Here is a 144,179-nt window from a genome sequence, read left to right as displayed (position 1 = left end):
TACTTCATTGTCTGTGTGTAAACTCTGGTTTTATCAAATCAATCAAGATGAAACCGGGACAGAGAAACCTGAGACCTTAAAGCAGATGGGCTTTAATGCAGGTGATTTTTGTTTGTTTGTTTGTGTAGATTATGGATGAGCTGAAAAGCCAAAGAGGGGACAGTGAGACAACCAACGTATTAGCAGTAGAAAGAAGTTCCTATTAATGGTGGGCTGAAGAGATGTGATACTTTCATTGGGTGAAAGCTAAGCTAAGGCAGGACTGACAGTGGCTGGAGGCATGGAGGAAAATCTGCTGTTTGTTCTATCCTCCAGTCTCTAACCTTTACTTCCATTAGACTGAAGCCGACTTACTGGGGAGTCTGGGAAACAGTCTATAATGGTCAATCTTCCTTCTATATAGAACAAAGCAGGGGAAGGACAAGCAGGTTGAAGATAAGCATGGCAGAATATGGAATATATAGGACATGCTACTCTTCCTGCACCCAAGAAGTCAAAGACACATGGTAGTAGCTCCACAAATGCATGACAACTGTGGATTTATTGAATACAAGGTACATTTTACACTACAGAGTGAGGGAGCTTGGCTGCAGTCTTTCTGAGAATAAACATTAAGAAAGATTGCTAGACAAGGCAGTTCTAATTCAGGTTTTATTTCATGTTTTAGTTCATGTTATTCTAGTCAGACAGACATATGGGTGGATGGGTATATATTATATTATATACATATATATTGTAGATGCACACACACATGCAAACACAATAAATATGAAAACTTTGAGAAAGAAGATTGCTAGACAAAGCAATTCTAATTCAGCTTTTATTCCATGTTTTTATAGTCTGACAGGCATATAGGTGGAGCAATATAGATATAGATATATTTAACATACATATTTTTATGATATAGATACTACACACACACACATACACACACTTATTTGTATACACTACCACTTCAGTTGGACAAGGATATCTTGTACCATTAATTCAATGATGGATTTATACCTTAATTGTTACTTGAAAGACTAAGATTTTAGCTCAAAAAAAGAGATTAGGTTTATCTTCCCTGTCTTTGATCCCAGTTTTGAAAACATGTTCATATCAAGAATCATCTATCATTTTATCCTCAATGTCATACTTTGCACACAGGTGCTGAAAAAAGTTTCTTAACTAGATAACCCATTGAAGGAAATCATGTGCAAACTTCACTACCTCTTAATATACCTGCAATAAGAACATACACAATTCAAACATGTAAATTATGCATGAAAGAATGAAAATGCCTGATGTTTCAAGTTATTCCCAAAATGACTGGAAACTCTTTAATACCAGCTTGGGAAGGGCAGAAAAGTTATTATCTTTGTCAGAGAGATCAAAGCCTTGGAATCACTTTCTGCACATTCTTGTGTGTTATACAATTAGTTGGTAAATGTGAAACTTCTTTTTTGTGGACTGTCTCTCATACCATCCCTTCCTTGTTATCCTCCCACCATTCTTTGGCATAGTTCTAAGTACTCAGTAACATGTAATAATTTTTATAAATTCCTGACAGAGTAACAGGAAGAGTTATGAGCAAATTTATTTCTTTATTCATGGAGAATACCATATAAGTTGTCCAGGATAATTGGCACCTTCACAGTCCTGCCTGAGGCCAGCTGGAAAGACTGTTATGATAATTAAGGGTCGTCACACAGGAATTTGGAAATAAGGGAACATTTTGAGTGAATGGAAAAAATGATCCAGAAAATGTATTCTTTACTTTACTGAAGTATGGTTGATTTATAATATTATATTGGTTTCATGTATACAACATAGTGATTCAATATTTGTATAGATTATACTCCATTTAAAGTAATTATAAAATAATGGTTATATTATCCTGTGCTGTACAATACATCTTTATAGCTTATTTACTTTATACAAAGTAATTTGTACCTCTTAATCCCCTACCCCTATCTTGTCCCTCCACCCTTCTCCCCACTGGTAAGAGTCTGTTTCTGTTTTTGATTTTTTTTAATTGGGGTACAGTTGCTTAACAATGTTGTGTTAGTTTCTGCTGTACAATGAAGTGGATCAGTTATATGTATACATATATCCCCTCCCTCTTGGACCTACCTCTCACCACCCCCACATCCCATCCATCTACGTCACCAAGCTGAGCTCCCTGTGTTATGCAGCATGTTCCTACTAGCTATCTGTTTTACAGATGGCAGTGCATGTACGTCAATCCCAGTCTCGCAATTCATCCCACCCCCTCCCCCCACCTCATGTCCACACGTCGGTTCCCTACGCCTGCATCTCTATTCCTGCCCTGCAAATAGGTTCATCTGGACCATTTTTCTAGATTCCACATACATTCATTAATATATGATATTTGTTTTTCTCTTTCTGACTTACTTCAATTCACTCTGTATGACAGACTCTAGGTCCATGCACATCTCTACAAATGACCCAATTTCATTCCTTTTTATGGCTGAGTAATATTCCATTGTATATATGTCCCACACCTTCTTTATCCATTCATCTGTTGTTGGACATTTAGGTTGCTTCCATGTCCTGGCTATTGTAAATAGTGCAGCAATGACCATTGGGGTGCATGTGTCTTTCTGAATTATGGTTTTCTCAGGATATGTGCCCAGTAGTAGGGTTTCCGGGTCTTAGATTCCACCTATAAGTGATATCATGCAGTATTTGTCTTTTTCTGGCTGACTTATTTCACTTGGCATAATACCCTCCAAGTCCTTCCAAGCTGCAGCAAATAGTAAAATTTTATTCATTTTTATGTCTGAGTAGTATTCCATTATATATATATATATATATATATATATATATATATATACACACATATATATATATATATATATATATATATATATATATATATATATATATATATACACCACATCTTCTTTATCCATTCATCTGTTGATGGTCATTTTGGTTGCTTCTAAATCTTGGCTATTGTAAATAATGCTTCTATGAACATTGTGGTGCCTATATCTTTTGGAATTAGTGATTTCATTTTCTTCAGATATATACCCAGCAGTGGAACTGCTGGATCATATGATAGTTCTATTCTTAGTTTCTTGAGGAACCTCCATACTGTTTTCCACAGTGGCTTCACCAATTCACATTCCCACCAACAATGTACTAAGGGACTCTTTTCTCATTTTTCTTCTGTTATTGAATTCTAATTTCATACCATTGAGGTTGTTAAAAATGATTAGTATAATTTCTTTTTCTTTTTTTTTTACATCTTTATTGGAGTATAATTGCTTTACAATGATGTGTTACTTTCTGCTTTATAACAAAGTGTATCAGTTATACATATACATATGTTCCCATATCTCTTCCCTCTTGCATCTCCCTCCCTCCCATCCTCCCTATCCTACCCCTCTAGGTGGTCACAAAGTACCGAGCTGATCTCCCTGTGCTATACGGCTGCTTCCCATTAGCTATCTATCTTACGCTTGGTAGTGTATATATGTCCATGCCACTCTCTCGCTTTGTCACAGCTTACCCTTCCCCCTCCCCATATCCTCAGGTCCATTATTGAGATCTGTTTTGTGGCCTATCATGTGATGTATCCTAGAGAATATTCCATGTGCACTTGAAAAGAATGTCTATTCTGTTTTTGGATAGAATGTCCTTTAGTTATCTACTAAGTCTCTCCTGTCTAAATGTGTCATTTAAAACCACTGTTTCCTTATTGATTTTCTGTCTTTTGATCTATCCATTGATGTAAGTCGGGTGTTAAAGTCCCCTACTTTATGGTATTATTGTCAATTTCTCCCTTTATGTCTGTTAATATTTGCTTTATATATTTAGGTGCTCCTATATTGGGTGTATATATGTTAACAGTTGTTATATCCTCTTCTTTTACTGGTCCAGTTATCACTATATAATGCCCTTCTTTGTCTTTTACAGACTTTGTTTTGAAGTCTATTGTGTCTGATATGTGTATTGCTGCCTCCAATTTCTTTTCATTTCCATTTGTATGAAATACATTTTTGCATCCCCTCACTTTCAGTCTGTGTGCATTTGTAACTCTGAAGTGAGTCTCCTATAAGCTGCATATAGATGGGTCCTGTCTTTTTTTTCTTTTTTTTTTTTTTAACCAGTCAGCCACCCTATGTCTTTTGCTTAGAACATTTAGTCCATTGACATTTAAAGTGATTATTGATAGGTATGTACTTATTGCCATTTTGTTACTTGCTTTTTAGTTGTTTTTGTAGTTCTTCTTTCACATTTTCTTTTTATTTTAGTTCCTTCCTTTGTGGTTTGATTATTTTCTTTACTGGTGTGCTTGTGTTCCTTTCTTTCTACTTTTTGTGTATCTACTGCAGGTTTTTGGTTACCATGGGGTTAATATATATTGACCTATATCTACTTGTTTTAAACTGGTAGTCATTTAAGTTCAAAACCATTCTAAAAGAACTACAAATTTTATATCCTCCCCCACATTTTGTGCTTTTGATGTTATATTTTACTTCTTCGGGTTTATGCCTTCACTATTATTGTAACTGTAGTTGATTTTACATTTTTTTTCTTTTAATCTTTGTACTAGATTTTTAAAGTGGTTCATCCTCAGCCCTTACTATATATTTTCCTTTACTAGTAGGATATTTATCTTTTCCTATAGATATTTAATTCTTGTTATAGCATTTTCTTTTCCAACTAATTAAAAACTTTTAACATTTATTTTAATTTAATTTTAGTGTTGATGAACTCTTAGTTTTTGCTCATCTGAGAAGTCCTTTTACTCTCCTTCAATTCATAATGGTAACTTTCTGAGGAGAGTATCCTAGGTTGCAGTTTTTTTCCTTTAGCACTTTAAATATATCATTCTACTCCTTTCTGGCCTGCCAAATTTCTGCAGAAAGATCAGATAATAGCCTAATTGAGGTTCCCTTTTATATGACTCTTCATATTTCTCTTGCTGCCTTTAGAATTCTCTGTCTTTAACTTTTGCCATTTTAATCATTATATGTCTTGATGTGAGTCTTTTTAGGTTTACCTTGTTTGGGATCCTCTGTGTTTCCTATCCCTGGATATCTGTTTCCTTTTTCAGTTTCAGGAGATTTTTAGCCACAATTTTATCAAATGTATTTTCAAATTTTTCTTTCTCTCTTCTCCTTCTGGGACCCCTATAATGCAAATGTGGGTAAGCTTGATGTTGTCCCAGAATTTCCTTAAACTGTTCTCATTTTTTAAATTGTTTTTCTTTCTGCTGTTCTGAAGTTGATTTCCATTATTCTATCTTCCATATCACCAATGTGTTTTTGTGTATAACCTAGTCTGCTGTTAATTCCTTCTAGTGTGTTTTTCATTTCAGCTATTTTATTATTCAGTTCTGACTCGTTATTTTTTATATTTTCCAGTTCCTTGTTAAAATTCTCAGTGTGTTGATCTACTCTTTCCCTACTTCAGTTAGCATTCTTATGACTAATGCTTTGAACTCTTTAGTAAATTATTTGAGTTTCATTAGTTGTTTATTCATAGATTTTCTCTTGTTCTTTCAATTGAAACAAATCCTTCTGTCTTCTTATTTTGCTTAAATTTCTGTCTCTGTGAAATTAGGTAAAATAGCTTTGTATTTCAGTCTTAAAGCATTATCCTTGTGTGGGAGCATCCTTATATAGTCTGCATGTGCCCAATGGCTTTGATGGGAGAGCTGGATCTGATGTGAGCATGACTCACATCTCCCCTGGGGTGTGCTGTCCGTTATCACCTCGGTAGGAGGTGAAGCTTGAGTTGGAGGGGCAAGGGCCAGAGCTAGGTGTGAGATGGAGATTCTCCTCTGCTCAGTGGCCAACCCTACACTATCGGGAGTGGTGGCGGGTCCCAAGTTGCTACAGCAGAAGATCTGAGGGCCAGGTCCAAGCTGGCTCTGTTCCCTCTAAGTGTGTACTCTACCCCTTTCCAGCACCAGTAACCTTGTGCCAGAAGGGAACAATGCTGGAGCAAGAGGACCTGGAGCAGGTACTTGGCATGGGTCAGAGTATGGGTTGTGGCAGCCCCAACCCCAGTCAGAGTTCTGGGCTGCTCCTGATCCACTGCCTCCTTAGGTGTCAGTAATGGCTTACCCCACCCCTTTCAGATGCTGGTCTCGGTCTGAGGCATATCTGTTTCTCACAACTAAGCATTTCCCTTGGCCACAGCAGCCCTTACCCTAGTGTGGAGCTACATTGCAGAGCAAGCCAGGCCAGAGCGGGTGCTTAACTCAGACGGATGAATGTGCTTGGTGTTTGTGGGAAACTGGTTAGAGTCCCATGCAGTTTCAGTCTGTTTCTTCTGCCTTATTTCAGGAGTTAGTAAGTATGTGCATACTCTTCACCAGAGTCTAGATTTCTTTCAACCTTTCTGTTAGTGCCACCGGTTTTCAAACCAGCTAAGGGGACTTGTCTTCCTGGTGTCAGATCCTAGGACTGGGGGTGGGGGTGCAACCACATACACCCCAGAGAGGATCTCTGCCCATGTAATCCCCTCCTCTTCTGTGTCCTCTCCCAAGGGTACATGTTCTGACCTGATTTCTTCTCTTCCCTTCCTACTTGATTCCATATGAATTATTCTTACAGCCTTAGTTGTACAAGAGTCTTTCTACCACTCTCCAGTTAGTTTTCAGTGAAAATTGCTCCACATGTAGTTGTAGTTATTATGTGTTTTGGGGTGGAGAGCAGGGAGAGCTTTGTGTCCTCCTACTCTGCCAGCTTGGACTCAAACCAGAAAACTTATCTTTATATATATATATATATTTTTTTAAATTTCACAGAGTGCAGAAGAATAAGTGTTGATGAGGAATAATTTAAGGTGAACCTAACTTATAGATCAGATGTAAATATAGCTTAAGAAATTTTTAAAAATCAAGTTAACTAAAGGTTAAAATTTAATTTATTGTGTTTATCAATATACTCTCCCACTTCTATTAATTTGGCTGATTTCTAATTTCCTTGGACAATATTATTAAGTAGTTTTTTTCCCAGAAAATATTTTGTTGTTTTACATTCACATCCTAATTTTTAGCCCTTAACCTCTCTTTAAGGGGTTATGTGTTCTTATACCATTCTGAGTTTTCTCCTCTGGGAAAAAATATCATCAAATAAGGTAATTCTCAATAAGATGTTGTATCAATTTTCCTGAGATAAAACACCTTTGATTAATGTAAACAGAATCAAGAGAAAATTTTATAAACATTAACTAAACATTGATTAATTTGATTATTATTTTCTTAGCTTCAGAGTGTTTTGTTGATCCATTTCCCATAGGATGATGACAAGCCAAGGAATGCCAAGGATTGCTGACAACCACCAGAAGCAAGGAAAAAACAAGGTAAGATTCTTTCTAGAGTTTTCAGAAGTGATTATGGCTCTGCCATCACCTTGATTCATACTTTTAGCTTTATGATAATAAATTTCTGTTGTTTTCAGCTGCCCAGATTGGGAAAGTTTGTTACAGCATTAGGAAGCTAACTCAGTAGGCAATAAACTATTTGAAACTACTGTCAGTTCCAGAATCCATGCCAGAACTTACTCAGGAAAAATAAGCACATAAAAGTGGAGAGTTCAAGTATTATTTGTGACAGAACTTGGAAGAAATCAACCCCAGAGAAAGAAGGGCTCATCTTCAGTAAGGAAATATCTAATTTAGGTAATACATGTGGATAAGATCATGAAAGGAACGGAAATGGAATAAAAAAGAAAAAGCTCGAGAAGGTGTGTGAAAGTCTCAGGGAACTATCCTTTTAGGGAAGAATGGGCTACCTTGGAAGGAGGACCCATTTGATGGTGGATTGGTAGTGAAGAGATTAAAGTAAACAAGCAGTGAAAATTAAAGGTCTAAAAAACAAAGTTGAATCACAGAATCGTAAGACATATCAGCTCTTTCCCATTGACAAGATGAAAATGCCCTAATGAAAATAAACTGCATTTTACCACACCTCTTGAACTAAGGAAACAAGAAGTCACACAGACACCTCACAACCAACTCCTATTGCTGATCTTTAAGAACTGAGACATTAGCAGAATAAACAGAAAATAGTAGACCTAAAACCATAGAAAACTATCATTAGAAGAAAATAGAATATGAGAATTAAAATTTACATGCTGAAAACTCTTCTCAAAACATATACACATAGAGCATAGGAAACTTACCATATTATCCAAACCTGAAGTAAATGTCCTGAAACACGCATCTAAGTTCATGAAAAATTATTCAAATAATAAATTCTAAAACTTAGAAAGTAAATGGAAAAAAACTGAGAAAATATGAAATGATTGAAACAAAAAGTCACCCCAGAAGTGAAGACAAAAATAATAGGCTCACAAGGGAGAAGAGATTGAACTGAAAATGTTTAAAAAGTAAATAAATGAATGAAAACAGCCTGGAATAAAGAGAAAAAATCAAAGATAATTTATTCTTATAGAGACATGCAAAGATCTAACATACATACCTTTAATTGGAGTCTATGAAAAAGAATTTAAAAATAAATGCAAAAGAACAAGTACTTAAAAAGAAAGGGTAAGACAAGGATTTTATATGTAGCAAAGCAAGCCTTTAAGTATCTAAAATCTAAGTAGAGAGTCTGATGTCCATTCTATGCAGGATAGTACACAGCCCTGAGATTGAAGAAGTTTTTTTTTAACCTTTTATTTTATATTGGAGTATAGTTGATTAACAATGTTGTGATAGTTTCAGGTGCACTGCAAATTGACTCAGTTATACATACATATGTATCGATTCGTTTTCAAATTTTTTTCCCATTTAGGTTGTTACATAATATTGAACGGAGTTTCCTGTGCTATACAGTAGGTCCTTGTTTTTTTTTTTTAATTGAAAAGCAAACTATTTTTGAGTGAAATATTAATAAAAGTGATATTATGCAACTTCCATTTAAAAACTATACTAGAGCAGAAATACATAAACAGTGGTCTCAAATAGGCTTTAAGATGATCTGTGGAATACCAGAAATTTTATGATAAATCATATATATACATATTATTATTTTTATACATTATATATATATACATATATGTTTATATAACATATAAATGTATAATAATTGGAGGGAGATATCTATTTCCTTCATAACACTTTAAAAGGGGTCAGTGACTTAAAAGGTATTTAAAAATAATTGTTCAAAGTGATATAAAGTTTGAAATTATATCTACATTATTTCTGTTAATATGGATAAAATAGAACATAAACTTCTCATAAAGTGTTTATATGTTCACAGCAGAAAGATTCTCAATGACCTCTCTTTTTTCTTTCATTTTGTGGAGGGGTAAGATGTATTCATGCTCCATTTAGCTCTATGGCTGCCTCTTTAAGTTGATCAATAGTCTTTAATAATGACCATGACTATAGATCTTCCTCAACCATTACCCAATCTCCACTTTCCTTCAAAATCAGCATTGACTCTAAGCAAATCTTGCTATACGACTATAGCAAATTTTGCTAAGGACATAAATTACAAGCAAACAGCTCATTACCAGTGCAACCTTAGCCCCTTTTGTTTCTCTTTCCTAATCAGATATTTTTTCCTGAGATGCACCAAAGCAGAATCTCTGCTTACCTTCCTAGGATAAATGCAGGAACCTTTGTAATTTCTTAACACACTTTCAGATTTTGCATAAACAGGGACTCATCATACAGAATGCAATTAGGAAAAGGAACAACAACAACAAATCCCACTAGATTTGTTTAATACTAGGAAGAAACACATATGTTCCTGACCTTAATCCACATCAGGTACAAAAATGTAATTGAACATTTTTGAACATTGCATACTAAAAATGGAGAAAGTTACTGCATCAAATGCAAATGTGTGGTTGAATAAGAAATTGCACTTGCAAGTTTATTTTAAAATGATAATAATTTATATTTATATATGTTTATCTTACATTTTGCTTTTCCATAGCTACTTTTTGATATTAGCTAGTTATCTGCATAATACTGAAAGATGAATCTACATAATAATTCTGAAAAAATAGCTATTGTTCATCTTGTCTTGCAACTGAGATCCAAAAAAGTAAAAAGGCCAAAAAGTTGAATATTTGGGGATAAGAATTTGTGTTAAAAAAAATTCAATATTTTTTTAGATTTCCAATCCCACATTCAAACCGTCAGACTATATTTTATCAAAAAATGGAAATAATTTTAATAGTAAGTCAACATAATGAGTAATTAAATTTGGAAATGCATGTCTTATTTTCTAATTATACCAAATATGCAAAAATGGGTAAATTGATGGTATGAAGCCTAAAATCATAATTCTCTGAACCCAAATTCTGAGGAAAATCTGGCAACATAAAATGTAAAATCAGTCAGCAAAAATCTATTTAAGCATTGAAGTTCACTTCTGACTATGGAAGTTATAACGTGAATCATCAGGGATATGGTAAAATTTTAAATATATTAATTATTGGATATTACTTTAGAATTACTTTATGTATTTCAGATTTAGATTCAAATAATATTTATTGAGTACCCAGTAAGCTAGCATTACATTTTTATCTCATTTATTCCTATCAACAATCCTTGAGGGAGGCATAATTTATTATAGTTAAGAAAACTAAGGCTCTAAAAAATAGACTAATTGATTACAGATTTTGCAAATAAAATAAAGTATTTAAATAGAGATATCCTTAATTCAAATCCAATAATCTTTCCATAATAATAATGCATGTTACTATTAACTGCTAAGTATTTTTGAGCACATACTATTGTCAGTCATTTATTTAGTGCTTTTTTTTACTATGAAAAACATCAGGAGGTAAGTACTAATGTTAGTTTCATTTCTGATACATTATAAATATGTAGAATTAATATAGGTAATGTTACATATGTATATATAATTTATCAATTTGTTATCTTACATTTGTAAGTGCACTTTGACACATTATCTCTTTTGATTTTCTTGACAGCACTATTGCTATTACCCATATTTCTTAGACGAGGCCATTGAAGCTTAAAGAAGATAAATTAATTGTACAAGTATATACCATTAGTAAGTTTTTGAGTTATATTTTGAAGTAAAGCCATCTAATTCTTAGTCCAATCACTTTTAGTTCAATTTGTTGAATTTATGTATATATATATATATATATATATATATATATATATATATATATATATATTCTTTGATTCAATGACATGTTCATTTGACCAATTATGAACCCATTTTACATGTCGACAAAAAAAAAGCACAATGTGTTGTTGCTGTTAGTCAAGAGGAGCAGATGTCTCTGTTAATGATTTTAGTGGTTTTCGAGATATAAGATGAAAGAAATGGGCTCATAAAAATCCTCTCCTGAAAATATCTATCTGAAGCCCTGTTCTGCCAGTTTTTTCCAGAGCCCAGAGTGCCTTATTCCTGATCTCAGACCTGAACTCTTTTCAGGATGTGTCAAAGGTCAGCGACTGCAGTGGCTAATGACTTCATTCTAGTAGAATCAGATGGCAAGTGACAATTTTTAGTCGACACCTGTAAAGAAGTAAAATTGTTGGTGGCTGTTATGAACTAAGTATTATATCATGCTGGTAATTCCACAAACTCACCTCTTCAAATAATCTAGGTCAGAATTTGGTCCTGAGGGTATTTTGATTTTGACTTATTGCATCAGAAAACATACCAGTGTTTCAACAATAATGAAGTTTTTCTTCTTATTATTTCAAATTATTGGATAATTTTCCCCAGGTATAATTATCATCAACTAATATTAACATTCTGGTACACAACTTAACTGAAACTCAGTGTCTGATAATTATAGAATGGACAATCAAATACAGACTGACTTACTGCCCAGGTGAATAAGTGAATGAATATTTGTAAAATCTTCAAGGGTGTTTGGGTACCAACTTAGCAGCATACAGCACACTCAAAATTGTTCATGCATGCAACAGTGACATACTAGTCAATATCTCAGTGATATTTGCCAATGTCGCTCCCATTGTGAAGTGTTCCTGTACCTGTTTTAGTTGCTTAGAAATTTGTTCCAGATACCTAGTGAAATATGTAGAAGTATAAACAAATCTTGTGTCTTTTCTTGTAAAATTGTATTACTTTGCAATGGAAGAATACACTAGAGCAGGCATCAGCAAACTTTCTTATAAAAGGACACATAGTAAATATTTTCAGTTTTTCGGGCCATAAAGCTTCTGCTGCAACTATTCACCTGTGCCTGTGTAGCCCCAAAGCAGCCATAGACAATACATAAATAAATAATTCTGGCTACGTTTTAATAAAAGGTTAGTTTTTTAAAAAGGCAGTAGACTGAATTTGGCCCAGGGCAGTAGTTTTCAAACCCCTGCACTAGAGTCAGGGAAAGTCTACCCACTACTTGTGTAAAACTATATAAAACTTTTGTCCAAATTAAAACTGTCCGTATGTGTCATATGTTAGAATCTAAACAATTTAGTTAGACATTTAATATTCTGAGAAAGTTCACATTTAGTTATTTATGTCATATTGAGCAAAGATTTTACTTTTGGTATTTTCCATCTTCTGGTACAATTCTTATTCTGTTCTGACAACTCAGCAATAGCTGTGAGGCCAGATAAAACCTCCCCCACTGAGTTCTCTCTTGTGTAAGTTTCACAGTTTGCAATGAGACATCTACACCTTTCACAAAACACTGTATTCAGAGACCTCAAATGTATAAAAAGCATCCCTCACTTCAAGGGAAAAAAATATCATAATGGAAATTAAGAGAAAAGAGAGCTACTAGCAATCTATTAACAGAGAAATAAACTTGAAACAGGATAATGAGAATAATATTAACATGAAGGTTTATAAGATACTTTCAGATTTTTTCTTATTACATCAACCAAGTATTCTTTTCCTTTTCTAATTGTTGCCTTAACAGTCATTAAGTGGCCTTGACTAAAGATTTATAAACATCTTTTATTACCTAAAAGAAGGCATCAGCACTGAGCTCCCTTTCATCTTTTCAACATTTTCCCCAAAAGACAAGTCAGAGTGCCTCTGAAATCTTATCTATCTTGAATGCTTACAACATAAGCATTCATTTAAAAAATATAGTCTTTATAGATAAAGGTGATTCATTGGAACTTTCTTTAATTTCAGATTATTTCTTTAACAATCCAGAGATGATGATACATGTTCAATTTCATATATTTCCTTTCAAATTGCATTTTCTAGATATGTTTGCTATCAAATGATATAAATCTTTAATAAAGCTTTTTCATTCTAAATGACAATTCATGGTTAGTTGGGAGTACTTCTTTACTTTTAAAGGTCACGTCATGTTAAAAATGGGCCAGAACTGTACTTACTATCTCATTCTGACAAGTCCGACATGCATATATTTGCTTTGGCAAAGATAACCCACAGCTCATGTCATTGATGTGGATGATAGAAACGAAGATAAAAAGAAGAAAGGGAGTAATATCAAGAGGTTGCTGATTTTATTTTTCATTACAATATGAATAAAATTATGCATTGTACTTAACAGTGCTACAAAACATTTTTAAAATAGATTTTGCTCCTAGACTATTAACTTTTTATTTCACAATCCCATTTCAAATGAATATCCCTTTTTATTAAGGGTTTGTATGACACTAAAATAATTAAAGGATTAGTTTAGATGAAGGATTAGTTTCTCTTAAATCCAAAGTGCACTGCATGTATTTGTATATAATAAATTGGCCAATCATTTTCAAACACGGTTTTCAAAAACATACGTGTTCATTGAAGACAACTAGAAATACATAAAAACATAAAGAGGAAATTAATAATCACCCATAAACCCAACCCCCAGAGATAATCATCAGTAGCATTTTGATGCATTTCCTCCCAATGTCTACATAATCTTTTTTTCAGTTGATGTGTTATTGACCTGAATTGCTATATTAGTTCTAGGTGCCCAATATTGTAATTTGATATTTCTATAAATTACAAAATGATCACTATAACATGACTAGTTACTATCTGTCACAATGCAAATATATTACAATATGATTGATGATATTCCTCATGCTGTACATTTCATCCCCATGACTCATTTATTTTTTAACTGGAAGTTTGTACTTCTTAATATCCCTCACCTTTTTCACTCATCCCCCAACATCTCTCCCCTATGGTAACCAACTGTTTGTTCCCTATATCTATGAGTCTGTTCTGTTTTGTTATATTTGTTCCTTTGTTTTGTGTTTTAGATTCCACATGTAAGTGAAATCATATCATATTTTTTCTCTGTCTGACTTATTTCACTTAGTATAATACTCTTAAAGTCCATCCAGTATAATACTCTTAAAGTCCATCCATGTTGTCACAAATGGCAAGATTTCATTCATTTTTATTGCTGAGTAATATTCTATCATATATATATATGTATATATATAATATTACTTCATATATATAATATTCTATCATATATATATATATACACACACCACATCTTTATCCATTTATATATTGTAAATAATGCTGCAATGAACATAGGAGTGCATATATATTTTTGTTTTGTTTGTTTGTTTGTTGTTAACATATTTATTGGAGTGTAATTGCTTTACAATGGTGTGTTAGTTTCTGCTTTATAACAAAGTGAATCAGTTATACATATACATATGTCCCCATATCTCTTCCCTCTTGCATCTCCCTCCCTCCCAACCTCCCTATCCCACCCCTCTAGGTGGTCACAAAGCACTGATCTTATCCCCGTGTTCTATGCAGCTGCTTCCCACTAGCTATCTAGTTTACGTTTAGTAGTGTATATATGTCCATGCCACTCTCTCACTTTGTCTCAGCTTACCCTTCCCCCTCCCCGTATCCTCAAGCCCATTCTCTAGTAGGTCTGTATCTTTATTTCCGTCTTGTTCCAGGTTCTTCTGACCATTTATTTTTTCTTTTCTTTTTTTTTTTTTTAGATTCCATATATATGTGTTAGCATATGTTATTTGTTTTTCTCTTTCTGACTTACTTCACTCTGTATGACAGTCTCTAGGTCTATCTACCTCACTACAAATAACTCAGTTTTGTTCTCTTTCATGGCTGAGTAATATTCCATTATATATATATGTGCCACATCTTCTTTATTTATTCATCTGTTGATGGACACTTAGGTTGCTTCCATGTCCTGGCTATTGTAAACAGAGCTGCAATGAACATTTTGGTACGTGACTCTTTTTGAATTATGGTTTTCTCAGGGTATATGCCCAGTAGTGGGACTGCTGGGTTGTATGGTAGTTCTATTTTTAGGTTTTTAAGGAACCTCCATACTGTTCTTCATAGTGGCTGTATCAATTTGCATTCCCACCAACAGTGTAAAAGGGTTCCCTTTCTCCACACCATCTCCAGCCACTGACAAATGATTAATCTCCAAAACATACAAGCATCTCATGCAGCTCAATATCAAAAAACCAAACAACCCAATCCAATAATGGGCAGAAGACCTAAATAGACATTTCTCCAAAGAAGATATACAGATGGCCAACAAGCACATGAAAGAATGCTCAACATCATTAATCATTAGAGAAATGCAAATCAAAACTACAATGAGATATCATCTCACACCGGTTAGAATGGCCATCATCAAAAAATCTGCATATATATTTTTGAATTTGTTTTTTTTTGTTTTCTTTGGAAAAATACTCAGAAGTAGAATTACTGGATCATACGATGTTTATTTAATTTTTCACCAAAAGATCACTTCCATCACTCATCAATTCAATTTTTAACCTTTATAGAATAACTAATACATACTATTTTGTATAGAGACATTATCTCATCTTTCAAAGAATGTTTAAACGCTACATATTTTAATAAAGAATTGAGTGGATTCTACAAAGAGAAAATGTTTTCTGTTGCTGTATTACTGTTATTAATTCCAATTATAATTTATAATATGAAATAATGGAATAAAATTAAAAGTGGCAATAGAATTAACAAAAATAAAACCATGAAAAATAACAACAATAGAAAAAAACAGTAATAGCTTTTGGAATATGACTGAAATAAAAACATATGTATATTGTAAAAAAATTTTTGAGGAAACTCCATACAGTTTTCCTTAGTGGCTCTACCAATTTACATCCCCAACAACAGTGAACTAGTGTCCCGTTTTCTCCACATCCTCACCAACACTTGTTATTTGTTGTCTTTTTGATAATAGCCATTCTGCCAGGTGTGAGGTAATAGCTTATTGTGGTTTTGATTTGCATTTCCTTGATGATTAGTGATGTTGAACATCTTTACATGGACTTTTTGGCTACCTATATGTCTTCTTTGGAATAATATTTATTCAGGCATTCTGCCCATTTTTAATTGGGTTTGTGTGTTTTGTGTGTGTGTGTGTGTGTGTGTGTGTGTGATACTGAGTCGTATGAGATCTTTGTATATTTTGGCTATTAACTCCGCATTAGATATACGGTTTGCAAATATCTTCTCCTATTCAGTAGGTTGCCCTTTCATTTTTGTTGGTCATTTCCTTTGCTGTACAAAAGCTTTTTAGTTTGATGTAGTCCCATTTGTTTATTTTGCTTTTATTTCCCTCACCTGAGAAAACATACCCAAAAAGCTATTGCTAAAGCCAATGTCAATGAGTGTATTGCCTATTTTCTCTTCTAGGAGTTTTGGTTTCAAGTCTTACAGTTGAGTCTTTAATCCAGTTTGAGTTAAGTCATAGGTTAATTAATCATAAAATTGTGGGTTCATTCCTGGGCTCTCTAGGCTATCCCATTGTTCTCTATATCTGATTTTGTGTCAAGACCATACTGTTTTGATTACTGTAGCTTTGTAGTATATTTTGAAATCAGGGAACATGATAACTTCAGCTTTGTTTTTCTTTCTCAAGATTGTTTGGCTATTCGAGATCTTTGTTTTTCCATATAAATTTTAGAAATAATTTTTCTAGTTTTGTGAGATATACCATTGATATTTTGATTGAAATTGCATTGAATCTGCAGATTGCCTTGGACAATCTTTAACAATATTAATTCTTCCAATCTATGAGCACAGTTTATTTTTCTATTTATTATGTCATCTTCAATTTCTTTCATCAGTGTCTTATAGCTTTCTTAGTAGAAGCCTTTAACTTCCTTTGGTTAAATTTATTCCTAGGTATTTTATTCTTTATCATACAATTGTAAATGAGATTGTTTTCTTAATTTCTCTCTCTGATAGTTCATTTTTACTGTATAGAAGCAACAGATTTCTATATATTAATTTTGTATCTTGCAACTTTACAGAATTTATTGATGAGTTTTAACAGTTTTTTGGTGGTGTATTCAGGATTTTCTATATATAGTATCACATCATCTGCAAACTGACAGTTTTATTTCTTCCTTTTTAATTTGGATGTCTTTTTTTCCTGTCTGATAGCTGTGCTATGACTTCCAATACTTAAGAATTTCTGTGTGGTGTTTTTTGGAGTTTCAATCTCTTTGGTAAATTATTCCTTCTGTTCACTAATTTTATTCCTGAGTTCATTGAACTGCCTTTTTTGAGTTTTCTTGTAGCTCATTGAGTTTCTTCAGGACAGCTATTTTGAATTCTGTATCAGTTATATAGCAATATTCCATAACTTCAAATTTGGTTTCTGGAAAACTGTCATTTTCTTTTTGTGGTACAGTGTTACTGTGGTTCTGCATGGTTCTTGATTACTTGTTCGTTTGCTGGTGCATTTGAAGTAGCAAACACCTTTTTGTTTGATTCTAATGATTCAACAGACTAGAAATTATAGGTCTTTCTTTTATTTTTCAGTAGGTGGTGCTAGAGCACAAGTTTTTGGTTTCTTTTTAACCTGGTCTGTCTCTAGTTATATTTGAGAATTTGTACTTCCCACCCTTCCATTTCCTCTGTCAAACGTGTGACCCTATGCCCTTGTTATAGCTACATGTATCACTGGGATCAGTGATGTTTTGTTTCTGCCAGTGTCTCTGGCATCACCACCTGGTGCACAGGGGTGATGGGCTGTTCTGCATCTGAGATCCCTGTCACAAGCTCTACCCCTGTAGGGGGAAGGGGAATTGCACAGGTGCCTCTGCCATGTCCAGTGTTATAAGGTTTGTGGGCTCCACCTCTGCGAGTAAGGACAGCAGGCCAGAGTTGTGGGCACCTCAGCAGTTGGGTGGACAACTTCCCAGGCCAATGGCAGAATTCGTAAGCTTTTATGTCTTCTCTGGTTCTTACAGCTCACCATGGTGACTACGGGAAACCTCTTTTTTGTTTTCCTGAGGTGGATTTATAGGTCAAGTTTGTGGTTTCTCACTTGCCCACACATCCTGGCCTGTGTACTTCCTATCTGCTTGTTCTTGCTCTTGCTGCCACAATTGGGAGTGTGCACAAAGAGCCAACCACAGATTGGGGAGAGGCGTGGGTTTAGAGCTTGGGACTCTGGGGGTGCCCAGGGACCTGGAAGGGAAATCCCTACATGTAGTATTACCAGAGGGTCATGATTAGACTTCCTGCTGAGCAGTTATCAGGAACTGTGTCCCTTCAATGCCCTTTGATATTCTTAGTCACCTCTTTCCTGATCTCCTGCCTCTGCCCAGTCATAGAGGTCCCACCTTAGTACTCTGGGTGGTGCTGGAAAGGAATGGGTTTACTCCTGCTCTGTCTCACATCACTGAGGTAGCCAGACATTCACTCACTGCTCTCCTTTTCCTCAGCGGGAAAGATAGATGCCACCTGATAGTTGAGATCCATGCAGTTTCGCTTTGGTTGGGTGGGGGATGGTACTGGTAATGTTCTTCTTCTTCTTTTTTTTTTTTTTTTTTTTGCGGTATGCGGGCCTGTCACTGTTGTGGCCTCTCTCCTTGCAGAGCACAGGCTCCGGACGTGCAGCTCAGCGGCCATGGCTCACGGGCCCAGCCGCTCTGCGGCATGTGGGATCTTCCCGGACCGGGGCACGAACCTGCGTCCCCAACATCGGCAGGCAGACTCTCAACCACTGCGCCACCAGGGAAGCCCGTAATGTTCTTCTTATAGTCATCTCTGTTGCATCCAAACTTTAAAATCTCCCCACAGGAAGACTTATTTCTGCATACCATTTCTTTGGTATCTGCTCAACTCAGCACTCTCCAGGTTTTTTTCCAGCCATGGCAAGAGAGGTTGGAGTAGGTTCATTGCTCAGATTGGCCCCATAATGAGGTCTGCTTTCCTATTACTGGACTCACAGGTAGATGAGATTACTCCTGGGCCCCTTGGCATATGGTGTTGGATCCCATAGCTCCCATAAAGGTGCTTTTGTTAGTGGATGAATGTCTAATTCTTTGTTGAAAAGGGGGACAAAAAAGAGGAATGTCTTATTCCACCATGATGCTGAAGTCACTCTCAGAATCTCAAAACTATTTTCGATTCTATTATTTCATCCATAAAAAGCTCTATAAAGGCAGGAAGGCTATATTATTTTTACTCTTACACATGATATAAGAAAGCTTTAGAGACTTGGTGGTAAGTATTACCTGATTTGATTTTTCCAGGGTCACACTCAGTAACTAGGAATTAGAATTAGAGCTCACATCTCCAAAGCAATATATTTCACTCCATTTTATTTGCTAGATGTGTAGTAGTCTAGTCTTTTATGTATTTATAAATAAAAAATATTTATAAAAATGTATTTTATTTTCTTTTTTACTTAATTTTTATTGGAGTATAGTTGACTTACAGTGTTGTGTTAGTTTCTGCTGTACAGCAAAGTGAATCAGTTATACATATACATATATCCATTCTTTTTAAGACTCTATTCCCATATAGGTCATTACAGAATATTGAGTAGAGTTTCCTGTGCTATACAGTAGGTACTTATTAGTAATCTATTTTATATATAGTAGTGTGTATATATCAATCCCAATCTCCTGATTTATCCCACTCTCCAAAAATGTATTTTATAAATGAATGGAATGAATATTTATTTGTTTTCCCAAGGAACTGCCTCAAATTCCCCCAAAATAAACATAACAGATTTTAAAACATCAAGTTTCATTTTGCTCAGGTTTTGAGCTAAATGTGGTCAAACAGCAAGGTGAACATAAGTTCTGGTTTTCCCAGGATGTCTTGATTTTTACCTGTTTCCTTTATTTAATTAGCAACAGTACTCCTTCACTCTGAAAAGTGTCTCAATTTTGATAAGAAATAACGTGGTTATCCTATAAATATCAGAAACCTCTTCTGCTCTGGTGGGAAGAATCTAAAATTAATCTAGATGCCCAAAAGTCAGTAGTTAGTCTGCTCGAAGTAGGAGCTAGATACTGTATTTCCATAAAGATCTAGCTTTCCCCTCATCTTCATTAGGCTCCTTAATCCATATTCTAATTTCACTTCCCTTTCAGAGTCTTGTCAGTTTGACTATGAAACTCATCACTGCAAGATAGCCTTGCCTCTCTGACCCAAGGTAGACCTTTTATCATGCCCAGTGGCCCAATGAACATATGTTCAGTGTGGGGTGCTGATAAACTGTATCAATAGCCTCATTGCCTACTCAGTCTCTAATTTCTCCCCCATATCAATTCAGATACAGTGCTACTGTTCTTACGTTTCTGAAACATGTCATCAAACAACCCTCATGCTTGAAATAGTGAATGCTTCTAAATTGCATTTATAATGAATTCTTAAATGTCTCTCTGATTCAGCCTCTCCTTGTATTTAAAAATTATTTTTTATTTACCTCATTTCCACTCTCATTCTATATTCTTTTATATCACCATACATATCACCATACATATAATCTTAATTATAACCCTGAAAGATAAAAATTGTTATTGCTATTTTACAGATAAAGACATTTAAAGTGGATAAATCTCTTGTCCAAGTTAAAAACAAAGAAGAACAAACACAAAAATCCCTCACAGTTAATACAGAAGATTTGAACACTTATCTGACAAACTACTAAGACTCTGCTCTTTCTATTAATCTATGCTTTATATATTTCCTTGTGAAAATATTACTATTGTTAAGATAGACAATCTGTAGATAAAATTCCTCATATGTCACTGCTTTTTGTCATATACAGAGAATGCCTGATGCCGAATCTCTGATTTGTGCTCTGTGTGGGAGTCGAAAGATGGAACAAAATTAAAAGACTCAGACAGTGATTTTAACCTTGTAATCTTAGTACCACAACATGAGAGCTGAGAATGACCATAGAATGATGAGGTAAAAGAGAAGTCAGAATTTCACACACATGAAGAGATACTGAGTCAGGCTTTTTGAGTCCCTGGTTGACACCGTATCAATTAAGAGATATTTTATTTCCAAATCTACTTTTTGGTCTTATTTTACACTCTTGTATAAGTTAGGACAGTCTCAAAATACTATTCAAGAATGTTTTGGTCAGAACTAAGAGTAAATATTACTGCAGGACTGTAATTGAGAAAGTACCATAGAAAATGCTAGTCTGGAACTTAAGCATTTAAGATTAACTGTTCCAAACTGTTCATTGAGGAGATAGAACATGAAATCTTTTGACTTTTGTATAGTCTAATGCCCTTTCTACAGAAAATGATTGGCTTTTTATTTACTGAAATCTTATCTTTCAGTGCCAGGTAGTCCCTTCTTAAGTGCTTGCATTCAACATCATCAGACAATCATCAAACTGGATAAAGGGCAGATTGGGGTTCTCTATTATGTTTTCTGCCTGTGTCCAAAGTAGCAATTGCAATTTCAGCCAACTCGGTGTGAAAAGCTCAACTAAATATACAGCAGCCTTGATGAATCTTCAAATTATTTTTACAATGCCACTGTCACATTATAACCCACAAAGGGTAGTGTCAATGAGATTTTTCATTGATAAAATATGCATTCACATTAGAGAATATTTCAAGCTTACCTTGATAGAAAAAGTTTGATGGAGAATCTTGCACCCGTATGGTTATGAAAAGAGGTAAGGAATACCATTCTTAGAAGACATTCTTTTAAGATAGGAAAGTTTTTCTGACAAGCTGTCAGGATAAATAGATCACTGATATTCTTCACTGTATTCATGGTCCTTTTACTTAAGAAGGTGAATTTCCTCGTATTTTGAGTACTATTTTCCTATTTAAACTGTGGGGAATAGATTTTATTCAGTTTTAAAATTTGTTGAAAACTATAAGAAATTTGGTTAAGGTATTTGTCAGTGATGATTGAGGAGACTGCTTAAAATGAAATAAAATTTTGTCATGAAAGAGAAATCACCTCCATTGAGGCATGTCATATTTTTACCTCGAGATATTTGGCATCGTTACCATCATTTAGTCTAACTTAACTTTTTTAAAAAAAATGAACAAGAAAGTGTTTTCCATTGAGCCTCTGATATTGCCTAATAACCTTAATATAACTTCGCTATATCTTTGACATCATTTCTGAGAGTGCCCCCTCTCCTGCATAGCATTTTTTAAGATATGACTTTATTTCCCTACAGTCAAAATTTCTCAGAATCAGGGGGGAAAATTATGTGCATATTATCTCCTTATTCTCTATTGCCCTTTCTTTTCCAGTGTATTAGCTTCTATCTCTTCTGAGAAAAAAGTATACATATGATATATTAATGTTATTTATTAATATTAATATTATATACTATATACTATATTATATAATGTGTATATATATAATCTCCCTGCTTCTTTAAGGGACATACCTTTTCAGTATATCAAGCTCTTCTCTTCCTTGTCACTATCATCTACAGACAATTCACCTATCTTCTTTTATTAAAAGCTCTGTCACTATGCTGTCTTTCTCACTATCTTACTTCTTAGCATCACTGAGGATCAACTCAATGTCTATGTGCACATACCATTCAACATCTTTGCCTCACTGTTCTCTTACTTCTAGTCAGGAATTACCTTCTGCTTCACCCTACATGAGCCAACCTCTCCTATGATCACTCTCTGATTTTGTCATCACCAAAAACATTCTACCTACAGGCTCACGAATTCAAGCATCTTAGTCTTTTACCATAATCTTTTTTTGTAAACCATGTTTTTCAGCTACGACTTTTGCAATTTATTTTTTTACTTTACATTATGTCCAGTACATAGAAATATCTTACCATCTCCACTCCCTTTTATGCATGTGTCATTATGCTGTATTACTCACTGCACTTACATGATTCTGTCATTTTTAGAATTTGAGGTCTCTCACTTTTATTCATTGGAGATTTTAGCTTATGGCTCATTAGTATTGTCTCTTATATTATGTTTACCAAAATATTAGGTGACTTTAATATAAATTCAGATGATCCATACAACACTCCAGTCTCTTGGTTCACTTCCTTTTAAATTTTTTTGTCTTTTATACCACTTAAACCATCCATTCCCATGGTTATATGCTAGTCTAGTCATTACCAGTAATGTGTCCTCTCCAAAATCTCAGTTTCAATCATCCTTCCCTCTGAACACAAGCTTCTGACTTTCCTGCTCACATCTTCTAGAAGAACCACCACAATTTTTCCACCCCATTATGACTATCAATTTCTTGATCCAATCAACTTTGCTGCCTAACATCACCACACATCCTTGCTTTCTTTATTACCCAGCTTTGTTAGTATAGTATCTGGTTATAGTCACTCTCTTGGATATATACTCACATATCTTGCTCTCTTTCCCTCATCCTATTTGAAAATATCCCACCTATAATTAAATCCAATTTTGCACTGACTCCACATCTACATCAAAGCTGGTAAGGGAAAAACACACAACCATGCTGATTATACTCCCTGATTATAAAGTTAAGACCACAATGTTAAATGGCCATCAGTGATGCTCAGAAATTCTATTACATTTCTGTGCTTATTTAATTCACTCTCTTAATTTATCAGTCACATATTTTACAGTTTCTCATTTCTTTCTAAATTCCAACATTACTGTCACTCCCCCATATGCACTCAATAATCATGCTTATTAGCTCACTGAGAAAAATAAGAACCATCAGAGAAATTCTATGTTCTTGCACTACCAGATCTTCTACCAAACTCATATAACCTTATTTATCTTTCTATTACAATGGATGAACTCTCTGTTCACCCCAAACCAACACTTTCTCACATGCACTGGATTCCATCCCCACCCCACTCCCATCTATTCAATGACTGTGCTTTGGAAGTCATCTCTTCTCTCTTACAACGTTAGTTGTTTCTTTTTTTTTTTTTTTTTTCTTCTCAGTGGTTCATTTTCAGCAGCATACAACCATCTTTTTAAAATCCCTAATTTTCCACCAAGTCTCTTGAACTACTGCTCAAATCTATGTTCCCTTTTCATAAGAATCCCTCAAATAAAGTAGTATATCCTCACCTTCTGCAATTCTGGTCCTCCTACTCTCCTTTGAATACATTATGATTTGGCTTTTCTCCATATCACTCCAGTGAAATAGAACTGTTGATTTGAAGACCACTAGTGGCCTTCACATTGCAAAATCCAATAGTCACATCTCCATCTTCCCATTATTTGAGCTTCAAAGAGCATTAGACACAGTTATCACTCCCTGCTGTAGATTACATATTTGTGTCTCCCCAAAATTCATATGTTGAAATCTAATGCCCAATACGACAGTATTGGGAGGTGGAGCCTTTGGGAGGTTCTTAGGTCATGAGGGTAGAGACATCCTGGATGAGATTAGTGCCCTTTATAAGAGACTCCACAGAATGTCTAATCCCTTTCACCACATGAGGACACAGCGAGAAGTTGATAGTCTCAGAAGAGGGCGTTCACCAGAATTCAACCTTTCTAGCATCCTGATATTGGACTTCTAGCCTCCTGAACTGTGTGAAATAAATTTCCATATTTTATAAGCCCCCCAAAGGAATTTTGGCATAGCAGCTTGAACGGACTAAGACTAAGATAACCCTTACTTCTTGAAAGCCTTTCTTCTCTTGACTCTAAGTACTATGCACTGCTTTCCTTCATGTGTCACTTGATACTCAACCTCATCCTTCTTTTTTTAAATTTATTTGTTTAATTTATTTATTTTTAGCTGCATTGGTATCTTCGTTGTTGCGTGCAGGCTTTCCCTATTTGTGGCGAGCGGGGCTACTCTTCATTGCAGTGCGAGGGCTTCTCATTGCAGTGGCTTCTCTTGTTGCAGAGCATGGGCTCTAGGCACGCGGGCTTCAGTAGTTGTGGTGCATGGGCTTAGTTGCTTTGTGGCAGGTGGGATCTTCCCGGACCAGGGCTCAAACCCGTGTCTCCTGGGTTTGAAATACAGTTATATGTTAATGGATGCCAAATTCATATTCCTAGCCTTAGACTTTGCAATTAAACTTCTATTTTATATAGAACAGATTATTTGAATATCTATCAAGCATGATCAAACAACATGGCTAAAAACAAACTTTTATTTCCTATGTACATCCAAACTGTTTCTCTTCCAGTGGTAGCACCATTGTCACTCCAGTAATTCATGCAAATGATTTAGAGTAAATCTTTAATTATCTTTCTTTCTCGCTATTCACATCTAATCTATCAGCAAACACTCTTGGTTGTATATTCAAATTATAGCCTCCTAATTGAGATTCTAGCCTAAACTTTTACCTCATATAGTCTATTCACAACCAAATAGCCAAAAATATCTTAATAAAAACTTAATCTCTTCAATTATCTCACAATCGTCCACTAGCTTACTAAAATAAATCCAAAACCCTTTCAACAACCTATCAGGGCTTACCCATCCTCTGGCTACCTGTTGGACTTAGGTTCTTATCATTTATCCCTGCAGTCAACTACAGCACAAAGTTGCTTCTTGGTGTTCCAAAGATGCAACAAACATGTCTTGCTCTTTGTTGTTCATTTTCCTTTACATTCTTACTTTTTGTTGTAGCCTTTTCTTTCTTGTTTAGACAGACCCTTTAACATTTCTTTTATGGTCAGTTTAGTGTTCATGAAGTCTTAGTTTTTGTTTGTCTGGGAAGTTCTTTACCTCTCCTTCAAATCTGAATGGAAATCTTATTAAGTAGAGTATCCTATCGTGTAGGTTTTTCCCTTTCATCATTTTAAATATTCAATATATCATGCCACTACCTTCTGGTATGCAAAGCTTTTGAAAAAAAAAAAAAAGAAACCTAATATCATTATGGATGTTCCCTTGTGTGCGACTCTTTGTTTTGCTCTTTTTACTTTTAAAATTCTCTCTTTAGGTTTTATATTTTAATTATTATATGTCTACTGTGGATTCCTTGGATTCATGTATTTGGGACTCTCTGTGCATCCTGTAAGTGGATATCTGTTCCCTTTTTCAGGTTCAGGAAGTTTTTAGCCATAATTCTGTGAAATATATTTTCATTTCTTAAAAATAAATCTTTATTGGAGTATAATTGCTTCACAATACTGTGTTAGTTTCTATTGCACAAAAAAGTGAATCAGCCATATGCATACACATGTCCCCATATCCCTTCCCTCTTGAGCCTCCCTCCCATCCTCCTTATTCCACTCCTCTAGGTCATCACAAAGCACCTAGCTGATCTCCCTGTGCTACGCTGCTCTCTCTCTCTTCCCTCTGTGAACCCCAGAATGAGAAAGTTAGTACATTTGATATTGTCTCAGAGGTCCCTTAAACTGTTCTCATTATTTTATTTGTTTTTCTGATTTTGTGTTTTCCATTATTCTATCTTCCAGATCACTTATGCATTCTTCTATATCACCTAGTCTGCTTTTATTTCCTTCTAGAATGTTTTTTATTTCACTTATTGTATTCTTCAGCTCTTACAGTTTAATTATATATTTTCTAGTTCCTTCTTAAAGTTCTTACTGTGTTCATCCATTCTTTTGCCAAGTTCAGCTAGCATTCTTATTACTAATTATTTGAGCTCTTTATCTGGCAAATTATTTATCTCTTTTATTAGTTGTGTTTTCAGGGGTTTTTCCCTTGTTCTTTCATTTGAATCAAATCCCTCTGTCTTCTCCTTCTGTTTAAATTTTCTGTTTCTATGAACTAGGTGAAACAGTTACCTATCTCAGTCTTGAAGTGGTCTTCTTGTGTGGGAGTGTCCCTATACAGTCTGCATGTGCCCCATGGCTTTGGTGTGAGAACTGGATCAGAAGTGTGCAAGGGTCACACCTTCCCCCAGGGTGTGCTGGCAGCTATCACCTTGCAGTGAGTTGGGGCTGGTGATAGAGAGGCTAGAGCCAGAACAAGGGTATGCCAGAGCATCTTCTCTGTTCAGTGGTCATCACCATCCTATCATGGCCAGGGTCATGGGCAGTTCCCAAGGGCTGGAGCAGAAACCCTGAAGTTCATGTGTGAGGTGGTTCCATTCCTTCTGAGTGTGCACTCTTCCCACTCACAGCAATGTTACCTTTGCCCCAGAGGTGAGCAGTGCTGAAGCCAGAAGAGCTGGAGTGAGTGCCCAGTACAGGCTGGGGTGCATGCTGTGATGGTTCTGGCACACCCATCAGAGCTCTAGACAGCTCCTAATCCACGACCTCCATGAGCACCAGTCAAAGTCACCCTCACCCCATTCAGATACAGTGTCAGGTTGGAGCAATCTCCATTTCCCCAAAGTACTTATTTTCCATCGTCTCAGCAATGGCAGCTTTTGTCTGGTGGAGAGCTGCGCTGGAGCTATTGGTGCCATGGCGCACACTGGGGCCCTCGCAGGGAAACTGGCAAGAGCCCTGGGCAGTTTCAATCTGCTTCCTCTGTCATGATTCTGGGAGTAAGCAAGTGTGTGTGCACTCTTCACAAGCAGAGTCTAGGTTTCTTACAGCCCTCGCCTAAGCCCCACTGTTGTTCAAGCCAGCTAAGGGGACTCATCTTCCAGGTGTTGGAGTCCCAGGACTGGGGTTCCCAATATGTTATTTGAACTGCTCACTCCACAAGGAAGATTTCGAAGCCCATGATACCCCCCTCCTCTTCTGTGACCTCTCCTAGGAGCGCAGGTTCTGACCTGATCACTTCTCTTTCTTTCCTACCCAACTCCTTGTGGATCTTTCCTTACAGTCTTGATTGTAGAAGAGTTTTCTGCTAGTCTCCAGTTTATTTTCAGTGATAATTGCTCCAAGTATAGACATATTTTTGCTGTGTTTGTGGAGGGAGGTGAGCTCAGCGTCCTCCTGCTCTGCCACCCTGATCTCCTTTTCAAAATGCAGTGATCTTTGACACATTGGCTTCATTAAGTCTACAACTTAAATTATCAATATTTAACCATGAACTATCACATAGCAATAAATATTGTTCATTTGAATATAATGTACATCTATGCATTAAATACACTATCCATCCATTATAAAATGAATTTTTTTACAATAAGGACTATCAAAAGTAATATATTTTAGAAGAATATTTTCAAAAATCCAGGGTGAAGTAGAAAATGTACAGGAGATAACTATATTCTGAGGAAATAATAGGATTCTTGTTATACTAAAGTGAAATACCATGTACATTCTAGTCTGGAAGGATGTTATAAAAACAATTTCGAATTTTGTGGATGTTCCTAATATTTATTGTGAAAAACCATTCTGATAATTGTATAATGGCTTTTATTCATTCTTCAACTGCTGCACAGTGGAAATGTAGAATTGAAATTAAATTGCTAGAATGGTGTAAACGAGACTTCTAGAATAATTACATTGGCATTTATACGAGTCACTGAATGACACACTTGGATTAATCAAGAACATTTCCTTTACACAATTTGAATAATAAAAATAAGTCCAGGGCTTCCTTGATGGCACAGTGGTTGGGAGTCCTCCTGCCAATGCAGGAGACGCGGGTTTGAGCCCTGGTCCAGGAAGGTCCCAAATGCCACGGAGCAACTAAGCCGGTGCGCTACAATTACTGAGTCTGCCCTCTAGAGCACACGAGCCACAACTACTGAGCCTGTGTACCACAACTACTGAGCCCGTGTGTCACAACTACTGAAGCCCGCACGCCTAGAGCCAGTGCTCCACAAGAGAAGCCCACACACTGCAATGAAGAATAGCCCCTGCTTGCCGCAACTAGAGAAAGCCTGCAGGCAGCAGTGAAGACCCAACACAGCCAAAAATAAATAAATAAGTAAGTAAGTAAGTAAGTAAATAAATAAATAGATTGAGGATTGACTTCACTAAGTTGCCGTTATTAAAAAAATAAGTCCAATATCCACTTTATTAAGTTGTAAGTGGTTGAACATTTATGGGAAACAAATATATTTTTTTTCTCCTTTCTCATTACCAATTCCACTCTAATGGGGAAGGCACTTAAAGATATGAAACATATTTTATACTGAAAATAAATTAGTATTAGACTTTCAGTTAAGACAGATATATTGCCTTGAGCCAGGGAGGGTGTGGAATAAAGTTTCTGAAACTCTATTAAACATAAGTCTGACTGTGCTTTCATGTCTCTAGGCCACTGGTCATTCAAATTCAAGTTAAAGACAATTAAAGATGAGCAACTTGAGATAGAACTGGCAATTCATTCCTTTTGGGTAATTTCTGTAATTAGCAATTACAGTAAAGTACTATCATCTATTTCAATTTCAAAAGATTATGTTGTAGATAACCTAAGTAAAGAAAGGAGAGGTGATACATTTCCTAAATTCTGAATTTCAGGGAATATTGCCAAGGTGATTATGTTTTAGATATTTGGCAGGGGATATCTAGACTAGATCCTAAATGGGAAATCATTTAAGAGAAGCAGATGCTTTATGATTCTCTTGGTGATATGTGTTTTTACTCTTTCTGTTTATAGTTTGAGAAGTAATGTGAGTCAGTAAAATTCACATCAAGGCTACGAGAAACCATAGAAAGATATTTTGAGGAACTAAGAGGCAGAAAAATTGGTCCCAGTTGAATTACTGTGAAACTGATGAAAGAACCATGTTGAGTTGCAATGTTAATTTGACTTAATCCTCCTTTTCTTTTTTAACATCTCTATTGGAGTATAATTACTTTACAATGGTGTGTTAGTTTCTGCTTTATAACAAAGTGAATCGGCTATACATATACATATATCCCTATATCTCCTCCCTCTTGTGTCTCTCTCCCACCATCACTATCCCACTGCTCTAGGTGATCACAAAGCACTGAGTTGATCTCCCTGTGCTATGTGGCTGCTTGCCACTAGCTATCTATTTTATATTTGGTAGTGTATATATGTCCATGCCACTCTCCCACTTTGGCCCAGCTTACCCTTCCCCCTCCCCATGTACTCAAGTCCATTCTCTATATCTGCGTCTTTTTTCCTGTCCTGCCCCTAGGTTCGTCAGAACCTTTTTTTTTTTTTTTTTTTAGATTCCATATATATGTTAGCATACAGTATTTGTTTTTCTCTTTCTGATTTACTTCACTCTGTATGACAGACTCTACATCCATCCACCTCACTACAAATAATTCAATTTTGTTTCTTTTTATGGCTGAGTAATATTCTACTGTATATATGTGCCACATTTTCTTTATACATTCATCTGTTGTTGGACACTTAAGTTGTTTCCATGTCCTCTCTATTTTAAATAGAACTACAATGAACATTGTGGTACATGACTCTTTTTGAACTATGGTTTTCTCACGGTATATGCCCAGTAGTGGGATTGCTGGGTCGTATGGTAGTTCTATTTTTAGTGTTTTAAGGAACCTCCATACTGTTCTCCATAGTGGCTGTATCACTTTACATTCCCACGAAAAATGCAAGAGGGTTCCCTTTTCTCTACACCCTCTCCAGCATTTACTGTTTGTAGATTTTTGATGATAGACGTTCTGACTGGTGTGAGGTGATACCTCATTGTAGGTTTTTTTTTGTTTTTTTTTTTTTCGGTACATGGGCCTCTCACTGTTGTGGCCTCTCCCGTCACGGAGCACAGGCTCCGGGCGCACAGGCTCAGTGACCATGGCTCATGGGCCCAGCTGCTCCACGGCATGTGGGATCCTCCCGCACCGGGGCACGAACCCATGTCCCCTGCATAGGTAGGCAGACTCTCAACCACTGCACCACTAGGGAAGCTCACTCATTGTAGTTTTGATTTGCATTTCTCTAATGACTAGTGATTTTGAGCATCCTTTCATGTGTTTTTTTTTCAATCTGCTTATCTTCTTTGGAGAAATGTCTATTTAGGTCTTCTGCCCATTTTTCTATTGGGTTGTTTGTTTTTTTGATATTGAGCTGCATGAGCTTCTTGTACATTTTGGAGTTTAATTCTTTGTCAGTTGCTTCATTTGCAAATATTTTCTCCTGTTCTGAGGGTTGAATTTGACCTAATTCTAAGGAAACAGGTAGTACTCAAGTTGATTCATTGTTTTTGCTAAGCTAAATGTTCCAAGCTCTGTTGGCACAGACCTGAGATAATTTCAGCATCTATAAACTCCTTCATGTCAGGGATTGGGCTGTTCATCTCTTTTATATTTATCTATAGTCACACAGTAGAATTAGTTAGTATTGGCAGGCTGACAGTAGGAATGCTTATAATTTTCTCATATGATTAATATTGCATTACATTATTTGGAATATTTCCAGTACCTCTAAGATATAATGATTTGAAAATAGAGAGGAATAAATGAAAAGAGTTTAGCACTCAAGCTTATCTATATTAATCAAGAATTCTAAGAATAGAAACCTCTTTGAGGAAAAGCAAAATGCTTTTATTTGGGGTTTGTTAGGACTGCAGACTGGAAGAACATATCCAAGAAAACACTTCAGCTGTGTTCCACTGGACTACAAAATGGGGGAAGCTTATAAAGGCAAAAACTGCAAGGTTACACAAATTGTCAACAGTTAGGATTGGAGCTGGCAAGAAATAAGGGTGCTTGTTAAGCAAGTATTGGTTGGGGTTCAAAGTGATTACATATTTGTTAAGGGAAGGGGACTTTGAAACTACAAGGTTGTAGCTAGCAACTGCTAACATATATTGTTTTGAAAACATGGGTGTTGTTGACCTTGAGTTTGATACAGATCAGAGAGTTCAAGTTCTCAGTGATGCAGAGATGTGTCTGAAACCTTATCCACAATGACCACTCAGCTCCATTTTAGATGTCTGAACCATTGTTACTTCATTTAAATTCTTTAATGATCTTAAATATGTCATCACCTAAAATATATTAAAATATATGTTGTTATTCAGGCCATAACTCTTATTCTCATTTATTATTAAAGTTAATTGAATATATCTTAATAGTGAGGAAAATTGAAATCCAGTTCAACCCCACAATTTAATTCCTTACGGTAGTAAATTCCATGGTATTCCTTGATGAGGTCACTGGCCATATTTTATCCATATGCATGTACAGCACACATGAATCAATCAGCTAAGTGTATTGAGTACAAACTTTACGATGGTTAGAGTGAGTGATTAAAGAAAGCTCTAATGAAAACTGAAATCTAACTGGAGTACAAAAACTAAATCATGTGACATGATTAGAGAACAAGAAATTACTAAACTTTATGGTATTGACAACTATTAACTCCCTAAGAGTCAAGGATTGTAACTTTCTTCTTTTCCACTATGTCCCAGTAGTAGCATAATGCCTGAAAAATATTGGTCACTCAATGAATATTTTTAATAAATAAATATATACATAATTAATGATTATATTCATTTGGCATTTCTCATCATTTAAAAATCTCTATTTCTTCATCACAAAATGAGACTTCTGTGCTGTTATTATCTTAACTGCTTGCTATTCACCTCATTGTTGAGGAAAGGATTTCTGCCCTAGAGTTATGGGAATGACCAAACACATGACACCAGAACCTGGACAAACATACTGACAGCAGTTTATTAGTTACATATATTTACAGTCAAAATGGTGGTTGCACTCAGGATCAGAGTAAATCATCAAGGTTTGTCATAGGTAAGGTTTATAGTATCAAAATGATGAGGTATCCCCTGGTCCCCCTAGAAGATGTGACTGGCTTCTTGAATTCCACAGGCTGGCAAGGACCTGAAACCCACTACTCATGGATAAACAGGAACTGCAGTTAGTCCTTTTGATAAGGAGCGTTGTTTGACTGAGAGATCTTATCTGTGGGAGGAGAGTGGGGGAGCACATATTGAGCCTTAATTTTAGGCCTTGCACCACAGTCATTCTCTCAGCTTAAATGAAGAGCTGTCATTGTTGCTTTATTACTTTAGGTCTCTTCAAACTAACAAGGAGATATTTCTCTAATAGTTTTTGCTATTAAAATAGGTTTATGGCTATTCACTGAGGTGGGAGAACATTTGCATATTTTGACTTTCCATGTGCGTTTCTATCAGGGAAATGATTATGTTTGCTTCACCCTAGTTTTGTAAATTATTCTGTGGCTATGACCAGAAGTAGTTCATAACCTAGAAACTTGTAGACCTCTTGTTACCATATTGTTTAACTTCCTACTGAATCAGCTGCCATCGCAAAGTTAATTTTATCACCTCGCCAAAATGAGGCTAGCTGGGAATTAACAGAATTCATTCTGAATTCAGATCTACTTTTTATCAAGCTCCGTACCACTGGACAAGGAATTTAGCCTGGACCTCAGACAAAATTAGAATAATACCTAGTAAAGTTATTTTGAAAATTAAATAATTTAAAATAATCAAAGTATTTAGCCAGGACTTACCATGATGGAATTGCTCACTAAATGTTAATCTTCTCTAGTCACACTCTTCCAATGCTATTTAGAAGATTCTTGCATGAAATCAAACTACCTTTTGCTTTTTGAAATATCTCATCTGCTTTCTCATTAACAATATATATAGGTCCTGCAGCAATATTTTATATGATGAGGTTTGTTTTACCCTAACACACTGTTAAAGAATTGAATGCTCTCTAGTTGTAAATACAGGATATGTTCTCAAACCCTCTGGCACAGAATAAAAGAATAAACATGTCGTTCACATGCAGGAAAAGTTGTAACCTTTTTTCCTGATTTGTAAAACTTAGATGTTTTAAGACCCATTACAAAACATATGAGCTTTCTTACCTTCCTTTCAACCATTATACTCTACTATACCAGGATTTTCTTCAGGCTTACTTTCTGTGGCTGTGTTTAGACCTATTTTTTTTTGACTTTAGGAGATGCTAAAAGTGAAACTGTGAGACTTTATCTGAGATGCAGTTGTTCTAGACCCAAGTTTAGCTTTTGATTATCCTACAATATTAAAGATATATTTTAAAAAATAAGATTGTCAGCAATAATCATGACTCTTACAAAAAAGAAGAATGAGACAGTTCTACAAGGCTATACCTTTATTTCCAATGTGGGTCTTTTTAGGAAAGTTGTAGCTATAAAGGATATAGGTGAAAAAATAGATTACAGAATTTTCAATGAAACAAAACTCAAAATTTCATATGAATTAAATAAAAGATCTTAATAAAATAACGTGTCATATTTTTAAAGTAAGTGTAAAAGTCTTGAATGTCCTTTGTTATTTTGTTATTTATATATGATGTTGAAAAACTTATTTTGACTGCTGATGTTTCATTTTTACCACAATACTACTTATGAAAAACTATTATTGCATTCTGTAGTAATGGCCCAAAGCAATATTGTAACTTAGTGATACTGTAGCAATCCCTACTTTTACAGACCATTACTGCATAATTGAATCATCTGTATTACTAGCAATGTGTGACTAGCCTGAATGAAAGCTAAACATTCATGTCATGATTCTACTAACTGCTTACACTATTTATTGATTCCAAGGTACCAGTTTCGAAATATGTGAGGAAACACTGCATCATCTGATTCTTTTCTTTTTTCCAGAACAATTACAGAAATATTATGAGTCATTTAAAAATAACATACTAATGTTAATTTTAATTAGTGCCACAAAACTTGAGCATAATCAAGATGTAAGTCATTCATACTTGAATTATATTTTAAAAGATTAATAGAAAGACTGCAAAAAAAGACTGTATTGCCTTATAGAATTTTTTCTTAGATTTTATAAGAGCCAGTAAGCCTAAGTTAGTTTCAAATCTACTGTCAAATCAGTGACAACTGCAAAGAAATCATGTTATATTATTTCTGATCAGAGACATCATGCCCAACATTCTTTACCTTAATTTTGTTTATGAAATTGTTCAACCATAGGGAAAATTACAAAAGATAACATAATAAACACCTATACATCTGCAATTACTTTAAAATATATATTAACATTATTCCATATTTGCTTTAGTTTTTTTGAGATTCATGGAAGCAAACCATCGTAATACATCTAGAGTCCCATATGCCCATCCTTCTCACTTTCTTCTTTCCCCAACCATTTATCTTGAATATGGTGCATATTATTCTAATGCATGCATGGTTATATAGTGTATATATTTCTGTGTGTATTATTCATGCTTTTACTATAGGAGTGTGTGTGTGTGTGTGTGTGATAACAGACACATATTCTATTATTTTAAATGGAAAATATTGTTTTCCCAACTCATTAAAAACTTAACCAGTTTTCCCAGCCATCATTAAAACACATTTAAATGCCTGTATAACAATCCAGAAAAAATTTACATAATATAAAACATTCACAACAGAAATTACCTAATTATTTAATGCTTAGTCAACCATTTAGTATGTTTGTGTGCAGTTAATCAACAATAATATGTCCTTTTGCATTGCAACAAACATGATATAACATGTTGAAAGGCTAAGAGCAGTTTCTAAACTAAAACTGTGTTTGTAGTGACCACAGATCTTAGAAAAAGTGAAGACTTGGGTTCATAAAGGGCCAAAATATCAGGGAAAGTTTGGGGAAGATAACTGTGATAACACGCAACACATTTAAACCATGTGAGCACAGACATAATGCTATCTGTAGAAGAGCTGCAATACAACTGCCGTACTTTGTATACTCTCAACAGTACCCATGCACAACTTAAATGTTTTCACCAGTACACACGAGATGATATAATATTTTTTTTAATTTAGATAGTGAATTTGGGAAAATATTACAAGTTGTTATGGTGAATATCTGATAGCAAAAATCTGAAGATAAAAGATATAGCTGTATGTGTGGAAAGCTATGAACAGTACTGAATATATCTATTTATGATATCTGCACATATATGTACCTATATAAGTTTTATTAATATAATAAATGCTTTGTGTGTCTTTGTAAAATTTAAATAAATGATATCTTACAGCACACACAATATGGACAAAACTTCAAAAGAGTATGTGAAAAAAGTAAGTCCCAAAGATTTTATACTGAATAGTACCTGTTTTTAAAAACTTAAAATAAAATAAAATTTAACATTAAGGGGTATTATATAAATTCAATAAAACTGTATAAGAAGAAAAACAAGGAAATGATAAACATGGATTTCAGGCTTATGGTTACCTTACAATAATTCAGAAGATGCTCTGGGACCATGTATTTAGACAAGGGTTTTCTCAAAGTGTTAGATTTTGGTGTTGGTAGATGGGTACATTGGTACTTATTGCATTATTAAAAGCAAATAAAGAAATGAAAAAAGGAGACAATCCATGAACTAGTGATGAGAATGTGTAATGAACCAAGGATTTTGATTCTAATTGTATGCATCTGAGGTAGAAAGAAAGAATAGAAAGGAAGAGACAGGAAGGACACAATAAAAGAGAGAAAGAGAAAAGTGAGCAAAGGAGAATCTTACCACTGATGACAGTTATCAGGTATGTGGGATGCCAGTTTTGTTTATTCAAATGAACATTTCACTCTTTGCCATGTTTTTGCAATACACCAAGGAGAAATAGACCTGAAGATTTTCATTTGGTTAACAGTGGAGCATTTGTTTATTAGATAACTCTTATAATGTCAGAACACAATTGACTTTCCTAGAGCTAATTTTCTATGGATGCAGGAATCATTCAGTTTAAATTGTGAACTTAAAGACACACATACACAAATTTAATTTTTTGTGTGCCTATAGAAACTACTCTACAAAACTATGAATACTGCTGGGATTTTTATGCATTCCAGAAATGAACACATAAAATAATCCACACTAATTATAGTGTAACTCAGGTTGACCAGAGTATACATTATACTATACAATTACTTTTTTTAATTTTCAGAAGAATACACTCTAATGTGATTCTAAGGTTATATGTTAGCCATCCAGAAACACAACCCAAGTAGATGCGATTATGATGCATGAAATCCTACCCACCATTGTCTTATCACCAACTTCTAACCTAGAGGCTATATCCTGAACATGTGTTACTTTCTGTGAAAGAACATAGATCTGGATACCATTTGATATTTTCTTTTGTTGGTTCTTAAATTCAGATTGTGTTGCAGTCTAGTAGGTGTGAGTGGCTCTTACAAAACTTAAATCATGTAAACACTCTCTCTATATCCTCACAGTTCCATCTTCCGTTGGTGAAAAAATGAAGAAAGGAATAACATTTGCAAAATCAAAGACAGGTTAAATGAGGTGACCTTTGAAGAGTCCGCCTAAAAAGCAAAGTACTACCCAAGAAAAGGCACGCTTTACCATGAAGGTTTTCCTAACCACCCTATGCAGAGTAGATGAGCCTCAGAGTTCTTATACTCACTATGAATACTTCCATTATGGCATTTATCCAGTTATCCTGTTATTTTGTTATCATTCACTTGTGTGTCTGTCTCCTTGTGTACTCTTTGTTCTCCTCAAAGGCAAGGGTTATATTTTACTTACATTTACATCAAACTAAATTTCTCTCCTAGTGCTTGGCACATAGCAGGAATTTAAAAGAATGTGTTTTTAATGAATGATTACTAACTTACTATAAATAACTGTATCAAACTTTTCTAATTGTTATGCAGCCTGCTTTTTTCACCCATAATTTATTTTTGTACCAATCAAGGTTGAGATAATTAACTCAATTTTTTCTGCTATGTGAATTATTATATTATTATATTTTAAGAATCTATCATATTCAGATGATCCAATTCCCTATTGATCAATATGTATCATTTCCAATTTTTGCCTATTCCAGTGTTTAGCTAAACATAATTGTATACATGTGAAAGTTTCTTTATGTATCAATAATATACCTAGAAAAAGTTAGCTTTTAAAAACTTTAAGCGGGCTTCCCTGGTGGTGCAGTGGTTAAGAGTCCGCCTGCCGATGCAGGGGACATTGGTTCGTGACCCGGTCCAGGAAGATCCCACATGCTGAGGAGTGGCTAGGCCCATGAGTCATGGCTGCTGAGCCTGTGCATCCGGAGCCTGTAAACTTTAAACAATAGCTTTGCCAGTTCTTCTTTCAGTATCCTGACATATCAGTTCCTTGAATTCCTCTTCATCAATGATTTTATAGTCTACCCTACTTTGGTCACTCACTCCCATGGTCTCAATTTCAAGCATCCCTATGTCTGACCAACACCTCCAATATTTTCAGTTCCCTCATGGAAGAATTCCGAATTCAGCAATCTCTTCATCTCTCTAGGAATTATAATTCACTAATCCACCCCCTTTTTATCTTCACTTTCTTCCATACTCTCTTTAAACCAATGATCAGTCACTATATTTACTACTATGTTCTTTGTATTCTTCCTTAACAATCTTGCTCCTCCTTTGTTTCTGTATTCTCGCGTAGCTAAACCAGACTCCTAACATCCAGCTCTATCTACCTGATGCTTGCAACCATATAACTGAATATGTCTGTAGAAAAGCACAAAGACATGTTGCTTGGTCTCATTTTATTTTTTTAATTTTTATTGAGATGTAATTGATGTATAACGTTATATTAGTTTCAGGTGTAGATTTGATATTTGTATACACTGCAAAATAATCACCACAATAAGTCTAGTTATCCTCTATCATCATACAAAGTTACAAAATATGCAATATAATGTTATCGACTGTGATCACCATGCCTATACATTACATCCCATGACATTTATTTTATGACTGGAAATTTGTACCTCTTGAATTGGTCTCATTTTAAGTTGGAGATTATTAAACTATGGTACAAAATGCCAAGTAGGACTCATATTTCCCTAAACTATTTATTATCCCTGTTTCTCAGATGAGTTTTTCTTATACTCTCATATTTCCTTGACCTAAAATACCTATTTTTTCATCATTACTCTGTGGATGACTTCATTTCCTATTTTACTGAGAAAATGGAAGCAATTAGAAGAGAACTGTCACAAGCTCCCAGCTAAAGCTAAACACTATCTGTATCTGTTCTTTCCTATTGTACTATATTTCCTATTATTTTGTGTTAACCCCTGAACTCATGGCTAAGGTAAATTTTTCTACTTGTGTACTAGATCCCATGCTCTCTCACCCACTGTAGCAGACATGGAGGTGTGCTGCTTGAATCTCCCTTCAAGAAAGAACATAATGTTTAACTGTGAGAAGTGCAGTCAGCTGACAGCCTCCAGGTGTTAACTACTTGAGGATTCACCTCAGGCTTTAAACCAAGTCCGTGGTCTTCCTGGGAAGCCCACAGCTAATGGCTGAGCTAGAGTATAAGAGAGGAGTTGGCCAATTCTGTCCAATGCAGAGGACTCATCTAGCACTCAGTATTTGCTATGGATTTTCCCATTTGATTGGGCAAGCCTTTATCAGATCAGCACAGCAATCTAATCCCTTCCAAGTCTCACATCCTCCTTCCTTTACTTTTATAAGTGTCAGTTCTTCATCATATTCTGAAGGAAGTCCCTGACCAATCCTGTTCCTTCCCCCTTTTTTTTTTTTTTTTTTTTTTTGGCAGTATGCGGGCCTCTCACTCTTGTGGCCTCTCCCGTTGCGGAGCACAGGCTCTGGACGCACAGGCTCAGCGGCCATGGCTCACAGGCCCAGCCACTTCACGGCATGCGGGATCTTCCTGGACCAGGGCACGAACCCGTGTCCCCTGCATCGGCAGGCGGACTCTCAACCACTGCGCCACCAGGGAAGCCCCCCCTTCCCCCTTTTTTAACTTTCACAAGCATCACAGCCTCACCCACAACTGCTTCTGTTCCTATATCCAGTTCAATATCTGCTTACTGGAGCACCCAAAAGACACACTTACTCAAATAAATTGCCCCAATAATTCTTCCCTTCATACATGACCATATGTGTCAGTTTGCTCAGAACAGTTCTGGCTTATACCTGCTGTGCAGTTTTAATTAGTTATATCTGCACTTTCACTCACACAAGTGTCTTAGTTTGGTATATACATTATTTGGCCACCTTACAGAAAATACTTCTTAATCCTTTGGACTTCTTTTCCTTCCTATTTATGCTCATCCCCTTTGTGATGTCATCCATTCTTATGTTTTAATTACCATTTACATGCTGATGACCCCCATATTTAGTTCTTAAAGCAGGACCAATTATATGGACTCCAGACAGATATCTGATATTTCATCATTTTCACTTAGATGTCCAATAAATATCTCAAATTTTTAAAATTGAAATATTGATCCCAAATCCTCTCATTTCATCACACACCACATCTTTGGTGTTTACATGATCTACCTTCAAATATATATCCAGAATCTGACCACTTCTCACCATATCTGAATGTAATAAACCGTTAAGACCTCTCATTTTGATTATTGCAAAAGCATCCTACAAAGTCTCTCTGCTCCTTCCTTTTTCTGTTTCTGTTTTCAATGTAGCAGCCAGAGTGACCCTATTAACATAAAGCAGATGATGTAACAAATCGAATGTTCAAAGCCCTCTGATGTTACCAATCTCGATCAGAAAAAAATTTTCTTTACCATACCATATGTCATGACTCTGTGTCATCTATCCCCCACTTCCTCTTAGTATCCTTCCCCCAACTCACTCTCCTACAGCCTAGTTAATCTTAGGCATTAATTTCTGTCCAGTGAGAATTAGGCAAGACAGGAGTAGAGGTACAAGACATTTATTGGAGGAAGGAGCAGAAGAAGTCAGGAGAGCCATCAGGCCTCCATGATGCAGATCTGACACCTGTGAGAGCATAGGTTTGGTACAAACACCCTGGAGGATATAGAGGGTTAGTAGCTGGAGTCATAAGACAAGTATAAGCAGCATATTTTCCTGACCACCACAAAGTACTTTGCAGGATCCCATGTCATGGTTTTGCATTAACTAACTATTCTTTCTACCTGGAATGATCTTCTCTTCTATATCTACAAAGTTTGCTGCCTCATCTCCTCTAAAACCTTACTCAAATGTCACTTTCTGAACTAGGGTTAACCTGTCTGAATATTTTTATTGAAGTGTAGTTGATTTGTAATATTATATCAGTTTAAGGTGTACAGCACAGTGATTCAGTATTTTTTCAGATAATACTCCATTAGAAGTTATATAATAAAATGTATATAATTCCCTGTGTTATACAATATATGCTTGCTGCTTATCTATTTTATACACAGTAGATTGTATCTCTTATCCCATACCCCTCTGCTGCCCCTCCATCTTTACCTCTCCCCACTGGTAACAACTAATTTGTTTTCTATATCTGTGAGTCTGTTTCTGTTTTGTTATATATATTTGTTGGTATTATTTTTTAGATTCCACGTATAAGTGGTATCATATAGTATTTGTCTTTCTCTGTCTGACTTATTTCACTAAGCATAATATTCTCTAAGTCCATCCATGCTGCTGCAAATGGCAGAATTTCATTTTTTTTGTAGCTGAGTAATATTCCATTATACATATATAGACATATATATATATATATGTATATATATGCACCACATCTTCTTTATCTGTTCATCTGCTGGTGGACACTTGGGTTGCTTCCATATCTCAACTATTGTAAATAGTGTTGCTATAAACATTAAAGTGCATGTATCTTTTTAAACCATTTTTTAAATAGAAATATAGTTAATTTACAATGTTGTGTTAGTTTCAGGTGTGCAGCAAAGTTATTCAGTTATACATATATATATATATTTTTCAGATTATTTTCCATTATAGGTTACTACAAAATATTGAATATAGTTCCCTGTGCTACACAGTAGGTCCTTGTTGTTTATCTATTTTATATTTAGTAGAGTGTATATGTTAATCCCAAACTCTTAATCCACCCCCTCCCTACTATCCACTTTGGTAACCATAAGTTTGCTTTCTATGTCTGTGAGTCTCCTTCTGATTTGTAAATAAGTTCATTTGTACCATTTTTTTAAGATTCCACATATAAGTGATATCACATAATATTTTTCTTTCTCTTACTTCACTTAATATGATAATCTCTAGGTCCATCCATGTTGTTGCAAATGACATTGTTTCATTCTTTTCTATGGCTGAGTAACATTCCATTGTATATATGCATATATCTTTTTGAATTACTGTTTTCATTTTTTTCCGGATATATACCCTGGAGTGGAATTGCAGGATCATATGGTAGTTCTATTTTTAGTTTTTTTCCGGAACCTCCATAGAGTTTTCATAGTGGCTGCACTAATTTGGATTCCCACCAACAGTGCACAAGACTTCCTATTTCTCTACATCCTTGTCAAATTTTGTTATCTGTAGACTTTTTATGATAGCCATTCTGACAGATATGAGGTGATATCTCATTGTTGTTTTGAGTTGCATTTCTCTAATAATTAGTGATGTTGAGCATCTTTTCATGTGCCTGTTAGCCATCTGTATGCCTTCTTTGGAAAAATGCCTATTCAGGTCTTCCACCCACTTTCGATAATTTTTTTTAATACTGAGTTGTATGAGCTGTTCAAATATTTTGCATATTAACCCCCGTCAGTCACATCATTTGCAAATATTTTCTCCCATTCAGTAGGTTACAATTTTGTTTTGTCAATGGTTTCCTTTGCTGTGCAAAAGCTGAAGTGTAGTTAGATCCCCCTTTTTTTTTAAAATTTTTGCTTGTATTTCTTTTGCCTTAGGAAACAGATCCCCCCAAAAATATTGCTACAACTTGTGTCAAAGAGTGTTATGCCTATGTTCTCTTCTAGGAGCTTTATGGTTTTAGATCTTACATTTAGGTCATTAATTCCTTTTGTGTTTATTTTTGTATATGCTGTAAGGAAATGTTCTAATCTATTGTTTTACATGTAGCTGTCCAGTTTTATCAGCACCACTTGTTGAAGAGATTCTCTTCTTTATTGTATATTCTTGCCTCCATTGTTGTAGAATAATTGTCCATAGTTGTGTGGGTTTAGTTCTGAGTTCTCTATTCTCTTCCATTGATCTATGTGTCTGTTTTTTTGCCAGTACCATACTGTTTTGATTGCTGAAGCTTTGTAGTATAGCCTGAAGTCTGGGAGGGTGATACCTCCAGCTTTGTTCTTTTTTATAAAGATTGCTTTGGCAATTTGGGGTCTTTTGCTGTTCCAAGTGAATTGTAGGATTCTTTGTTCTACTTCTGTGAAATATGTCATGTGTATTTTGATAGAGCTTGCATTAAATTTCTAGAATGTTTGGGTAGTATGGACATTTTAACAATATTAATTATTCCAATACAAGAGCACAACTATCTTTCAATCAGTTTGTGTCATCTTCAATTTCTTTCATCAACGTTTTATAGTTTTCAGAGTATAGGGTTTTCACCTCCTTGGTTAAGTTTATTCCTGGGTATTCTTTTCATTTTGATGAAATTTTAAAAGTGATTTTTGTTTTTGCTATCTCTTTCTGATAGTTCATTATTAGTGTACAGAAAAACAACAAATTTCTGTATATTAACCTTGTATGCTGCAACTTGGCAGAATTCATTTATTAGTTCTAATAGTTTTTGGGTGGAGACGTTAGAGTTTTCTATATAAAGTATCACGTCATCTGGAAAAAAGTGACAGTTTTACTTCTCCCTTCCAAATTAGATGCCTTCTATTTCTTTTTCTTCTCTGATATCTGTGGCTAGGACTACATTACATAAAAGTGGTGAAAGTGAGTATCCTTTTCTTGTTCCTGAAATTAGAGGAAAGGCTCTCAGCTTTTCACTATTGAGTATGATGTTGGTTGTGTGTTAGTCATAAATGACCTTTATTATGTTGAGATGTATTACCTGTATACCCACTTTGATGACAGTTTTTGTCATAAATAGATGTTGAATTTTGTCAAATGCTTTTTCTTCATCTACTGAGATGATCATGTTATTATCCTTCCTTTGGTTAATGTAGTGTATCACACTAATTGATTTGCAAATGTTGAACCATCCTTGTGTCGCTGGAATAAGTCTAACCCAATCATCGTGTATGACACTTTTTATATATTGTTGGATTCCATTTGCTGATATTATTTTAAGGATTTTTGCATCTATGTTCATCAAAGATATTGACCTATAATTTTCTTTTTTGTAGTGTCTTTGGTTTTGGTATCAGAGTAATGGTTGCCTCATAGAATGAATTTGGAATTGTTCCATCCATCTTCAATTTTTTGGAACAGTTTGAGAAGGATAGGTATTAGTTCTTCTTTATATGCTTGTTAGAATTCCCTTGTGAGCCATCTGGTTCTGCACTTTTGGTTGCTGGGAGGTTTTTGGTTTTTTTTTTTTTGTTTGTTTGTTTGTTTTTTACTAATTCAATTTCACTGCTAGTGATTGGTCTATTCAGATTGTCTGTTTCTTCATGATTCAGTTCTGGCAGGTTGTATATTTCTAGAAATTTGTCCATTTCTTCTAAGTTGTCCAATTTTTGCCATATAACTGCCCTACCATGTCTAAATTTTAACTTCACCATCATTACCATTATTACCTCCATTGCTAATAGAATTCCAGATTCAATTTTTTTCCTTTATTTTCTTCTTTAGCAGTTATTCAGTTCTAATGTACTATATATATTTTATTATTTGCTTTATTTCTTTTCTACCTTTCTCACTAGGTAGAATATAAGCTCCTTGAGGGCTGTGACTTTTTGTCTTTTTCATTCAATGCTGTTTCTGTAGCACTTAGAATATTTCCTTGTACATAGTAGGCATTCAGTAAATATGTATTGAATGAATAACTAAAATCTCTCTGTTTAAAACCGTCAAATGACTTCCCATTACATGTGGAATAATATTCGAACTCTTCACTATAGTCTTCAAGACCTCATATTATCTTTCTCACTTTATGTCTTAGCATTTTTCCCTCAGTTACTGTGCACCAGCCAGATGATCTTCCTTTATTTACACCTCAAATATTCCAATTCTTCCATATTTTACTGCATCTGGCAATACTTTTGCCTCTTCCTGCAATTCTCCCTTCTCACTCTCCAACAACTTCTATTCATGTGACTGATTTGTATTTAAATTTTGGCCTTAATTTAAATGCTACCTCTTCAGAGGGTATTTCAGGACCGCTATCATGTATGTTTTTCTCTCCCTTGTTTTTTTTCTTTAATCATAACACCTTGTTAATTTCCTTCAAAATAAATATCAAAATGTCTAGGTTGTTTTTTTTAATTGTCTTTGCACTTATTTACTTGCATCTTGAATACTTTTCTGTGTGAGAAGAAGTAAGTTCCATGAGGACAGGGAATGATCTTGTCTATCTTGTTACTAAAGTGTATACCTAGAAGTTAGCACAGTGACTGATACCTATTGATAACTCTTTCAGTACAGTTATTTACTAGAAATAGAAGTGCTTAAGAACATGGGGCTTTAGGTCAGACGAGAACAGGTTCTCCTCCCAACCGTATCACTAGCTATGTATATGAGGTTAAACAAGTCACTTAACCTCATTTTATAATGATAAATTCACTTTACAGGGCTGGGATGAGGATTAAGAGATAATTATGGAAATCACTTACCCAGAGCCTACCACATGATCTATACTGAACTTGTTAACTGTTATTGTTCATTAATTGTGTTACTATTGTCATCATTATTATCTACCTTCACAATTCAAAGGATTAAATAAAGTCTCCCTTGGTAAGAAGGACAAATGTAGGAAAATAAATGCTTCTGTAACTGCAAGAAAATGAAAGAGAGACTCGAAAATTAAGTTATAATTGGAATCATTCTCTCTGTCCCTTTCCTACTTTTACTTTGTATGTGCATATTTCATAATATATGCTTATTATGTTAAAAATAGTTATTCATTAATAAACATCATCCATAATTTTGTTGAGGATTCTCAATTTTTTAATAGTTTCTGAAAACTTAAGAATATCAGTTTTAGCAAAACACAAGAAAATATATAAAAATAGATCTCTCCTGTGGAAGTGTATTTGACACTAAAGTCATTCATGGTTTGGAGAAAGCAATGGTTAACATGTAATATTCACTTTAGTATCTGTACATTCCATACTTAGCCTTAAAAAAAATCTGTCCCCTCCCACCTTCTTCACAATTTGTCATCACTGGGCTTGCTACAGCCATCACATGCTTGTATTCATCCACTTTACCTTGTCAAGATTTATGGACACATTAAAAGACTCATTCAAATTCCTGTAAACCATATTTTAGAAATTGTTGTTAAATGGAAACAACTTTAACAGGATACATTCATTTTTGTTAAAATGAAATATGATTTCACAGAAACTGATACTACCATTTCTTTATTGTTTCAAAATAAACCAAAATACTAAACAACACAAAATGAATAAAATATTCCTTAGCTATAGAGTAGACATTGGAGAATGAATATTAATGCTTAATTGTAGTAGTCCTTTTTGGATAATATTTGCTAATGTTGGATCTTTTCCTTGGGTTTTGTTTCACATAAGGAGTTCCCCAGAAGAACTTCACCTGGACTATTTATTATAGTTTCTGTATTTCATTTTATATTAACAGAAATATTTTTGTTTATTTATTTGTGAAAACATAACGTTAATACAAACTGTTTTGCCTGTCACACAACAGGTGCTCTAGTTCTTCAAGAGTATCTATTAAATGACAAATTAAGTAATAATACATATAAATATAAAAATAAAATATAACCCCAAAATAGAAATGAAAATAATAAAATGAAAATAAACGATCCCCCAAATCCAGGAGAAAACCAATCAAAGGTATATATATCTTAGGTTGTTTTCCACACATATGTGATATAAATAAATACACATATGCACTATGTATATTCTCTTCTATAACCTAGTTTTGCTTAACATGACTTTAAATTTATGTGGCTTTTTAAAAATATTAACACAGTGATAGTCACCTAATTTTTTCCATTAAAAGGATGTAACATGAATTAATCATTATAATATTATTGGGCATAATCTCATTCTAAAGGTGGTAGTTGCTACTCAATTCCACATATTAATGCCATGCAGAAATGCTGGCTCAATATTAAGGAGCCTTCTGATGTTTTGAGAGAAACCAGATATCTGTTTTGTTTTGTTTTCTCTTATTGTCATAACAGCCTATCCCCATTTCATGAGATAGTACATTCTCATCCCTCTAAGGAGAATACATGACTTTTTATTGAAATATATTTGACATATAATACTGTATAAATTTAATATGTACATGCTAATTTGATACATTCATATACTGTACTATGATTGCCATTGTAGTGATAATTAGTATAGATAAAACAGTGCATTTTATGCTAGTAGCAAAGCTACTAACATCTTTGTTCATCTATAAAGGCTCCACTCTTTTACTCCTCCCCTTTCATATTTTTGATATCACAATTTACTTCTTTTTATGCTGTGTATTTGTTAAAAATTATAGTAGCTATATTTATTTTTAATACTAATTTTCTTTCAACTTTATGCTATAGTTAAGTGGTTAACACATCCTCCTAATACAGAGTTACAATTTTCAAATTCTGACTTTATTTTTCACCTTTACCTGTGTTGTGTACTTTCATGTTTTCATGATGCTGATAAGCATCTTTTCATTTCCGCTTGAAGAACTCCTTTCAGCATTTCTTGTAAGACACATCCAGTAGTGGTGAACACTCTCAGCTTTTGTTTGTCTGAAGGATAACTTTACCACATAAAGTATTCTTGCCTGGAAATTGTTATCTTTCCACACTTTTTATATATCATCCTGCCCTCCGGGGCTGTAGAGTTTCTGCTGAGAAATCCACTAATAACCTAGTGGAGGTTACTTTGTAGGCTACTTTCTTTTCTCCTGTGGCTGCCTTTAAGATTCTTTATTTATCATTAATTTTTGACAGTTTCATTATAATGTGTCTCGGAGAAGGACTCTTTGCATTGAGATAATAGAGTGTTCTATTAGGTTCATGGACTTGTATGTTGTATGTCTAAGTCATTCCCCAAGTTTGGGAAGTTCTAAGCTATTATTTCTTTAAATACAACCTCTGCCACCTTCTCCCTCTCTTCTCCTTCTGGAATACCAATTATTGTAATATTTTCCTTTATGATTGATTCCAATAGCTCTCCTATGGTTTCTTCACTTTTAAAATCTTAGTTCTCTCATCTTCTAACTGAATTATTTCTGTATTCCTATCCTCCATGTTATGTATTCTTTCTTCCAACTTGTTTACCCAGTTACTGATGCTCTCTATTTCATTCTTTGTTTCATTCATTAAATTCTTCAGCTACAGAATTTTGTTTGGTTCTTTTTTATAATTTCAACCTCTTTGTAAAGAACTTCCTCTGTTCATTAATTTTATTCCTGATCTTGTTTAATTGTGTTTCTGAGTTTTCTTGCAGGTCATTGGGGAATGATCATTTTTTTATGTGATACCATATTTCCTTGATTTTTCATAGCGTTTGTAGGTATGTACTTCTGCTTTCACATTTGAAGTTGCAGATATTCCTTATTTAAGGTTTTATGTCTTATTTGGTTCTTAAATTCAAGAAACTGGCTATTAGAAACCTTTCCAGAAAGTGGTATTATAGATGAAGTTTGTGGTTTCTCACTTGCTCACTGACCTTGGCTTATTATCCAAGTACCCTCTGAACCTACCTAAGATGGCTCTCCCAGATGCACTCCAGAGAAAGCACAAGTAGCTGGCAGCAGTGTGGGAGGAGGTGTGGGTTTCACACTTGGAGTTCTGGGGTGCCTATGGACCTGGTGGGCAAATCCTCCAGTGGGGTACTCCCGGAGGTTTATGGGTGGACTTCCTCATGAAGTCCAGAAGTAGACAGCAAGAAATGCATTCTATGAATGCCCTTTGATATTCTTGCCTGTTTCCTTCTCTTTCATCTCCCTCCTTCCAGTCATGGAAGTCCCTCCTCAGAAATACAGCTAGTGCTGGGGAGAAATGAATTTCTCTAGTTGCAACCCACATAACTAAGATAGTCAGGTGGTCAGTTACCATTTTTGCTTTCCCCCTTCTCCATGGAAGAGGTCACTGCTTTTCACCTCGTCTGCCAGAGAAGTTTTTGCTGCTGCCATCAAAAGCTTAGCTCCTTGCAGTATCACCCTGGGAAAGGGGACAGCCCTGGTGAATCCCTTCTTTTCCTTTATGTCCAGACTCATCTCTATCCTGCTCTGATTACATGCTGAAATCCCCCCTCAGGTAGGCTGGACTTCTACAAATTCTCTCTTGTCCATGGGTAACTGCTCAGTTTTGCACTTTTCAGGTTTCCTCCAACCTCCGTTCTGGTGAGTGGGGGTGAGGCACGTTCATCAGCTCCTGAGGATCCACATCCCTCACCAAGTTTTATTTTTTGTTTATTTTCTAATGCACAGGTGGGCTAGAAACCTCCCAGGTCCCTTGGAGTAAGGTGCAGATGCACTTTTGTTCAGTTATGGAAGTCTAATAAGTTGTTCCAAAATAGGGTGGGAGCCAAAAAAGGAATGACTTATGCTGCCATGATGCTGACACCACTCTCTGATATAACATTACTTTTAATAAGTTCTCTTTTTAATAGCATATTTAATTTTTGTTTAAAATGTTTGCTTGGCCAAAAAGTTTGTTTGGTTTTAAGTAAAAATAAAAGATATATTTTTCATTTTCACCAAGACCTTTATTGAACAAGGTATTCAGTAACCAAAGGAACTTTTTGGCCAAGCCAATACTTATGTGAACAAAAACTAATATGTTTAAGTGTTGCTTATTCTGGGATCTCTGTTAGAACTGAACTTAATTCTAACTGATTCAGGTACATATTACCAGATGGTAATCACGAAAATTTGTACCAATTTATTTGCCCAGAAGCATTGTTTGTGTCCATTTCCCTACATCTCAAATCAACACTGGACACTGCTAATTTTTTTTATCTTTGCAAACATGATATTATTTTATATTACATTTCATTCATAGGAAATAAGAAATATTTTCAGGAATATTTTCTCTTTCACATTTCCTTTTTATAACCTTACCATTTTTGTATTTTGGTGTTTGCCATTTTCTATGGATTTTATGGTATTTTTGTATTGAGGCTACTAAATTTTAGCTACAAGTGTATGTTGCAAATGTACTTTCCTAATTTACTACAGTTGACCCTTGAACAGCATAGGTTTGAACTGAGTAGGTCCACTTATATGTGGATTTTTTTCAATTAATATGTACTAAGTACTACACAATCCATGGTTGGTTGTATCTGCAGATGGGGAACTGTAAATATGGAACTACAGATACGGAGGGTGGACTATAAAGTTATATGCAGATTTTTGATGGTGCAAGGGTCAGTACCCCTAACCCCCTGTGTTGTTCAAGGGTTAGCTGTATTTGTTAGTTATTATAAAATATATATTTTTATAAAGGAATTGTGAATTTTTTATGTAGTCAAGACAAATTCTTGATGAGTCAGTTGAGCCACTGCAACCTCATTTTCTTCCAAATAAGGAGTTTTCAAGATATTTATCCCCCATGTGGGAACAAAGCAAGAGTATGCAGCCCAAGAAAGCAGGGAAAATGTCATGGGTAGCTGTTGACACTCACAAAGAATGTTGAAGAACCATACACCAAATGTTAGTTGCTGGTACTTACCTAGCCAAATGCATTTCTCACTGTTCCAGATGGACACTACAGTAAAAGAACAGCTTTCACAAAGCAGCATAGGGGGAATACAAAAACAAAAATAAAAAAGAATGAGCACACCATCAAGAATCTCTCAAGACTACAGAAAAGCTGACACCATGAAAGTGAAGCAGGGAAGAGAGGCAGCATCCTATGGTAACTAAGAATAAGAACTCTGGGAGCCAGACTACCTGGATTCAAATCCTGGCTCTGGAACTTGCTGTGTGACCTTGTGTACATTTCACATCATCCTTGCCCCAGTTTCCTCATTTATAAAATGGGATTAATAATAATAACTACCCAAAACCAGAAAAAGATACCACAAAAAAGAAAATTACAGTCTAATAACACTGATGAACATACACAAAAATGCTCAACAAAATACTAGCAAACCAAATTCAACAATACATTAAAAGCATCATACACCATAATCAAGCAGGATTTATCTCAGGGATGCAAGAATTCTTCAGTATCCACAAAAATCAATCAGTTTGATACACCATATTAACAAATTGAACAATAAAACCATAAGATCTTCTCAATAGATGCAGAAAAAGCTTTTGACAAAATTCAACACTAATTTATGATAAAAAGCTATCCAGAAAGTGGGAATAAAGAGAACTGAGCATAATAAAGACCATATATGACAAACCCACCGCTAACATCATTCTCAAGGGTGAAAAGCTGAAAGTGGTCTCTCTAAGATCAGGAACAAGGCAAGTATGTCTATTGTCACCATTGTTATTCAACATAGTTCTGGAAGTCATAACCATGGCAATCATAGAAAAAAAAAGAAATAAAAGAAATCCAAACTGGAAAAGAAGAAGTAAAACTGTCACTGTTTGCAGATTACATGATACTATATATAGAAAAATCTAAAAATGCTACCAGAAAACTACAAGAACTTATCAATAACTTCAGTAAAGTTGCAGGATACAAAATTAATGCACAGAAATCTCCTGCATTCCTATACACTAACAATGAAAGATCAGAAAAAGAAATTAAGGAAACAATCCCATTTACCACTGCATCAAAAGAAAAAAAATACCTAGGATTAAACCTATCTAAGGAGACAAAAGACCTCTACTCTGAAAATTATAAGATACTGTTCAAAGAAATCAGAGATGACACAAACAGATGGAAGGTTATACTATATTCTTGGACTGGAAGAATCAATATTGTAAAAATGGCTATACTACCCAAGGCAATCTACAGATTCAATGCAATCACTATCAAATCACCAATGACATTTTTCACAGAACTAGAACAAAATTAAAAAATGTGTATGGAAACACAAAGGGTCTTGAATAGCCAAAGGTATCTTGAGAAAGAAAAACGGAGCTGGAGGAATCAGACTCCTTGGCTTCAGACTATGCTACAAAGCTACATTCATCAAAATAGTATGGCGCTGGCACAAAAACAGAAATATAGATCAATGGAACAAGATAAAAAGCCCAGAAGCAAACTCACGCAAGTATGGTCAATTAAGCTATGACAAAGGAGGCAAGAATATACAATGGAGGAAAGACAATCTCTTCAAAAAGTGGTGCTGTGAAAACTGGACAGCTATGTGTAAAAGAATGAAATGAGGACACTCTCTAACACCATACACAAAAATAAACTCAAGATGGATCAAAGACCTAAATGTAAGGGTAGACACTATAAAACTCTTAGAGGAAACAATAGGCAGAACACTCTTTGACATAAATCGCAGAAATATCTTTTTTTGATCCACCTCCTAGAGTAATGAAAATAAAACAAAAATAAACAAATGGGACTTAATCAAACTTAAAAGCTTCTGCTGGTCAAAGGAAACCATAAACAAAATGAAAAAATGACCTTCAGGATGGGAGAAAATATTTGCAGAAGTAGCAACAGACAAAGGATTAATCTCCAAAATATACAAACAGCTCATGCAACTCTATGTCAAAAAAACCAACAACCCAGTAAAAAAAAATGGGAAGAAGATCTAAACAGACATTTCTCCAAAGAAGACATACAGATGGTCAAAAATACATGAAAAAATTCTCAGCATCACTAATTATTAGACAAATGCATATCAAAACTACAATGATGTATCAACTCACACCAGTCAGAATGACCATCATCAAAAACTCTACAAATAATGCTGGAGAGGGTGTGGAGAAAAGGGAACCCTCCGACACTGTTGGTGAGAATGTAAATTGGTACAACCACCATGGAGAACAGTATAGACGTTCCTTAAAAAATAAAAATGGAGCTACCATATGATCCAGCAATTCCACTCCTGGGCATATATCCAGAGAAAAACATAATCCAAAAGGATACATGCAACCCAATGTTCATTGCAGCACTATTTATTTTAGTCAAAATAAATAGTCAAGCAACTTAAATGTCCATTGACAGAGGAATGGATAAAGAATATGTGGCCCATACATGCAATGGAATATTACTCAGCCATAAAAAAGAATGAAATAATGCCATTTGCAGCAACATGGCTGGATCTAGAGATTATCATACTAAGTGAAGTAAGTCAGACAGAGAAAGAAATATATATCATATCACTCATATGTGGAATCTAATTCTTTTCAAAAAAGGAAAGAAACAAATGAACTTATTTAGAAAACAGAAATGGAGTTACAGATAGTGAAAACACACTTATGGTTACCAAAGGGGAGATGTGGCAGGGGAACAATAAATCAGAAGCCTGGGATGAACACACACACACTACTATATATAAGATAGATAACCAAAAAGGACCTACTATATAGCACAGGAAACTCTACTCAGTATTTTATGATAACCTATATGAGAAGAGAATCTGAAAAAGAATGAATATATGTACATGTATAAGTGTATCACTTTGCTGTACACCTGAAACTAACACAGCATTGTAAATCAACTATGCTCCAATAAAAAATAAAAATAAACACAAGAGAAAAAAGGGGAAAAAATAATAATAATAACTACCTGTTAAGGTGGCTATGAGGAATACATATATGCATGCATATATATTACATATATCTTGTGATTATTAGTCAATATGTATAAAACACTTAGAATAGCACTTAACATGTAATGATTCTTAAATAAAAATACATAAGCCTCAGAACTAAAGAGTAACAACAGAAGAAACATAAATAACAATAAATGAATGTTATAAAAATAAATGTAATAACCTTAGAGAGATGAGAGTATATCTGTCACATCAAACAGGGACAGGCTGTAATGAATATGAATATATATATATATATATATATATATATATATATACACACACACATATTCTTGAAAATGAATTCCCATTGACACTTGTTGTGGTCCCTTAATCACTTCTAGAGAAATCTAGATCTCTAGGTAACAGATTTGAAAGCTCTTGGTTTAGAATAAATCCGAGAGGGCTTCTAGTTTTATGCTGGTAAAGATATGTATTTTTTCCTCTTCTACACAACCAACTTTGCTGTTATTTTCTGTCCCTTTGAAAATATATGTAGATTTCCCTAGTCTCTCTCTTAATCTGCTCTACCTCCAAATCTTGTTTGGATAGATTAGTAAATTTCTTCCCCAGCTCAGAGATGCTCATACCACTTTTAAGATGATGAGTCAGAGAAAAATAACAAAATAATTACATACTTTCTACTCCACTTCTTTTGCTGCTAAATCTCAGGTTGTTTTCATCTGCAGCAGTGAAAAGGGCTATATGTGTCACTGTTTCCATGTCTCTCAAGAGCCCAGCTATCCTTCTAGATCTCCATCCAAGTTAGGGGAAATTACTGGGGTAGCAGGTTTTGCCTAAATATTTTCCATTTACTTCTAAAAATTTTGTACTACTCTCTTGATGAAGTTGAATATTGGTTCTCTTTGCTCTCAATAATTTTTTCCAAATTATACTATATGTGACAAAAATTACTCAATGCTATGGTGAAAATGTTTTCATCATTCTCTAGCTATAGTATGAAAGGAGATAATTTCCTTTGTTTCCCTTTCTTTGTATCTATCAGTACTTGAGATATTTTGAGAGTTGCAAACCAGCTTTCTCATAGCTATCTTTCTGAGATATTCCATTTGACAGACTCACATGATGAACTATTGTAATGCATTTCCTAATAGTCAGCTACTTTTGCATTTTCTTAATAAATAAACATTTTCAGGATAAATCATTATTCATTAGAATGTTAGGCTTGATTTTCTGGTAATGATTTCACATTTTGTAAATGCATTCAGTAATATAAAATCCCAATATGACCTACACCTCACTCTAAAACACATTTTGTATATCACAATATAATGCTCTAATAATTCAGTGAGAATTCTAATTCTCAAAAATGTAAAAAAAAAATAGAACTTGTGTATTAATTTTTTATCCTGCAACTTTACCAAATTCATTAATGAGCTCTAGTAGTTTTCTGGTAGTGTCTTTAGGATTTCCTATGTATAGTATCATGTCATCTGCAAACACTGACAGTTACTTATTTTCCGATTTGGATTCCTCTTATTTCTTTTTCTTCACTGATTGTTGTGGCTACGTCTTCTAAAACTATGTTGAATAAAATTGGTGAGAGTGGACATCCTTGTCTTGTCCCTGATCTTAGAGGAAACACTTTCAGTTTTTCACCATTGAGTAAGATGTTAGCTGTGGGTTTGTCATATATGGCCTTTATTGTGTTGAGGTACGTTCCCTCTATGCTCACTTTTGGAGAGTGTTTATCATAAATGCATGTTGAGTTTTATCAAAAGCTTTTCCTGCATCTATTGAGATGGTCACATGGTTTTATTCTTCAATTTTTTAATGTGGTGTATCACACTGATTGATTTGAGGATATTGAAAAATCCTTGCATCCCTGGGATAAATCCCACTTGATTATGATGTATGATCCTTTTAATGCATTGTTGGATTCAGTTTGCTAGTATTTTATTGAGGATTTTTACATCTATGTTCATCAATGATATTGGCCTGTAATTTTCTTTTTTTGTGGTATCTTTGTCTTGTTTTGGTATCAGGATGATGGTGGCCTCATAAAATGTGTTTGGAAGGCTTCCTTCCTCTGCAATTTTTTGGAATAGTTTCAGAAGGATTGGTGTTAACTCTTTTGTAAATGTTTGATAGAATTTGCCTGTGAAGCCATCTACTCCTGAACTTTTGTTTGTTGGAAGTTTTTTAATCACAGATTCAATTTCAGTACCTGTAATTGGTCTGTTCATATTTTCTATTTCTTCCTTGTTCAGTCTTGGGAGATTGTACCTTTCTAAGAATTTGTCCATTTGTTACAGGTTGTCCATTTGATTGGCATATAGTTGCTTGTAGTCGTCTCTTATGGTGCTTTGTATTTCTATGGTGTTGTATGTAACTTCACCCTTTTAGTTTTTAATGTTAATGATTTGGGCCATCTCCCTTTTTTTCTTGATGAGTCTGGCTAAAGGATAGTACATTAAATAAAATACACCAATTATAATACATAAGTCATACTTACATTTGTTCTGAGTGAATGGAAGAAGAAGAAGAAGAAGGAGAAGAAGAAGAAGAAGGAGAAGAAGAAGAAGAAGAAGAAGAAGAAGAAGAAGAAGAAGAAGAAGAAGAAGAAGAAGAAGAAGAAGAAGAAGAAGAAGAAGAAGAAGAAGAAGAAGAAGAAGAAGAAGAAGAAGGAGGAGGAGGAGGAGGAGGAGGAGGACGAGGAGGAGGAGAAGAAGAAGAAGAAGAAGAAGAAGAAGAAGAAGAAGAAGAAGAAGAAGAAGAAGAAGAACAAGAAGAAGAAGAAGAAGAACAAGAAGAAGAACAAGAAGAAGAAGAAGAAGAACAAGAAGAAGAAGAGGAAGGACAGGAGGAGGAGGAGGAGGGGTAGGTCGAGGAAGAAGGTGTACAACCTTTACTGAACACCTACAAGTGCCAAGAATGGTGCTAAAGGATCGATATGCATTAGTACATTTAATCCTCACAGCAGCCATATTTGGAAGTAAGTACTATTCCTTTTTTAATATATGAGAAAACTGGGGCACTGAAGTTCAAATTATTTCCCCAAGGTCATTTAGGTAGTAAGGGGTAAGCTAGAAAATGTTCTTCGAAGAAGAAAAAAATTCAAGTTAAAAAATGGGTACCATCTCATAGTGAGAACTACTGCTGCCATTTAGATTATATTATTCTTAATATGATGTATCTGTTTATGATTTGCATCAAGGAATTATATTAATAGTGGGGAAGGGAGGGGAATGTGATGAGCCTCATGATGGTGCGCTAGACAGTTTTAGGCATTTAATAAAAAATCTTAAGGTCTCAATGTCCTACAACAAACACATTTTATTTTCATGCCCATGGGCTTGGCCAGGCCAGGCTGGACTCCAAGCTTATGGCTGGGTTTAGGTTGGCTCAAAGCAGATTAAAACTCTCTTCTTCTTCATGCCTTTGACCCAAGAAACTCACATGGCCCAGCCTAACATCAGTGGGATGGGAAAATATAATACACATACTTTAATATAATGTACTGGTTGCTATGAGGATTAAATCACATGGCAAAGGCCATAGATGTATAATTTCATAACAGGGAGGGACTGAATTATTAGAAGTAACAATCCAATCTACCACAGTTATGCTGCACATTCATCAATGATTTTCAGTTTTGTTGTATATTGTGTTTTTTTAGTATATAGATTTTTTTTGAATTTCAGGGTTAGAATTCTATTATATTCAAAGCATAAACAAGAAGCATTCCTTTTCCTGTACTGTGAAAATGTTTCAGTAACATAAGATTGATCTATTCCTTTAATATTTGAAAGAACTTAGGTGTAAAACTGTCTTAGCCAAATGCCTTTATTGGAAATTGTTATTAGATAAAAATTATTTTTTCCTTAAGTAAATTCATTAAGACTTTTTTTTTTTGGTATGCAGGCTTCTCACTTTTGTGGCCTCTCCCATTGCAGAGCACAGGCTCCGGATGCGCAGGCTCAGCAGCCATGGCTCACGGGCCTAGCTGCTCTGCGGCATGTGGTATCCTCCCAGACTGGGGCACGAACCAGTGTCCCCTGCATCAGCAGGTGGACTCTCAACAACTGCTCTAAGAGGGAAGCCCAGGACTTTTAATTTTTGAGCCTTGGTAATTTATAAAGTCATAAAATATCATATAGTTCATGTACATGTTCAAAAGTTATCATATAACTGTATACCACAATATATATATGTATATATAAAAGTATGTATATATCTTCCTAACCTTGATTATACTAGTCTTTTAAAATTATTCACTTCCTGAATATTATTTACAATTATATTCATAAACTATGAATATATTTCCCTTTACTTTATTGATTACTTAATCTTAATTATCTTAAATTTATATTATGGTTTATTTTCTAAGTAGAAATTTCCTCTCTTTAATTTGCTGTTATTCAATGAGCTAAAATGTAAGGGAATATTTTGATACATATTGATATTATTGTTATATATTTAAAATAATATTTCATGGATTGGTTTATATTCCCAATTCTTCATTCTGCTATAATAGGATTACAAATCCATACTCTTTGCCATTAAATGTTTTCTTGCCTTTCTCTGTGAATAACACATGCTTCCCCATTCCACTGATATTGTCTCAGTCACATGACTTCCTAAAACCAATGGAATAATAGTAGGTATGACATGAGCAGAGGCTTTAAATGTACTGACCTGATTTGCTTGGCCATCTTGCACTGCAGATATCCCATCAGAAAGGTGTATTACAATTAACCCCTTATCCCAGAATAATGAAGACATTTGGAGAAAACCCAAACCTGATGTGAAGCTTGGGACCAGCTGCTATCATACAAACTTTATTCATTATTAAATATTTGTTTTATAAATTGCTGATTTTTGAGGTAGTTTGTTACACAGCAAAAACTATTTACACAATATTATGTCTTTGATTTCTTTTTCATCCCAAGAACTATTTATGAGAATTATTTCTTTACTTTTAGATCACTGAAATTTTAATTTTACTTTGTTTATTTTATCTCTTTTCAATAAGGATCTGAATAATTCTTGTATTTTTTAATGTACTGATATATTTCTGTCATTATATAATCAGTTTGTAAATCTTTCATAAATGCTAACAAAAATAATCTTTTAGTCAACAAAGAATATTTTATATACTTTATCACATTATTCAAATAGTCTAAAGTGTCACTTATTTCACCACATGTTTTAAAGATTTAGGATGTTGATCAAAAGTCTTTTTCTACTATTGTTTTTCTGTCAACTACCCTTATATTTCACAGAGATTTTTGCCTATACAGTTCATGATGGTTATATGATATTTTGACACAGGTATTTTGCAGTAGCTGTTTTGATTTTGCCTTTTGACATCAAGAATTTTTTACCATGGTCCTTTAGACATAGGAACATTTTGACACAGTCCATATAAACAAACAATTTACCTTTCAACTTTTCTTATTATAAAATAATGTATCAAACACACTTTCTTAAGGATCACCTCAGACATGACTGTCTCCTTCACTGAGTGTAAAGAATGGGATTTGGCCCAAGAATCAAGCAAGGTTTAGATACATGACTAAGTAGAGGATGGGTTTAAGGTGTGGGTTTCCTGTTGCTTATATTACCTAAACATACCTAATGCAATTTTACATCTTTTCTTGGACAATTTGAGATTTAAGAGTGTCCTACATTGTTTTTCATTGTGAATTAAAACATAATTTCTTTATTTTAGTGATATTTTGGCCTTGAATTCTACTTTCTGATACTGACAGCCTCTTTTCTTTTAGTTTGTGTTTATCTGGTATGTACTGTCCAAGGTCTTAATTTTAACTGCATTTTGTCCTATATGGTCTCATAAACAACATGTAACTGATTTGTTTCCTTTGATACTAGAATGACTGTTTTCTTTTAACTCGACTTTTTAAATAATTTACATTTATTTTCATAATTGATGTCTTTGGTTTTATGTTTACAACATGAATAACATTCTACATGTGTATATTTTCTTACAGCTTCAGTTTTTTGTTTTATTATCTTTCTTTAATTTTTAATGATTGGATGGTATATCAGTCAGGATAAGCTAGATTATACTGATGCAAAAAACAACCACAGAATTTCAGAGACATTAGCAACAAAGATTTATTTTTTGTTCAAAATACAAATCTGTTGCTGGTTGGCTGCATCACTTCTCCATGTCCTATTCATTCCAAGGCCATCAGAGTAGTGTACAACAAGTCTAGAGACAAAAGAAACTGAGTACATAGGGAACCATGCACTGATTCTTAAAGCTTTTAAAGCACATTTTACAACCACAGGAAATCAAACGGCTGAGCTTAATATCCAGAATGGAGGTAATACAGGGAATTCCCTAGCAGTCCAGTGGCTCCACGCTTCTACGGCAGGGGGCACAATTCTATCCCTGGTCAGGGAACTAAGATCCCACAAGCCACGTGGTGTGGCCAAAACAAAAAATGGGGGTAATATAATCCTTGCCCAGAGAGGCGCATTGAATGTTTGTAGTAAATAAACTATCTACTGCGAAAGTTATATGTCCGGATTTTTAAAATTCTACCAATGGTTTCCGTATTTCAAAAACATACTTGAGGGCTTCCCTGGTGGTGCAGTGGTTGAGAGTCTGCCTGCCGATGCAGGAGACACGGGTTCATGCCCCGGTCCGGGAAGATCCCACATGCCGCGGAGCGGCTGGGCCCGTGAGCCATGGCCGCTGAGCCTGCGCGTCCGGAGCCTGTGCTCCGTGGCGGGAGAGGCCACAACAGTGAGAGGCCCGCGTACCACAAAAAAAAAAAAAATACTTGAATTCATATTTCTATAATTATCAAAAGTCAAAGATGAAATAATTCTCCACTTTATGAGAAAAGTAACTTGCTCTAACTCTTCCTTCCCTCTCTGATTTGTTTAATTAATCTGGTGTTTTAAACCCAAATGAAAAATTTTACAGGTATTTTTCTGATCCATTTTCTATTTCTGCTTTGTGATCTTATTTATAACAATATTTTCTGTCTTTTCAGGTTTTTCTGTTTTACCATATTACCCTCATGTCACTTAATCTTGTATTGGGATTTTTTAAGATTATCATATATGTCTGTTTTTAGTAATTTATTATTTTTATTATTTTTCAGTTAAAGTACAATATAATTAAATGAAAGTTTTATTTTTAGGATTATTTTTTCCAGGTTTATTGAGATATAACAGACATATAACATTGTGTAAGTTTAAGATGTACAATGTGATGATTTGATACCCATATATATTGCAAAATAATGATCACAATAGGTTAATTAACACCTACATCATCTCATATAATTACCTTTTCATGGATATGGGTGATGAGAACATTTAAGATTTACTCTCTTATCTACTTTCAAGTATATAATTCAGCATTATTAACTATAGTCACCATGCTGTATATTAGATCCCCAGAATATATACGTCTTATAACTGGAAGTTTGTACCTTTGATTACCCATCTCCCCATTTACCCCACCTCCAACTCCTGACAAACACCATTCCATTCTCTGTTTCTAATAGTTTGACTTTTTTAGATTGCACATATAAGTGAGATGATTCAATTTTGTCTTTACCTGACTTATCTCACTTATCATAATGCCCTTAACTTCCATCCATGTTGTTGCAAATGCTAGAATTTCCTTCTTTCTCATGGTTGAATTATATATATTAGTGGTGGTATCTCTAGTCAGCATTCAATGTTTTTGTTTTTGTTGTTTAATTTCATTTGCTGTGTCTTGAGAACCGTTATTAGAGAAAAGCACACTGGCATAAAGTATAAATGAGTATCTCAAAACACTGGAAGAATGTGAGGGGCAAACATGATTTTTCTTATTTTCTCTAAATAATCTTTAAGAAAACAAAAGGCAATTTTTGGCTATATATATATATATATATATATATATATATATATATATATATACTTGTTTATCCATTCATCCATAGATGCACACTTAGATTGTTTCCATATCTTGGCTGTTGTGAATGATGGTGCAATGAACATGGAAGTGCAGATATTTCTTTGAGATCCTGATTTCGCCTCCTTTAGAAATATACCCAGAAGTGGGATTGCTGGATCATATGGTACTTCTATTTTTAATCTTTAAATTTTGATTTAAATTAATTCCTTAACTAGAGAATATTTTCTTTTTGTTGTTTTTATTCAAAGTTATTATTCAATAAATGTTAAATAATGTTGTATAACAGATATGGTTTACTGCTTTAACTAAAGAACAAGTGTCTGGCTGATTATCAAATTCTTGTTTTGTAATTTTATTTTTTCCTTTAGAAGTCGAGATATTTTGTGCTATGATTAATTGGATGGTAGTGTTCTGAAGGGTAGTCCTAATGAAAGCCTATTTTGTTTTTTGTTTGTAAATATATATGGTTGTATAGTTTTTCCTTCAGCTTTGAAATTTAAATGTTTTACCCCCATTATGTGTAAATGTATTTTTTTTCATTTACTTTGCCTGATATTCATTGAGCTTTATTTGATCTACAAGCACAGGACTTCATTTAGTTTATGCAGGTTTATTTTAATACTATATATTTTACTGTTAGTACTGCTGATTTTGTCCTGGTCTCTTGTTCAGAAATCCAACTATATATAGGTTACATTAATTAATTCATTTACTTAGTCAACAGATGATGGATTGTTTTTTATCCATTATGGATTACACTAAGTATAATTCTAATGTCAGTTCATATTTTGAGCTTTTAAGTTTAGATTTTTTTACCCTCTTGCCTGAGTTCATATTCCTTTTATATGTGTTTATTGGTTTCAACAAGCTAGCTCCTTTTTCATATTATTCTTTTTCCCCTAATATTTTGTCTCTTGTGTCATAGAGTCCATAATTCTAGAATTTATTGAACAAACATACATCAGTTTTACTTATGTTTTCTTCCTGAAAAGTATTTTGAGTGCAATGATCCTTATTTTACATTCCCAAATAATTTTATAAACCTGCTTTTTATTTTTATTCTTTTTCTTTAATACTACTAAATTAGTAGAAATTTAAATTTATTCAGGCTTGTAGTTACATATAAATTTAATGGGTAAGTTACCTTTTTACCTATCACTCTCCAAATGGTTGCTATTAGAATCCTAAAATCTTAAGTTGTCAGGACGTTGGTCATATACATCACCTTTGACCAGAATTTCTATATCTAGCATATCTAGTAGCCATGCATCTAATTTGGATGATGGACAGTGAAGGTATTTCATGTTCCTGCTGGCTACATGGACTACATGGAACAGAAATTATTCTGAATAATTTCCATGATTCAGTGGTTCTCACTTTGCTTGGTATAAAGTATGAAAATATGTAATAACAAATATTCAATATACCAAAAGATGTTGTTTTCTTTCTCCTTTCTATCAGCTTTGTTTTTGTGATAAAATGTGCTACTTCTAGTTCACTTTTCCCCTTTGTTATAGTATATTATTGTGAGTACAATTGCATTACTGCATTTATATAATCCTGTGTATAAAAAAGAGATGGATCTTTGAGATTGACATGTAGACACTGCTATATTTAAAATGGATAACCAACAAGGACCTACTATATAACACAGGGAACTCTGCTCAATATTATGTAACAACCTAAATGGGAAAAAAATGTGAAAAAGAATAGATACATGTATATGGATAACTGAATCACTTTGCTGTACACCTGAAACTATTGCAACATGGTTAATCAACTATACTCCAACATTAAATAAAAAGTTTTTTTAAAAAAGAGATGGATCAAGCTTGGTAAAAGCATAAATTATGTAATAGGCAGAAAGACTTGCTTTTATCATTCAGGTTGGTGTGTGAAATTTCCATGTAAGAGGTGCTATGGGAATCTGTCTGTCTGTTCCCATCTGAACAGAGTCTGAGAGTTCTTTAACCATTATTCCTAATTTCTAATTCTTCTTGTTTTCTAATTATTTGTGATAGTCCCTCTATTTCTGAATCTCTTCACTCTCTATTGCACTCAACTCTTGTTTTCCTATAGTTTCAAGGAAAATGTTCATTAGAATCAGTAAATTATAAGAGAGGAAGCCAGAAACTAAGCATTTTAATATGGGACTTCATAAGAAAAATGCCTTAGTTGTTGGAAAAATTGGATAATCAAGATGAGAGTAATATAAAAATCAATGAACTGGTAACCAGAAAAAAAATATGGTGTCATATCATTCTTATTGAGTATACTCTGAACTTACAGTTTTGGAAAATCATAATTTTCTATCTTTATTATAAAGCAATTATGATGATGGTGACAAGTTGGGTTAATCTTTGTGCACAAAGATATTTAGGCAAGTCCGTTAGAATAATAAGCAACGTATTCTTAGGGTTAAAGGATCTTTGACTACTGTGTGATACAAAGTGCATAATTCATCAAATGTAATTATCAGCATTGTCATTATCACTGTTATTTAGTTAAAATAAAATATATTGTTTACAATCATATAGTGTGCAAGATAACCCATCTAGCAATATTAAGATGTCAATAATAACTGTCAAAAATATTATTTCAGGTTGTAAATGTGGAATGAATTGTTCCCATACTCCTATCCATCTTCATTGCATGAGTAAGTGAAAAGAAACAAGTAGTTATAGAACCTGTGTGAAATATAATATGCTGAGTTTTGATGAATATTGTATAATAGAACTCGAAAAGCAATTAAGTGCAAAATGAATGGATTTAACATATTTTTAAAAGTCGTTTTTACCCTCTCAAAATGAAATGCATATAGAACAACTAGACAGATGATCAATAAGGAAATAAAGAACTTGAACAACATTACAAAACAAATGAACTGAACAGACATATACAGAACAACAGGAACAGAATGTTCATTTTTCTCAAGTGCACATGGAACATTCTCCAGGATAGATAATTTGTTTGGTCATGAAACAATTCTCTTTTTTTTTTCAACATTAAGAATTTTAATAAAAGGAAGTTGAAGGTTTCAAAATTTTATATTCAATTTTACATATCACAAGCTACACAAAATATCAGGAAATAATGTAGCAAAATAAAATTATACTGGGATGATTTCTCTTATGACCCTCGCTGTCATTTATTCAATATGTAGGTGTCTGTATGTGCCAATTTACTCAACATTTATTGAGCATAATAAATGTTCATAAATTGTTTCTCTGGACAGTTCAGTTAGTCAGGGCTGTCCAGAGAAACAAAACCAATATAAACAGAATACATATGTACATGCATACTTGCATACATCATCCATACATATATACATAAGTCACGTAATCTTTATGGTATCCTTTACAGTGAATCATCAAAACATTCCCATTGGAATTGGACTGTTAACTCTGTAATTATTAGCTTAAATGTCCCACTCAGAAATGGGACATACAGATGTTGAAACATCTTTGTAGCCACATATTAACTCCTTTTCCTCCGTCAAAATATATTTGTGCAGAAATCATTTGTCTTACCCCTGCAAATTAAAATGTACTTGACTTTGACTACAGACCTTGTTCTTCATATATGTGATTTAATTGAATGCTCAAATTTGAACCAGTTATGTTTGTGTTGTATAGACCTTTCCAAAGTAATTTAAGTTTTAAACAGTGATAGATACCTGTGAAGGAAACTGAGTGCTCAGACAGCGATTCCTCATGTAACAGTCTTTTGTTAGCATTCCAATCACCTGGATTAGTGTTTTGTAGATCTAGAAACTTGAGTCAGTCTATTAAGAGTTTTTCATTTGTTCGTGTCTGGGAGAAGGGAAGTGAAAGTAATACTTCACACTGACTGAGTTTATAAGAGATCAATGTGTTTATCAGCATGCTAATTGTTTCATTTACATTTGGGAAATACATTTACAGTAATCAGAATACCATGGACATGGTACAAAGATCCCTGTATCAAGGTTAACTAGACAACTGAGTTAGTAATAAGAAGAGAGATTAATGATAATTAATCAGAGCAAAGGATATTACCCTTGAGAAGCAATTTATTCACATTCTGGTTAACTTGCTTATAAGCCAATAGAGTGCTGAGCCACATAGAGTGAGTCCTAAACCACATAGAGTGGGTCCTAAACCTGGAGTTGTAAAGTTAGAGTGTCACTTCATTAAAGAATAATGATTAAAAGCTTATAACTTATTACTTTTTCCATTTTCTCTGTCTAAACTTCAAGACACTTCTCTTGCCAAACATTTTTCAGAGAGATGATGATATGTTTGATTATATTGTAATTTTATTCATTTGTTTACTAGCTTAGTCTCAGTCCTAATAATAATCTTTGATCATCTGATTGGAGTTAAGCAATTTACAAATCTTCATAAATAACACATTTTAAGCTATTTCACAGTTATATCTATAAGAAAGGGATTGTGTCTTCATCATTCTACTCATTACTGACTGACATCAATGTGTGCCTCCCAGTGAGTACTCAATAAATATTTTCTCAATAAATATTTTTTTGAATTAGATTCTGAACTACTGCTGTCAGATTCATTCTCAGAGGTAGACTTTAGCTCTGTTCCTATATATAGATATTATTCTGCTCAATTGGACATATCTTTGGCATGTTATTTGAAAGTTTAATTTGTATTTCAGTTGAAATTTTATCAGTTCATTTGGCAGTATTCTGTTACTGGCTGACAAAGCAATATATGCCCTTATAATTCCTGTTGTATTATACTGCAAAGATGTTTTTTTGAATTTTTTATTGTTTAGTTTTAAAGAAGTATGAATATCAGTTAAGATCAGAAAATTAAGTGTTCCAGAAGCAAAGTGACTCAATAAATAAAATAAAAATAAAAAGTATTTCAAAAAGCCTGAATTATTCAGTGTAAGTTTTTTTCTATTCCTTCTGAGTTCACTATGGAATGGGAAAAATCTTGAAAATAAGAGAACTTATTAAAACATTTTGTCAAGTATATATCATTTTGAATGCAATCCTCTGAAGTGTCAGCTTATGTTCTTTGTTTTTGATATAGTATATAGTTTCCCAAACAATTTTTTAAAAGTCATCTTCCAATAAGCATAAAAATCTTGCATTTACTTTTTCATTTTCAACTTTACTGATATATAATTCACATACCATACAATATATCCATTTAAAATGTATAATTTGATAGTTTTAATATATACAGAATTGTGAAACCATCACTAAGACCTAACATTAGAATATTTTCATCACTCCATTAGCACTCACAACCTATTCACTCCTGCTCCATCCCTAGGCAACCACTAATCTACTTTCTGTCTCTAAGGATTTTCCTATTATTGAAATTTCATATAAAAGGAATAATACAATACGTGTTTTTTTGTGACTAGCTTCTTTCACTAAGTTTTCAAAGTTTATCCATTTTTGAAGCTTGTATTAGTGCTTCATTTCTTTTAATGGCTGAGTAATATTCCATTTTATGTATATACCATAACTATTTATCCATTCTTCAGTTGATAGACATTTCTATTGTTTCTACTTCTTTGGCATTATTAATAATTCTGCTAAAACATTTGTATGTAAGTTTTCATGTGGACTTACATTTTCATTCCTCTTGGGCATATACCTAACTTCAATCCACTTTTAATATTATTTAAAATTTCAAATTAATTAAATATCAAAATAAAATAATTATTTCTGAAATTATGACTGCTTCCGTGCACAACCCTGATATTCTTATGTGTCTTCTTGAAGGGTGATATGTTTTTCCCAGTTTGAGGATGACTGTCTTAGAATCTGAGAGTCAATTACTATGCTAAGCACACAGAAGTCTTGGAGAAGAACATGTTTTGACTCAATTGATCTTTCATCTATTCATTTGCTTATACATGTCATCATTCATTTATTGAGTGCTTAATATGAATCAGACATGTGCTGGAGACTTTTGTGTCCACAGGTACATAGTAAGCTCAACCATCATTTGTGCATTAAAAATTTATGCAGATGAGTTTCAGAAAAATATGTTTGGGATAATATAGTTAGCTTTGCCAATCATGTTATGGTTTAAGCAATGTTTACAGCGTCTGACACTTTTTTCTCCTCCAGCATGAAAGTAATTGTGTTCATGAAAAAAGAAGAGACAGGGAGTATCTGAAATTAACTTTCTGTAGGAAAGTTGTCATCATTGAGAAATCACCTTTAAGTGCATTCATTAATAGAAATATAGTTTTTCCCCCATATTACAGCAGAAACTGACTGCAACTGAAAAATGTTAGTATTAAAGGGAGAAGGGCAGTGTAGAGGTTATAAAAGACAAAAACAAAGTTTGGGAAGAGGAGAAAACATCATTTTGCATCTTATACATTCCAAGATCTCTCTAAGATTCAGATTTCAGCTGGATCCTGTCCTGAAAACTCATCTTCTTAGTTCTAAGCTCCATGAAGACATCAAATAAGTCTGTCTTTCTTATTCACAAGTCTTCTCCTTCTTCAGGTGGTTTCCAGTTCAAATCTTTCAGGTTTTACCTCAAATGTCACCTCTTCAGAGGGTCCTTCTTTTAAATTTTTTTCCAAAGTAACCTTGCCCTTCCCCATCCATTACTCTTTATAACATCACTCCATTTATTAGGTTCTTTATAACATGTTAAAAACAGGAATAATTTTGCTAATGTGTTTAATGTATCTTTCCCTTCTAGCATATAAGCTCCATGAGAGTGGAAATGTTTTGTCTGTTTTGCTTATCATTATATTTTCAGCCCCTGTGATGCCTGAAAAAATGATGTGGCTTACTAAACATCTTATATAAATAAGTTCGAATAAAAAGAAAACAAAAATCAGGAATTCAAATATGCTTTTTCTAAGATTGGTTACCGAGAGAAATACTTTTGATGCTCATATCATCACCTTGACCCTAGCTCTTCAGTTTGTGTAATGTATCTCTTTGAAGTACTTTGACTGAGAGGATAGAATTTATTCTTTTGAAAACATCATCTATGCCCTTAGTTCAGTAGTGTTACTTATTAGAAATTAGAAAAATCATTAGAAAAATGATTCCACTTAAATATTCTTTTATCTTAAAGTTGTTTTATAGAAAAATGGTTCAAGTACATCAACTTTTGAAGTGAGTTAAGGTAAAGGAATTGAAATGCTTTGGGAAGCAATCACTTTCTCTACTGTTCTTCTAATGATCCTGACCACACGATCCAAGTGGCATGCTAGAATACCACTACCTAGTTAAAAATATAATGAATATAGATGAAAAAAAAAAGTCAAGAGTTTTAGAATGTGCATCTGACCACCATCTGTTTTAACCAGCTCAAGTCTTGAATTCTAGTGGCTTATAACTTTTAAACTTTTAAAGAATGTTAAAGTAATTGTGATAACTTTAAAATATAAAATAAAAAGAAATTCTAATAGGACATTAATAATGGGGAATAATCTTTTCATTTCAGTCAATTAGATCAATTCTATGATAACATTTAATGTAAAGTATATGAAGAATAGCAATGCATTTCCATTGAATATGTAAAAATTTTACACTTTCAGTAACTTTTAATCCACTAACATGATTTGGTACACATTTACTCAAAATGGGAGTAGAAAAGTACTTAACACATTTAGCCAAATGGAAACAAAGAGGTTAGGCTTTCTTTTTAGCTTATAGATTTATATGATTCTATGGGACATTTTTAATTGAGTAGGAAAATTTCAGGTACTTAAAAATGAACAAACACCGTATTGAATCAAATGAGGCAGCAAATCCATCCATATACAAAAAGTTTTCATGGGGAAGGGGAAGGAGTCTGTCATACTGTATGCTGGCATCATTTTATTTGCTTGATGCAGTTTTTTCTAGACTAATGTTGAAAATTTGTTCATTTAACTCACTCATTTGATAAGAAAAAAGGCTATCATGTTCATGTATATTGAATAGTGGTAAGGATATCAGAAAGAAGATGGGTTTGAAAGAGGCTCTTTATATCTTATAAAGATATAGTACAATATTCATGTAATATATGTCCCCAAATGGACCTTAATTCCCACAACTTTGCTTTCATTTGGTTTATATTTCATGCTAAACCAAGTTTAATATGTGGTCAGACCTGCATAGAGAGACACAATTAGAAACAAGTCTCACTCTTTTGCTAATAACCCTCTTAATGGCATACCAATAAGAAATTCTGGCTCCTAGAATCAATACGTAAGATCAGCAGTTAATTGTGCTACAAAGTTTAACAGGACTTGTAAAGAGCCAATAGTGTCATCTGCTTCATTTGTCCCTTCACCTTTATAATTTGTATTTACTTAAACCTGTATCAGGTAGCTAATTAACTACTACTTTATCTATATTCTTTATAATTTTTGGCATAAAATATGTTAAAATGGCATTACTACTTGTTTCTATTTTAGCAGCACATGCAAAAAAAAAACAAAGAGCATCAACATATATAATATGATATATGATACAATATGATATAGTATAATGTAATGTAATATAACATAATACTATTTTCTTTCAAACAAATAATGACTTTTATATTGAAATCAAGATGTATTGACATTTTTATCCTGGGAAATGCTGACTGTGTAAAAAGCATTTTAATCATTCTGAAAATTAGATAAAGGGAATTTTTGCCTCCACATAAGAGAAACAATCTTTAACATAAATTATAACAATATTTTCTTGGATCTCTCTCCTAAAGCAAAATGAATAAAAGCAAAAATAAACAAATAGGCCTAATTAAATTTTAATACTTTTTCTCAGCAAAGGAAGCCATCTTCAAGGCAAAAATACAACTTACCAAATGGGAGAAAATATTTGCAAATGATATTGCCAACAATGGGTTAATATAAAAATATATATAAACCGTTCATAAAACTCAATATCAAAAAAAACAAACAACCCAATCAAAAAATGGGCAGAAGTCCTAGATAGACATTTATCCAAAGGAGACAAACAGATGGTTAACAGGCACATGAAAAGATACTTAACATCACTATTTGAAAAATGCAAATCAACGTAACAATGAGATATCACTTCACACCTATCAGAATGGCTATCATCAAAAAGTCTACATGGGCTTCCCTGGTGGCGCAGTGGTTGAGAGTCTGCCTGCCGATGCAGGGGACATGGGTTCGTGCCCCGGTCTGGGAAGATCCCACATGCCGTGGAGCGGCTAGGTCCGTGAGCCATGGCCACTGAGCCTGCGTGTCCGGAGCCTGTGCTACGCAATGGGAGAGGCCACAACGGTGAGAGGCCCGTGTACCACAAAAAAAAAAAGTCTACAAATAACAAATGTTGGCAAGGTTGTGGAAAAAAGGGAATCCTTGTACATTGTTGGTGGGAATGTAAATTGTTGCAGCCTTATGGTGGACAGTATGGTGGTTTCTCAAAAAACTAAAAATAGGACTACCATATGATCCAGCAATTCCACTCCAGCATACTCATCCAGAAAAAATGAAAACACTACTTTGAAAAGATACATGCACTTCGATGCTCATAGTAGCACTATTTACAATAGCCAAGCTATGGAAGCAACCCAAGTGTCCATCAACAGAGAAATGGATAAAGAAGACGTTCTACACATACTTATATATATAATGGAATATTATTCAGCCATAAAAAGAATGAAATTCTGCCATTTGCAGCAACATGGATGTACCTAGAGAATATAATGCTTAGTGAAATGTCAAACAGAGAAAGACAAATACTGTATGATATCACTTATATGTGGAATCTAAAAAATAATACCAACTAATGTATATAGCAAAACAGGAACAGAATCACTGATATTGAAACAAACTAGTGGTTACCAATGGGGAGAAGGAAAGAGGGAGGGACAAGTTTGGGCTATGGGATTAGGCATACAAACTACTATGTATAAAATAGATAAGTATCAAGCATATACTGTACAGGACAGGGAATTATAGCCCTTTATCCTGTAATAACCTTTAAAGGTGTTTAATCTGTAAAACTGAACCACTATGCTGTACACTTGAAAGTAATACAATATTATAAATCAGTTATACCTCAATTAAAAAAAAAAAACTCTTACTGCTAAATTCTTTTTATGCACTGTGCCAGAGTTAGGCCCTTAAACATCAGAATTTATAGCATCCGGCTACACAGAGCACTTGATTTCAACTGCCTCAAAACATATCAAAGCCACAAAATGGGAATTACAGAGCAATTACACTCAAGAGCTATGACCAATCTGTCATCGAAGGCATTGGATATTTGAACTCCATTCTCTCCTTCCTCGATATTCTTTATTTAATTTTGACCTGACTAGCACTTAAACTTTAATCTACTTGACTTTATAAAAAGATCACCTTAATAGATATTCTCTTGTTTAAGCTCTTTCATCATATTTTGGTGAATCCTCAATTGTACTTCTAAGCTCAATTCTGATATAGATTTCTAGTATTAGTTTATGTTTATTTTGTTTGTGTCATCTGACTCCCTCAAAACAAACCTTCATGGACTCTGCTACTTTTCTGTTGATGTTTAATAGTTAGAAAATATCACTTCAGTAATTTTTATTATGAAAAATATATAATGTCAGTATAAGTACCATTTCAATCAATATTCCACCAGGCCAAAGGGACTCTAGTTTAGTGTATACGACTTGAATCACGTTATAATTAACTAATGCATATATGCTATTTAAAGATAAGTAGGTATTCTAAATAAATGTTTTATAATACTAATTAATATTTAATATTATTCAAAATAAATATGAATGTGCCATTTAAAAGATTTCTTTATCCCATGAATTGAAACTTTTAAAAATAAGATCAAGATATCTACTTACTGTTTATTCAAGCATTCATTTTATTTTTGGTCATTATTCTCAATTTTAATTTAAATAAAATATCGAATATTAATAGAACTTGAACCACCCGTGGAGCATTTGAAATTGATTTTGGATATATTAAAACTGTTTTTTGAGAGCCAGGTTTTTACGAAAATTTTGACATTATTTTCTTGAACTGCTTTGGCAACAAAGGTGTGTGTATTTTAAGTGGCAATGAAAAATAATATATTTTAATAGATGACACTGTCCAAAGTACTCATTCTTGAAAATAAAAGTTACTTCTAGCATTCCAGAATGTGATTTCCCAGAATCTGCTCCAGGATTGTAGTTTGTTTTCTAATTTTGGAAAAAGTTGCTCTTAATTTCATGGTCATTTACTCAAAGAAGGTGACAACAAATTGACACCTATGTTAACACTATGAAAGTTGATTGCTACAAGGAACCATTCACCTTTTGTTCTGCTATGTCCATCACAGAACATTCTACTTTTATGTTCTTTGCTTTTAAGACTAGTTTCTTACTGTGAGATTAAAGGCATCCATTAAACTCAACAAGAATAAGTGATTTAAAAAAAAAGTTCACTCTTTACTTCCAAGCAGCTATGGTGAAAATCTATCTGAGCAAACACCTCTGTTTCCTATGACAAAACAGCCACATGTAGGGAAACGAAAATCCAAGACCTTGTACATATATAAATATAAATGCAAGTGAATAAAGACAAGAGAAACAGATACCATAAACTAATCTTTGGAGCTTTGTAATAAATCACACAAATAAGAGACAAGGAGAGAAATAAAATCTGATCATGGCTAGAACATGCTGAGTTCTAGACATTTCTCTAAGAAAGTACCTGAATACATAGGTTATCTTTCCCATATTTGGGTTCTTGGGGATTTTCAGATCACCAAAGTAGAGAACACATGTTTATTAACATTACAGTGATTCTTGGTGGTCAGGAACCTCCTCTGCCTTGGCCTCATATTTGCATGTAGAGGCTTTTTGGTTGGAATAATCCTATTGGCCTCTATCCCCATGCATCAGTCACTTAGAAAGAGGACAGGGACAAAGGAATGATTTACCTGATTATTTAGTTTGGACAAAGGAACTGAGCTCGATCCCTTTCTCTTTCTTATGTGCCTGATTGCAGATGAGGTGCAATCTTTACTATGTGGGAAACTCAGTAGGGTAAACTTTGTCCTAAAGTTCAGCATTTCCTGTTCCTGATTCTACTAGGGTGAGGGGTAGAGAGGAGAATATTAGAAAACTAATTTGGCTGTACATCCAAAACCATATTGTCTTATTTACTCATTAATAATGTTAAGATTTTAATCTCTGTCTGACTCCTGTATCTTTCAAATGGTATTGAAATTTGGTGGGAAATAGAGGAAATACTTATTAATACCTCTATAAAGCTATCATTAATTGGGTAGTTACTATGTTTCACTCATTATGCTCAGTGGTTTATAGAAATTCTCTCATTTATAATCCAAAAATATAGTTCTTAGGTAAACTATAATTTTCCTTGTTTCACATATCAGAAACTTGAGACTCAAAGAGATTAAATAATATACTCAAAGTTGCATGGCTAGAAAGTGACTGCCTCCAAAGCCCACACTGTTATTTACCATAGTGTAGATGTCTGGAGATGTGTAGAATTATTAATATTTTTTGGAGGCAGAGAAAGAGGAAAATTTCATTATTGTATTTAATATTTTATATGCAATAAACTTTCTTTTCTCTTTCTAAGTCAAATTATACTAGCTATGTGGTTTCCTAATAATAAGAAGAGAGGCCTTCCTTCAGTTCCCTGTATCCTCTTGTTATAGAACACCTCACCTAGTCTCTTGTCTTCTACCTGACAGAAGTGATACTTAGAGTAGCCTGTAGAGATTGTTTCAAAGAATGAAAGCAATACTTAAGGACAGCAATAGTCATTGCAGGTGAGAATGATTTCTTATCCTCTGTGTATAAAAGGCTATCAAGAATGTAAAGGGCAGCCTGTCCTTTTATTACAAAAGCAGGAAAAGAGCTGACATTAGGTGATATTATTTATCAAAGCACAGACAAGGGCACCAGACTGAAAAAGGATTTTTTCATGAAATTCTTAAACTGAAGTGCCATCCCAATTCTTCTACATAAAATATGCATATAAAAGCAGTACTGTAATCCTTCCTGACAAATCAAATGAACTACGTGATAGTCTTCATATCTTTACAGGAAGCAAGACTTAGTCATTAGCTTCCTGCTATTGTACTAGCCAGACAATTTATTGTCAAGCACTTGCCAGTAGAAAAAAAAAAATACATTTTCTAAGCACTCAGCAATGGCACTGACATTTACTCAGAGTAAATCTAACATGGATTGGCTCAGTACAGCTCAGGATGACAGACATGACATTTACTGCTGCCATACTTTAACCAATATTGTGATGATAAGGTCTTAGATGTCCCATGGAATTGATGAAATATAATATCAAAGCTAATAGATAGTCTATTTACATCTTTGCTAAGTTCTAAGAAGAAATAAATTAAGGGTCTGTCTGTTGATACACTAAAGGAGAGAAAACTAAGTGAATAGAAATATACTTTTGTCCAATTTCCCTAGATATTTCTACTCATAGGTATATTTATATTTCCTTTCATGTCTGTATATTTGTTAGTCTGAAGCAAGCTATTTCTCACTTCCATGGGTTCTTCAAACATTCTTTACTGTTTCATAATTAGTAGTGAAAGGAAAAAATTAAATATGCCTACATAAGAATGAAGTTCTCTTTCTTTTACTATAGTTTTCTCACTCTCTCTCCCCCCATAAAAACACAAATTTCCATAATATGGTATGTATTTTAAATAAGCATGCTTATTTGTAAAATAAATATGATCCGAAGTTTCCTTTACAGCTATTATGCAAAATTCTATTGATAATAGCATTCACTTCTTTTCAAAAGATATTTCTGTATATATACATCTATTTTTCATTTTAAGAATTAAACTCTTTTGCTGAAAACATCATTGACTTAAATTGTAGTGTGGGTTACATGTTGGATAATATTTAAACTATAATCTTAGTCAATGGATAAGAGAGTAAATGAAACTCTGATCTCTCCTTCCAACTTAAATCTCATTAAAATTGATGAAACTATTTTATACCTTTTAATAAAGAATTTTTTTTCATTTTTCTCACAATTGAGGTCATAGTATGTTTATCATCCTGCAGTTACCTCTGAAAATTCCCTCTCTCATTGTCATTGATGATGTATATTTACTTTTGCATCTCATTTCTTACTCAAATAAAACCAATATAAGTGCCTTTCATCCAAAGTATTTTGAAGCCATAGACTCGTCTCCATGAGAGTATCAGCAGACTAAGCCATTACCCCAGTGATCTTGAACATGTTAACTGAATGAGAGTGACTTTCTGTCCAGATCCATTATGTGTGTTAACGTTAGTCCTTGAAATACTTTCCTGAATATTTAAGGCCGATGACATATCTACACAAGTAAGGAAATAAGTAATAAGTTATTCCCATGGGAAGATGACTTTAGTAGGTTCAATGAGGAGGGAAGACATTGTTCTCAATTATTAAGGAGATTCTTTGGCCAAGAGAAATTTATTTTGTAGTCTTTGGATGTTCATGTCTATTTTGTGTTGTAATCATAGCTTTAAAATATAAGGATTAGCTAAGATGTTCTGGAAAAAATTGGGAGTTACCTTTATTAACATATTTATCTTGGAATAACTGAAGAAAGACTCTCTATGTGTTATCAGTGTTGCTCCTAATCTTTCATCCTGTATATAGGATTATTTAGCTTTACATTTTTCTGCAATAAACTTGTAAAGAGCACAGAAAAAAAAAAACTAGGATTTATATCTGTTGATTTAACCTCTTCTTTCTTTAAGTACATTTCAGCTTTATCCTCCCCAACACACAGGAGTCCAGATTTGTGATTCAACTTTATCTCTAAGTCTGCCTTGTAAAAGTAATATATTTTTCTGTCATTTACTTTACCTATCTTTTCTTAATTCTTAAATCATTTCATTGTTTCAGTTAATAGGGGAGTCAAATTATTTATACATGTGATTTGCTAATAATATAACGAAACACACCAAAAGCACAAATTAGTATTCTATGACACCTAAACAGATGGTGCCTAAAAAGCAAACGCCTGCAAGCAATCTGCACCACAGTGACTCCAGTGACTGAAGTGGAAACTAGGAAAAATCTGAGCCAAAATATCTGCACTCCAAACTGGTTGGCTGAAGATGATAGATTGAAGATAGTAAATATACTTCACCTTACATGCCAACTCTGATCACCTGGTTGTGGCTGCCTGGCATGCTGTGCAGAGAAGAAATGTGAAGCCATACCAATTCTCACCAGGAAAGAATATCATAATAGAGTTGATGGGGCTATGGCCCTGGGTATGAAGTGTTTAAGAAATCTGCAAAATACTTGCTATTTCTGAGCCAGGCATAAGTTACAGATAAAAAAGTTGCTTTATATAAGTAAAGCCAAAGTCATGACTTCTGATACTGTGTGTGTATGTGTCTGTGTGTGTGTGTGTGTGTTGTGTGTGTGGGTGTATGTGTGGGTGTTCTACCATTTTGAAGTTTAAGAAAAAGTTTTATTTTTTATTTTACATTGATTCTGTTTGATCATTGGAAATAATCTTGCCTTTGAATCTTTGAGTCACATATATGTGCATGCACACACATGTGTTGCATGGCAATGGAAAATTAATCACAAATGTGTTCAGTTTACATCCTTAAAACCTATGCAGGAATGAGCCAACTATCATGTAACAGCAAATTTACTAAGTCTAGGCATTTTATTCTTTAACCAGGCAGCTCCATCCAATAACTATGATCCTTCTTCTGCTCCACCCCACCCCCACTTCATAGCCAAAGAAGAAACCCATAGATTGGGAGGAGGTAAGAGAAATAGAGATCCAGGAGGATGAGATGAGATGAAAAAAAGGGTACTCTAGGAAGAAAAACAGGAAGAGTTAAATAATATGTGGGATCTGTGGGAGACTTTGAAGACTGTTTGAAGACTCAGTTAGCGTTTACATGAAACTACCTTCCAGAAAGAATGAAGAGAGGTTTAATTACTCATGGAAGACAAGGGAAAGACATAGAAACTTCTAAATAATGGTTGTAAGCACAAGGTAAAGTTGCTTGTAGCACGCAAAGCTATATATTTATGCCTACATATATGGCTACAGAACTGATGTTCTTCCTGTGTGTCTCAGAGAATTATGAGAAATATTTTTTTTTTACATTTTATCTTGATGTGAGGCTGTCCCCTCAAGGTAACTTCATGAGATGTTTACAACAGCTTAAAGACTGTAAGACATCACATCTAGCACTAGTGTACTACTTGGCCCAAAATCATTTGTTCATGGTTTCACTTCAACCAGACTTTGCTTGGGTCATTATGATTCTACCTTCCTATTTCTGTAGTAGTAGAATAGAGTTCTAACCTTGCCAGACAATTTCATTTGGGATCAAGAATTTGTTTTTCTCTGTATCTTAACTTTTTTTCCTAATGGAATTTTAATGAATGATACTTTTAAGATCTCTCTGTCTTTGTTCTTTTAAAGTTTCACTATGATGTATGGAGATGTGAATTTGTTTTTACTTAACTTACTTAATATACTTTGGGCTTACTATAATTGTGAAGTCATGTCATTTCATTCCAGAAAAGTCTCAGTAATTGACTATCTTATCTCTTCCATGTTTCCTACTCTCTCTTTCAGGAACCCTGATTAAATGTATGTATATATTAGAGTTTCTCATTCTATCTTCCAAGTCTCTCAGCCTCTTTTTCACACTTTCCATGACCTTGTCTTTATCCCTGCTACATTCTGGATATTTCCTTCTGATCTATTTCCCATCTCCCAAATTCCCTCTTCAGTTGCTTTCAAATCACACACACACAAACAGTGTTGTATTGTCATAGACACATAGACCTATAAAGTGAAAGAAACCCTCACATGTATCACCAAAAGATTCTTGACAAGGATACCTCAAAAAATTAAATACAAAATCACCATTTCAGCCCGAAATTTCACTTTGGGTATATACACAAAAGAACTGAAAGCAGACACTGGAAAATGTATTTTTAAACCAAAGTTACTAGCATTATTCACAAAAGCCAAAAGATAGAAACAATTCAACAGTCTATCACAGAATAAATAGATTAAAATGTGGTTTATACATAAAATGGAATATTATTCAGACTTCTAAAAGAAAAGAATTCTGACACATGCTACAGTATAGATGAACTTTGAACACATTTTATGCTACATGAAATAAACCATACACAAATGGACAAATATTGTATTAATCCACTTATATGAAGTACATAAAATAGTCAAATTTACAGAGGCAGAAAGTAGAATGGAGGGAACCAACAAGTGGGGCCAAGAGGGAAAGAGGAGTTGTTCAAGGGATACAGAGTTTCGATTTGCAAAAATGAAAAAGTTCTGGAAATGGATGGTGGTGGTTGTTGTGCAACAATGTGAATGTACACAATGCCACAAACTATACAATTAAAAAGGTTAAAATGTAAATTTTAAGTTATATATATTTTACTACAAAAAAGTAAAATGATAACAGGATATCTTTATCTGTATTTAAGATTATTTATTAGATTTTTATGTGCACATATACTTAGTTCTCATCACAGAATTTCCCCATTTTCCTACAAGTGAATTGGAACTACAAGAAAACCAGTTCTAAAACTCAGTAGTTAAATTTAAACCTTGAATATTAATTCCTACTACACTTTAATTCTATCTCTAGACTTTAAATGTTGAGGCAGATGATAAAGGGAGGAGTCAGAAAAAAGAAAAGTTTTTTCTATACTACTTGGGTGAAAAACAAGTGCAGATCTGAGGATATCATGGTCTCTTATTGCTCATACATACATAGAATTTTAATCTCCTTCACTTGAGATAAACTATATGGAGTAGAAAATCATTTGCCATAGACGGTGGGTTGTTTTCCCCCTAGAGAAGGGAAAGAAATGGCAGAAGAAAAAAAAGTACTCCTAATTGGTCTTGTTATGACTTCTATACATTTTATTGTGTGAAATATGATCCTCTTAAAATTTAGAAAAGATTGTAATATTTTTTATCCAGCGAGCTTCTCTAAAGTTCTGAATTTCTGAAAGCAGAAACTGGAGCTTGTTTAAATTTAATGAAACTTTTCAGATAATTTTAGGATTCAATTTATAAAACAAAATCAGATTTAGATTAAAAAGAGATCAATATTTAAAAATTATGAATATGAACCTAATTGAAATGAGTTGCTCTAAATTGTGACATTCTAAATGTTCATGTAAATATTAGTGATTTGTTAAAGTTACTTGTTCAAATGTATTGATACTAAAATCATAAAAAAATATAAGTATCTTTGACTTGCATAATGTATTTTCCATACTTCTAGAGTTTTCTTTGAGAATCTGCAACACACAAAAAAAATCTAAAACAAACGAGCAGAATAATTACTACATTGCTTTGCTTAAAGGCTCTGAACCTAAAGTAGGAAAGGATATGTTATTGTGTTCCTTTGTAAGTTAATTTTGATATTTCTCTTTGTTTTAACATTTAGCATACTGCATTTACAAGACTGGTTACAAATTACATAATGGAACCCTTATAGTGACATAAATTCCATTACATAGTTCCCAAAACCCAAAGGCAAGACTCTAGCCACAGGCTTGCAAAAGTGTAATAGCCTATGTCTTTTGTTGCTGTATTTTGCAAGATCATAGAATATTTTACTCCAAAAATAAAGTAATGCACGCATTGAAATTCTGCTAAAAGTTCGCAGAAAACAAATGAGGAGAGCATCTCAGGGGTCTCGTGTGTTCAGCAGCTCTACATTATCTATAACTTGGTTTTCATATCATTACTATAAAATGCTTTATATAATATGTACTTGACATTTATGAAAATACCGTAGTAAATTTATTTTAAAAATGAGAAAGGTAGACACCATTGTTGGAGCTGTCAAATAAATGTATTTTATTGTGTATGGAGGTAGACATATTATCAAGGTATAATTTTTACAGTTCATGTATATTCCCACTTTGATAATTTTTGAAAAGATTTAATCAGATAACTATGGCTCACTCATTCATATACACATTTATCATAGAACTAAAATTGTAGCAACTAATTTCAGACGACTCACAGAACAATTGCTTTATTATCAGGATGGCTCTTGAAATGTTGTCTCACTTTTTAGGCAGCAAGTACTTTCTGAGTTGACATAACTTTTTTTCATACCAAATAAATAATGCTATAAGAAGTCATATTTCAAATTTTTTTCAGACAAAGATGCACTCACCACTTTACTTGACACAAAACTTCTAGTAAATTCTTATAATATGTAACAACTTTGAACTGCATGTCATGTAGTGCCCTCAGGTTTTGCCTTTATTTTGCCCTAAAGGATATTTTGTACTTCAGTGAATTTTGAATGCAATGTAGGTGTTTGAAAGCAAATTTTCATTTCGAGGTTTTTTTCAATCCAAGGATTTTACATCCTCTATGAAATTCCAACGTCAAGTCTCAAGGAAAAGAAAATTATCATCAAGTCATATCTGATTCTTGTATTAAATGCCTAACTATAATTTGGTTACTTGACTCTACTATCTTACAAAGAATGAATCACATCCTTTTCCACCTACAAAAACCTCCTTTGACAAGTACAAATAATTTAACATACTATGCTTTATGCAAAAAAGTCATTATTTTCAAGTGTTTCTTATTATTATATAAATGATTTTCATTGTCTAGTTGGTAGATTTTTCTATATTTGAAAATTGTCTTGATTTGGGATGGAACACATAACACATTTCCCATAAAATTAGTGAAAACATTTTTCCAACCAACAGCTTTCTATTCAATGGCAGGAAATTAAAGATGCAATTAAAGTTGTTAATTAAAGAGAGAAACACTTTTCTCTTTCTCTTATTACATCATCTTTGAGTGTATTTTCAGTTAAAATATATCTGATGAATGTAAACATCAACCTTTAAAACAATTTTATAGTCTTCATGAAGAAGGGATGATGACAGCTTGGTTTTCTGCCAGCTAAAGATCTGAAATAATTGTCTCTCAAAACCAGTACTCTCAATTTATGACTTTCATAACTGAAATAACAAATTACAATATTCCTACATATTACCACCCAATTAAATTTTTTATTATGATTTTTATTTATTTCACGTAAAGCAAGATGTTCATGCTTTTCTTACTTTTTGGCCACTGCAAGTGATTCAAATAGGATCTTTATACCTTGCAGATACTTACTGCTAAATAATAGTTTCCACAAAGTGAGATTGATGAATCAGAGTACATGCATTTTTACCTTCTTAGTAAACATAGCATAAAGATTGTAGCAAATCACGTTCCAAGCAATGGGTGATTGTAGTCATTTCCACATAGCCCCATCAATATTTGATATTATCAAACCATTTAAATATCTGTGTTTCTCATGGATTATCAAAACATAAATGAATGTTGTTATTTCAAATTTCAATACCCTGACTACTAATAAGAGTCAGCAACTATTCCATTGTATATATGTGCCACATCTTCTTTATCCATTCATCTGTCAATGGACACCTAGAGGGGTGAGACAGGGAGGGTGGGAGGGAGATGCAAGTGGGAAGGGATATGGGGATATATGTATACATATAGCTGATTCACTGTTATACTGCAGAAACTAACACAACATTGTAAAGCAATTACACTCCAATAAAGATGGACAAAAAAAAGTGAGCATCTAATCTTAAGTTATTGGACATTTGAAATCACCCTCAAATGGATTTCAGGTTTACCTTCTTTACCTATTTTACTACTGGGTTTTAAATTTTTTTCTCATCAGTTTGTAAAGCCCATCCTATACTGATAAAATTATTCTTATCAGTCAAATGGGTTTCAAATATTTTCATCCAATTTGTAGTTTGTGTTTTTATTCTGCCTGTGGTGATCTATTTGTCATAAATTTAAAAAAAAATTTTGTGCTGTAAAATGTGTCTATCTTTTCTTTAATAGTTTCTAGATTTCTTGTGTTCTCCAACTTCAGATTAAAAAAGGGTTTTAAATTTTCTTTATATATGTGTATGTGTGTGTTTTGTTAAATTATTTGAAGTGGGAATGTCTTTGTTTTCTTTACACAGGTGTATAGTCAATTATGAAATTGTGAATTATTAAATAAATTATTTTTTAAGAAATAACTTGAAATGTCTGCTAAATCATACACTAGGTTCCCATAATACTTAGAACATTTTCTGGTTTCTCCATTCTGTTCTACTGATCAGTTTATCTATTTGTATTTTGATATAAGTAGATTTACGGGAAGTGTTCGTATTTAGTGGACCAAGTTTTCCCTTACTATTTTCCTTTCTCAAAAAGTACTTTGCTGGCTTCCCTGGTAGCGCATTGGTTGAGAGTCCACCTGTCGATGCAGGGGATGCGGGTTCGTGCCCCGGTCCAGGAAGATCCCACACGCCACAGAGCGGCTGGGCCCATGACCCATGGTCACTGAGCCTGTGCATCCGGGAGCCTGTGCTCTGCAATGGGAGAGGACACGACAGTGAGAGGTCCGCGTACCACAAAAAAAAAAAAAAAAAGAAAAAAGTCCTTTGCATATTTATTCATCAAGATTAACTTCAGTTACAGAAAGTAATTTAAAAGTTCACAATCATAAACTCAGGATTCTAATAGGATTTGCATTACATTTTAAGTTAATTTGAGAGTCTAACCTTTCATGACATTAAATCCTTTTGTAAAATATAGATTGTACCACAGGCATGTAATTTGATTAAAAATGCAAAGTTAATGTTTTTGTTACCTAAATTTTTAGTTCTACATTATTATTTAGAAGCTGTATGACATTATTTTTTATTTTTTTAACTATCAGTATATACGTGGTGTTAACAAGAAGCTTCCAAATATCATTCCTCACTTTGCACCTTGTGTCTCACTGATTTCTCCTTGAATTCATATCATTCTTGCTGAACTATTCAGCCTAATAATTCTTTCAGAGTGGATCTATGGGGGGATATTTTTCATTTTGCAATCTGGAAGGGTCTTTTGACTAGTTCTGGCCAATGAGCTGTGAGCAGAAATGACTGAGGAAGTTAAAAACTCCTACATGGGGCTTCCCTGGTGGCGCAGTGGTTGAGAGTCCGCCTGCCGATGCAGGGGATGCGGGTTCGTGCCCCGGTCTGGGAGGATCCCACGTGCCGCGGAGCGGCTGGGCCCGTGAGCCATGGCCGCTGGGCCTGTGCTCCGGAGCCTGTGCTCCACAAGGGGAGAGGCCACAACAGTGAGAGGCCCGCCTACCGCAAAAAAAAAAAAAAAAACAAAAAAAACAAACAAACAAAAAAAAAAAAACTCCTACATGATTTTCAAGGTCTCTCCCTTTTGTATTAAGATAGCAAGATTAAATCAGCCTGATGCACTGTGTCATTATCCAGAAGAAAGTTGCCTTGGAAAGCCACCTAACCTATACCAGCTTGAGTGTAAAAAATACATTTTTGGATGTTAATACTCTGATGTTTAAGGATTATTTTATTACCGCAGTATTAGCCTCATCTACCTTAACTATATATATATATATATATATATATATATATATATATACACACACACACATATATATGTATATATATATATATACAGCAACTATATATATTATAGTTATATAATATATAACTATATTATATATTATATATATACCTTAACTATATATATACCTACCTAAACTATATATATATTAATATATATAATATATATTAACTTCAAGATGTCTGTTATTCATTCAAGTGTAGACACTGAAGAGTCATTTGGATATGAAAGTATGGGGTTTAGCCTACTGATATAAGTTGTAGTTATAAATCTGAAAAACATCTGTGTGCAGATGTCTTTTAAAGCCTTGAGGCTGATCACTAAGAGAGTTAGTACAGAAAGGAGAGAAGAGTTCCAAGGACTGAATTCAAATAACTAATTCTCTTTTAAGTCTATTTAATTTGCTGTTTAACAGATTTTTTAGATTTTTAATTTTAATGAGTAAATTTTTGAATTTCCATTTAGCTCTTCATCAAAGCTTATTCTCTTTGGTTAATTGTGTTTTGTTATCTTCTTATGTTTTCTATTCCTACTTTTATTTACTTAGTAAATGATTTTAACTATTTGATAGATTTCAAGTTAGAAAAATAATAAATGCCTTGTATGAGAAGCAAAATATTATGCTACAAAAATGTATAAAGACAAGGACAATGATCTTTCCAGAGAACTTCTCTCATTTCCTCCTATGTTACCTGAATGGTGTTTATACTTTTTAACTTTTATTCTTCTTCATAGATGTATACTGAAATATACACGTTTACACTGAGGGTTTTTTTAAGTTTAGTTTTGTTTATTTTAAAATTTATTTATTTATTTATTTTTGGCTGTGTTGGGTCTTCATTGCTGTGCACGGGCTTTCTCTAGTTGCAGCAAGTGCAGGCTTCTCATTGCGGTGGCTTCTCTTGTTTTGGAGCACAGTCTCTAGGTGTGTGGGCTTCAGTAGTTGTAGCACACAGGCTCAGTAGTTGTGGCTCAGGGGCTCTAGAGCACAGGCTCAGCAGTTGTGGCACATGGGCTTAGTTGCTCCATGGCATGTGGGATCTTCCCTCACCAGGGCTCAAACCCTTGTCCCCTGCAGTGGCAGGCATATTCTTAACCACTTCACAACCAGGGAATTCCTGAAGTTTTGTTTTTAGTTGATAGCTTTTCATCAAAAAGAGAATATGCTGCCCACATGGAACTCACTTTAATTTTAAGTATACACATAGACTGAAAGTGAATTGATTGAATAAGATATGCTGTGCAAATGGTAACCAAAGATATCAAGAGTAGTAATATTGAGACAAAATAGTTTTAAGTCAAAACTGTAACAAGAAAGAAAGAAGGTTATTAAGTCATGATAAGGGATAAATTCATCAAGAAGATATCAAAATTGTAAATAGATATGCACCCAACATAGAAGCATCTAAGTATATCAAGCAAATACTAACAGATTTGAAAGGAGAAATAGATAATAAAATATGAGTAAGGGACTTCAATATTTTACTGTCAACTATTAATAGATTATCCAGACAGAAATTCAGTAAGGAAATTTTATACTTGAGCTATGCTTTAGACCAAATGAACCTAACATACGTATATAGAACATACCATCCAACAGTAGCAGAATACATTCTTCCCAAGTGCACATGGAATATTCTCCAGGATAGACCACATGTTAGGCTACAAGACAAGTTTTAACAAATTTAAGACTAAAATCATTTCAAGTATCTTTCCAACTAAAATAGTAAAAAAATAGAAATCAATAATATGAGACAAAACTGGAAAATTTAAAATTATGTAGAGATTATACATGCTATTAAACAACTAATGGGACAAAGAAGAAATCAAGAGGGAAATCAAAAAATATCTTGAGACAAATGAAAATGGAAAAATAACATACCAAAACTCATGGAATGGAGCAAAAGTAGTACTAAAATGGAAGTTTATAGTGATAAACATGTACATCAAGAAAAAATAAAGATCTTGGGAATTCCCTGGCAGTCCAGTGGTTAGGACTGCACACTTTCACTGCCAAGGGCGTGGGTTTGACTCCTGGTCAAGGAACTAAGGTCCCACAAGCCACGCTGCACAGCCATATAAATAAAGATCTCAGATAAACAGTGTAAATTTACACTTCAATAGAAATGAACAGACTAAGCCCAAAGTTAGCAGAAGGAAGAAAACAACAAAAATTAGACCAGAAATAAATGAAATAGAGGACAGAAAAACAATAGAAAACAAAAATGAAAAAAGTATTGGATTTTTAAAAGGATAAGCAAAATTGATGAACCTTTAGCATGACTAAGGAAAAGAGAAAGAAAACTCAAATAAAATCAGAAATGAAAGAAGAGACATTATAAATCATATTACAGAAATAAAAAGAATCATAAAAGACTAGTAATAACAATTATTCTCCAATAAACTGGATAACCTTAGAGCAAGTGGATAAATTCCTAGAAACATACAACCTACCAAGACTGAATTATGAATCAATAGAAAATTTGAAGAGACCAAAAGTGAGCAAGGAGATTGACTCAGTAATGAAAAACCTCCCTACAAAGAAAAGGTCAAGAACAGATTGCTTCACTGGTGCATTCTACAAAATATTCAGAGAAGAATTAACACAAATCCTTCTCATGCTTCCAAAAATTAAGAGGAGAGAGAACACCCAAAGTCATTTTACCAGGACAACATTATCCTGATACCAAAGCCAGGTAAGGATACTATAAGAAAAAAAAATAGGCCAATAACCTGATGAATATAGATGCAAAAATTCTCAATAAAATCGTAGCACTCTGAATTCAACAGCACATTAAAAGGATCATGCACCATAATCAAATGGGATTTATCCCTGAGATTCAAGGATGACTCACTATGTGAAAATCAATAAACATAATAGACCTCTTTAATACAATGAAAGATGACAATTATATGATTTTCTGAGTAGATTTAGAAAATGTGTTTGGCAAAAATGAATACCCTTTCATGATAATAGCTCTCAACAAATTTAGTATAGAAGGAAACTATCCAAGAAAATAAGGGCCATCTATGACAAACCCATAGCTGACATCATATTCAACAATGAAAAGGTGAAAGATTCTCTTCTAATATCAAGAACAAGACACAATTTCCTATGCTCACCACTTCTATTCAACGTAGTACTGGAAGTCCTAGCCAGAGCAGTTAGGCAAGGAAAAGAAATAAATGTCATCCAAATCAGAAAGGAAGAAGTAAAATTGTCTCTATTTGCAGATGACATGATCTTATATATAGAAAACACTAAAGACTCCACAAAAAATAAAGACTGTTAGAACTGATAAACGAGTTTATGAAAGTCACAGGATATAATATTAACATGTAAAAATCAGTTGAATTTCTATACATTAAAAATAAACCATCCAGGGCTTCCCTGGTGGTGCAGTGGTTGAGAGTCCACCTGCCAATGCAGGGGACACGGGTTCGTGCCCCAGCCCGGGAAGATCTCACATGCTGTGGAGTGGCTGGGCCCATGAGCCGTGGCCACTGAGCCTGCACAGCCGGAGCCTGTGCTCCATGGCAGGAGAGGCCACAGCAGTGAGAGGCCCACATACAGCAAAATAAATAAATAAATAAATAAACCATCCAAAAGATTTTTAAAAAGCAATCCCATTTACAATAGCATTAAAAAAAAACACTTATGGGTAAATTTTACCAAGAAGATAAAAGATCTATACGCTGAAAACTATAAAACATTGATGAATAGAAGAAGACATAAATAAATGGAAAGATAACCCATGTTCTTTGATTGGAAGAATTAATACGGTTAAAATGTCCATGGTACCCAAAGTAGTCCACAGATTGAATGTAATCCCTATCAAAATTCCAATGTCATTTTTACAGAAATAGGAAAAAGCAATCTTGCAATTTGTATGGGACTACAAAGTACCCAAATAGTTAATGTAATCTTGAGCAAGAACAAAGCTGGAGGCATCACACTTCCTGATTTCAAATTATATTGCAAAGCTATAGTAGTAAAAAGAGTGTGACAGACACATAGATCAATGGAACAGAATAAAGAGCCCAGATATCACAGATATATGGGAAACTAATTTTCAACAAACATGGCAAGAATGTACAATGGGAAAAAGATAGTGCCTTCAACAGGTGTGTTAGAAAAACTGGACATCTACATTCAAAAGAAAGAAATTGGAGCCCTATATTATACTACACATAAAAATCTATTTAAAACAGAATAAAGACTTAAATGTAAGACCTGAAATGATAAAACACGTGGAAATAAACATAGGAGAAAATCTCCTTGACATTGGTCTTGGCAGTGAGTTTTTGGATTTGACATGAAAAACAAAGGCAAAAAAGGCAAAAATAATCAAATGGCACTACATTAAACTCAATATTTTCTTCACAGCAAAGGAAATAACAAAATGAAAGGCAACTTACTAACTGGGAGAAAATATTATCAATATGTATATTCAATATGAAGTTAACATCAAAAAAACATAAGGAATGCTTACAATTCAGTAGCAAAAACAAATAACCCAATTAAAAATGGGCAAAGGACCTGGATAAACATTTTTTTTCTAATGAAGATATGCAAATGGCTAATAGGCACATGAAAATGTGTTCAACATCACTAATCATTGGGGAAATGCAAATCAAAACCACAATGAGACATCACCTCACACTTGTCATAATGGAAATTATCAAAAATAATAATAATAAGTGCTAGAGAGGACATGGAGAAAGGGAATCCTGGTGCACTGTTGCTATGAATGTAAACAGGTACAGCCACTATGTAATCATTGTGAAAATCCCTCAAAATATTACAAATAGAACTATCATATGATCCAGCAATATCACTTCTGGCTATATATCCCAAGGAAATGAAATAAATATCTCAAAGTGATGTCTGATAGTGTATTTATGTCAAGCCTGATCTCACAACTCATCTCACTCTCCCCTTCCCTCCCTGTGTCCACATGTCTATTGTCTACATCTGCCTTTCTATTCCTGCCCTGCAAATAGGTTCATCTGTACCATTTCTCTAGACTCCACATATATGTGTTAATATATGATATTTGTTTTTCTCTTCCTAACTTACTTCACTCTGTATGACAGACTCTAGGCCCATCCACATCTCTACAAATGACCCAATTTCATTTCTTTTTATGGCTGAGTAATATTCTATTATATATATGTACCACCTCTTCTTTATCCATTCATCTGACAATGGACATTTAGGTTGTTTCCATGTCCTGTCCATTACAAATAGTGAATATGAATATTGGGGTACATGTGTCTTTTTAAATTATGTTTTTTTCAGGATATATGCCCAGTAGTGGGATTGCTGGGTCATATGCTAGTTCTATTTTTAGTTTTTTAAGGAGCCTCCATACTGTTCTCCACACTGGCTGTATCAATTTACATTCCCACCAACAGTGCAAGAGGGTTCCCTTTTCTCCGCACACTCTTCAGCATTTATTGTCCATAGATTTTCTGATGATGGCCATTCTGACATACTGTATAGCACAGTGAGCTCAGCTTGGTGCTCTGTGATGGCTTAGTTGTGTGGGATGGCGGGGAGGAGGGAGGTCCAAGAGGGAGGGGATGTGTGTATACGTATGGCTGGTTCACTTCACTGTGCAGCAGAAACGAACACAACATTGTAATGCAATTATACTCCAATAAAAAAATAAATAAATAAGGAGATGTCTGGACTCCAATGTTCATTGCTGCATTATTCACAATAGCCAAGGTATAGAAACAACCTAAGTGTCTGTCATCAGATGAATGGATAAAGAAAATGTTGTATATACACACAGTGGAATATTATTCAGCCTTTAAAAAAAGGAAAACCTGTCATTTGCAACATGGTTGAACCTGGAGGGTGTTATGATAAGTGAAATAAGCCATGTATACACTATTATATTTAAAATAGATGACCAACAAGGACCTACTGTATAGCACAGGGAACTCTGCACAGTGTTGTGTAATAACCTAAATGGGAAAAGAACTTGGAAAAGAATAGATACATGTATATGTATAACTGAATCACTTTGCTGTACACCTGGAAATAACACAACATTGAACATTGTTAATCAACTATGCTCCAGTATAAAATAAAAATTAAAAAAAAAGATTTGTGAAAAACTAAAAAAAAAAAAAAAAAAGGAAGAAGCCAGACTATCTCACTTCACTCTCCTCTTGCTAGCATAGTTTCTGAGGAAAAGTTGGATGTAATTCCTATCTTTGTTCTTCTATAGGTATGTTGTTTGTTTCTTCTGGCTTCTTTAAGGACTTTTTTTCTTTATTTTTGATTTTCTGTAACTTGAAAATAATATGCCATGGAGTAGTTTTATTTTTTTGTCCATATTCTGTTTGGTGTTCTCTGACTTTCTGAATCTAGTTTGGTGTCTGGCATTAATTTGGGAAATTCTCAGTCATTATTTTTCAAATATTTCTTCTGTCATTTTCTCTCTTTCTTTTCTTCCAGTATTTCCATTGTGTATATATCACACCTTTTATTGTTGTTTAACAATTATTGGATATTCTATTTTGGTTTTTTTCAGGCTTTGTTTTCTTTGCTTTTAGGTTTTCAAAGGTTCTATTCATACATACCTTAGCTCAGAAATTCTTTCCTAAGCTGTGTCCAGTCTACTTATAAGCTCATCAAAGGCATTCTTCATTTCTGTTACAGTGGTTTTGATCTCTAGGATTTTTTGGGTCCTTTCTTAGGATTTCCATCTCTCTGCTTACATTGCCTATCTGTTTTTGCGTGCTGTCTAGTTTATCCATTAGTACTCTTAGCATGTTAATTGTAATTGTTTAATTCCCAGCCTGATAATTCCAACATCCCTGCCATGTCTGGTTCTGTTGCTTGCTTTGTCTCTTCAAATTGTGTTGTATTTGTCTTTTGTAATTTTTTATTGATAGCTGGGCATGATGTACATGTAAAAGGAGTTGCTGTAAATAGTCTTACTAATGTGTTGGTGAGCTGTGAGGGAAGAGGGAGCATTCTATAGTCCTATGATGTGGACCCAATCTTTTTGTGTGTTTATGCTGCTGGACTGTGAACTTCACTAACGTTTCTCATTTTTTTTCTCCCCTCTTAGGTTGGACATAATAACTAGAGTACACTAGGGTAGGGCATTTCCCTTCTCCAGATGGAAGGCTAAAGCCTGAAGTTATTTCCTCTCCCCTAGTCAGTTAGGCTCTCATAATATGTTAGCTGATTAGGTTCTGTTTAACTAGCTTCCCTTGAGGGTAGGTCTTTTAAGAACAGAGAGATCTGGCATATTTCAAAATGGATTCTTTCTTCCTCCCCATGCCGGAAGCCTGAGGAGATTTTTTCTGTTATTTACTATGGGAACCTGTTTGAATCCCTGTAGGTTACTCTCAAAATGTTGTGGGAGTCTCCCTATAACTGAGTCCTCCTGGAGGTTTTAACTCTCGAAGTCATCCACACAATCTCCAGCAATTCATCAACTACAGTTCAGGTTTTCCCACTGGGGCACTGGTTCTCTTGGAGGTTTCCTCTCATGAGTCTGCTCTGGTAAGCTGCAATTCCCTATATTCACCTTTCTATGTCTTTGATTTTGGGGGACAGCAGTTTGCCCTGTATGCTTCCCTCTCTTATGGATCCAGATTTTTCAACCTGTTCAGCTTTTTAGTTGTTAGGACAGAGTGGTGACTTCCAAGTTCCTTACATGTGGAATCAGAAACTGGAAGTCTTAGGCATATTTTTTGGTTAAAATTGCTTGTGAATATTCAAAAGTAACTCAAAATGCTTACAAAATTATAAAAAAAATATTATGTAGTATTTCATATTTTCAGAAAAGGACTGCTACCAAGGACATATTTCATGGATGATACAAAACAAGGATAAGAAAACCATAATTATATGTCACCTAGTAAAAAATAGAAGCTCAAGAATAGACCAAGAGTAGACCAAAATTCATTCATTATACTTAAATGATCTAAGTCAATGTTGGATCTAAATATGAACAAGGTAAGGGCATATGTGAAGAAAAAGTGTCCTAGGTTTTTAGGAGAGGAAATATGAGGGCTTGGACTCAGGCACCATGCTTCCAATACTAAACATACTAAACATGCACAGTTTGTCTAAATCACTCTTTTCTCAGGTACAAATTCATCAACAGTAGTCAAATAGAAAAGATTGGTTAAAATAAGATTCTGATGAATAATTTCAACTGCATATAAGGAGTATTGGAAGGCAGAGAGTACATTTAAGACGTTAAAGAAACTTTTATCTTGTTCTTTGCCATTAAGACACGGACATGTAGCCTTACTAACTGAGAAAAGAGAGCAAGGCTTTCATTGGAAAAAGTATCAATGGGCACCAAGAGAGAACCTAGAAGTAGTCCAAAATCTGTTCCCAATTTTTAAAACAAAGCAATTAGAAACAATCTGTATTTCCACAGTCTTAAGCCACCATTAAAATATTTTTTATTGTTAGCTATGCAATTCATACTATTTCTTGGAAATCCTTCAGTGTATATCTTAGAAACTTTAAATTTGGGTCCTTTGGTGTAAGAATAGCTCTTATTAGCTGGCTTGAGACTTACCTCACTTAATTTCACATTGATAGGAGCAGGGCATTTGAACTGATATCTACAAAATTAATTCCATAGATAACCAAAAGAAGATTTTGTACAAAACAAGTGTATATTGGCAGATTTGAAATATCTGTGGAAATTGCTCAATTCAGAGGCAGAAATTACTGTAGGCATTAAGGGTTTCCTGTCAAAGGGAGTTTCTCTAAAAGAACTATACACCCCTAAATAGACCAGGAGGTCACCTCTTCCTACAAATGATCAGTAGACTGTCACACAGTAGTGTTAGTCCTAATGACGTCCATGTCTGTTTATTAATTATTTGTAGTGCATGGAATATTTCACACTTATTTAAAATAAAATAGTGAGAATTTTTCTTTGTTTCTATAAAAAACAGATTACAGATTTTGTGAGGGGTAACACAGTTTTCTTCTTTTAGACAAAATCATGTACATATCATGAGAAAAACAAGCCTAGATCTATGTAGTATACATATGACAAAATACCAGATTTTAAAGAGCTAATGTAGTACTCTAAGTTATTAACTACTAATTTGGCTAGATTGTTGATTTGACATCTATTTAGCAGAAAGAAATTTTTGAAATGTTTAAAATATATTTTTCAGATTAAATGCAGTTTAGTTAATATACATATATATATTTATATATAATATATATAGTTTATATATGTATGACTAAAGAATCCGTTGACACTTTTAGAGGAAGAAATCATTGGCTTTTACATGGTACCAATAAATTAGTGGTAATTGTATCTTATTTCATAATTAATTTGATTCATTATTAAAACGTCTCTAAAGAATAAATCTAGTTTATTTGACTTGAAACAAATCATCGAAATCTAAAGAATTTAATTTCCAGTTCATCTAATTTCCAGTTCTTAGATATCTTTTTTAAAAGGCAGGTGTATTATCTCCTTTATCTAAATGTCAATTACTATACTTGCAGTTCAGATATTGTATGTCAAAATTTTTTTATATCTTCGCAAGGCTCAATTACTTCTGAGTTTACTTTCTAGATTTTGTTTAAAGTTGTTAAATAAGGTTACTGTCCATCAAAATTTAAGATAATCAACTTATACATGAAACTTTGTGAGGAGATAAGTAATAATAAGAAATGCCGATACAATTAAAATAAGTTTGGAAGCATGTAGAAATTCTGAGTATTGTTACAAATTTTTACTTGAAATGTTTTTGTCTAAATAAAATAAATATTTAGCATCTATAAATTTTTATATCCATTCAAATAAAACAGATATTTCTTTCCTGGAAAAAAATTGCTATGGTGTATGTTTCAAAGGGTCTCAACATATTCCAGATAAATAGAAGAAGAAGTGATGAACTGCACACAAGAGAATAGAAAGCAAATTTCCTCTGAGTATTTCCTGATATTGTATGTCAAGTTTTGACCGATGTGAAAGTGAGGGAAATCTACTGAGGGAAACTTTTTAAAGAAGCTTCGGTTAATATGCCTGTGTGAAGTGAAAGTCTTGCTGCTGTCTCATTACTCAATTTTCTACTTGGATATTTTCAAAATGTTGGTACTTGTGAATGCTTATAAAAAATAAAAAACAATTTTTGCATGTTTTCAATTGAGATCACTACTTTGGAGTCATACCGTGTGCATAGTGTCAAAAATGTCACTCTCAAAACTAGAGAATTTTGCACAAAATAGGAAAATGTTGAATACATTTCATGCAGTCATATCTTGGAATCTAGATTAATTTGAAAAAGGGTTGCATTCACTTGTTCCAAATGGACTGGTTTTGAGAATGAAACAATGCATAGCAATAATTGTGGGAGTGCTCAGTTTGAAGAATGGCTGCAAAAGAAATAGAGCCAAAATCAGAGCCAAAATGTACTCTCACAAATGACCGCTATGTAAAGAATGCTATCTTGGATACATTTGTAAAAATAATGCAGTGGTCAATTTTTTCTACTACTGACAAAAAGGGAATATATTAGTAACATCTTCTTCCAGAACTAAAATATATAACAGCAATGCGATTTTAAATGGCAAACACCTATAATGGATATTTCCATTAAGGTGGCATGGAAAAGGATATATTTTTGCATCCTGATTAGTTCTAGAGGTTATTGAATTTAAAAAAATGGCCATCTGGTCAGAGGCCTGAAAATAAAAGGATGGGAAGATTAGAGATAAGTGGATCTGAGGTAGAGGTATGTGAACGGACACATGGGAATGGGCACAAAATATGAAGATTTTTATAACACACATTAACATCTACCATGGAAGAGATACTAAACAACAAAGTACATAAAATGCTTTAGCCAATTGATACCCATCAGCCTTTATCAATGGTCACCCTGGAACTGGCACAATGATGTTATGAACAGAATGGCCATAAGGACAGAGATGGAGAATGCATATGGGTCCAACAACAACAACTCTCTATTCCAAGGCTGATTTAACTACTGCTGTCTCTGAATGTCCAATCTGTCAGCAACAGAGAGCAGTGATGAATCCTCCATATGGCACTGTTCTTCAAAGAAACCAACCAACTACCTGGTATCAAGTTGACTATACCAAGCCCCTTTTATCCTAGAAGGAACAAAGATTAGTTGTCACAGGAATAGACACACATTTTCTGGGTATGAGTCTGCCTTTCCTACTTGCAGAACCTCAGCAAGCACTACTACCTGGGAACTTACAGAATACCTCATCCACAGCCATAAAATCCCATATAACTTAGCATCCAACCAGAAGACCCAATTTATAGCAAAAAAGGTATGGGAGTGATCCCATAAATATGGATTCTACTGGTCATATCATATACTGCACCATCCAGAAGCAGCCAACCTCATAGAGTAATAAAAGTACCTTTAAAGCACAGCTGAGTTAAAGCTTGGAAAGAAAACTCTGAAAGAATGTGGTATATGCATTAAATAAGAGACCTTTATATGATGCTGTGTCCCCTCTAGGAAGACTATATGGGTCTTGGAATCAAGGAGTGGAAGCAGGATGAAGTCATTTACTATCAATCTCAGTGATGCAGTGTGGGATTTTGTGCTGTACCTGCAATTCCAGGCACTTCAAATTTAATGGTCCTGACCAGGGAACATGGCAAGGATACAATTGAAACAGAAGCTATAGCTGCTACAGGGCACTTCTGACTCTTCATGTCCAGGAGCCCACAGAAAACAAGAGGAGTCACGATAGTAGCAGGAAGGAATGTGTGTGGAACCCATGTGATCCCTCTGGGTGACATTTTGTACTTCCTTGCCCCATTGTAACTATGACTGAATGTACAGAGGTAGCCATCCCAGCCTGAGAATGGTATGATTACCAAAGACTAGGAGCTCTAAGCAATGTGGGCTTGGATCACACCACCAGGTGAGCCACCAAGACTTACTAAGGTGATAGTTGAGAGTGAGAAAAATTTAGAACAGAGAGTGAAAGAGGAGGTGCTATGGCACCAAGAGCAACTATAATTACAGTGGTTTTAGTTCATGTCATCATCCTTTGTCTTCTAGATTTACCCTAAGGAAGAGTGGCCCACAGGAACCATGGAGAAGCTCCTTCCTGAACCTGCATGGGGAAGTACAGCCATTCCTCAGTATTCATGGGGGATTGGCCCTAGAACAACCCTCAAATATGAAAATCCACAGATGCTTAAGCCCCTTATATAAAATGGCATAGTATTTACATATAACTTATGCAATCCTTCTATATGTTTTAAAGTGTCTCTAGATTACTTATAATATCTAATACAATGTAAATGCTATGTAAATTGTTGGCAGCCAGCACACAGAGAATTCAAGTCTGCCTTTTGGAACTTTCTGGATTTTTTTAGAAAATATTTTCAATTTGCAGTTGGTTGAATTGGCAGATGTGGAAGCCTTGGATATGGAGGGACAACAGAAAATCTGTGGTGCAAATTGTGGAATGTGGCAGTAATAAAAATGTACATTCAGGTCTCTTATGTGGGGAGTATAATCACCTAATGGTCTAAACTGCTGTTGTGCCAAATCCACCACATTTGCACCAACGCCATATTTCCCATGGGCTGCTGCTAACCAATGACTGAGCATGAAGGGGTACTGGTATATGAGACTTTTCTAACAGATGATTTTGGTTACAGAACTCTTCATCAGCTTTTCTAAAACAGTCTTAGAAGATTTCTACCCAATCCTGCTTCCTTCTCAGTCTCTTTCCAAAGTTGTCAGACCTGCATTGCAATGTGAATTCTCTCTTTCCACCTACAGTATTCTGGTTACCTCCCCTAGTAAATGTCTTGCACTGCTAATCTTGGTTTGGAATCTTCATTCAGATGACCCAAGGTATCAGGATTTCTTTATCATTAATATTTTTTCATCAAGAAAAAAGAAACAAATTTCAGATTTTGGATATGCAATTAATGTTAAACAGTAAATAATGTAATGAACAATAAAAAAAGTTTTGGTTTTTGTTTGTTTTTACTAAGGAAAAGAAGTCATCAACCAAATTTTCTTCCAGCTTCTATTTAACAGGCAATAGGAAAGTTTCTTTCTAGAAAATAGAAATAGAGAACAGCTTTTGTTAAATTATCTGGATAATCACTTAATATTCAAATTAGCTTCACCATTATTAAGTACAGGCTCATTTGTAGGATTGAAGTATTTAGAGTTCATGTTTCCATTTACCCTTTTCGCCTCTCTGATAGAGTCAGAGTGTATTTACAAGAAGGATATTCCATGGTGAATAGTTGTATAAATTGTGATAGTAAAAATGATAATGACTAATTGTCCTCTATTATCTATTCTCCCTTTCTTTTAAGATGACTCAGGTTTTAGCTGGGTACATGGTTGTTCTGAATATATATGGTATCCCTTCCAGATTGGTATATCCATATTTCTGGTGGGAGCTGAAAGTAACTATTTGTGCAAATTCTGGATACTTCCTGAAAGGAATGAGTGCACCTGTCTTTGCCACTTACTGCTGACTTGAATGCAAATATGATGACAAGAGTTCAAGAAACCATATTGTAGTTTCTCCTACTGGAGCTGGCTCTTGAGGATGCACTTTGGAGAACTCACAAGGAGCCAGCAGCAGAGTAGGGAGGTGGGAAGTAGGCTTAGTGCCTGTGACTTGGTCAGTGTTTATGTGCCCAGTGAGAGGGATCCTCAACTGGGACACACCCAAAGAGATCCATGGGCAGACCTGCTGCTGAAGTCCCAAAGCATACAGCAGGAAACACATTCCTTCAATGCCTTGTAATATTCTTATCTGCCTTCTTCCCTTTCCTCTCCCTCTCCCGTCATGAATGTAACCTCCTTAGAAATCTGGTTGCTGATGGAGAAATGTGTTTCTCCAGCCACAACCTACACAACTGGGCAGTCACTCACCACTTTTGCTTTCTACCTCCTCTGATGGAGAGGTTGCCACTGAGGCTACCAGAGGCCCAGTGCCTTGCAATGTCACCCTGGGGAGGGTGCTGCCTTGGCAAGTATTGCCCTCCCTATCTAAATTCATTTTCTTCCCACTTTGATGGTGTACCAAACTTTCCCATCAGGGAGACTGGACCCCCACAAATTATTTCACCAATTGGTAGCTGTCCAGTTTTGCACTCTCTAGGCTCCCTTTTTTCCTGATCTTGACCAGTGGGGATGGGGCAGACTCACTGACTCCTTTGTATCTGAAGCCCTCACTGATGTTCTTTCTGGCCACTTTCAAATGCACTGGTGAGTAGAAACTTCTCAGGTGTCGTGGTGTAATGTACAGAGTCCATTCAGTTATGGATGTCCAATTAGTTATTAATAAAAGAGGAATGAAAAAAGGAATGACTCAGGCAATCATGATGTTGAAATCACTTTGCTCCACGTCTTTACCAGGATTTGATGTTGTCAGTGTTTTAGGTATTAACCATTCTAATAGATGTGTAGTGGTATTTCACTGTTGTTTTTATTTGCATTTACCTGATGACATATGATGGGCAGCAGCTTTTCTTATGCTTATTTTCCAATTGTATTCTTTGGTGAGGTGTCTGTTCCTTGGCCAATTTTTTAATTGAGTTTTCTTATTGTTGAAATTTAAGAGTTCTTTGTATATTTTGGATAACAGTTCTTTATCAGCTGTATCTTTTGCAAACATTTTTTCCAGTTTGTTGTTTGTCTTTTCATTTTCTTAAGTGTTTTTCACTGAGCAGAAATTTTTACTTTAAAAAAAGTCTTGCTTATCAGTTCTTTCATGGATTGAAACTTTGATATTTTATCTAAATCTTTACCACCAAAGCCACGGTCATCTGTGTTTTCACCTATGTTATGTTCTAGGAATTTTACAGTTTTACATTTGGTATGTTGTATGTCCTGTTTTTCCAGCTCCAATTGTTGAAAAGACTATCTTTTCCCTATTGTATGGCATTTGCTCCTATGTCAAAGATTAAATAACTATATTTAAAGGAGTCTATTTCTGAACCTTTTCTATTTTGTTGCTCTTTCTCTATTATTATTATTATTATTATTATTATTATTATTATTATTATTATTTTGCCAATACTACACAGTCTTGATTACTGTAGCTTTATAGTAAGTCTTGAAGTTGGGTAGTGTCAGTCTTTGAAATTTTTTTCTCCTTCAGTATTGTATTGGTTCTTCTGGGTCTTTACCTCTCCATATAAACTTAAGAATCAGTTTATTGATATTCAAAGTATAACTTGTTGGATTTTTATCAGGATTTCATTGATCAAGTTGGGAAGAACTAATACCTTGACAATAATGAGTCTGTCTGTGAACATAGAGTATTTCATGTTATTTAGTTCTTTGATTCTTCCATCAGAATTTTGTAGTTTTCCTTATATAGATCTTAGACATATTTTGTTTGATTTATACTTAAGTGTTTCAATTTTGGGGACTAATGTAAATGGTATTGTTTTTCATTTCAAGTTTCATTTTTTCATTGACGGTGTATAGGAAAGCAGTTGACATCTATACACTAACCGTGTATGCTGCAAGCTTGTTATAATCACTTATCAGATCCAGGAGTGAAAAGGAGTGGTGAGCGGGGATATCCTTGTATTGTTCTTGACCTTAGAAAACTTGAAGTTTCTCATCCACAGGTATAATATCAGCTGTAGGATTTTGAAAATATTCTGTATCGAGTTGAGGAAATTATTCTCTACTTCTAGCTTGCTGAGAGTTTTTAATCATAGATAAGTGTTAGATTTTGTCAAGTGCTTATTATGCATCTATTGTTATGATCATGCAATTTTTCTTCTTTAGCCTGTTAATATGATGGAATGTGTTAATTGATATTCAAATGTTGAACCACCCTTGCATAACTGGGATAAATTTAACTTGGTCATAGTGTATAATTTTTTGTACATACAATTTCATTTACCAATATTTTGCTGAGGAATTTTGCATCTATGTTCATGAGAGATATCGTTATGTAGTTTTCTTTTTTAGTAATGTCTTTGTCTGGTTTTAATATTAGGGTAATGCTGGCCTCAATGAAATAAGTTAGGACATAGTCTCTCTGCTTTAATCTTCTGAAAGATATTGTAGAGGACTTGTATAAATTATTCCTTAAATGTTTGGTAAAACTCACTAGTGAATCCATCTGGACCTAGTGCTTTCTGCTTTGGAAGTATATTAATTAGGGTTTCAATTTCTTAAAAAATGTAGGCTGATTCAGATTCTCTATGGTTTCTTATGAGATTTGGCAGATTTTATCTTTTAAGAATTTTTTTTCTTTTTCAAATAAATTATCAGATGTGTAGACATAAAGTTGTTCATAGTATTTATTATTCTTTTAATGTTCATGAGACCTGTAGTGATGACCCTGTCTTTCATTTTTGATATTAGTAATTTATGTTCTACACTTTTTTCTTAATTAGCGGGACTAAAGGTTTACTGATTTTTTTTTAATGAACCAGCTTTTGGTTTTATTGATTTTCCCTGTTGATTCCCTGTTTTCAATTTCATTGATTTCAGCTCTAATTTTTATCTCTTTTCCTCTGCATATTTTCAATTTAATTTGTTCTTCTTTTTCAAATTTCCTAAGATGGAAGCTTAGAGCATTAATTTTAGATCTTTATTCTCTTCTAATGTATGTATTCAGTGAGTTAAAGTTTTCTCTAAGCTTTCACTGCATCCCACACATTTTGATAAATTATGTTTTTATTTTCTTTTAGTTTAAAATATTTATAAATTTCTCTTGAGATTTCTTCTTTGACCTATGTTATATTTAGGAATGCATTGTTGTTTGTTTGTTTAATTTATTTCATTCAAGTATAGTTGATTTACAATGTTGTGTTAATTTCTGCTGTACAGCAAAGTTACTCAGTTATATATATACATTCTTTCTCATAATTTTTTCCATTATGGTTTATCATAAGATATTGAATATATTTCCCTGTGCTATACAGTAAGACCTTGTTGTTATCCATTCTACATATAATAGTCTGTATCTGCTGATTTCAAACTCCCAATCCATCCTTCCCCCTTCCCACCTCCCCCTTGACAATCACAAGTCTGTTCTCTATGTCTGTGTGTCTGTTTCATAGATAAGTTCATTTGTGCCATATTTTAGATGCCACTTATAAGTGATATCACATGGTATTTGTCTTTCTCTTTCTGACTTACTTCACTTAGTATGATAATCTCTAGGTCCAAACATGTTGCTGCAAATGGCATTATTTCATTCTTTTTATGGCTAAGTAGTATTCCATTGTATATATGTACCACACCTTCTTTATCCATTCATCTATTGATGGACATTTATATTGTTTCCATATCTTGGCTACTGTAAATAGTTCTGATATGAACATAGGGGTGCATGTACCTTTTTGAATTATAGTTTTATACTGATATATGCACAGGAGTGGGAGTGCTACATCATATGACAACTCTTTTTTAGTTTTTTGAGGAATATCCATACTGTTTTCCACAGTGGCTGCACCAACTTACATTACCACCTACAGTGTAGGAGGATTCCTTTTTCTCCACATCCTCTCCAGCATTTGTTATTTGTAACCTTCTTAATGATGGCCATTCTGTGTGGTGGTCCCTCATTGTAGTAGTGATTTGCATTTCTCTTAATTAGTGATGTTGAGCATCTTTTCACATGCCTGTTGCCCATCTGTATGCCTTCTTTGAAGAAATATCTTTTTAGGTGTTCTGCCCATTTTTCAATTGGATTGTTTCTTTTTTTGTTGTTGAGTTGTATGAGCTGTTTGTATATTTTGGAAATTAAACCCTTGTCGGTGAAATCATTTGCAAATATTTTCTCCCAGTCTATAGGTTGTCTTTTCATTTTGTTTAGGGTTTCTTTTTCTGTACAAGAGCTTGTAAGTTTGATTAGGTCCCATTTCTTTATTTTTGCTTTTATTTCTATTGGTACTGGCACAAAACAGACATATACATCAGTGGAACAGATTAGAGAGTCCAGAAATAAACTCACATACCTACAGTCAATTAATCTTCGACAAGGAGGGAAGAATGTACAGTGAAAAAAAAAAAGACTGTCTCTTCAGCAAGCAGTGTTGGGAAAGTTGGAAAGCCACATGTAAATCAGTGAAGTTGAAATGCACCCTCACACCATACCCAAAAATAACTCAAAATGGCATAAAGACTTAAATATAAGACAAGATACCACAAAACTCCCAGAAGAGACCATAGGCAAAACATTCTCTGACCTAAATCATACCAATATTTTCTTAGGGCTATCTCCCAACACAGTTGATATCTCTTTTTACATCTGGGTCTGGCTTCACCATACTTCTCCAAAGGTATTATGGTAAAAATAAGAGATTTATCAAATTTACTGATATTTTCCAAGAAACGTCTTTTGGGTGTTTTTTGTTTTACTCTATTTTTTAAAATTAATTTTTATTGGAGTATAGTTTCTTTACAATGTTGTGTTCATTTCTTCTGTACAGAAAAGTGAATCAGCTATAAGCACACACACACACACACACACACACACACACATATATATATATATATATATATATATATATCCTTTCTTTATTGGATTTCCTTCACATTTAGGGTGCCACAGAGCACTGAGTAGAGTTCCCTGTGCTATAGAATAGGTTTGCATTAGTTATCTAGTTTATACATAGCAGTGTATATATGGCAATCCCAATCTCACAATTCACCCCACCCACCCTTTCCCCCTTGGTATCCATATGTTTGCTCTCTACATCTGTGTCTCTATTTCTGCTTTGCAAATAAGAACATCTATACCATTTTTATAGATTGCACATATATGCGTTAATGTACGATATCTGTTTTTCTCTTTCTGACTTACATCACTCTGTATGACACTCTCTAGGTCCATCCACTTCTCTGCAAATGACCTAATTTCATTCCTTTCTTATGGCTGATTAATATTCCATTGTATATATATATACCACAACTTCTTTATCCATTCCTCTGTTGAGGGATATTTAGGTTGCTTGCATGACCTGGCTATAGTAAATAATGCTGCAATTATCACTGGAGAGCATGTATCATTTTGAAATATGGTGTTCCCTGGGTATATGCCCAGTAGTGGGATTGCTAGGTCATATGGTAGTTCTATTTTTCGATTTTTAAGGAACCTCCATATTGTTCCCCATAGAGGCTGTATCAATTTACATTCCCACGAACAGTGCAAGAGGGTTCCCTTTTCTCCACACCCTCTCCAGCATTTGTTGTTTGTAGATTTTCTGATGATGCCCATTCTAACTGGTGTGAGGTGATACCTCATTGTAGTTTTGATTTGCATTTCTCTAATAATTAGTGATGTTGAGTGTCTTTTCATGAGTCTGTTGGCCATCTGTATGTCTTCTTTGGAGAAATGTCTATTTAGGCCTTCCACCCATTTTTGACTGGGTTGTTTGTTTTTTTGATATTGAGCTGCATGAGCTGGTTGTATATTTTGGAGATTAACCCTTGGCCAGTTGCTTCATTTGCAAATATTTTCTCCCATTCTGAGGGTTGTTTTTTGGTCTTGTTTATGGTTTCCTTTGCTGTGCAAAAGCTCTTAAGTTTCATTAGGTCCCATTTGTTTGTTTTTGTTTTTATTTCCATTAGTCTAGGAGGTGGGTCAAAAAAGCTATTTCTGTGCTTTATGTCAAAGAGTGTTCTGCCTATGTTTTCCTCCAAGAGTTTTTTTACTGTCTGGGCTTACATTGAGGTATTTAATCCATTTTGAGCTTATTTTTGTGTATGGTGTTAGGGAGTGTTCTTATTTCATCCTTTTACATGAAGCTGTCCAGTTTTCCCAGGACCACATATTGAAGAAGCTGTCTTTTCTTCATCGTGTACTCGTTGTTGTTGTTGTTGTTCTTGTTGTTTTGTTTAGGTTTGTTTTGTAATGAACATTTTATTTTGGAATAATTTTAGGTTTACTGAAAATTTGTAAAGATAGCAGAGAAAATTCCTGTACACCTGTTACCCAGTGCCCTAATCATTTCTTTTTTGTTTATTTCTGGTCTGATCTTTATGATTTCTTTCCTTCTGCTAACTTTGAGTGTTTTTTGTTCTTCTTTCTCTAATTGAGGTAGGTGTAAGGTTAGGTTGTTTATTTGAGATGTTTATTGTTTCTTAAGGTAGGATTGTATTGCTATAAACTTTCCTCTTAGAACTGCTTTTTCTGCATCCCAAAAGTTTTCGGTCACCATGTGTTCATTGTCATTTGTTTCTAGTTATTTTTTATTTACTCTTTGATTTCTTCAGTGATCACTTGGTTATTAAGCAGTGTGTTGTTTAGCCTCCATGTGTTTGTATTTCTCACAGATTTTTTTCCTCTAATTGATATCTAGTCTCATAGAGTTGTTGTCAGAAAAGATGCTTGATACAATTTCAATTTTCATAAATTTACTAAGGCTTGATTGGTGACCCAAGATAGGATCTATCCTGGAGAATGTTCCAGGAGCACTTGAGAAGAACCTGTATTCTGTTGTTTTTGGATGGAATGTCCTATAAATATCAATTAAGCCCATCTTGTTTAATGTATCATTTAAAGCTTGTGCTTCCTTATTTATTTTCATTTTGAATGATCTGTCTATTGCTGAAAGTGGGGTGTTAAAGTGCCCTACTATGATTGTGTTCCTATTGATTTCCCCTTTTATGGCTGTTAGTATTTGCCTTATGTATTGAGGTGCACCTGTGTTGGGTGCATAAATATTTATAATTGTTATATCTTCTTCTTGGATTGATCTCTTGATCATTATGTAGTGTCCTTCTTTGTCTCTTGTAAAAGTCTTTGTTATAAAGTCTATTTTGTATGATATGATAATTGCTACTCCAGCTTTTTTTTGATTTCCATTTGTATGGAATATCTTTTTCCATCCCCTCACTTTCATTCTGAATGTGTCCCTTGGTCTGGAGTCTATCTCTTGTAGACAGCATATATGTGTCTTGTTTTTGCATCCAGTCAGCCAATCTGTGTCTTTTGGCTGAAGCATTTAAGCCATTTACATTTAAGGTAATTATCAATATGTATGTTCCTATTCCCATTTTCTTAATTGTTTTGGGGCTATTATTGTAGGTCTTTTCCTTCTCTTGTGTTACCTGCCTAGAGAAGTTCCTTTAGAATTTGTTGTAAAGCTGGTTTGGTGGTGCTGAATTCTCTTAGCTTTTGCTTTTCTGTAAAGTTTTTAATTTCTCCATCAAATCTGAATGAGATCCTTGTTGGATAGAGTAATCTTGGTTGTAGGTTTTTCTCCTTCATCACTTTAAATATGTCTTACCACTCCATTCTGGCCTGCAGACTTTCTGCTGAAAGATCAGCTGTTAACCTTATGGGGATTCCCATATGTGTTATTTGTTGTTATTCCCTTGTTTTGTTCTTTGTATTTAATTTTTGATAATTTGATTAATATGTGTCTTGGCATGTTCCTCCTTGGATTTATCCTGTATGGGACTCTCTGTGCTTCCTGGATTTGATTAACTATGTCTTTTCCCATATTAGGGAAGTTTTCAACTATAATCTCTTCAAATATTTTCTCTGTCCCTTTCTGTTTCTCTTCTTCTAATGGGACCCCTATAATTCGAATGTTGGTGTGTTTAATGTTGTCCCAGAGGTCTCTGAGACTGTCCTCAGTTCTTTTCATTCTTTTTTCTTTATTCTGCTCTTCAGTAATTATTTCCACTATTTTATCTTCCAGGTCATTTATTCATTCTTCTCCCCCGGTTATTCTGCTATTGAAACCTTTTAGAGAATTTTTAATTTCATTTATTGTGTTGTTCATTACTGTTTGTTTGCTCTTTAGTTCTTCTATGTCCTTGTTAAACGTTTCTTTTATCTTCTCCATTCTATTTCCAAGATTTTGGATCATCTTTACTCTCATTATTCTGAAATATTTTTTCAGGTAGACTGCCTATTTCCTCTTCATTTGTTAGGTCTGGTGGGTTTTTGCCTTGCTCCTTCATCTGCTGTGTGTTTCTCTGTCTTCTCATTTTGCTTAACTTACTGTGTTTGGGGTCTCCTTTTCACAGGCTGCAGGTTTGTAGTTCCCGTTGTTTTGGTGTCTGCCCCCAGTGGCTAATGTTGGTTCAGTGGGTTTTGTCTGCTTCCTGGTGGAGGGGACTAGTGCCTGTGTTCTGGTGATTGAGCCTGGATCTTGTCTTTCTGGTGGGCAGGTCCACAATTGATGGTGTGTTTTGGGGTGTCTGTGGCCTTATTATGATTTTAGGCAGCCTCTCTGCTAATGGATGGCATTGTGTTCCTGTCTTGCTAGTTGTTTGGCATAGGGTGTCCAGCACTGTAGCTTGCGATCATTGTGTGGAGCTAGGTCTTAGTGTTGAGATGGAGATCTCTCGGAGATTTTCGCCACATGATATTACATGGAGCTGGGAGGTCTCTTGTGTAACAGTGCCCTGAACTTGGCTCTCCCACCTCAAAGGCACAGCCCTGATGGCTGGCTGGAGCCCAAAGAGCCTGTCCTCCACACGGCTCAGAATAAAAGGGAGAAAAAAAAGAAAGAAAGACAGAAGAAAGAAAGAAAGAAAGAAAGAAAGAAAGAAAGAAAAAAAGAAAGATGAAGGTAAAATTAAATAAAGTACAATAAAATAAAATAAAATAATTAAACTAAAAAATAATTATAAAGGTACAAAAAATTAAGTTAAAAATAAAAAAGACAGAAAAGACCCTAGGACAAATGGTAAAAGCAAAGCTATACAGACAAAATCACTCATTGAAGCATACACATACACACCCACAAAAGAGAAAAAGGGGAAAAAATATATATATATATATCGTTGCTCCCAAAGTTCACTTCCTAAATTTGGGATGATTCGTTGTCTATTCAGGTATTCCAAAGATGGAGGGTACATCAAGCTGATTATGGAGCTTTAATCCACTGCTTCTGAAGCTGCTGGGAGAGATTTCCCTTCTCTTCTTTGTTTGCACAGCTCCTGGGGTTCACCTTTGGATTTGGCCCTGCCTCTGGGTGTAGGTCGCCTAAGGGCGTCTGTTCTTTGCTCAGATAGGACAGGGTTAAAGGAGCAGCTGATTCGGGGGCTGTGGCTCACTCAGGCCGGGGGACGGAGGGGTACAGATGCAGGGCATGACTGTGGAGGCAGAGGCCAGCGTGACGTTGCACCAGCCTGAGGCGTGCCGTGGGTTCTCCCAGGGAAGTTTCCCTGGATCACGCGACCCTGGCAGTAGCGGGCTGCACAGGCTCCCGGGAGGGGAGGTGTGGATAGTTCCCTGTGCTCTCACACAGGCTTCTTGGTGGCGGCAGCAGCAGCCTTAGCTTCTCATGCCCGTCTCTGGGGTCCATGCTGATAGCCGTGACTCACGCTGTCTCTGGAGCTCATTTAGGCAGTGCTCTGAATCCCCCCTCCTCGCGCACCCTGTAACAATGGTCTCTTTCCTCTTAGGCAGTTCCAGACTTTTCCCCGGACTCCCTCCTGGCTAGCTGTGGCACACTAGCCTCTTCAGGCTGTGTTCATGCAGCCAACCCCAGTCCTCTCCCTGCGACCCGAGCGAAGCCTGATCCTCAGCTCCCAGCCCCCAGCCCCCACCCGTCCCAGCGGTTGAGCAGACAAGCCTCTCGGGTTGGTGAGTGCTGGTCGGCACTGATCCTCTGTGAGGGGAAGCTCTCTGCTTTACTCTCCACGCCCCTGTTGCTGTGCTCTCCTCCTTGGCTCTGAAGCTTCCCCTTCTGTTGCTTTCTAAATTGAGTCTATACATTCTCTTTTAGTCAGTTTTTATTAGTCATGCTACACTAATAAGTAACTCAATATTTGTTGCTTAGAAAACAATGTGTATTCTTATTTTTAGCTCATGTTTAATGTTGGTTGCAGAGATGTATAATCCTCTTAGAGAAAAGGAGAATAAACTTTTGGAGACAATAATGCAATCTATTGCCCTCTATATTTGAGGAAACTGCAGGTTTGTTTTGGAGAATTAAAGTTACAAAATAAAGTTTATTCTACCTGTATTTAAAAGGAAATGCACGTATAAAAGAACTCATTCATTTTTTTCTGACAGTTACTTCAAAAAGAATTTAAGTCCCATAATTCCAGAATATATTGGAAACTATCCTACAGAAGATTCAAGTAAAAGAATCAGGGATATTACCAAAAACATGAAACCAGCTTATCTACATTCACTGTGTACTTAACTTTAGAATTTATGTTTCAGGTTATTTCTGAAGTATTTCACTTTTAACAAGTAACCAGATTCCTACTTCTTAACCTGTATTTTGGCTTCTCAGACTTTATCCTGTTTTGCCTGAAGTTGAGCAAAGTTGCTTCCACAAGTGTTTCATCTAAATCTCCCAGAAAACCCACTGCTAAATTGTCACCCTCTTTTAAAATATCACGTTCAAACTCAGTAGAATCCAGGGTTTTCCGTCCTTCTCCTTTCCATGAGCTTTCTCAATTACACGACCTACATGCCCTCTGGTTTATTCAAATTAATGTAGTCATATATGTACTAATAATCACTTCAAATGTTAGCTTTGCTTTGTTTCATGGTAGCCACACATATGAAGCAACCACTCTTTCCATTTTCCAAGTTAATTCTTATTACTTATTGCAATTTGTAATGAAATATTCTATCCAAAATAATGAAAGTGCCTAAATGAGGAAATGGGTCATTTATGATCATCTCTACCATACAATTACTTTTTATGTGTGTTATATATGCCCAATCTTCCAAAAGATTTAATAAGGAAAAGCAAAGCAAAATTGACAAATATAGCCATAGAAAATTAAAAGTATTAGCCTTAACATTACTATTAACAGTGCTTCAAAAAAGAAAAGGAAAAACTTGTTGAGTACCTACCTAATCTGTCCTTGAAAACTTTGATAGAAACTAGAGGTATAAAGATGAATGTTGACAAGGTCTGTTGCACTCAAGGAAATATACAACTGAAAAGAACATATATGTTCTTATGAAAGCATGCACAAAATGCCCAGGAATGTGGGCAAATTTTCACAGATGAGAGGACAACTTATTGATCAATTTTCTCTCCTGTTCTTCCTTTGCTTCTTTTGATTTTACTGCCTATTCAACCCACCCACAAAACCCTGTATTCTCCAAACCTATACTTTCCCATTTCAATCAATAGCCAGAAACTTTGGACTGATCCTTAATTCATTATTCTCCCTCAATGCCAGATCCAACCTTTCAGCGAGTCATGTCACCTTTATCTGTCAAACATATCAATCCATCCACTTCTCTCAACACCTAATTACCACCACCTTATTTCAAGCACCATCATCTATTTTCTGAATTGCTGCAATAACCTCCAAATGGATTTTCCTACTTCTCCTCTTGACCATGAACAATTCCCTCTCCACAAAGAAGTTATTAGTTATGACACACAGCTGCTATGACAAAGAGACTCCAAAGTATAGTAGATTTAATAAGATATACCTGTATTTCTCTTTTATGTAACACCTCAGATGTAAGGAGTCCAAGATTGGCACAGTCCAAATTGATACAGCAGCTCTGTGTCCTCGATATTTAGCTTTCATCTCTGGGTTCAGATATTGGGAAGAAAAGAAAGAGCTCAGGAAAGTGAATGCCCAATCCTTTTAAGAAGAAGTACTAAAAGCAACCTACATTACTTCTCCCATTCTGTGGGCCTGAACTTAGTCATATGGTCACATCTAGATGTAAGGGAAGTTGGAAAATAAAGATTTTCTTAGTTGACTGCAGCCCAGTCAAGACTTTATTTTTATAGAAGATTGGAAGAATAGACATTGTGAGACAACTAACAATTTGGTGCATTTATCTTTTAAAAACAAAAATAAGAATCACACGAAGTTACTTCCCTGCTTAAAATATTCTGTGGCTTCCTATTTCACTGTATTGTAGAACACTATTTGTTTCATTAAAGACACTTACTCAAAGTTGTAATTGTATATTTATTTATTTACTCTTTATTGTTTTCCATTCCCTCTATAAGTTAGCACAAGCACAGTCTCTCATATTCACTATTATATCACCATTTTCCAGCACAGTGACTGACATATAATACATAATTTAAAAATATAAAAATATTTTATAAATAAATGCTTAGGACTTGTTTTATGAATAACAAAGAAAACTATTTCATGAAATAGAAATTTTATGGGCTAAAGAAAAAACTATATTAATTAGAAATGCATAATAAGTTTAAGAAATAATTAAGAATTTGGACTGAATGGAATATATGGTACCAGAGATTTTTCAGAAGATGTTGATAGGAGTCAGATCATGGAAGACTTTGATTTGATAAGTAGTCAGATTTGGGCTTTATCCTTAAACATACATTAGAGGGTTTTAAGTAAGAGGGAGAAAATGGTCAGATATGTTTTCAAATTATACTTCTGGTGGAAGTGATATAGATGAATGGTTTGGCAGAAAAACTGGGAACAGGAGACCAGTCAGGTGATCTACTAGTTGTCTGTCTCTCCCTCTTTCTATCAGCTACTCTTATTCTTTCATAGCTTCATTTTTCTTTCCACCAGCTGGCTTCCTTTGGTAATATGTAAGTAGTTCATGTTCCTTCATAACTGGAATTTACCAGTGAATTATAAGGCCCCTCTTGCAGACTCTACTACATAAGAGTAATTTTGTTCTCCCCCCCATTTACTTCTTCATTAATTAAATTTTAAATTCCCAGGTTCTTGAGAGAAGGTTTGGATATAACCATTTCACTTTTTTTTTTTTTTGCACATTATAGGTCTCTGAACAGCTATAGGTGCAAATTTTTATCAGCTGTTCATTCCCTGTCCAATCATGTGTAGATAGGAATGGAGTCAAACGATCTGCCTCCTCACTGGGAAGAGGCTGTTTGTGGGACAATTTTTTAAATAATGTGATTGAGGACAGAACAGATAGTGATTGACATCTCATACACAAAGGATATTTACTAAACTATTTTCAGTTGCAATGTATAGAAAACCCAACTCAAAATGCTTTATATAATAAAGTGAATTTATTGACATAACAGAAAAAGTCTAAAAATGGATATGTTTCAGCCATAATTTAAACAGAGTTCTGGAACTATTTATTTGTAATTCTCTTTCCTTCCTTACTTCGTGTGCTGACTTTATCCTCCGTCTGGGTTCACTCATGGTAGCATAACTGCAGCAGTCCCAAGGTTAGTATCTGTATTCCATGTCATCCTGAGCAAGGAGTTCTTTGTTTCTCTATACCAGCAAATAAATGAGTATACTTTGACCAATTTAAACGAGTGTCACTAGTGGGAATACCATCCACCATTTGCCTGAGTCAAAGGGGGAAGGAGATAAAATTAATTACAGTGTCATCTGCTGTACTTTCTGAGCAAGGCAGAAAATACAAATAAAGGCAGCTCTAGTCAGTCTCCCTCTCTCTCTCTCTCTCTCTCTCTCTCTCTGTTTCTCTTTCTCTCATCTAATAACAAAAAACTGAAAGTCATTTTGTTACTTTTTTTTTGATTTAGGATAAAACAAATTTGGTGAGTCAGGTATTATTCTTTCTGACACTAGTTAAACTTCCTGATTATAATACCAATGTGAACGGTCAAAACAAACAATAAAAACAACAAACATTTGTTTAAAAAAGTGCATGTTTGAAAATAAAATATATAATGATTATAAACATTTACTTATGTATTTGAAGCATCCATAAACCAATATTAATCATCCTGAGTTTTAAATAAATTGTATTGGAAAGTTTATTAAACCCTATTTTGAATAATATAAGATGTTAAGCTACTTGCCAGTGAATTTCCAAATTCCTCTATCTTAGTTGTTTCTGTAACATTCCTAATACATGTTTTAATACAGAAATACCTGTAACAGTAAATATGGGAGTGATTTAGATTAGGGAAATCAGAATAAGAGGTTTCTGATGAATTACAGGCAAACTTAGTATTCAGAATGCCGACTACCAGATCAATTGAAATAGTCTGCCTCAACTACTGGCAGGCTGTGTTAAATAAGAGTATGAAATATTTTGCAGTTGGTTGTTGCTATTGATTTATAAAATGTATTTTTCACTGCCAGAGCTTGAACTGCAAAATCAAATTTAATATTTCTAGGGCATTTTTTCTAACCCATTTTCTCTCATTTGAAAACTTCAAAGTTTGCATTATCAACAGATGTTATTATGTAGTTATTTGCAACTAACAGAAAAGAGTGTCAACATTTATTTAGCCCTTTGCATATCTTAAATTAAAAGGCCAAACTAGACAGAAGTTATTTTGAATCATGTCTTTTCCTTTCCACATTCACATTTCACCTATGTTTTACCTGGCTAGGGATTTTTTTCTCCTACATTTTATATGTAATTAGCCTGTCTTCCCCATAATTTGTTTAATGTGCAAATTTTTATGTTTTCAGTTATACTAAATAAATATATCCCACCCCTTTCATAAAAAAACATATATTGCATAAACTAACATTTATTTGAAATTTTATCAAATTAAAGAATAGTTAACATCTGTTATTTTTCCTTGAATGGTCAAATTGGATAGGCGATAAGAACACATCTCTTCATTGTGCAACACACAGAAAGATATTTTTTTTAATTAGTATAAAATAAAAACAGAGTTTGGTATATTTTTAAGATTTAATGTCAGATGGCCTAGTAAAAAGTGAAATTGAGATTAAGTGAAAGATGGAAAAATTTTCTTTGTAGTTTTCACCTTCTATAATTTATATCCAAACGAGACTTTTCAAGTAATTGTCTAAATAATTTGAGTCTCAATTCACTGAGATAATAAAAGGAAAGTATTAGCTTAAATCTACCTAAACATACATATTTTTATTTAGTTGCCTGTCTGTTCATTAAATTGATTGTTTTTATAGTTTATTGAAGCAGATTGCCATACAGACCTTATGTGTCCTTATGCTTTATTATAAATATACTTAAGTCTGTAATGAGAGGGAAGGTAATACACATATGTAAAACTTCTTAAAAGGATACCCTGTACCAAATGTTATATTTTAAAACCCCTTTATTTTGCTTTCGATATACTATAAAAAGCTTCAGTTCATTTTGACAGTTCCAACCAGGTGGAGAAAATTCCAACCACCAAAATTACACATAATACTTGTAAATGTTTGCTAATATGTTTCCATAGCTGGTTAAATTAATAAAAACAGGTGGCAGCCTAGGTCGGGAAATGTGAAAGAATTACTCCTTTGCTAACTCCTGAACCATGACTCAAAGCACAAACAAAGGCAGCATTCCTCCCACATAAATTCTTATTGAAAGAAGCCATAAATGTGACAGATACTTGATCAATATGATTTTTCCGAGTTGTCTAAGATAACATGAGGATCTGAACTAATTGTTATTAGCTTGAATTTGTATTTGCCTTTGTGTGACAGAGAACCAAAATAAAAGTGGCTTAGAAAAAGGCAGTAAATATTGTGGCTGGTAGAATAAGTGCTCCCCAAAGATGTGCATGACCTCATCTCCAGAACCTCTGAATGTGCTATCTTACATAATGAAAGAAACTTTGCAGCTATAGTTCAGTTAAGGATCTTGAGATGGGATGATTTTTAGGATTTCCCAATCTAGTCACATGAGTCCTTATCAGAAAGAGGGAAGAGGATCGGAGTCAGAGAGAGATTTGAAGATGCTATGCTGGTGACTTTTAAAGTGGAGGAAGGGACCTGGAGCCCAAGAAGGCAGGCAGCCTGTAGAAGCTGGAAAATTCAAGGAAACAGATCCCTCCCAGAGAGTTTCTCAAAGGAATTCGGCCTGGCTGACACCTTGGTTTTAGTCAAGAAAGACCCATTTGGTATTTCTGACCTCCACAACTGTAAGAAACTAAATGTGTGTTATTTTAGACCACTAAGTTTGTGGTTATTTGTTATAAAAACAATAGGAAACAAACACAAATATCATGTGCTTTGCCATCCTTAAGATGTTACTCTCCTCCTGAATGGCTTATTACAATATATATTCCACCTAATTGATCAGATCAAAGCACGAACAACAAAAATGCTAGTAGTCATGGTATACTTCATGTCATGCAGTCACAGTTTTTTAAAAAAGGGGAGAAGAGGAAGGAAAATTCACTTAAGAACAATCTTGCTTAATCAGTAAAATTATTAATTTTATTAAATGTTGACTCTTGAATGCGCCACTTTTTTAATGTTCTCTGTGACAAAATTGGAGTATGCATAAAGACCTTCTACTTACCAAAGTTTACTGGTTACCTTGAGAAAACTGTTTCATGTGATTGTTTGAAAAAAAAGTTGAACTCATCTCTATTTTTCATGGTGTACCACTGTCAACTGAAAGAATGACTCAAAGACAGATTATAGAGTAATACTTTTCTACACTTCCATAACAAAGTACCAAAAACTCAGTGGCTTAACACAACAGAAATTTATGTTCTCACAGTTCTGAAATCAAGGTGTTGACCCTTTCTAGCTTCTGATGTTTTCCAGCAATCCTTGACATTCTTTGGTTTACAAATGCATCACTCCAGTCTCATGGCCATCTTCACCCTGTGTGTCATCACGTTATCTTCCCCGTGTGTCCAAATTTCCCTTTTCTACGAGGATACAAATCTTATTGGATTAGGGTACATCCTAGTGAACTCAACTTGATCACCTCCGTAAAGACCCTATTTCCAAGTAATGTCATATTCTGAGGCCCTGGGTGTTAATACTTCAACATATCTTTTTTTAGGGTATAAAATTCATCTATGACATGGTTATTCAGAGACGGGTATTTAGCAGGCATATTCTCTAAAATGGATGAAGTAAGAATGCCATTTTAAAACAAATAATTGTATGTGTTGTAAATGATAAAACAAATTTTTAAGAGAAAACGGCTGTCCCATTTTTCATTTCCACCAACAATATATGAGTGATCAACTTTTTCTGTATCCTTGCCAACATCTTCTGTCATCACTACTTTCTTATTTTAATCATTCTGATAGGTGTGTAGTGATATCTCACTGTAGTTTTAATTTGCATTTGCTTAATAGCTAATGATGTTGAACATCTTTTCATATGCTTAATTGCCATGTGTATATATTTTTCAGTGAAATGTCTCTTCATATGTTTTGCCAATTTTCTATTTGGATTGTTTTTCCGTTTTACTAAGTTTTGTGAGATTTCATATATTCTACATTTTAGTCCTTTGTTAGATATGTGGTTTGTAAACAATTTCTCACAGTCTATACTTTATATTTTTATCCTTTTAACCTGGACTTCTCAGAGTAAAAACTTAATTTTGATGAGGTTCACCTTATTAATATTTCCTTTTATGGATAGTACTTCTAATGTCAAGTCTAAGAACACTTTGTCTTGCCCTAGATTTTGTCCTATTTTTTCTTCAAACTTTTTACTTTTATGTTTTACATTTAAGTCTGTGATTCATTTTGAGATAAACCTTCTACTTTATACAAAATTTAGGTAGAGGTTTATTTCTTTGCCTGTGGATATCTAGTTGTTCCAGTAGCGTTTATTAAAAAGGTAATTCTTCCTCCATTGATTTGCTTTTGCACCCTTGACAAAAATCAGCTGTCCATATTTCTGTGGGGCAGTTTCTGGGCTCTCTATTTAGTTCCATTCATCTACGTGTCTATCTTTCCACCAATACCATGCAGTCTGACAGTCACATAGACTGATTCACCACCACCCACATACACACATCTTTTTCTTCATTTTCAAGACTGTTTTAAATATTCTAATTCACTACCTTTCCACAAAAAGACTCAGAATTATCTTGTCTGTATCTACAGAAACTTTGTTGGGGTTTTTGATAGGAATTTTGTTAAACCATCATTAAGTTTGGGGAGAATTGACATCATAATATTGACTCTTAAACACAGTATGTCTCTCCATTTATTCAAACCTTCTTTGATGCTTTTCATCAGAGTTTTGTAATTTTTAGCATACAAGTTCTGTGTGTGTTTTGTTAGATTTATTCCTAAATCCTCCTTTTCTTGATGTACTGTAAATAAATATGGGGGAGTCTGTTCTCATTACCTTCTGCATGAATGGAATTCCTAGCATTCACGCAGCTTTTTCTGACACCACTCTGACAGGGAAGATGAAGGGTGACTTTTTTTTTTTTTTTTTTTTTTTTTTTTTTTTTGCGGTACGCGGGCCTCTCACTGTTGTGGCCTCTCCCGTTGCGGAGCACAGGCTGCGGACGCGCAGGCTCAGCGGCCATGGCTCATGGGCCCAGCCGCTCTGAGGCATGCGGGATCTTCCCCGACCGGGGCACGAACCCGCGTCCCCTGCATCGGCAGGCGGACTCTCAACCACTGCGCCACCAGGGAAGCCCGAAGGGTGACTTTTTATAGCCTGATGAAAATGGAAGTCTAGGATCCCCAGTTCGTCTTTGCTGGTGTAGGTGAGGGTGGGGTCATGGTTTTTTCTGTGATTATTGGCTGCAGTTAGGCAGTTATTAGTTAAAGATGTGATCTTTAGGAGGCTGTCCTTTGATAGAGAGGGCAGGCTTTAGCTAGAGATTTTTTTCTGTGTCCCTTTTCATTTCCAGATTGCTGGATTTTCCAATTCTGAGTTTGGGATATATGAAGCAAAAAGAAAGCTGTGGGAACTCACCATGTATCCTTCCTTGGGTTACAAAGTTTCTAGTTGTTCTGTCATTTCCTTCTCATCTTTCAGTCTTTTTATGTTTGTTTTAAATGTCCAGGGGTTTTACTTATACATTGTGGGAGGAATAGAGGAAAGGATGTCTATCCCATCTCAATATTTTAAAGAGTGTAATAGGGTTCTGAAGCAAGAAATGTGGATAATCACTAATGTATATTCCAGACACATTTCAATAAGAGTAAACAGTCTCCTAAATAAAAGTTGTTGTTGAATTTTCTATTGTTTTAGTGTTATTCTCAACTTTTCTTTACATATATAATACAGTTTGGTCTAAAGACTATAAAGCTGAAACACATTATTATCAAACTTTGCTAACAAAATATCATGTCAATTAAGCTTTGGAACAGAAAAGAAAATAAAATCTATTTCAGTTGAAGGCACTTCCTTTAGTCATATATATTTAATTTTAAAAATTATTTAAGATACTGAGCAAAAGCAAAACTATATAAGACATAGATGTGCTCATGGTAGCATAATTTGGTAACTTCTAAATTATGCAAGATATATAATTTAATCTTATATTGGTATAACAATAATGAATATCATAGATAAAACCACAAATTGAATATCTCCAGGGGTATTCTCATTTAAATGAGAAAATGTTATATGAAATGATCATTTTGTCACATCTCATTTGATATATACTAAGTAATAAAGATTTGGAGTAGCAAAGCCCAAAAAAACTGCTAAGATACTCAATATTTCTTGTTAAAATGTTTTGTTTATTTTGAACATATTATTGATTACCAATTATGTAGGCAAGGATATTTGCATTTTTTAGCAAATAGAAATTGTTCTATAGTTTTCATTTAAAATCTGATGATGAAAACCATAAAACGCTCTTTTGAAAACAATACCCATAGCATAATATTACTTGTTCCCACAACGAAACCAATCCATAGATCTCTGAACACCCGCTGTGAAAAACAACTTAGCTTGATCTAACTCTAGTAGTAACAAATATTGAGTATAAGAGACTATTTATGCAGTCTCTAAGCAATGGTAATAATTATAGTCAGCGGGGGAGAATATTGTAGTTCTGACCTTAGGGCAGCTAGAATAAGTCTCTATTGCCCCTGAACAAAATAGGGTTCTTATTCTGCCAAGAATCGAGCAGGGCTAAAATTAGCAGTTATGATAATCAATATCTACAAGGAATATTTGAAGCTGGAAAGTCTTGATATAAATAAAAGTTCTCATTCCGCCTCCCTCCAGTGAGACCGTTTTCTTATGCATTGCAAAAAGCAAGCAGTGTATACAATTTTTTAATGCCATGTATTTTATTTGTTTAATTTTTCCTTCATACAGCAAAACCTTAAAGTCGCTCTTACACTTTGCTATACTGTGAAACACTAATTTCCTAGCCACCTTTTATAATTGCAAAAATTAAGGTAAGTTTATATTGCAGTAGTAATTTTCCCCAACTAGGTCTCTCTTTGACTTGATTTTTTACTGTGGCAATGTAATTCAGCTTTATTTCAAGCTTGTCTTGTTTATAGCTATGAAGGATGTTTAAGTTAATAACATAGATACCTGCTTCTTTTATGTGTGCATGTGCCTGTGTGTGTATGTGTGTATTTTAAGATATAGCATATGTACAGAAGAGGGCATACAACCTATATGTTCAACTTAAAGATCATTTATAAAGTCAAAACCGATGTAACCACATCCTGGTCAAGAAATAGAACATTGCCATTCTGCAGAAGCTTCCCATTCACCCCCATTTGACCAAATAAGCCTCTTTCCTACATACAGAGAACAAGAAGCACAACTTTCATAACAATCATGCCCTTTCTTTCATTATAGGTTAATCATCTAGGTAGGCATCACTAAATAACCTAGTTTATTTTTTCTATATTTGAAATGTATATAAATGGAGTCACACATAATTTTGTGTTTGTCTTATTTTGCTCAGCATTATGCTTGTGAAATTCACCCATATTCCTTATAGCTTCAGTTCTTCTATTTTCATTGCTCTATTATGTCCTGTTTGCCAATAGTGCTATGATGGATAATTGGATGATTTCCATTTGTTGACTGCAAGAAAAACTCACAAGAAATTTGCTAATTTAGTTTTACTCAGGGTCTTACCAGGGACTATAGTCCAGGAAACAGCCTCTCAGTAACTCTGAGAAAGTGTTCCAGGGAATCATGGTTTTCAGCAAAGTTTTATATTTTGTCAGAACAAAGAACATCAAACATGGCAGGGATATATTCTTTCAAGGTTTCAGAAGAGCAGATTAACATGTACACAATGAGTCAGGATGACCTTGGCATCTGGGAAAGGAACATTATCTTCGAAGGAGTACTAGCAGAGACGTCATAGGAAGGGAGGCATTTAACTCTATCTTCAAAGTGGACATTACCTGGATGATGCATTCTTTTCTTTAATGGTTAAAGTAGATGTACAGTATATGTTTGATTTGCCATAAGTCGAGCTGCCTGGTTCATACCAAATCATGTATAAGTCAGTGGGATAACTGGATAATAGGATCTGCACATCTTTGAGAAAATTAATTAGTAACAAATTATCTCGCACAGTGTTTATACCAATTTGTATGCTAATTATTGCTGTATGAAAGCTCTCTTTGCTGCATGTCCCTGTTAATATTTGATATAGACAGACTTGATATTTTGTTTGTTGCTGGCACTTGAGTTTACAACTTACATTTATATTGATTTTTATGCAACAACCTTGGCAAAGTCTTATTAATTACAATAGAATTTATAAATAAGGATTGTGTATCATCCTTTTTCCAATCCTCATGCCTTTTTTTTCTTTCCCTACTTCAGTGGTTAGCACTTCCAGTGCAATGTAGAATGGAAAGAATGGCAGTAGATATCATTGCATTATTAAAAATAAGACAGGTAGAATTTTCAATATATATTTAAATTTTTAAATGTGTTGTATAAAGATCTTGTATCCTGAAATCTTGTTCTAACTCTAATAGTTTTTTAGTAGATTCTTTAAGTTTTTCTATATAAAAGTCACATCATCTACAAATAAAAATAGTTTTACTTCTTCCTTTCCAATTCATATGTTTTTATTTCATTTTTTTGTCTAATTTTTCTGGTTACAACCTGCAGTACAAAGTTGAATAGAAATAGCAAAAGCAGATATCCTTGTCTTATTCCTGAACCTAAGAAGAAGACATTCAGGATTTTGACCTTAAGTATCCAATATAATTTTACCAGTGGGATTTTTGTTGATACCATGTTTCTGGGTGAAGAAGTTACTTTCTGTTCCTACTTGGTTGAGTGTTCTTTTCATGAAAGAGTGTTGGACTTTGTCTAATGCTTTTTCTGAAACTATTGAATTGATCATATGATTTTTGTCCATTATTCTATTATTATATTACATTAATTGATTTTTTGAATGATAAACCAACCTTGCATTCCTGGGTTAAATACCACTTGATCATGGTGAAAAATCCTTTGTATCTGTTGCTGGATTCCGTTGACTAGTATTTCATTGAGAATTTTTGCATCTATTATTCATAGAGGATATTTGTAGCTTTCTTGTGATATATTTGTCTGGTTTTGGAATCAAAACAATACTGGGCTCATAAAATGAGTTAGGATGTCTTCTGTCATATTTATTGTCAGATTTTGTGACAGATGTGTAGTATTTTTTTTTAAGTTTTTGATAGAATTCAGCAATATGGCTTTTGTTTATGGGAAAATTTTACATTACTAATTCAATCACTTCACTTATAAATCTGCTACAGATTTTCTATTTCTTCTTGAATTAGAATCAGTAGTTTGTATCTTTCTGAAAAATAGTATTTTTTCTAGGATATATAATTTTATGTTTTTTAATAAAGATAAATTGCCTACAAATTTCCATTTAAACAATTTAGAGTGTGTGCAATTCAGTGGATTTTAGTACATTAGCAATAGTGTGCAACCGTAACCACAATCTAATTCTGGAACTTTTACATCAACCAAAAAAAAAAAAATCCTGTATCTGATAGTAATCACTCATATCTACTTAATTTATCAAAGTCTAAAGTTGTCCCATACCTTTTCTTTCTTCCTGGAAAATGCAAGAATCTTAGTATAACTTAAACTCCATCAAAACAACCTCCCAGCTTATAAGTTATTTCTTTTATATCTTTCTTTCTCATTCTCTTTTCAACTTCAAAAACTGACTATTATTTTATAAGTCAATGTTTATTTACATCATCTCACAAATTTACCCCATTCTTTGAGCTGTTTATTCTTTTTATCTCAGACCTTCCATCTGGGTTCACTTTCCTTTAGAATGTCTTTTAATGTCAACCAGAGAACCAGCTCTTACAGTTTTTATTTTCTGGAAATGTGTTAATTTCATTCTTATTGTTAAAACATATTCTTACTGGACATAGAACTTTTAGTAAGTACTGAGTATTTTTTCAACAATTTGGGGAAAGTATTCCATGTCTTTTGGCTTCCATTGTTAATATCAGGAAATCAGCTTTCAGTAAAACCTTTGCTCCTTTGAAAGTACTCCATCTGCTCTCAGTGCTACCCAGCCAGACAACCAGGAACATATCTATAGCAGAACGAGTTATTTTTATTATTTACTGCAATGAAGGAAAACACACACCATGGAGAATCATGGGGTGCCTGAGTAAGTGGATGTTAAAAAAATACTGATTATAGAAGTTGGGATTTGACTGGGTGATTTGGGGGAAAGGCTAACAAAGTGGAGGTTAATTATACACTGAATGCTATTGTAATGTGAGAACATTTGTAAGATTGCATAGATCAATAAATCTTATTTATAGGATTGGGGACTAGAATGAGGTTAACATTATAACTGCTAAAGAAGTGGCATTCATGTTGGCCAAGAGAGGTGTTTGCTATTTTTTTGAGTTTTACAGTGCACCTCCCCCCATTTTTGGTCTGTGCTTAGAAAAAATTATGAAGCGGAATTATTTTGTCACATTTATCGAGGTCTCAGAGTAACATTGTCTGAGGTTAGTATTCTGTGATGTTATTTCTAATAAGAAAATAGCACGACCTAGCTGTGAGTGTCAGGGCATCTTCTGAATGCTAGGGCATGCTCCCTCTTTTACAGTTATCTTTGGAAATTTTAATCTTTGTTTTAATCCACAGTGTTCTTGATGGTCTGCTCCTTGGAGTATATTTTTACATATGGTTCTCATAATTATTTGAATTTCTTGAATCTATGGGTTGTTGACTTTCACAAATTCTGGAAATTTCTTAGTCATTATCACTTTATATGTTGCCTCAGTGCATTTTTTTTGCCTATTCTTCTAGGAATATAAATGGACTAATGTTAGAGCTAGCTTCTCACTCTAGCCTGCAAATGGCTTGTTTCTTTACTCATTCCAAATATTTTCTTCTGAACTGTATTCCAATTAACTAATTTTCTTTAAGTCCATTAAGCCATCGGTTTAGATTATTTTTATTTAATAAACCTTTTAATGAAGTATAACAAACAAGTATGGTTATTTTCACAAATTGAAAATAACCATATAATCTCTGACCCATCCCAATAAAGAGTATTACCTACAACCTAGAAGCACCTCTTTCACCTCTTACAGTAATTACTACCAAACTCCTCTTTGAGGGTTGCAGTTATACTGACCTACATACGATAGATTTATCATGATCATTTTAAAACTTTATACGAATGGAATTAAAATTAATTATCTTATTTTACGTTTGGGGTCATTTCTGAAATATGTTTGTGTTTTTGCCCATAGCTGTAGTTCATTCACGTCCATTGTTGTGATAAGCAGAAATTTATTTAAATAGTATGCTGTGGAAAGGTGACGGCATATTTTCAATTCGAGAGTATTATAAATAATTCAGGTTTGAAAATTTTCGTGTACACATGTATGCATTTCATCTGGGTAGATACAAAAAATTGGGATGTATGGTTCATAGAATATTTATATGAATAAATTTAGTAGAACCGTCCAGTTAATCAAGTTTCTGTACTAATTTACTCTCATACATTGCTACTATGATTGTTTCTTTTATTTTTAGTTATTAATATATATATATAGTGATATCTCAATGTGGCCTTATTTTACATTTCCTTAATTATTAATGAAGCTTACCACCTGTTCCTAATGATTATTAAGTTGTATCATTGTGGTTTGATTTGCATTTCCCTAATGGCCAATGATGTTGGGTACCTTTCCATGTGCTTATTGATTATTTGTATATCTCCTTCAGAGAAATGTCTATTTGGATCCTTTGCCCATTTTTAATTGGGTTATTTTTCTTTTTAATATGTAATTTCAATATTTATTTATATATTATAGCTACAAGCCCTTTAACAGATACATGATTTACAAAAATTTGTACAGTTCTATGGGTTATGACGTCCTTTGAAGCACAAAAATTTTAACTATTGTGATCTTTTATTTACCTATATTTTCTTTTGTTGCTTGACTTTTTGGTGTCATATCTGAGAAACCATTGCCCAGTCCAAATAGATAGATAGATAGATAGATAGATAGACAGATGATAGTTTCTTTGTATGCCTTGTCTTTTTTTTTTTTTTTTGAAAACTAGACATTTTGGGCAATGCATTGTAACAGCTCTGAATGCTGATTCCCCACTCCCCTCTCTGGGTCTTCTTTTTGTTCCTGTTTGCTTGTTTACTTCTTTGGTGACTTGGCTGTTGTAACTAAAGTGTTGGGACATACATTTGCACACAGCAATGGTAACCCTACAGTCAAGGGTATGAGTTCACTAAGAGCAGTCATGGTGCCTGTGTCCAAGGTGTGGGAATGTGCACAGAGGTTGTGGTGTCAGAGTCTGGGGTGTGGTTACTCTCACCAGGGTAGTGGTTCTGGTGTCTGGAGTGCAGATGCATATCAAGTGGCTGCAGAGATGATATTCAGGGCATATGTGCAGTGGTGCCAGGACTGTGTGTGGGGTGGCATTGATGACTCCAGCCCTGGGAGAGAGCAGCAGTGGCTCCCTCTCTGGGGGGAATGCAGCTTTTTTAGTTGTAGCCAGTGCTGGCAAAGACTGAGGGAATTCTCAGAGGCAAAACCTGTGAGAATCCATAGTGATGATGAGGAGGTCTGCAGGTATTCTCCATCTCTCGTTTTTCCCATGGAGGGAGGTCCTAGCTAAGGGGGTCCCTCTTGCTGCTGAGTCATGCCAGACTGGGGGATAGGGTGACCCAGCTAAAATGCTTCCTATGCTTTTTTACGAGGCCATCTTCAATTTTTGCACTCCAATATGTTGCTCTAACTTCTTCATTATACCCTGGAGCTTTCATTGGTAAATGTCTATTCAGTGTTTTTGTTGGAGAAAGAACACTGGGACCTCCTAGCCTGCCATCTTGCTGATGTTACTCCAAGGAATATATGATCTTTGATTAGTAGAGAAATTTGTCAGAGAAATAGAAAAAATATATAATCATATGTGGAAACACTAGAACTGAATATTATAATAATTGAAATGAAAATGAAAGTAGGTCACTTTAACAGAAGATTGGAAATGGCAGAAGGAAAAGTCAATGAGCTAAAAGACAAATTAATAGAAATTATTCAATCTGAAGAACAGAGAATCAAAAAAATAGAGTAAAATTAACAGAGTCACAGGGACTTGTGGGATAATATTGAATAATCTAATATACATGTAAGAAGAGTCATGAAGGAGAAAGGAGTGAAATTGTTGCAGAACAAATATGTGAAAGTGTACTGGCCACAAATTTGCAAAATTTAATGAAAAACACAAATTCAATAATCCAAGATGTTCAGTGATCCCCCAGGATAAATGTAGAAATACATATGCAAATACATATGCATCATAGTTAAACTGCTGAAAACTAGACAGAGAAATATGTTCAGAGAAGACAATGGGAGACAAAAAATTGTGCATAGGAGAACAAGTATAAAAATTCTTTATTCTTTGGAAACAATTAAGGCCATAATTGTATATCCAATATAATTATCCCTCTAAAGCAGGGGTATAACTGAAAGATGAGAAAATGAACCTCCTATTCACTTGCCCCACGAGAAATAGTAGAGGATGTCATTCAGGACAATAGGAAATATTATCAGATGAAAACTTGGATCTGCAGGAATGGATAAACAGCACTGGAAAACGTGGTTCAAATGGTAAGGACTGAAACAACCTTGGACCACATGTTGCCATCTGCCTCTGAATTGTTATGTGGGAGATAAATTGACTTCTAGCTTATTAGAGCCACAGCACAGAAGTTTTGACTTAACCTTAGTTAATAGAACTATATAATCAAAAGCCAAGTTAAGAAGTAAATCATGATCAGTACATTAGAAACAGCACATGTTCTCTCCAATCATATCTCCCTCCCTCCAACTCCAAACACTAACCTAAATTTTTCTATTCTTTGTAGTTTTACCCTGTTACTTCATATCTCAAAATAATATATTGCTCATATTGCATATTTTTGAACTTTTCATAAATGGAGCAATATAGTGTGTATTTATCTACAACTTTTTCACTCAAACATAATGTTTGTGAGAGGTGTCCACATGAATATCTATAGATATAGCTAATTCAGTTTCACTGCACTGATGAATATTATTCCATCATACAGATAAACTAATATTTATCCATTCTTCTGTCAATGAACATTTGTTTCCCTGATCCCAAACTTTGTTGTTATAGATACAGCTGTTGTGAATGTCATTATATAACTAAAAATCAGAAGAAAACATGTTTCAAGAAATCTTATGCCAACTGAATTTATGATAGACACCATTAACATAGTCTGTTTCTTCTCTGCATAGTCTGTATCTCTCTTATGATAGTGGATCTGCCTCTGCGTTAGATCAACTTGACCTGGCCTCCCATTTTCTACCAAGGAAAAAGAAGAAATAACTAAACTATTTTGTGATCCTGACTCTGATTTCGTTCTTATAATGATCTCATAGAAAATGACTCACATTTGTGTTCCTTAATATAGAAATCATTAAAAGAGTCAAATTTGAATAATTTCGATTTCTTTTCTCAAGGATTGTGAAATATTTTAGATGATTTATTTTACTAAAAAAATTAAAATAAAATGAAGTTCTGCTTTGATAACCTATCAGTCTAAATAGGTGAGGATATACCATTGTATTTTGTATGTCTTTAAATTATGTCTCATACTATATTAGAATAGATGAAAGTTCCAAATGAAAATTTACATAAGAATTAAAAATATGTTCCCATATATTTTATTTTATTTTTTATTAGTTTCTGCTTTATAAAAAAGTGAATCAGTCATACATATACATCTGTTCCCACATCCCTTCCCTCTTGCGTCTCCCTCCCTCCCAACCTCCCTATCCCACTCCTTCAGGTGGTCAAAAAGCACCGAGCTGATCTCCCTGTGCTATGTGGCTGCTTCCCACTAGCTATCTACCTTACGTTTGGTACTGTGTATATGTCCATGTCTCCCTTTCGCTTTGTCACAGCTTGCCCTTCCCCCTCCCCATATCCTCAAGTCCATTCTCAAGTAGTTCTGTGTCTTTATTCCTGTTTTACCCCTAGGTTCCTCATGACATTTTTTTTCTTAAATTCCATATATATGTGTTAGCATACAGTATTTGTCTTACTCTTTCTGACTTACTTCACTCTGTATGACAGAATTTAGGTCTATCCACCTCATTACAAATAGCTCAGTTTTGTTTCTTTATATGGCTGAGTAATATTCCATTGTATATATGTGTCACATCTTCTTTATCCATTCATCTGATGATGGACACATAGGTTGCTTCCATCTCCGGGCTATTGTGAATAGAGCTGCAATGAATATTTTGGTACATGTCTCTTTTTGAATTATGGTTTTCTCAGGGTATATGCCTAGTAGTGGGATTGCTGGGTCATATGGTAGTTCTATTTTTAATTTTTTAAGGAACCTCCATACTGTTCTCCATAGTGGCTGTACCAATTCACTTTCCCATCAGCAGTGCAAGAGTGTTCCCTTTTCTCCACACCCTCTCCAGCATTTATTGTTTCTAGATTTCTTGATGATGGCCATTCTGACTGGTGTGAGATGATATCTCATTGTAGTTCTGATTTGCATTTCTCTAATGATTAATGATGTTGAGCATTCTTTCATGTGTTTGTTGGCAGTCTGTATATCTTCTTTGGAGAAATGCCTATTTAAGTCTTCTGCCCAGTTTTAGATTGGGTTGTTTGTTTTTTGCTATTGAGGTGCATGAGCTGCTTATAAATTTTGGAGATTAATCCTTTGTCAGTTGCTTCATTTGCAAATATTTTCTCCCATTCTGAGGGTTGTCTTTTGGTCTTGTTTATGGTTTCCTTTGCTGTGCAAAAGCTTTGAAGTTTCATTAGGTCCCATTTGTTTATCTTTGTTTTTATTTCCATTTCTCTAGGAGGTGGGTCCAAAAGGATCTTGCTGTGATTTATGTCATAGAGTGCTCTGCCTAAGTTTTCCTCTAAGAGCTTGATAGTTTCTGGCCTTACATTTAGGTCTTTAATCCATTTTGAGCTTATTTTTGTGTATGGTGTTAGGGAATGATCTAATCTCATACTTTTACATGTCCCTTTCCAGTTTTCCCAGCACCACTTATTAAAGAGGCTATCCTTTCTCCACTGCACATTCCTGCCTCCTTTATCAAAGATAAGTTGACCATATGTGCATGGGTTTATCTCTGGGCTTTCTAGCCTGTTCGATTGATCTATCTTTCTGTTTTTGTGCCATTACCACACTGTCTTGATTACTGTAGCTTTGTAGTATAGTCTGAAGTCAGGGAACCTGATTCCTCCAGCTCCATTTTTCGTTCTCAAGATTGCTTTGGCTATTCGGGGTCTTTTGTTTTTCCAAACAAATTTTGAAATTTTTTGTTCTAGTTCTGTGAAAAATGCCAGTGGTAGTTTGATAGGGATTGCATTGAATCTGTAGATTGATTTGGGTAGTAGAGTCATTTTCACAATATTGATTCTTCCAATCCAGGAGCATGGTATATCTCTCCATCTATTTGTATCATCTTTAATTTCTTTCATCAGTGTCTTATAATTTCCTGCGTAGAGGTCTTTTGTCTCCTTAGGTAGGTTTATTACTAGATATTTTATTCTTTTTGTTGCAATGGTAAATGGGAGTGTTTTCTTGATTTCACTTTCAGATATGTCATCATAAGTGTATAGGAATGCCAGAGATTTCTGTGCATTAATTTTGTATCCTGCTACTTTACCAAATTCATTGATTAGCTCTAGTAGTTTTCTGCTAACATCTTTAGGATTCTCTATGTATAGTATCATGTCATCTGCAAACAGTGACAGCTTTACTTCTTCTTTTCCAATTTGGATTCCTTTTATTTCCTTTTATTCTCTGATTGCTGTGGCTACAACTTCCAAAACTAAGTTGAATAAGAGTGGTGAGTGTGGGCAGCCTTGTCTTGTTCCTGATCTTAGTGGAAATGGTTTCAGTTTTTCACCATTGAGGACGATGTTGGCTGTGGGTTTGTCATATATGGCCTTATTATGTTGAGGAAAGTTCCCTCTATGCCTACTTTCTGCAGGGTTTTTAATATAAATGGGTGTTGAATTTTGTCAAAAGCTTTCTCTGCATCTATTGAGATGATCATATGGTTTTTCTCCTCAATATGTTAATATGGTGTATCACATTGATTGATTTGAGTATATTGAAGAATCCTTATACTCCTGGAATAAACCCCTCTTGATCATGGTGTATGATCCTTTTAATGTGCTGTTGGATTCTGTTTGCTAGTATTTTGTTGAGGATTTTTCCATCTATGTTCATCAGTGATATTGGCCTATAGTTTTCTTTCTCTGTGACATCCATGCCTAGTTTTGGTATCAAGGTGATGGTGGCTTCGTAGACTGGGTTTGGGAGTGCTGCTCCCTCTGCTATATTTTGGAAGAGTTTGAGAAGGATAGGTGTTAGCTCTGCTCTAAATGTTTGATAGAATTCGCCTGTGAAGCCATCTGGTCCTGGGTTTCTATTTCTTGGAAGATTTTTAATCACAGTTTCAATTTCAGTGCTTGTGATTGGTCTATTCATATTTTCTCTTTCTTCCTGATTCAGTCTTGGCAGGTAGTGCATTTCTAAGAATTTGTCCATTTCTTCCAGGTTGTCCATTTTATTGGCATAGAGTTGCTTGTAATAATCTCTCATGATCTTTAGTATTTCTGCAGTGTCAGTTGTTACTTCTCCTTTTTCATTTCTAATTCTATTGTTTTGAGTCTTCTCCTGTTTTTTCTTGATGAGTCTGGCTAATGGTTTATCAATTTTGTTTATCTTCTCAAAGAACCAGCTTTTAGTTTTATTGATCTTTGCTATTGTTTCCTTCATTTCTTTTTCATTTATTTCTGATCTGATCTTTATGATTTCTTTCCCTCTGTAACTTTGGGGGTTTTTTGTTCTTCCTTCTCTAACTGCTTTAGGTGCAGGGTCAGGTTGTTTACTCAAGATGTTTCCTGTTTCTTAAGGTGGGATTGTATTGCTATAAACTTTCCACTTAGAACTGCTTTTGCTGCATCCCATAGGATTTGGTTCCTCGTGTCTCCATTGTCATTTGTTTCTAGGTATTTTTTTATTTCCTCTTTGATTTCTTCAGTGATCACTTCATATTGAGTAGTGTATTGTTTAGCCTCCATGTGTTTGTATTTTTTACAGCTCTTTTCCTGTAATTGATGTCTAGTCTCCTAGCATTATGGTCGGAAAAGATACTTGATACAATTTCAATTTTCTTAAATTTACCAAGGCTTGATTTGTGACTGAAGATATGATCTATCCAGGAGAATGTTCCATGAGCACTTGAGAAAAATGTGTATTCTGTTTTTTTTGGATGGAATGTCCTATAAATATCAATTAAGTCCACCTTGTTTAATGTATCATTTAAAGCTTGTGTTTCCTTATTTATTTTCCTTTTGGATGATCTGTCCATTGGTGAATGTGGGGTGTTAAAGTTCCCTACTATGACAGTGTTACTGTGATTTCCCCTTTTATGTCTGTTAGTATTTGCCTTATGTATTGAGCTGCTCCTATGTTGGGTGCATAAATATTTACAATTGTTATACCTTCTTCTTGGATCGATCCCTTGATCATTATGTATTGTCCTCTTTGTCTCTTCTAATAGTCTTTATTTTAAAGTCTATTTTGTCTGATATAAGATTTGCTCCTCCAGCTTTCTTTTGATTTCCATTTGCATGGAATATCTTTTTCCATCCCCTTACTTTCAATCTGTATGCGTCTATAGGTCTGAAGTGGGTCTCTTGTAGACAGCATATATATGGGTCTTGTTTTTGTATCCATTCAGCCAATCTGTGTCTTTTGGTGGGAGCATTTAGTCCATTTACATTTAAGGTAATTATTGATATGTATGTTCCTATTCCCATTTCCTTAATTGTTTTGAGTTCGTTATTGTAGATATTTTCCTTCTCTTGTGTTTCTTGCCTAGAGAAGTTCCTTTAGCATTTGTTGTAAAGCTGGTTTGGTGGTGCTGAACTCTCTCAGATTTTGCTTGTCTGTAAAGTTTTTAATTTCTCCATCAAATCTGAATGAGATCCTTGCTGGGTAGAGTAATCTTGGTTGTAGGTTTTTCTCCTTCATCACTTTAATTATGTCCTGCCACTCCCTTCTGGCTTGTAGAGTGTCTGCTGAGAGATCAGCTCTTAACCTGATGGGGATTCCCTTGTGTGTTATTTGTTGTTTTTCCCTTGCTGCTTTTAATATGATTTCTTTGTGTTTAATTTTTGACAGTTTGATTAATATGTGTCTTGGCGTATTTCTCCTTGGATTTATTCTGTATGGGACTCTCTGTGCCTCCTGGACTTGATTAACTATTTCCTTTCCCATATTAGGGAAGTTTTCAACTATAATCTCTTCAAATATTTTCTCAGTCCCTTTCTTTTTCTCTTCTTCTTCTGGAACCCCTATAATTCGAATGTTGGTGCGTTTAATGTTGTCCCAGAGGTCTCTGAGACTGTCCTCTGTTCTTTTCATTCTTTTTTCTTTATTTTTCTCTGCAGCAGTTATTTCCACTATTTTATCTTCCATCTCACTTATCCGTTCTTCTGCCTCAGTTATTCTGCTATTGATCCCATCTAGAGTATTTTTTATTTCATTTATTGTGTTTTTAATCGATGCTTGATTCATCTTTAATTCTTCTAGGTCCTTGTTAACTGTTTCTTGCATTTTGTCTATTATATTTCCAAGATTTTGGATCTTGGAAATAGAATCTTGGATCATCTTTACTATCATTATTCAGAATTTTTTTCAGGTAGACTGCCTATTACCTCTTCATTTGTTAGGTCTGTTAGGTTTTTATCTTGTTCCTTCACCTGCTGTGTGTTTTTCTGTCTTCTAATTTTGCTTATCTTAGTGTGTTTGGGGTCTCCTTTTTGCAGGCTGCAGATTCGTAGTTCCTGTTGTTTTTGGTGTCTGTCCCCAGTGGCTAAGGTTGTTTCAGTAGGTTGTGTAGGCTTCCTGGTGGGGGGATTAGTGCCTGTGTTCTGGTGGTTGAGGCTCGATCTTGTCTTTCTGGTGGACAGGTCCACGTCTGGTGGTGTGTTTGGGATGCCTGTGGCCTTATTATGTTTTTAGGCAGCCTCTCTGCTAATGGGTGGGGTTGTGTTCCTGTCTTGCTAGTTGCTTGCCATAGGGTGACCAGCACTGTAGCTTGCTGGTCGTTGACTGAAGCTGGGTGCTGGTGTTGAGATGGCGATCTCTGGGAAATTTTCACCACTTGATATTATGTGGAGCTGGGAGGTCTCTTGTGGACCCGTGTCCTGAAGTTGGCTCTCCCACTTCAGAGGCACAGCACTGACTCCTGGCTGCAGCACCAAGAGCCTTTCGTCTACCCAGCTCAGAATGAAAGGGAGAAAAAGTAGAAAGAAAGAATTAGTAGAAGAAAGAAAGAGAGAGAGAGAGAAAGAAAGAAAGAAGGAAAGAAAGGAAGGAAAGAAGGAAGAAAGAAAGAAAGAAAGAAAGAAAGAAAGAAAGAAAGAAAGAAAGGAGGGAGGGCAGGAGGGAGGAAGGATGGAAAGAAAGAAAGAAAGAAAGAAAGGAAGGAGGGAGGGAGGGAGGAAGGAAAGAAAGAAGGAAAGAAAGACAGGAGAGATGGAGGAAGTAAAGAAAGAGAGAAAGAAAGAAAGGAGGGGAGGAGGGAGGGAGGGAGGAAGGGAAGGTAGAAAAAAAGAAAGAAGATTAAGTAAAATAGAATAAAGTATAAAAGATAGTAGCATTATTAAAATAAAAAAGTAATTATTGGAAAAAAAAACCAGACAGATAGAACCCTGGGACATATGGTGGAAACAAAGCTATACAGAGAAAATCTCACACAGAAGCATACACATACACACTCACAAAAAGAGAGCAGGGGGAAAGAAATCAAAAATCTTGCTCTCAAAGTCCACCTCCTCAATTTGGGATGATTCACTGTCCATTCATGCACTCCATAGACGCAGGGCACATCCAGCGGACCCTGGAGCTTTAATCCGCTGACTCTGAGGCTGCACAGAGAGATTTCCCTGTCTCTTCCCTGCTCTCACAGCTCCCGTGTCTCAGCCTTGGACCGGGCCCCGCCTCTGCGCGTAGGTCGCCGGAGGGCATCCGTTCTTCGCTCAGACAGGACGGATTTAAAGGAGCCACTGATTGGGGGCTCTGGCTCACTCAAGCCGAGGGGAGGGAGGGGCACGCAGTGAGGGGCGGGCCTGCAGCGGCAAAGGCCGGTGTGACTTTGCACCAGCCGGAGGCGCTCCGTGCGCTTTCCCGGGGAAGCCGTCCTTGTGTCCCGGGACCCCGGCAGTGGCGGGCTGCACAGGCTCCCCGGAAGGGGGGGTGGACAGTGACCTGCGCTCACACACAGACCTTGTGGCGGCGGCAGCAGCAGCCCCAGTGTCCCACGCCCGTCTCCGGGGTCCGCTCCTTTAGCCGTGGTTCACGCCCATCTCTGGTGCTTCTTTAAGCAGCTCTCTTAATGCCCTCTCCTTGCACACCAGGAAACAAAAGGGAAGAAAAAGTCTCTTGCCTCTTGGCAGCTCCAGACTTTTTCCCCGGGCTCCCTCCGGGCTAGCTGTGTTGCACTAACCCCTTCAGGCTCTCTTCCTGCCGCCAGCCCCAGTCCTCTCCCTGAGCTCCGACTGAAACCCGATACCCGAGCCTCAGATCCCAGCCCCGCCTGCCCTGGCGGCCGAGCAGACAAGCCTCTTGGGCTGGTGTGTGCCTGAGGGCACTGATCCTCTGTACTGGAATCTCTCCGCTTTGCCCTCCACACACCTGTTGCTGTGCTCGCCTCCGCTACTCCGAAGCTTTCCCCCTCTGCCACCCGCAGTCTCTGCCCATGAAAGGGCTTGTAGTGTGTGGAAACCTTTCCTCCTTCACGGCTCCCTCCCACTGGTGTAGATACTGTCCCTATCCTTTTGTCTTTGTTTATTCTTTTTTCTTTTGCCCTACCCAGGTATGTGGGGAGCTTCTTGCCTTTTGAGGAGTCTGAGGTCTTCTGTCAGTGTTCAGTAGGTGTTCTGTAGGAGTTGTTCCACGTGTAGATGAATTTCTGATGTATCTGTGGAGAGGAAGGTGATCTCCGCGTCTTACTCTTCCGCCATCTTCCTCCGTCCACCCGTTCCCATATATTTTACATTCAAATTTAGAGGAAGACATAAACAAACCCATAATATGTTATGGTATTCTGTACATATAAGGTTATGTATATTGGCTACATGCTGAGTCAAATATTTATAAATAAAATATATAATATATTCCATGTTCAATGCATTTGGTCTACCTTAATATTGAGAGTAAATTTCTGTTGATTTTCCTATAATGTTAGCCTAAATGAAAAATGAGAAACATTTTTCAGTGAGTTTAGAAACGTAACCTTAATTATTTTATTCTTCTAACAAAATATGAGTAACTTTCTATTTACATTTAATAAATTGTCAACTTGTGTGCTTTAGACAAAAAAATGTATATTTTACATTCTCTTTTAAACAACTTTGTTTCTCTTCACACATACCATCCTTCAAAAAATTCTAATATAGGGCCTCCCTGGTGGCGCAGTGGTTGAGAGCCTGCCTGCCGATGCAGGGGACATGGGTTCGTGCCCCGGTCCGGGAAGATCCTACATGCCACGGAGCGGCTGGGCCCATGAGCCATGGCTGCTGAGCCTGCATGTCCGGAGGCTGTGCTCCACAACGGGAGAGGCCAGAACAGTGAGAGGCCTGCATACCACAAAAAAAAAAAAAAAAAAAAAAAATTCTAATATAGAATCTCAGCAGGAGGCAGTTCAGTGCCAAGCTTCTGAGACACTGGAGTACTCATTGGGGTTATTGATTTCCACTGTGTATTTTAGCTCCATATAATAGAATTCTTATGGGACTAAAAAATTTATTTTATATGAAATTACTGAGGAACCATAAAAAATCAACCCAAATTGGTAAGAAAAGTTACAATTTGATGAAGGATAAATATTGATTTATATATTGCTTCAGAATACAAGCTTCACAAAACTTATATAGACAAGCTTTAGTTTAATATTTGTTTTGTCATAGAAACAAATCATTTACATAAAGCCTCATATTATTCAGAAGTTAAAAAAATAAAATTACAGATAGCTAAGAAGCTTATGCAATTTTATAACTCTGTATAATCCAACACACCATCCTAGGTATTTAGTATTCAGTATTATTAAGTGCTATGTGATTGTATATAGTGAGTGTGAGCAGTTCAGTAAAATATTTAGATATGAGGTAAGGAAATAATATATTTCATGTAAGATTGTATCAATCTATTTTCTTAGTAATAGACACATTAACATTACAAATAAAATCTCTTCTTGTCGTTTCCTAAAGGAAAGTACTATTTTTTTAATTTGTAAATTCACATGTGCCTTCCATTATAATTAATTATATACATTTAAGTAGAAATATGTACACTGTATTAACCATCCATTAGGGAAAATGATGGGTTTTTTTCATGCTTTCCCTTTCAGAATTTGTCTAAACATAATTAATCACATTTTCCAGGTAATAATCCACTACCTACAGAGATGAGAGAACACAAGCATTTATGGCTATATAATCTTTATTAGTTTTCTCTACAGCTCTGATTGCATAAGTAACTTTTTGTTACATTTTATCTACATAAATTTGAAAGTTGAAGAATTTTTATCACACTGAAAAATGCACCTAGGTAAGCATCATTCACAGAGAAGAGTGAGTTGAATTCATACATACAACTCCAAAGTGAATAATTCAGAATTGCAAAATCATCCTAAGGTTGATCTATTCAATGTGACCATATACATTTTTTGAAAATGAAATAACTGTGTGTGTGCCTGTGTGTATGCAATTTGTACCAGGTACTCATTATCATGTATAATTTAGGTAAAGATTAAGAATGTGCACCAAACTGTATTTTCAGCTGTTCAAAGTGTACAACATCCAAAAATGCAAAGTAACTAGAACCCTCTTTTCATTGCTGATGGAAAGGCAAAATGGCATAACTACTTTGGAAAACAGCTTGGGTGTTTCTTAAAAATTTAAACATATACCTTCCATATAACCCAGTTATCTCACTTATATTTCTACCCAAGAGAAATAAAAACCTCTATTTACACTAAAATCTTATGTTAGTGATTATGACATACTATTCATATACCCCTCCCCACCAATCAACCAGTTAATGGATAAAGTATGGTACAGCCACACAATAGGATAATACTCAGGAATAAAAGGAATGAAGTATTGATTTATGCAACAACATGAATTAATATAAAATGAATTATGCTAAGTGAAAAAAGCCAGACTAGAAAGGCTACATATTGTATGATTTCATTTATATGGCACTCTGGAAAAGACAAAAATATAGACATGGAAGACGTCAGCATCATGGATAAATATCATGCTCTCTTTTTCTCTTCCCTTCAATCTACAAGCAGTAAAACATCCACAAGTCAACAAAGGGGCCTCGGCCCAACACAGCAGGACATGAGAGAATTCCACATATATGTATATCTAAAGGTGGGTGTACTAGAACACATAGAGGAGTCAGAAGTGGAGAAACAGCAGAGGCAGTGTCAGCAGTGCTGGCCCTCTGGCTGAGGCAGCTGAACCCACAGCCCCAGAGAACCTAGTAGAAGCAGGAGAGACAGCATTTGTAACTCTGGCTTCCTGGTCACAAGGTCCCTACAGCCAAAGATAACTGGGCAACAGTGTCATTGGAGCCTAGGATACCATCACTTTGGCCACGAAATAGCCCATATCTCTGGCTCCCTGCCACTTCACTGCAGTGGAGCCCACAAGCCTTACAACACTGGACACAGCAGAGGTGCCCATGCAATCCTGGCTCTTATCTCTGCCATCCACCCCTTTCCCCACAGCACCAAATCCTGCAACTCAGGGGATCCTGGACATGGCAAAGGAGTTCAACATCTTGGTGCCCTAGGTGGCAACACCAGCGACACTGCCAATAGCAAGATATCAACAACTCCAGAGGCACAAGAAATGATAATGAGGGCATGGGGAGACACCTCTGACAGAGGCAGTGGAGGATAGAAAGTGCTGACTTTCAAATACAAGCTCAGGTGAGAGAAAGCAGAAACTTGTGCTATACATCTGCCTACTGGAAAACAAAGAAAGACCTCTAATTTCTAATCTGTCGAATCATTAGAATCAAGTAGAAAAGTGTTCACTACTTCTGATGCACCAGCAGAGGAACAACTCATTAAGCACCCTGAAGAACCACAGTAACACTGTACCACAAAAAGAAAATAACAATTCTCCAAAAACCAAACTCACAGACTATTGTAATCTAATTGATAGAGAATTCAAAATAGCTGTCAGGAAGAATTTCACAAGCTACAAGAAAACTCAGAAAGGTAGTTCAGTGAGTTCAGAAATAAAATTAATGAACAAAAGAGATAATATAACAAAGAGATTGAAACTTAAAAAAATTCTGTAGCTAAAGAACTCAATAAATGAGATGAAGAATGCATTAGAAAGCACTAGAAATAGAGTAGACCATGTAGAAGAGAGAATAAGTGACCTTGAAGATAGACAACCAGAAGAAAGAGAAACAACATTTTTTTTTGAAGATGAGGAAATCCCATGAGTTATCTGACACTTTTAGGAAAAGCAACAAGTTACACACAAGAGAATTCCCAAAAGGCTATCACTTGACTCTTCAGCAGAAACTCAACAGGCCAGAAGGGAGAGGCACAATATAGTTAAAGTGATAAAAGGGAAAAACCTACAACCAAGAATAGTCTACTCAGCAAGGCTATCATTAAGATTTGAAGGAGGGTTCAAAAGTTTTGCATAGAAACAAAAGCTAAAAGGTTTAAGTACCACCAAACAAGCTTTACAAGAAACGTTAAAGGGACTTCTCTAAGTGAAAAATAAAAGGCCACAACTAGAAACATGAAAATTACAAAAGGAAAGATCTCATTGGTAAAGGCAAACCTACAGTAAAGGTAATACATCATTCATATATAAAGCTAGTGGGAAGATTTAAAGACAAAAGTAGTAAAATCATCTATACCCACAACAAATAGTTAAGGAATACACAAAACAAAAAGATGTAAAATATGATGGCAAAAATAGTAAATGTGGTGAGCGTTAAAGTTCAGGGTTGTTAAAATGCATTTGAACTTGAGTTTAAGTCAGCAACTTAAAATAATCACATGTATATATTGCTATGTACAGTGTGGGGAATAGAGTCAATTTTTATGTAATATCTTTGTATGGTGACATTGTAACTAGACTTATCATGGTGATCTTTTCAAAATATATAGAAATACCAAATCACTATGCTGTATAACAGGAACTAACATAGTGTTGTAGGTCAATTATACTCCAAAAACAAACAAACGAACAAGCATACAAACTCATAGAAAAAGAAATTAGATGTGTGGTTAACAGAGGTGGAAGTTGAGGGGAGGGGGAGCTGGATGAAGGCAGTCAAATGGTACAAATTTTCAGTTATAAGATAAATAAGTACTAGGGATATAATGTACAATGTGATAAATATAATTAACACTGCTTTATGTTATATATGAAAGCTGTTAAGAGAGAAAATCCTAAGAGTTCTCATCATAAGAGAAAAAAATGTTTCCTATTTCTTTAATTTTGTGTATATATGAGGTGGTGGATATTCACTAAACTTATTGTGATAATTTCTTTATGTATGTAAGTCAAATCATGTTGTACATCTTAAACTTATAGAGTGCTTTATGTCAATCATATCTCAATAAAACAGGAATTAAGAAAAAGAAAAAAAAAAGTAGAATGTTGGTTGCCAGAGGCTAAGTAGAGGGGGAAATAGGGAGTTGCTTCTCAACAAGTATAAAATTTCAGTTATGCAAAATGAATAAGTTCTAGAGATCTACTGTACAACCTTGTGTCTATAATTAACAATACTGTATTGTGCACCTAAAAATTTGATAGGAGGGTTGATCGCATGTTGAATTCTTACTACAAAGAAAGAAAAGAAAAGAAAAGAAAATCACCATTAGAATACCACATTAATAATTGTCACATACAACATAAATAGATGTATGCTAAACTTAGGGATTAAAGTTTGAGAAGAAACAGAATATTTGCATATTCTTGAAGGATCTCCTCACAAATAAATATTAAAAAAAAAAGAAGGAACAGCAGTAGCTTTACAGTGGAGAAACCTGGCCAATACTATCTTAATCACATTATGAAGATCAGGTTGTTTATAGCATGAGCTCCCTGATATAATGCAATAAGAAGAGCATATCATCTCTGTGGTCTTATTCCCCCAAATCTATAACCTAAAAATAATCATGAGAAAACATCAGATAAATTTTAATTTAGGGGCATTTCTCAAAATACCTGACTCTTCAAAAGTGTCAAGGTCATGATAAAGAAAGACTGAGGAAACGTCAAAAGATTCGAGGAGACATGATGACTAAATGTACCCTGGTACACTGGATTAGATTCTAGAACAGATAAAAGGACATTAGTGGAAAAACTGAAATCTAAATAAACTCTGTTTTTTTAGTTAATAGTCTTATAACAAAGTTAATTTCTAGTTTTAATAAAAGTACCATGGTAATATAAGATACTATCCTTAGCAAAAGTTGTGTAAAGGGTACACATAAACTATTTTATCCTTGCAACGCTTCTGTAAATTTAAAATTATTTCAAAATAACGGCTAAAATAGATGTACATCATTCACTGATATGGATCACTTACAAATCATTTCCAGACATCATCTACCTTGTTCTCTAGGAAGAGTGAAGTAAATTTATTCAAATTGGATTTTCATAGAATCTTCTATTGTCACAAATTAACCCCTCATTTCATTTACACAGAAGTCTCCAGGGAATCTTCTAGACTCCATCAAATTAAAAACTGAATGTTAGATAATAAGAGATTAGGCCACTATTATAGAAGTGATGATATCTGGAAAATTTCTTTGAATTTTTCTCTACTTTAAAGTCCCAAATTTAAGTAATATATTGAAAGCCTAAGATGGTCACCAAAAAGAGCATTAAGTCCTGACAGAGTGAATATCTAGGGTAGGTTCTAAACAGAGAGTAAGGGCTTCCCTGATGGCGCAGTGGTTGAGAGTCTGACTGCCGATGCAGGGGACATCGGTTCGTGCCCCGGTCTGGGAAGATCCCACATGCCATGGAGCAGCTGGGCCCGTGAGCCATGGCTGCTGAGCCTGTGCGTCCAGAGCCTGTGCTCTGCAACGGGAGAGGCCACAAGAGTGAGAGGCCCGTGCACCGCAAAAAATTAATAATAAAAATAAAATAAAAATAAACAGAGAGTAAGATATAGACAAAAATTCTTTCACTTCAGAGTTGTAATTTAAAATTAAAAGCATAGACACAAAAGCATAGTAAGCAGAAATAATCCCCATAGAATACCAACATAAGCAATACATAAATACAACACATAAACTTAACACAAACACATATCTAAACTGTAAACATGAGACCTCCTAAAAAGTTTATAGCCCAAAATTGAAATGCATTAGAATGCTATCAGAATTGGGGATAAAATGGAGTGGGTTATGAGAATGAAAGAGAATAAGTGGGTAATAAAGCAAAAGGAGAGGACCAGTGAGGATAACATGCCATGCACTGAGGAGAATTACTAATTCAACTCTCTGCACTTAAGATGTTAAAACTATACTAATGAATTACTAAATTCAAGGCATTTGAATATAGAATTGTGTAGTGCAAGAAAAAAATGATAGCTAAATTTATTATAAAGCCTAGCAAATAAATAATAAAATGTATGATTTAACATAAAATCTATTTATATCTGCAAAATTTTATTGGTCCCTAACATCATATCTTATTTAACTGCCTCTTTAATCACTAGACTATGGAAAGAAACATGCATATTTTGCCTATGAATGCAATGATTTTCCCCACTGATGCTGATTATCATGAAAAAAATATGTATACGTAATAAAGTATCTTTAGAATATTCTCAATGATTTCTCCCAAATTCTTAATATGCCAGGTTCTATTTTATATTTAGGTTGGTCCTGAGTTTGGGTCAGCATTAATTTTCACGACTGCATTATTTTAGTTTACATTAACTAAAATCTTTCAAGAAGAGAGGCAGAGGAGAAAGACGGATAGAGAATACCTGGTCTCTGGTCTTTGGAATGAGATTGCAATATAATGAAAAAACCTGAATCCCTGTCTTCAGATATATTATCTTCCTGAGACTATTATAACAAACTACCACAAACTGGGTGGATTAAAAACCCAGAAATTTATTCTCACAGTTCTGCAGTGAAGAAGACCAAAATTGAGGTGTTGGCAGGGCTGCACTCCCTCTGTAGCTCTAGGTGAGAATATGTTCTCTACCTCTTCCAGCTTCTGGTAGTTGTGGGCTTCCTTTACCTTGTGACTATATCTCTCACCTCCATCTTCACATTTCCTTCTCCTCCGTGTATCTGTCTTCTTCTCTCCTGTCTCTTATAAAAACACTTGTCATTAGATTTAATACCTATGTGGTTAACCAGGATGATTGCCTCATCAAGATACTTAACTTAGTTACATCTGCAAAGACCCTTCTCCAAATAAAGTAACACTCCCAGGTTCCAGGGGTTCTGATGTATACATATCTTTGGAGGTGCCACCATTCAACCCGTTAGTCTGACTCCCCCCAAAATTAATGTCTATCCCATATGCTAAATACATTCATCCTATTCTAACATCCCCAAAAGTCTCAACCCATTACAGCATCAACTCTAAGTCCAAAATCTCATCTAAATATCATCAGTTTAAAAGTTCCAAATCTTATCATTTAGATCATCTAAAATAGCTATGGGTGAATCTCTGGGTATGATTCTCTCCATCTGTAGGCCTATGAAAAAAGAAAACAAGTTATCTGTTTCCATGATAAAATGGTGGAACAGGAAAAGGATAACAATTATAGTCATTCCCATTTCAAAAGGGATAAAATGGAAGGAATACATGAGTAAGTGGTTCAAGCAAGTTTGAAATCCATCAGGACAAATTCTAAGAGGTTTTTTGTTTTGTTTTGTTTTGTTTTGTTTGCAGTACACAGGTCTCTCGCTGTTGTGGTCTCTCCTGTTGTGGAGCACAGGCTCCGGACGCGCAGGCTCAGCGGCCATGGCTCACGGGCCTAGCCGCTCTGTGGCATGTGAGATCTTCCCCGACCAGGGCACGAACCCGTGTCCCCTGCATCGGCAGGCGGACTCTCAACCACTGCGCCACCAGGGAAGCCCTCTAAGAGGTTTATAAGGCCTGAGAATAATCCCCTGTTGCTCTGTGCTCCACCTCCTGGCACCCTAGTGGTTCTGTATGCTTCTATGTCTGCACTTATGACTTGTCCTCTGCCTCTGTGCCTGTGGCTCTGCCCTCTCAGTCATTCATTCTTTATCTTGAAGGGTAGTACATGTTTGCAGCCAAGTAGTGAAACCATATATAAGTCCCGGTGTCCTTGTCTGTTGAAGTAAAATGCTGATTCAAGAGTTAATGATTGGAAATGTGAAGATGTAGAAACAAAGAATAGCTGTTGAGCAGGGGAATTGGTAACAATTTAGACTATAAATCTGCCACATAGCTGAATCACTGAACTCAGTTCCCTGAAAGATACAGCTAAGGCCTGACACATTCTTAAGTTGTTTCTGTAGAAAGCAGACCCCCACCAGATGAAAACTGCTGACCACAAGAACATAAACCCTAGACTGGTTGGAACTAGAAGGTTGATGATGCTGACTCCCAATTACCTTATCACTAACCAATCAGAAGAATGTCCATGAGCTGATCACACCCAGCTCCTTGAACCAGTACTATAAAATTCCTTACTACCCCTTCCAGGTTGGAACACACAAACTTGAGGGCATTAACCCGCTGTGGCCCCATTTTCTGGCAAAGCAATAAAGCTATTTATTTCTACTTCACCAAAAATTCTGTCTCCGAGAATTAATCCTTCACTAGTGTACAGAGGCAGAATTTCAGCACCAGTAGCTCTACCAGTCTGATACCTGCCTGTATACATTTGGAAGTCCAAAGACTTTCTCTCATTTTATCTTGCCTCTGTTACTTTCAGTCTAGGCTAGCACTATTTCTGCTAGTATAATATTCTCAAAAATCTTGTGAGTCACATATATGTCATGTAGGTCCATACCACTGGATAACAGGGCCCTCTGCATATCTTTCTTGGATAACCCCATGTGTATTCCTGGCTTCTGCTGAGATGGTTGAGTGTATCCATGAATCACATATCAAGTCACCTCAACAAAAGCTTGCCCAGCCATACTCTTGGTCTTCTCTCCAGAGAACACTTTCCCAACATGAATTTCCTAATTTTAGTATCTTTACTATCTAAATAGGCCAAGAACCTCCTAAATACTCAAGGGTTTGGTTCTTTTTGCTTAACAGTTCCCTCCCAAAATTAACTCTTTCCTCTCATGTTTTATTATAAGAATCAAGGAGAAACCATGACACAACTTCAACACTCTACTTGGACATATCAGCTACACATTCAAGAACTGATTACAAGTTCTACTTTGTGAAGATCTGTGTAAAACAATTCAGACAAATTTTCTGACACTATATGACAATGACCACTTTTCCTCTAGTTTACAAAAATGCATACCTCATTTTTTTCTGAACCCCCATCAGTAATACATTTAATGTTCCTATTTCTATGTGAATTCTGTTTATGACATTATATTTTCTCTAAGATGACAAAAGTGTTCTCTATTGTGTTCCTCACTTATTTCCTAGCCCTCACAAGAAACATCTTTTTTTTTTTTTTTTTTTTTTTTTTTTTTTTTTTTGCGGTATGCGGGCCTCTCACTGTTGTGGCCTCTCCCGTTGCGGAGCACAGGCTCCAGACGCGCAGGCTCAGTGGCCATGGCTCACGGGCCTAGCCTCTCCGCGGCATGTGGGATTTTCCCGGACCGGGGCACGAACCCATGTCCCCTGCATCGGCAGGCGGACTCTCAACCACTGCGCCACCAGGGAAGCCCAAGAAACATCTTTAACATTCACATTTCTACCAATGGTGTCTTCAAGGCAATCTAGGCTTTTTCTATCATGTTTCTCAACATTCTTGAGCCTCTTCCCTTATCTAATCCCAAAGCCACTTCCAAAGTTTTAGCTATCTGATTTGTTATAACAGCATCCAACTTCCTGATACCAACACCTGTATTAGTTTCCCGAGGCTGTCAATAAAAAAAAATAAGCAAAAACAAAATCCCTACCATACAGTAGATGGCTTAAAATGAAAGAAATTTATTCTGTTATAGTTCTGGAGTTTGGAAGTCCAAAATAAACAGAATTGTCTCCCTCTGGGGCTCCATGGAAGAATATCCATACTGTATAATTCTGGATAATCTCACCTTAAGATCCCTAACTTAATTAGACCTTTTTTTTCCAAATAAGGTAACATTCACAGGTTCCAGAGACTTGGACATTGACAAATATTTGGAAGAGTCACCATTCAATCCCTTGTACCAGTTAACCCAAGTAGAGGAACTATCAGTGTATTATTAAGGATCAATGTATTTCCTTGGAGAAAGTAAGAGAAATGCAAACTTTCATTAAGAGTTAGGCTTGACTACGTCAAAGAATGAGAACAGTGAGATTTTTCCCTTCTGTGGAGTGTTCCATTTTTGGTTTGCTATTACATTTTGAGGAAATTGCACATATAAAGAACTCAACATGCTGAATAGTACAATTTTGATCATCTGACTATTCTTGAGCCTGAAAATAAAGATCATACTCACCTGTGTTCCAGAAAACTGTCTTCCAAGATGAGCTAAAGGCTCCCAAACCACTGATTTCAATTCCTGACTACATATTAGAATCACCTTAGAAGTTTCTTTAAAAAATACTTTTTCCTGGGTCCCATTCCAGACCTATAAAATTAGAATTTCTGGGGATTCGGCCATGAAATGTGTATTTTTTTAAGGTTCTCCAGGTTATTTTACTGTGCAGTCAGAAATGAGAACCAATCCTCTGAAACTTTCTTCATTTGCTAGAAAATCAAACACTTGAAACAGTAACTTTTTAAAACAAATTGACCACAAACACTTAAATATGATCTTTGTGTTAACCAATGGTCTTAAGTAAACACAAGCAAAAACTCACTGAATAGAGCCACATAGCAAAACTGACTGATTCTTACTATCCATTCTCAGTTTAGGAACCCTTCATATTTCTTGCATCTCATGGAGTTGGAGTATCCATTGACAACAAAAGCTAGGAATTCTACTTATTAAAAAGGTTAGTTTGTGAGGGAATAAAATGCAGTGGTTAAGAGGGTTTAA

The sequence above is a fragment of the Hyperoodon ampullatus genome, assembly GCF_949752795.1.
Source record: "Hyperoodon ampullatus genome assembly, chromosome: X".
Taxonomy (NCBI): domain Eukaryota; kingdom Metazoa; phylum Chordata; class Mammalia; order Artiodactyla; family Ziphiidae; genus Hyperoodon; species Hyperoodon ampullatus.
Note: the sequence above shows the minus strand (reverse complement) of the source record.